General features: G+C 42.5%; 6 protein-coding genes and 1 long non-coding RNA gene across 12 annotated transcripts; 2 read left to right on the top strand and 5 right to left on the bottom strand.

Annotated features, from left to right (window-relative positions):
- Window positions 1-16,115: 16,115 nt before the first annotated feature.
- LOC306935474 lies at window positions 16,116-34,368 on the bottom strand. Its single transcript, XR_013791396.1, has 3 exons — window positions 34,299-34,368; window positions 33,289-33,349; window positions 16,116-16,242 (listed from the first exon to the last, which is right to left on the bottom strand). It is a non-coding gene; the product is annotated as an uncharacterized lncRNA (long non-coding RNA).
- Window positions 34,369-35,326: 958 nt separating this feature from the next.
- On the bottom strand, window positions 35,327-48,656 carry insig2 (insulin induced gene 2). Its single transcript, XM_079518155.1, has 7 exons — window positions 48,480-48,656; window positions 47,064-47,282; window positions 45,653-45,825; window positions 41,442-41,566; window positions 40,816-40,982; window positions 39,785-39,884; window positions 35,327-38,240 (listed from the first exon to the last, which is right to left on the bottom strand). Exons 2-7 carry the CDS (start codon window positions 47,186-47,188, stop codon window positions 38,199-38,201), a joined length of 732 nt encoding a protein of 243 aa, XP_079374281.1. The 5' UTR covers window positions 47,189-47,282; window positions 48,480-48,656; the 3' UTR covers window positions 35,327-38,198.
- A 7,808-nt stretch (window positions 48,657-56,464) lies between these two features.
- Window positions 56,465-59,500, bottom strand: LOC306934805 (U3 small nucleolar RNA-associated protein 14 homolog A). Its single transcript, XM_079517599.1, has one exon. It carries the CDS (start codon window positions 59,367-59,369, stop codon window positions 57,006-57,008), a length of 2,364 nt encoding a protein of 787 aa, XP_079373725.1. The 5' UTR covers window positions 59,370-59,500; the 3' UTR covers window positions 56,465-57,005.
- A 298-nt stretch (window positions 59,501-59,798) lies between these two features.
- On the top strand, window positions 59,799-77,557 carry ccdc93 (CCC complex scaffolding subunit CCDC93). The gene is made up of 23 exons (XM_079518315.1): window positions 59,799-59,936; window positions 60,953-61,066; window positions 61,730-61,824; window positions 62,429-62,540; window positions 63,016-63,114; window positions 63,372-63,428; window positions 63,546-63,646; window positions 65,136-65,172; window positions 66,630-66,728; window positions 67,352-67,402; window positions 67,934-68,020; window positions 68,409-68,525; window positions 68,644-68,706; window positions 69,537-69,610; window positions 69,731-69,812; window positions 71,018-71,092; window positions 71,203-71,274; window positions 71,371-71,479; window positions 72,729-72,811; window positions 73,198-73,235; window positions 74,667-74,751; window positions 75,065-75,178; window positions 76,454-77,557. The coding sequence occupies exons 1-23, from the start codon at window positions 59,853-59,855 to the stop codon at window positions 76,508-76,510; spliced, it is 1,905 nt and encodes a 634-aa protein (XP_079374441.1). The 5' UTR covers window positions 59,799-59,852; the 3' UTR covers window positions 76,511-77,557.
- A 1,564-nt stretch (window positions 77,558-79,121) lies between these two features.
- Window positions 79,122-82,486, top strand: LOC306934921 (fibroblast growth factor 4A-like; the record flags this gene model as incomplete). The annotated part of the gene is made up of 5 exons (XM_079517744.1): window positions 79,122-79,305; window positions 80,354-80,476; window positions 80,584-80,687; window positions 81,943-82,176; window positions 82,446-82,486. The coding sequence occupies 4 exons, from the start codon at window positions 79,122-79,124 to the stop codon at window positions 82,126-82,128; spliced, it is 597 nt and encodes a 198-aa protein (XP_079373870.1). The 3' UTR covers window positions 82,129-82,176; window positions 82,446-82,486.
- A 31,491-nt stretch (window positions 82,487-113,977) lies between these two features.
- Window positions 113,978-128,129, bottom strand: pknox1.1 (pbx/knotted 1 homeobox 1.1; the record flags this gene model as incomplete). Of its 5 annotated transcripts, none has more annotated exons than XM_079518145.1 (11): window positions 113,978-116,385; window positions 116,522-116,688; window positions 117,967-118,043; window positions 118,556-118,684; window positions 118,881-118,978; window positions 120,320-120,467; window positions 121,282-121,479; window positions 123,656-123,827; window positions 124,695-124,825; window positions 126,102-126,214; window positions 128,036-128,129. In XM_079518145.1, the coding sequence occupies 11 exons, from the start codon at window positions 128,127-128,129 to the stop codon at window positions 116,201-116,203; spliced, it is 1,512 nt and encodes a 503-aa protein (XP_079374271.1). In that variant the 3' UTR covers window positions 113,978-116,200. The 5 variants fall into 5 exon arrangements, with proteins under 5 accessions (XP_079374271.1, XP_079374272.1, XP_079374273.1 ...); XM_079518146.1 differs by having other exon boundaries at window positions 121,276-121,479; window positions 128,036-128,105; XM_079518147.1 differs by lacking the exon at window positions 128,036-128,129 and adding an exon at window positions 127,158-127,735 and having other exon boundaries at window positions 121,276-121,479.
- A 506-nt stretch (window positions 128,130-128,635) lies between these two features.
- On the bottom strand, window positions 128,636-136,303 carry LOC306935907 (uncharacterized protein). Of its 2 annotated transcripts, XM_079519243.1 has the most exons (5): window positions 136,159-136,303; window positions 135,385-135,493; window positions 132,627-133,576; window positions 131,177-132,587; window positions 128,636-129,014 (listed from the first exon to the last, which is right to left on the bottom strand). In XM_079519243.1, exons 1-5 carry the CDS (start codon window positions 136,201-136,203, stop codon window positions 128,848-128,850), a joined length of 2,682 nt encoding a protein of 893 aa, XP_079375369.1. In that variant the 5' UTR covers window positions 136,204-136,303; the 3' UTR covers window positions 128,636-128,847. The 2 variants fall into 2 exon arrangements, with proteins under 2 accessions (XP_079375369.1, XP_079375368.1); XM_079519242.1 differs by having other exon boundaries at window positions 131,177-133,576.
- Between the last annotated feature and the right edge of the window lie 1,456 nt (window positions 136,304-137,759).

The following is a 137,759-nucleotide window of genomic DNA, read 5'->3' as shown; positions in this document are numbered from 1 at the left end:
CCTCATACAACACAAATGTTGTGTCAAACCATGTGACTCCCATTGGAAATGCATTGGGGCAAGATGTATCACACCCTTTGTATACAACAAGCATACATCAATCTGTTGCGACCGTGTGAGTCGCCCCTAAGGCCTGACTCACACCTTCGCAACAGATTGATGTATGCTTGTGTTGTATGAGGGGGAGGGGCGCAGTCGAATGCGCCCCTCCCCCTCACACAACACAATGTTGTGTCAAACCATGTGACCTCCATTGGAAATGCATTGGGCGGCCATGACACAACACAGCATTGATCCAACGAGCACAGAGAATTGCATTAACCGTGTGAGTGCACCCTAAGGCCTCACTCACACCTTTCGATCTAGCATACAACATTGATGCATGCTAGATGTAAGCAAGATGTAAGTGTCATGGCTGTTGTATGGCTTTCGGCTGCAATTTCGACTGCCCCCCCTCCCCCTCATACAACACAAATGTTGTGTCAAACCATGTGACTCCCATTGGAAATGCATTGGGGCAAGATGTATCACACCCTTTGTATACAACAAGCATACATCAATCCATGTGAGTCGCCCCTAAGGCCTGACTCACACCTTCGCAACAGATTGATGTATGCTTGTTGTATGAGACTTATTGACTGATGCAAGCTCACAATGCATTTCCAATGGGAGTCACATGGTTTGACACAACATTTGTGTTGTATGAGGGGGTGGGGGGCAGTCGAAACACAGCCGAAAGCCATACAACACAAATGTTGTGTCAAACCATGTGACTTCCATTGGAAATGCATTGGGGCAAGATGTAAACAAACCCTTTCATACATCTAGCATGCATCAATGTTGTATGCTAGATGCGAAGGTGTGAGTCGGGCCTAACTGTTCCTCAAGCACAGTGGTGGAAAAATAACTCAATTGTTTTACTTAATTAAAAGTATCAATACTGCAATGTAGAACTACTCCGTTACAAGTACGTCCGGAACGAAATGTACTTGAGTAAAAGTAGAAAAGTATTGCTATCAAAATATACTTTCTACAAAAGTAGAAAGTACTCATCATGCAGATTGTCCCATTTCTAGTTTTCAAATGTATGAACAAAATAGCAGATCTACAAGTTCACAACGTGTCGCATCACGACACATTGAAAGCTTGTAGGTCGGCTATTTTCAAATGGCCGAAATGAATATAGGGCTGAAGTTGTAATAATGTATGTTTTGTAATAATAATCAAAATACCTAGTAACTAAAGTTTTCAAATAATTGTAGTGGAGTAAAAGTACAGTATTTGCCCCTGAAATGTAGTGTATAGTAGAAGTAAAAGTATTTGAAATTGGTCCAATTTCAGCAGTCCACTGCTCCTAATAGTCAAATCAAATGCAAAGAACGACTTTCCCCACAACATACAAGTGACCACAAAATTCACAAACAAATCAATCACAGAGAAAGCCAAAAAGTAACTGTGGAAACACCAAATATTTGGCTGATACACAATGCTGTGACCTTTATCAACTATAGGGTACGCTCCTCACACATAGGGCCATATTCAGAAATGCTGTCTGTCACGACATCAGTGCCATAGACCGTAAAAAAAATGAAGGTCAGTGCTGATCTATTGTCAGTGAAAATAAAATCCCTTTCATTTTCAAAGCAGTACACTGATGTCCATGTCCAAGCGCTTCCACACTTCCTGAGCACTGGAAATGCCACATCTTCATGACAGCATAAGGTCATTGACCACAGCACTTGAACACAGGTTGATTGCCTTCTGCATTTGGATAGCATGTGGTACACAAACAAAAAATCTCTAAAGTGATCAACTTAGAATAAGTTGTAATGTGCGTGTGCGTTTGCGTGAGCGTGCGTGCGTGTGAGGGAGGGGGAGCATGTATAACTTTCCAATCAATCAATCAATCAATCAATCAATCCAACACCATCTATTGAACAAACATTTTAGCTACTAATCCATTCAAATACTAATTCAAAAATACCAATTTTAAAATGGTAATTTGACTAGTATGCCTTCACCTCATGGTTTGCTTCATACAGTAGCTAAGTTGATCTTACGGGTCCAGTTGGTTCCATTTTGTACACTCTCAAATTAACACTTTTACAATATACTACGCTGTATATATTTGTGAGCACAGTCTGTGGTCTCGTATTGAAGATCTGAGGAGACCAGTGGAATGAATCAAAACAGAGGTCTCAGTACACAGCGGTATCCAGCAGGCTCACAGTCAGAAGAGTTTGTTAGCTTTGAAAATGACCAACCGCTTCAGCGCTACTGAACGCACGTTATGTAAAGTGATCCTGGATGTTTCCACAAGAGCAACAGCCCCTGCTGACTGATGCACGTGTGCGTGTGTGCATGCGTGCTGCCGTGCTTGTGTGTGTGTGTGTGTGTGTGTGTGTGTGTGTGTGTGTGTGTGTGTGTGTGTGTGTGCGTGCGTGCGTGCGTGCGTGCGTGCGTGCGTGCGTGCGTGCGTGCGTGCGTGCGTGCGTGCGTGCGTGCGTGCGTGCGTGCGTGCGTGCATGCTTGTGTGTGTGAATTTCAATTTGTGTTGAGTGTTTTTCTGCGTGCGTGCATGTATGTTTATTTACCTGGCAGAGCTGCAGTCAAGGGTTGGAACTGGTGGGAAGGTGTTCAAGGTGGTCACGCTGGGCTCAGAGCTGTAGGGAAGCCATCGTTTTCCAAATCACTTCTCTCCTCTCCCTTCTCTTCAGGTTTCCATTGGACTCTTTGATGTCCAAAGCACAGTGTGCATGGGCCCTATAGATGACCTGCACTCAGTTTACCAGAGACAACCATACCGGGCCACCAACACACAATGGTGGAAAAAGTACTCACATTTGTTACTTAAGTAAAAGTATCAATACTGCAATGTAGAACTATTCCGTTCTAAGTAAAGAGTATGGTAATAAAAACATGACTTGAGTAAAAGGACTTAAGTATTGGTATCAAAATGTACTTAAAGTACCAAAAGTATAAAGTACGCATTATGCAGAATGTCCCATTTCACAAGTTCAAACTCTAAAAAAAATAGCAGATCTACAAGCTCACAATGTGTTGGCCGAAATAAATAGGAACTAAAGTTTTCAACAAAGAAATGTAGTGGAGTAAAATTTCAATATTTGCCTCTGAGATGTGGTGGAGTAGAAGTAAAAGTACTGGAAATTGGAAATACTCAAGTAACATCAAAATTATACTTAATTCTTTCTTTCCCATGTCTGTATATATACGTACCCCGACGCTAGGGGACGTCATATCCCAGGTCTGTATATATACGGACCCCAATGTATACTATGGCAACTATGGCAACGTCCCACCGCTCCAGCTATGGGATTGAAAATATAATCACGGTGTAAAGCAGTTGAAAGGAGGATTTTCAAACCACCATAAGTCGGACCCAGAGGAGAGCTCAGAGCTGTCCTTGGTGGATCTTCTTCCATCCAAATTTCGGATTAATTTTTTTTGCCTTTGTACCGCGACACTCCCGCCATATAAAAGCTTCTGACGAAATGTAAACAGTGTGTGCTTGTTCCAATGATACTCGAGTGTAGCAAGTGTGTGTGGGAGGGGGGGGGGGGGGGGGGGGGGGGGAACTCCGTCTTTTAAAGTGAACGCGTTTGGTGGCACCTGGCTGGAACTGGGGTTTATGCTAACAGCTAGCCGCAATTATAGGACCACTTTTCAACCTATCTTCATATAATAGGTCATCACTAATAATCATGATAAAATAGCACATTTATTTTTCTACTGTCGTCTGTGTCTCATAGGAGGGCTGTGGGCAGTTCAGAAACCCGTCCACCAGTGACATCACCGATGGGGAAGCCAAGCTAATACAAACTGCAGGATTTATAGTCCTGAAAAGTTGCAATGCGAAAATGGAAGCCATCGTTCTCACGATAAAGAAAATCAAAAAAAAGATTGCTTTTTTGTTTAGAAATAAATCTGCCTAACGATGATGTCACTGGTGGATGGGTTTCTGAACTTCTCACAGCCCTCCTATTAGACAGACTGAGTAGAAAATAATTGTGCCATTTTATCATGATTATTAGTGAGGACCAATTAAATAAAGGTAGGTTAAAAAGTGATGAAGTGGTCCTTTAAGTACAGTACTTAAGTAAATGTACTTTCCACCACTGCCAACACACTCACACTCTCACACGCAGTATGTGATCCAGCTGTTTGTAATACTTTCATAAGCTGACTGATCAGATGCTTGATCAATCTACATACTCCTAGTATTTTATAATTACTCCAATTATAATATATATTTTTAAAATATTTATATCAATCTAATTCCCGTGCTGATTGTTTTTTCCACGTCTGCCCCATACACATATAATTGAGACACAGAATTAACAATCAGCAAACCTTTTCATGCATGTACACTAACCCAGACACACAGAAAGATGGAGGGAAGTAGGGCATGCCTCCTGGTGGAGATTTGTGCTCCAGTGCACCTTTCTAGTTGAAAATACATGGGACATTGGCTTAATTAACCTTTGTCAAGTCCCGCCCCTGGATGTGCCCCTCTTCGCACCCATTGGTTGGCGTATCATGGTTGGACAAAAATCCTATCTTTCCATCTACTGTGATAATCCTCCCTTTTATAGAGTGTGAGTTACTCCCTGTCCCCAGTTAACCCCTGGGGTAAAATAAATCGTTTTGGCTAGGTGGCCCAGCCTTCATCCAATCAGAATTAAGAGGGGCCTTCCACCAATCATGATCGAGCCTTGGTGTGCGTGCTGTTGGCCTGTTGCGTCGCATGTCCCCCCACTGTAGTGCGTGCATGTGCACATCTTGTTATCGGGGCAGACCGGGGGGTTTCCAAATCACCCAAATCACTGAATGCTCCTTTAAACTAGGTGTCAGTAAAAAGGAACATAAGGTGCAGCATGGTGACTGGGCATATCATGTTTGTTTGTTTTTAACTGATAAAATGCCTCATGTCAATTTGCTCATAGCAGCACACAGATCTCTGCTGTTGAGAGGATGTAGGCTGCCGTGCTGCCGTACCGCACCCAACATAACCATTAGGAAATTCACTTACATCTAGTCTGTCGTGGACGCGTTAATATGGATCCCACCGCAGCTCTAGGCAAACCCAGCTGTTATTGGCCAGTAGTCGCTGTGATTGACAGTTCTTGTTTTTAACTCAAATCTTTGCTTCTGGGAGTCCTGGAGATTGATGGGGGTCGGCGACCAAATACATATAATTCTGGGGGTCCTTGACAGAAAAGGTTTGAGAACCACTGATATACTGTAGCAAGTAGCAACATGTGTTTTTCAGAAAACTATTGGGATTAAGAAGACATTTGTAGAATCAGCCTCCGAGGTCCTTGAGCTTCAGCTAGAACACAGGCCAGGGTTATGTGGGAACAGTTGAATATCATTAGGACAGGCACTACCTCTCTCCACCTCTTCCCAAACCCTGGACATCCTGGTTCTATTATAAGTTGGATTCCCCACTTCCTAGTACAAGTCCCATTCGATCAAAGTTTCTATTCGGGAGCTCGGGCATGTTTTCTCAAATCACTGTTCGCTACTCATAATTAATCGATGCCATATTAACACATTCAGACCGTACGACGTGTGGAGCTGTCCTAGCTAATCCAACCGATGGATTGCGAGGACGTGTACACACGCCCTAGCGCTTTGTCATTGATATCAAAAGATAAAATATATATTATTTTTTTGGGTTGGCCTCTCCTTCTGCAATGTACTCCTTGCTGTTTGCGCATGCCTGCTGTAGTTCACTTCCTAGTTTAGCTTTCAGAGTAAAAGCTGCCCGGCACCCCGAGCTCCTATTTTTAAAGAAATCAAAATAGATGATTGTGTGAACATGACAGCATACGCATACATTAAAATTAACACCAGCCGTAAACAACATTTAGATCAATCAACATACCTAAACTAAGTAGTTTAGTACTAGTAGTAGTTCATTAAACATTAACGTTCGCGTAAAGAAAAGTTACATTTGTTACTGGAAGTTATACAAGCCACTAAAACAAAACACAATAGAGCGCCGAAGTCCTGATGTCACTCGCTCATCCCCTGGTTCTGCCTTTTTCACGGAAGTAATTTCTCTATGGAGAATAACATGGGGTCATCTTAAAATCGTTTCATATAAGCATTGTGGTCCAAAAATAAACAAGCTGTCTCGGCGTTATTGTCAGGGAGGTGTCTCTGTATCGTTTGCGACAGTCAGTCACTCATATAGCGAAAATTTGACTAATTCAGCAGCAGTAACAACAGCGTTTTCTCTTAGTCAGTTGCTTCTTCATATCCATATGAGTGAAACGGCCAGGATGACATGTTTCTTTTTCAAACGCAGATCTAAAATCCCCCTATGGAGATTACAATGCAAATAAAAAGTACATGAACCTGTGAATTTGCGCCCTCTACCGATATTGATGTCAGACTTCGGTGCTCTATTGACCTTGTTTTGGCAAGCGAGCATACAGTTCTACAAGTCTACACTATGTTTCATTTGTCATGAGGCAACAGCCAGGTGGTAACATTACAATCTCTTATTTTGTTATCACTCCAACACAGTGGCTCATCAGCATCCCTGGTCATCACTAGTGGGGAACAGTGTGAACAGTGAACTAGTGAATGTGCCCTTGGTTGACAAAAAAAAAGGTTTTGTATTCACCCAGCCAGCTTCCTATTCTAGCTGTTTGTATATGGGATGGGACGCTATAGGTTAATGTACAGTATTCATTAAGTAGGATAGAATACCACCAGTACACAGTAAAATCATCAGTGTTCATTTATCCCTTTGCAGCTCAGCGGTAATCTATCCAAATGAGATTGTACAACAAATTTGACCCATTTTGGTTACACTCAGTAGCCTGAAAAGCGCCTTCTAAATACTGAATTGAGTTTTCTGAAAATTTTCAAATATGAATCCAAAAATTACAAAAATGTTATGCTGCTAATATAATGTAAATAGTAACAAGAAGCCCAAAAGGGGTTCCTGTCCTGAAAGGGTAAAACACCAAAAGGGGTTCCCATCCTGAATGGGTTAAATTACTACTGACAACTTTACCGTGTGCCCGAGGCTCTTGGGGACGCGATTTATTTGAGTAAACCATTTCAATGTGCCGTAGATCTGGGAGATAGAAAGACGCACTTCACAAAATTACAAATTAGTGGGATGTAAGTCGTAATCAAAAATCTGCGTGCCACACCTCCACTTCCCAGAGTTCCCACATCCATTTAGAGGTATTACCCTGACGCGGCCCTCTCTCATCCCCGGGCGGTGACTGACACAGTGCAGCCAGCCGTAGCAACTATGCAGAATGTTCCCTCGAAGACAGAGGGCGTGATTTTCCGCATTTCTCTCTGAAATGAATGACACATGAAAACAAAGCTATGTGTGAATCCTTGTTGTTGGTAGAGCAGTGCCGGCCCGGGAGCATCGCCGAAGGCTCCTGCTCTTCCATTTCACACATGACTCAGCGAAATGCCAATTCTTTAGGCCTCCGTCTCACTCCAGGTGTCACAAGCTTGTGAGTATAATGCCAGGTGTGTGTGTGCATGTGTCTGTGTGTGCGTGCATGTGCACATGCACATCTAAAGATCGTTATTGTTACAGGGTGTTACAGTTATCAGTTAGTTTTCAATTTGTCCGTTAGCAAAATAACGCGACAACAAATAGATTTTCATGACACTTGATGGGAATAATAATCTGCCCTGACACCTTTCTTAACCTTTGGGTTGAAAAGATCAAAGTTTGAGGTCACAATCAAGGTTGAGGTCAAAATGACATAAATGTGTCTTATATCAGGTGGAAATCGCATATCTTATCAATAGCATATAGCATCAGCAGACTAAGGATTTGCACTGAACTGGGTGTGATTATTCTAGTTTGTCATGCTTTCATTTTGGTGTCATCGTGCTATATGTCATTCACTCAGCAGTCAGCACTGAGGAGGTAAGAACCCATTAATTTTGTATGGCATGGCCATCTAGAACAGGGATGGTCTGTACAGTATGTATGTACAGATGTGCCATATCAACTCTTCACGCTTTCCTGATCTTTTCCTGAAGGTTTTCTGAAAATGTTCTTATCTATTCAGGGAATCCGAATATAATTAACATACGGTAGAACACCTTGGCAAATGCCACGCCCCCCCTTTCTCACCGACGATGCACTGCAAATCTACTGAATTGTTTCTGTGCATGTATTTATTATAGGTGTGAATCTTCACTAGCCTCATGATTAGATTAAATTACGAATCACCTGTTAATGATTCGATTTGATTCTGCAATGCATCACGATGCATTTCAATTTTCTTTATTACTGCACTTCTTCATTCATTTGAAAATGTTCAATCCGCAAAAACAAAACATAAATCCTTTTGCAAGTGTAGCATACAATTGTTCTAGATATATTTTATGCATATCACTGTAGCCCAATATAAGTCACATCATCTCCGAAGCAACGATCCCACTACAGTAAGACAGAATACATTTATTATTACAGTAGGCTAAAGCTCACATTAGCATATTAACAGCTGCTACGGCAATCACAGCTCACCTCATGCTGCTACGCTTACATTAGCACAACATTGGTGTTAATAAACTGCACATCTAGTAACTTTCTATTCATAGCTTTCAGATTGCACTAGGGGAAGCAATGCCATAATTAGATTAGATGTTGTCTTGTTTTCCCACAGCCCGTCACATAGGCCTACTGTACCCGCCTTTCATGTATCTGTGCAAGACTGGACCATGCTATAGGGCTTTTAATTTGACACATACAGTTAGTGGCGACACTGCAGAGGCGAGTGATGAAGTTATCCAGGATATGATATTATCCAAGAGCAGCAAGATTTTCTGTTCTTAGCATGCGATAAGTTTGGAATGTGCAGAGTGTAACTGCTGTAAAGGCTTTCTTGGACCCTGAGGACATAATTGAACACTCCTGTGGGTGTAATTGAAGACTGTGGAGCTGGCCTGATGACGTAGCAGGAAACTGTTAGTGTGGGATCATTTGGACAGAGTATTCGGCCACTGGGGAAACTCCAACACCTCAGTGTCACTAAAAACTCAGACCTCTCAAAACAAGCTGATATGACTACTACTCTGCTGAAAGCCTATGACCCAACTAAATCCAACACACTTTGCTAGTTTACGAGGGCTCAAGGTAGAAAACAGGGTTAAGCAAATAACAATGGGAATGGGATTGGAATTTAAGTTACTCAAGACTAAGAGGGACAGCCACCCACATCTAACTACTTGTCCAAAGTGAGTGACGTCCACAGCCACAACACCAACTATTCACATGGTTTCTTTTTTCTCCTCTGTAAATATAGAGCTTTGTATTTGTTGATGACATGTATAACTGTGTTAATATTCTATGCTCTGTTGATTAATCTAATATACAGTAGGAAACAAGTCCCCAGCACATTGTTTTATTATCCAGTTATCCTTTTCGCCTAAATGTTTTACATCTGTGCTGCTTACATTTCTTGACAAATAAAGTATTCAATCAATCAATCAAAATCCAACCAACTAATGGTGTGACTTTATTTGTCTGTCAGTGACTCCCTCAGTCAGTGACTGTCAGAGAGTTTTGCAGTGATAGGGCTGCCCTTGCTATTGTGTTCCAGACACAAGAAAATAGATTATTGTCTCCACCAGGCCGAAGGCATGGGGAGAGAGTATGTTTTGCACTCCGTCCATGTGTCCGTCCGTGTGTGTGTCCGTGTGTGTGTCCGTCCATCCGCCTGTGTACAGCTAAACACTGTTAACCCTGCCGATGCCAAATTTTGCACACACATTCCCTGGATGCAAACGATGAACCTCTGCCCCAAATCTTCTAGAACGGCCTGTCATAGCGCCACCAAGAGGCCGACTTTTGAAAAACTTTTTTTTTATATTACTCCTCCAGATTCTGTCCAAAAATCCCACAAATTGTTACACATTATCTCTATAGTCATGTGTTCAAGACGGATCTGTCCGATATTTCATATTCCATCCTAATTGGCTAACATTGGCTTTCAAAGTTTGCAGGATTGGCCCGTTTTGAACAAAAATCATCAAATCATGAATGCAGCGTGCAATTTTTTTACAGACTTTCATACTAGGCTGAGGAATATATCCCACCTTTTTCACATTGGCCTGTTATAGCGCCACCAACAGGTGGATTTTTGCAAAACCCCTTTTTGGAACAAAATGCCTCAAATCATCCAATTGCCATCCAAGGCGTAAGAAGAAATGGTACCCTTTTCACATTGGCCTATTATAGCGCCACCAGGAGGCCACAACCTGACCTGCCCTGGTGGAGACCTGTGACCCCAGGGGCACTTTATCTAGTTATTATATATTATATAAATGCTAGCTGGGACTGAAAAATTAAACAATAAATTAAACTACCCAGCAGCTCAGTCTCATGTTGTTTGTATGCCATCTATAAGGTCCTGGTCTTAATTGGGGTGATTTGCAAAAGCCAACTTGCAGTCGCAACGACTGCCAGTTCCCTTGAAGGTTCAAATGATGAGACACGACCGCAATCATGAGAACATGTTGCTACACCGTCAATAAAAGCATATAGGAGTAAGTGGGTCTGTGCAAACACGCACTGACCTCAACCATTTACCCCTTCAGCAGCCTCATTAAGGCCATGGCTGAGTGTGGCTGACTAATTGAAGTGAATTGTCTAATAGTGAGACAATAGTGTGTGTGTGTGTGTGTGTGTGTGCGTGCGTGCGTGCGTGCGTGCGTGCGTGCGTGCGTGCGCACTGCCCTGGATGTGTGCATTTATTTAAGTACTGTAATTAAATACAGTTTTGAGGTATTTGTACTTGAGAATTTCCAAAATCCAATACATTTACTTCTACTACATCTCAGATCCAAATATTGTACTTTTCTCCACTACATTTATTTGACAGCTTTAGTTATTAGTTACGTAGATTTGGATTATTATTACAAAACGTACTTTACCCACTTACATTTTGGCCATTTGAAAATAGCTGATCTACAACAATGCAATTTTGCATTGTGAGCTTGTAGATCGGCTATTTTCAAAAGATGTTTATACTTTTGAAAACTTCAAATGGGACATTCTGCATAGTGAGTACTTTCTACTTTTGGTACTTTAAGTATAATTAGATTCCAAAACGTTTGTACTAGGAGTATTTCTAAATCGCCGTATTGGTACTTTTACTCAAGAAAAACATGTCAGTACTAACAACCACTACTGGTTATTGCCCGGCTCCTGACAAAGCGAGCTTGGCCCCGCAGTGGCCAGATAACGAGCTGCACGGCTGACAGGTGTGTCGAGATTAGGGGAAGAGCTGTTGCCTAACACCCTTTCACCGCCCCCGCCACCCCCCCACCACCCCTCCATCGCTCCATACAGTAAACAATCCCATCAGCCTGCCTGCCTGCCGACTCTGGGGAGAGAGAAAGGAGAGAGCATGTTTGACATAATTAATTGGCTCTTTCTATAAAGTGAGTCGAAAGAGATGAAAAGGGTTATCAGGCTGAAATAATTAATTTGGACTAAAATTCGCTGACAGTTGGGTTTCTCTCAACAATTCACCTTCTTCTCTTCTTTTTTCTCTTTTTTTTTAAAACCCTCTCCCCACCCCCACCACCCCCCTTGAATGACGAAGGGCCACGATACACGGCCCGATCCAGAAAAGCGAGCGTTTTAATGAAATAATGGCTAAAAAGAAATTTAATTAATTTGAACCTGTGGAGGTCTTGCTCTTACACTTTTTTCTTTATAGATTATTGCCTTCCATTATGAGGCTAATGTATCGAGCATTTTATTCCAATTAATTTGAAATGAAAGAGGAAATTATGTGCATTAATAATGGCGAGGGTGGTTACACACATCTCCTCAATTACTGTCCGCATAGTGCCCTATCCGTATCATACCATCACAGTAATTAACAGGCTTCAGTAGGACCATTATGCCAGTCAATGAAAGCACAGTTTGCTATCACAGCGCAGACAGGGAACCGCTGCCAGGATCGTTCGCTGATTGAATGAAAAGGCTGTGGCCGCGATCGGTTAGGTTGCTGATTCTAATCGCCGAGGTTCATTTTAGACAAGCCCTTGCAATTAGAATACAGGCAAAAGCTGAGAGGAGTTCAATTGATGACAGCTAATTTGCCCAAATATTCGCTCCAACGCTAAAAAAATTGTGCCTAATTCTGTTTGGCTGATGTACTGTATGTTGAGTAGGATTATAGCTTTTTATGAGTAATAGTAGGGCTAATATTTAGGTTGTGTGTGTGTGTGTGTGTGTACTTGTGGTGCATCTGTGTCCGTCCATCCGTCCGTCCGTCCGTCCGTCCGTCCGTCCGTCCGTCCGTGTGTGTGTGTGTGTGTGTGTGTGTGTGTGTGTGTGTGTGTGTGTGTGTGTGTGTGTGTGTGTGTGTGCACGGCTGTGCGTATGCGTGTGTGCCGTGTGTGGCTGTGCGTGTGCATGTGAGGGGGAGGTGTTTCACTCCTGGCTGCTGCTATCACCATTAGTGCTAATTATGTTCTTTGTTGAGTGGACAAAGGAGGAGTAATTGAATCCATCAGCACTCTCTCCTCTGGCTTGGAGACACCACTAACCTACAGTGTGCATTAACTCTGAGAGCACTGAGTCTATCCGACACAAACTCCCAATTAACACTGTGATATCTGCCCTTCTGGAGACTTGGAGAATGCACCTGCATTTATCCTAACCTTTATACTCGTGATTTCCATTGACTTTGCAAAGGTTGTCGTATGAAACCGGTGGATATTTGTTATATTTGTTTCGTATTAGCAGGCAAAATAAATAATCCAAGTTAATATGTAAACTCTGCCATAGACAATGTGTTTGCCAAACATGGACTAAACCTAATACCTGGTGTCTGTTCTGTCCTCCTGTCGTTCCTGTCATTCGCCACTATACTGTACAAGCCAATAACTGTAACAAAGGCAGAAATCATACAGTCAGACATTTTGAGAATACTGTATGCAAACACGAGCCTGTAAAAAAATGATTATGTCAATGAACTGCAATCTGGCACTGCCATCCCAGGAGAGAGCAATGCAACTATCTATTCGGCCACAATCTCACCCACCCTAATCCTGCTTCCATTGCTCAGTGAGCCCAGTACCCCCATCCATTCTCTCCAGAGACCCTGGCCCCACAAAATGATCCTTGGGCCAGTCAACCAGCTCTTCTTAAAAGGGGGGGGGGGGGGGGGGGGGACTGGGACTCATCCTAACATCATCCCCTCCCAGTCCCTGGTCCCTCTGGAGCCCACACACATGGCGCTCGTTAAGAGAATCCAATTAATCAGGATGGATTGGCCATTACAGGTCAACAGACAGGGCACCCTAAAACAGTTGGCCTTTTAGTTCGCCTCATATGTGGCTCTAAATGGTGACTCGCTCTACCATGACAGCCCTATAATGTCCCCTTGGTGCGCCATTAACATTCATTACGCCGCAAAAGATATGGACAGTGCACGAGGGCACACATGCATCATTTTGGTGGCATGGCCCGTACAGTAACGCCTGTATTTGGGTCCATCTATATATACAGAAGCTGAGGTAACATCACTTTCAAATATAGGGTTGTCCCGACTCCCGATACGATCACGTGATCGGAAATCGGGGCCGATCACGTTATTTTCAAATGATCGGAATCGGATTGGGAGCACAAAAATGTGATCGGAACATCCCTATTGTCTGTGATTTTGGATATTGTACTATTGTGATATGGCAAGTGTTCTATAAAAATATAAATATCGGATCGGGGAAAAATCGGTATCAGCAGATACTCAAAATGAAATGAAATGGAATCGGTTCGGGAGCAAAAAAAAAGGTCTAAGCTTGAAGTTGCAATCGACCCCGATTCCGTGCACAGGTTCTTCTTTTCTAGTCAACTTGAACACTTTTACAGTAGCACTAATTCACAGACAACACAGTGGGGGGGAAGGGGGGAGGGGCGATCCTGTTACGGTTCCCAGGCTGTTGTCTGTTAGAATAAGCACCAATGGACAGTTCAAGGTGGTTCACTAGGTAGAGGTGGTCTGTCTCACCCTCCCCTCTCCTCTATGACAGCACGGGAGCCAGTGATTTATTTATCCTGTGTGTTCTTTCACCACACCAAGGGCCCAAGCCCTGGGGAGTGTGTGCAGCGTTGGTGGTATATAAGCCTGATTCTCTTCACACTTTCAAATCGCATTCTCCCCGCCTCCTCTGCAAAATTAAAAGCAGAACTTTTCGCGTCTGAGACGACTCCCGAGAAAGAGAAATGGGAAGAGAGACAGGCGGAGAGAGAGAGAGAGAGTGATAGAGTAGACTAGACTAGACTAGAGCATAGAGATAGTAAGAGATTCAATGATAGACTGCTGAAGAGCACATACTAGTGGTGTGAGGGAGGACTAGCATTTTGGATCTACATAATGTATAAAAGGGTTAAGCTAAAGGTTGTAACACCAATAGGTTATCACATTTTGACGTACAGTCACACAATGCCACTAAAAGAATGACTCCAAAATGCTATGTTCTGAATCTACATATACATAAATACTTGACACATTTACGGACTACACATACTGCCTGATACTGCATGGGGGAAACGATCCTCAAAATCGTTACCTCAAAATAATCGTTCAATAGCTCTGAAGTATGATGTAAAAATAGTTACCTACTATGAGTTACCTACTATGCCTTCAAAAGCCCTATAATTGGTTTTAATTTTAGGTCCATCGTTCACTTTCGTGTGGGAAGAAAGCGACGCTTGTTTTCAAAGAGCAGAGATGACTCATCTCCTTATAAACCACTTGAATACATTCTCCAACGATAACTCAACACATGCGTGTGTCTCGTCTGCGACAGGATGTTTTAAAAATAACACGTCCTCTTTGAGGGTGTGTGTTGTAGATAGGCTCGGCCACCATCTCATCTTGCGCTGCACCAAGAACCACACCATCAGCGCATTTCAATGGCCAATTGAAATGGTCCTCGCTAAAATCTATATAATCCCTGGTACTTTTCACCGCCGGTTCAGTTTGCACAACAAACGGCATGACGCCGGCGGGAACCTCATTCAAATCCAAACCTTGGGGGTAGAAGGTATATCAACGGCAGCATCAGTCCTCCTGATACATAATGCATTACCTCCGCTGCTCCACAATGGAGCGAGCGAGCACTTCTCCCCTTCTCTTCTGCTCATCCTCCTCTCGCAGGAGGCGCGAGGAGGTGCAGAGGGGAGATAAATTATCAATCCCACAGTGCCATTGTGTGTTTTTTTGCATGGCGAGAGGCCGCATAGCACGTTGGCTATGTCATCCTCGCAGCCTCTCGAAGCTGTGAAATCCCCCATTTGAGGCCACTTGTGTATGGACAATCAGTGTGTAACCGATGTGCTGGTGATATGGGATCAGTCTGCTATACTCCCAGGAATAGAGCAGTAGCAACGAAAGACTGTACTGTACTGTACATCATCTCACGTTTTACATCAGGTTTTCGGTTTGTTTTCGAATAAAGTGCGAGTTGATTGATAATTTGCAAATGTGCTCATTTGCGGTGTGTAAAATTATGAGCGTGTTCACTCCCCGAGCCCCGGATTTTGACATTGCGCTTGCGAATCAGGCCCAAACACAGCATTGAATCAATTTGATACATCTGTTTCAATTTCTTTTCTATTTTAGAATTTGCAGCTCTTTCAACCTTTAATCTTCCTTCTCTGGTTGCAATTTTATAGATTTTTCAAAACACATCTTAAGTTCATGAATGAACAATACGTGAAGAAAAACGAAGGGTCCTATCTTGCGCCACCCCTTACCTCTTATCCCTAAACGTATTTGCCATATTAGATTAGATTTATTGTCACTGCACAGGGTATACAATATAAATAGGATGTATACAAGAGTATACATATTTTACTACAACTAGACGATCTATACATCGACATGTTGTGAGCTTGTAGATCAGCTATTTGAACTATTTTAAAAGGTTTTTCAAAATAGTAAAAAAATTGGCAAATAAGTCTTGGGATAAGGGGTGTCGCAAGATATAGCCCTAAATGTACAGCAAAGAATGCATCCAAGCCCAGATCTATACAGTTGACACTGTACGTCTATTGTAGGACATAAACTCACCATGCATGTTTGAGTTTAATCCAGCCATCTTTTTTCTCTCTCTCTTCTCTGGGGTCAAGTACCGTTCAGGACGAAGACTTCTTCTTCTTCTTCCAAAGATATGTTCAGCTGCCGGCAGTCAGAGCCAAGTCTATAAAACAGTAAATATCTGATGACTACACACACCCTTGCTGCCGTTCAACTAAACACTAACTTAATATAGCATGGCAAATATAGGGCAACAAATCAATCAGTCTGGATTAACTAAATAGTTTGGTCAAATACTGTAAAAAAAAAAAAAATTAAAATAAAAAAATAAATATATTTCCAGGACCCATAACAAATTAAGCAAACACATTAAAAGTTAACTCTGAGAGTTTTTAAAACTTAAAGTTAAATTGACACTCAGGAGTGTACAGTGTACAGTGAGGGACTTAATATTTTCAATAAGGCCATAATAATGGCCTTATTGAAATGTTATGAAGCTAGTCAGGGAAATCTTTGTCTGGAGTGGGCTATAGTATATTGTTGCACAGGTTGATAAGGCAAAACATAAATATTAACAACAAAACATGAAACTCTTCAGGAATGTAATAATATAATAACTATATATATAATAACTAGTAATTAATTAATTCACTAGTAATTTATAATTATTAAAACAAAAATTAAAACATATACAAATTTGCGCTGAGGTGGTCTCATCATGTCTTAAAGTATGTCGCAATAAAAAAAAGCAGTATATTCTGTATAAGCATAATAGTTGTAGATCTTGTACATTTTGTGTTAAGGTGGAATTCAGTGAAATTCATCTCCCATTAATTAATCCATTTAGGACGCATCTGTGTCGCCTTAGCTTTAAACAACTTTGACCATTATTTTAAACTTTAGCTATTGAAAAATAGCAGATCTTCAAGCTCATAGCGTGGCTACGAGGTTCTAGATCTACTATTTTTGAAAAATTGTGAAAAATTGTCTAAATCTTTGAATATATTATTCTTTCACAGCGAACGTTTTTTACGCAAATCTTGTGATATTTAGTCAACTAAAACTAACACATTTCACATGACTAAAATGGGACTAAAACTAAATAAAGTTTTCTGTCAAAATCAACACTGTGCCGCATTTGCAGACCCGGGACAGTGATATACACAGGAGGAGTAAAGGAAATAAAGAGTAGCACAAGCGGTTGGCCTGCAAACACAATAGTACTGCTGTGCTGAGTCTCCATTCAAAGTGTTATAGGTGGGAGAAACAAGAAAAATCACACCCGTGTGAAGTGAGGGGCACTCTTGTCTTATCATCGTACATCATCATCATCATCTCATTCCGGCCAATTACAATTTGCGTCCTCACTTTTGTCTTCAATGTTTGTGTTTACGTAATGTTTGTGTTTACACACACCCTCAAAGCTGGACATAGCCCCTCAAAAATAATTACATTTTTCAATGGCCTGAGAAACTGATAAGTAAACGCGTTAATGTCTGTGCTTCTAGGGCCTTGCTCATTTGAATGAAGACACCAGTGGATTGAGAGAGGAACTCATCTTTCATTATAGGATGAAGGCTTCTCCAACATCTTCATGGGTTGTTTTGGTTGATGAATAATGCTAATTATCTGTCAGGAGCTCGGTTGTGTTGGCTAGATATTGTCTCCATTACGTCAGTAAGGCATGCATTCTTCGCACCGTATATTGGGAAGGAGAAGAAGAAGAAAAAAACAGGACTCCACTCAGTCCACTGCATACAAAAAGATTAATTACGCGTCATTCTCCGGCTGCAGAAGACAGAAGACAACCTGGCTTGGTTTTTGCTCACACAGAAATGCAGCTATTTCCTCATTTGCCTAAAATAACACAACCTGTACTGTACTGTACTGTACTGTACATCCTGCAAATTTTGAAGATCAATATATTTCTTTAAATTGTATTAGTTGTGGGCTTTAATTGTGGTTCCTTTTCAAACGTATACACATGCAACCTCAAAAGAATGAGCCTATATTTTGTCTGTTTATACTGTATCTATCTCTTCCAAAAGCCTTTGAAAGCTACAGGGATAAGACAGGGACGTGGTAGGTAGATTGAACAGAGGGCTTGCAGTGCATCATTATGTTTGTAAGGGTGGAGTACCAGTAAACGTGGTGTGAAGGATGCAGCATTTGAGACGTGGCATCTCCCTTGATCTCCCCTCAATCCGTTAGATAGCTTTCCCATGTATAAAGTTCTGCGTTTACTATTAATAGAATGAAAGGTGCTATATTAATGGTTTATTACAGCCAACTGGCTGGAACTATTCCCATTTTATATGACTTTGGAATCTTGATGTTACAAATATGGAGGTGTGTTCAGACACCAGCGTTAGTCAGGGTTGAGATCCATAATAAAGCCGGCTGAAGCCATAGGAATCCAAAAATACTCATACTTGGTAAGACAAGATGATACATTGTGCTGCCCTTCAGCTCAAAGCCATCCACCTTCAACGATAACTGTGCCTCTCCTTCAATACGACGTCATCAATGTAACAATTACAGTTCACACATCTTTCTCCGGGTGCTTTCCTAAATCAACCGTCATGCTACAATGTCAGACATTTGCAGTGTAATTCGCCTAAAACACTTCCATGGTACTGTGCACAGGTACTATAGCTACTGTACAGTACAGCAGCAGCACAGGGGATACACAGGGGTATATCATGGCAGCCTGTTCTTCTTGGCATATTTCTTTTCTTGCAGGGGCCCTTGGAAATGAAGTAGCACGGCGCTGTCAGCCTGTACACACTGTTCCTCCTCAGGTGCTCATGTAAACACCCTGTGCTGCAGGCCCCCGTAACAAGAGAGCTCACTTTCCACCTCACAGCACCACACGTTGCTCCTGTTAGAGATGCATTCTCTCTCCACGCCGGTTTGCCTTCTAATCGGGGGTGTCAAAAGAAAGAAGTGAGGGGAGGGGAGCAGGAGGTAGAGAGAGAGAGAGAGAGAGAGAGAGAGAGAGAGAGAGAGAGAGAGAGAAGCATTTGTTCACATTTAAACTCTATATACGCGCAGCGGAGTGTCGCAGAGTCGAGCGAACTGTCAATCAAGAGGCACCCGCCCGTGCAGGGCTCACATGGTAGGTTGGCTGGCAGAGGGAGAGAGAGAGACAATGCTCCCAGATCATTTACACACCCGAGTGGGAGAGAGAGAGAGTCGTACGTCTGCAACTGGAACCGCTTGTTACACATGTGCGTTTTGAAGGGGAGGGAATTATTCGCTGCACGAATATATATCTGTTATTTACGCAGCTGTGAGTGCCGTGCCCGTTACGTATATCGCGGCGACAGAGCTCCACACGGGGCCCTCAGGGGTGCTGGATCTTTCTGGGCCAAAGCACCCCCATCCCATCCGCCCCAGTTCTCCACAATTGTGTTGGCTCTCTGGAAAATGTGGTTCAGTCAGTGACCCTTAAAGACGGCTGGTGACCAGGGTTTTTAGCCTCAACGAGGACTAACTATATTAATCTGTGCTGAGTATACACACCTGACAAGAGAGGCAACATCTAGGTTAGATGGTGCTGTTAGAGTCCAACGTTTTATTTAAAACATGCCATTTGCTGGCTGCTTTTATACAGCCCTCCAGTGCATTTTTTGAAGGAGTGGACCGACCCCATAATGCTTGAAGTCCTAGTACAGATGCATTTTTTTAGGGAGTGGACCCGATAATGTTCGCAGTTAAAGTGTCATGCTCAACCCAATTAGCCATACAGAGATTTGTTTCATAAGTGACAATTTTTGGCCAATAATGATCTATTCTATTCTATTCACTATACCACATATTCACGAAGAGAGAAATCTCAGAAAGTCCCATTTCCCATGAAGCCTGAATGTTGCAAACAGCCATAAAAGTAATAATTCAAATCAGGCCCAAGCTGCCATAGAACCACAAATCTCCACTTAATTATGGGATAGTTTGAACCATTGTAACATTGCGTGCAAATCAACATGGAAATATGGTCTGCAATTTTGAGTTGCAGTGTCATATTTTTTTGTAAATGTGGTGTTAGAATTTCGTGTCATGATTTGTGTCATGATTTTGACACAAATTGATAGGCCCAAAAGACTGATTGGGCCCATCATTCAATTCAACCCAAGTTGCATTGTGTTTGATATGACCTAACTGTAAAGCACTTAATGTATGTCCTGCCTGTGAAGCACTTTGAACTGCAACCCTGTATGAAAGGTGCTATATAGCCACAGTCGAGGTAGAGCAGGTCGTCCAATGATCCATGGGTCGGCGGTTCGTATCCCGGCTCCTCCTGTCTACATGTCGAAGTGTCCTTGGGCAAGACACTGAACCCCAAATTGCTCCCGGTGTGCTGGTTGGTGCATTGCATGGCTTCCGCTGCAATCGGTGTATGAATGTGTGTGTGAATGGGTGAATGTAATGCACAATCTATGTAAAGCGCCTTGGATAAAGGCACTATATAAATGCACCATTTACCATTTACCATATAAATAAAGCTTATTATTATTATTATTATTACACCTATACAGTACAGTACAATCGCATCAATTTTGCTCTTCAGAATTAGATGTTATGCATTTGGCAGCAATATGAACAACCTATTCCCAACAACAGAAATAGCAATATTCTTTTTAAACAATCAACCATTGATTTTGTACAATAATGATCAAATCAGAATTAGTCACTACATGTTCTCATGCATTTACAGCCATGCCATATGCCTTTGCACATACAGTAGATTAGACAATTCTAAAACATGCTATGTACAGTATATTAACCACTTAAATGGTAAATGGTGCATTTATATAGTGTCTTTATCCAAGGCACTTTACAGAGATTGTGCATTATATTCACCCATTCACACACACATTAAGAGTAACACACCGATGCCAGAGGAAACCATGCAAGGCACCAACCTGCACATCGGGAGCAGTTTGGGGTTCAGAGCCTTGCTCAAGGACACTACGGCACTATTCTGGGGGAGCCCAGGTTCGAACTGGGAACCTTGCGGTTCCTATCTGGTCACTCTACCCCTGATCCACTGCCGCCCCACTTAAACCCTACAGCCTACATACTTTGTTAGCAAAAAGTAGCCGCTCCATAAACTCACGTGTCACGATGCAATGCATTGCAAGCTTGCAGATCTGCTATTTTCCCATAATGTTTGCATATTTTTATTTTTATTGCATTTTAATGCCAATATCGTCAGATACCGATGTGATATTATTATTATTATTTTAATGTACAATATTATCAATGTGACTTTGTATCAGTCACTGCATCCACAATGGCCTATAAATGTCCATAAAGAGAATCCAAGCTACATTTAGCTGCTGATCATGGTCTCATAGATCTGCTTCAGGCGGCTACATATCCCAACACTTATCTCCAGCAAGATGATTGACAGGTCGGGGGGGTTATTTCCCATGAGACCGCCCCCCTAACCCCCCTATTCTCTTCCCATTGGCTGATCTCTCTGCTCGCTCTCATTAAAAAACCCTTATCTCAGTGAACGCTCATAAGGCTTATCTTTTTAATTATGTCGCCACTAACCTGCTAAAGAGGCTTCCTGAGTGTGTGTGTGTGTGTGTGTCAGTGGCCAGGGTCTCTTGCATTCCAGACCTCTCCCTTGTCTGGACACACACACACACACACACACACACACACACACACACACACACACACACACACACACACACACACACACACACACACACACACACACACACACACACACACACACACACACACACACACACACACACACACACACACACACACACACACACACACACACACACACACACACACACACACACACACACACACACACACACACACCCCCCTCCCCCCCCCCCCCCCCCGTGGCCCTGTCTCACATACAAACCAGCACCTTTGTGTTCAGGGGGTTATTGACAGGAGATAACCTGTCTATGCACAAGCTCAATTAAACAAATACTGTCCTCTCTGCCTCTCTGTCTTTATTTGACGTGCTCTTTTTCCTCTCTGTCTCAGTGTCTCTCTCTCTCTCTCTCTCACATTGTCAACACAAGTTTGCTTTTGTTTTTGCAGGTCATAGTTCAAGGTGAAAGTGCTTTCTGGTCATATTTAAAAATATGCTGACGGGCCAGGGTGGTACACAGCAAAATCCTGAGGGTTAAATGAACACGGAGGATTTTGGGACCTGGTCGGGGGGTGGAAGCGGGCCTGGCGCCAGGGCCCCAAAGCAACGGCTTTGAAGGGGATTAGACCTCCGATTTGAGGCGGTGTAAACGACATTTGGAAACCGTCCGGCACACGTATGCGTCACCATAGCAAAACAGGCGCCTAAGCGCATGCCACAAAACGGTAGCTAGGTGCCTATATTGGACGCATCCTTGCATTTGAGGGCTAAAAGCGGGGAGCATGGATTCAAGCAAAATAAAATCTTACGACTGAAATATGCAAATGAAATGATTATGTTTTAGTGATATTGTTCCTGCCGTTACATAGACCTACTGCCAATCAGGTGAAGAAATCACAGACTGAGGCTTTAACCTTTGCTTTTATATGAAATATCCGAGACAGTTAGCGGTTTCATGGAAGATGCTTTATGCACATAATGCTAGTTTGACCACTTGAAATGCTCTCATCATAAAATAAGCCAAAAGAGCCTCAATGCGTCCGCGACGCATTGAGAGCTTGTAGAATAGGCTACTTTGGCTTATTCGCTTGTGCTTGAATAGAAGAAATGCTGGCATCTCCAGAATCCAAAGGACTGAAATCAGTCGTGGCAACTGAGCACTTTAATCCATGGGGGAGTTATCAAAGCATTCAGACCCCTCCCTGCAACCATCACCACCACCACTGTGCTGCTCAGCTGTGAGCTCAATGTTTTACTGCCCGTTGCAAAGTCCTCAGACATCCTCGCAAATCCTCACAGCGGCTCAGGAGTGGATGACATCAGCAGTGAAGCAGGGCTTCAAGGGGAGCGAGCAGTCGGGCCGGGGGTCAAGTGCCACCGTGAGGAGAGAACACTTAAACCTCTCCTGACCCCGGTGGTGGAAAGTAACTAAATACTTGAGTATACTGTACTTAAGTACAATTTTGAGGGATTTGTACTTTAACTGAGTATTTCCAGCACTTTTAACTTCTACTCCACCATATCTCGGATACAAATATTGTACTTTTACTCCAATACATTTGACAAGTTTAGTTACTAGTTACTTTGTAGATTATGATTATTATTACAAAACATGCATTACCCACTTCAGCCCTATATACATTTCAGCCATTTGAAAATAGCCAATCTAAGCTCACAATGTGTCGCAATGCGACACATTGTGAGCTTGTAGATTCACTTAATTGTAAGTAGTAGTTCTACATTACAGTATAATGATACTTTTACTTAAGCAAAACAATTGAGTACTTTTTCCACCAGTGCGAGCAGGTGTGTGCCGGGGGGGGGGGGGGGTCTCCTGAGAGGACCCACAGTCTCCCCCTGGGGGGTTTAAAAGGCCCAGACCGTGAATACACAGCAGCAGCAGGGGGTTCCTGCCCCTAACACAAATCATTGTCTCATAACCAGGGTGGTTACTACGGGGTCAGGGGTCAAATCACTTTCAATTCAGGAAGTGGATTATTATGAGTGGGGTTTATTTTTCCCCGTTGGATTTCACAGGTTTACAACATGATACAATGAAACATGGACAATTTAATTAACCACATAAACCCTATACTTTTTGAACATTTCTGAACAATTTTAAACATTTTCACCAAAATAACGTGCGCAGAATAGGAACACCCGATTGAAGGTGGTTCAGTTATCATTATCTTGATATTTTGGTCAAGTGGGATTACACTGATTTTAGTCTTACTCCTTTAATCCTAGTTTTAATTTACTTTTTAAATATTCTACTGAAAGTTACACCAAAACTCATGTACCGTCCCAAATATGCCTTGATTTCAACAATGCTTTAACATCTATAACACCACATATAATCGAGCTCCAAAGTCCGAAAAGCTGGATATGAACAACACAATAGCAAGAAAGGAATATTTCTATCCTTGAAATACCCCGACCCACCTAACAAAATCCATCCATCGTAATCAAAATCAAAACCTCCTTTTCAAATATTCCTCTGGCTTTGTACGAACGATCCACCGGTTGTTGACGATACAGCCTTATAGGCTCTCTGGAACACTATCAGGAGGTGAATGTAGGCAGGGAGGGAAATAAATAAATAAATGAAAGTGTGTGTGTGTGGGTGGGGGGGGGGGGGGGGGGGGAATAATTGATTTGACTTTAGAGGCAGCGGATCCCGCGAGGTTTGAGGGCGAACGGAGCAGGAACAGCCACAGAGTGTGTAATCACTGGGTATCCATGACACCACAGACAATAAGCCCCTCTTAATAACCCTAATCTCCATCATCGGGCGTAAGGGGAAGCACGGTGAAGGGAGCCGGGGAAAGCGAGGGAGAGGCAGCTCCTTTATGGTAGCTAAATTGGTTTTTCTGGAGACTTGTAGAGGGGATTAAGCACTGTGTTAAACCTTTTAAGTGCTCCTGAATACCTTGATATTCAAGGAAGCTGGTCACATTGCGCCAGGCGGCAGCACCAAAGGATGTGAACATGCACACGTACGGTGTACTCGCTCTGTGTGCATACCACATGTATCGTTTTTTTGTTGTCGTTTTGTTTGTCGGTTCAGCATATTAAATTAAAAGAATGTGCTTTGGAAGTTGTCGTTGAAATTTACATGTCAATACAGTAGGCTACATATCAAGTGTAATTACTGCTAATTTGCCTTTTTAGTGAAGTGAAGTGGATTTAATTATCTAGGAATCTATTCAAACCATGCTTAAATGGGAAATGCATGGTTTCAATAATGTGGATACAAAGTACGCCAACCAGACTGCTAATTAACAAAATGCAATCATTTAGTGGTATCAAGCCAAGGAAAGAGAATCTGGATTATTCTGTGAATGTTTCCCATAGTAGAATATTAAGACATTGCAGAAAATTCTTCATTTTAAAAATCTATTTGTATGTTCTTCACAGCGATTAGATCATTATTTGTCAATGAATGCAATCAGATGAAGGACAAACGTTAATTATCTTTTTCTTAAACACTCTCATTTTTGCTTTAGCTAACCCACACAACAATGGCCACTCACTTAAGTGAGCACCCCTGAAGGAACTACAGCCAGTGAGCTATATGCTACAGTATGCTATAGTTGGACCACACACACAGTGTTTCTCTCTTTTTCTCTCTCTCACACACACACACACACACACACACACACACACACACACACACACACACACACACACACACACACACACACACACACACACACACACACACACACACACACACACACACACACACACACACACACACACACACACACACACACACACACACACACACACACACACACACACACACACACACACACACAGCTAAGTGGATTACACACTGATGATTTGTGTTTGACCAAAAGCATTTAGTCACGGAGCACACAGCAATTCAAACCCGGGATTAGGACCCTAGCATGTCATCCGTTTGGTCAGCGAGCATAGCTAATGGCGTGGGTGATTTAGCATGTCATATGTGTCTGTCAGCATACAAGCTAACAGGATAGGACTGTGAGAGTGCGCGTATAGACTAGACCCCACCAAAGAGGAAAGCAACTGGGAAAACAGGGAGTGAAGTCTGACAGAGGTTGCAGTTTAACACACTGGGTTTTGGGGTCTCCAGTTCACATTGACACCAGATGTTACACAGTCCATGTCAGCCATCCAAGTATACACACATGGGACTGTACTTTATGCGATGAAGTTGCTTGGCTATCAGTACTATAACCCAGAGATGTGACCATTAAAGGGAACACCGCTCTGGGTCTGTCTTTGAATTTGTAGCAGACATTTTGTACCTACAGTATAGGCTACAGAGTATCCAAAGTGACCCTAACCTACTGCACATGCTCCAACACCCAACCCAGGTGCGGGTAGCTGGACAAAAGGCAATATTCAAACACCGGAATCAGTTGGTTTCTTAGTTTGCAGGTGTCTACTCTAGATGGTGAAATAGTTATGCGTCATTATGATGTAAATCTATATCACACCAATACCACTGACATGTCATCATACGGAAGTTCAAACATTTCCTCAAATTCAACTTAACTGAGCAGATTTACAAGCTCACAACGGTGCTGTATTTTGTATGCCCTTTTGAACAACGTCGTCATGGTTGGTTAATGAGGGGGCACTGACCCTCGGGTATGAAATGAAGTAAATGTTTATAATTCATCAATAAGCTATTCTCAATTGCTTGTATTTTGTAACTCCGTTCAAAAACACTGCAGCTTTTTGTAAGCAGCTGACATGCTCTTCTACTATATGATCTCCACTGAGGACATCTTTATGTGAACTTGGGCCTCCTCAAAGATTTGGGGAACGCTGCCTTCCTGATAACAGCAAGCAACAGACATTGCTGAGATTGCTATACGATTTGCACTAATGGGGAAATGAGGATGTCAGAGCAGGTGCAGAACTACATCCACAGTGGCGTGCATCTTGAGGAAACACTACCAAAGAACAAAACATCAAGAAAAACACAGCGATGCTGTCTACTGACTCGGAAAACCACAAGAGAATCCCACTTTCTGCCTTTGATACATACAGTAAACGTTGTGTGTTTGTGTGTGTGTGTGCGCGCGCATGCGTGTGTGTGTATCTGTGTCTGTGTACGTGTGTATGTGTGTACGTGTGTCTGTGTGTACGTGTGTGTACGTGTACGTGTGTGTGTGTGTGTACACGTACGTACGTGTGTCTGTGTGTGTATATACGATTCTCTAAAGAAAAGTCGACCTTTCGATAAAAAAATAAAAAGAACGCCTACAGTACATGTGCTCCCAATGCTCATCCTTGCCACGTCGAGCTTTTATTCTCCGTCGAATTTTAGCTTTGTACCTTCCTCGGGGGACAAGTGTAATCACCGAGGGGACCGTGACAGTGCTTTTGAATCTACGGGCCTTCTGTGAGAAAATTCGGTCTGACCCCCATGACCGAACGGCTGAGGAGTCTGTGTCAGGGCAGGAAATCACTGCGTGATGACAATGCCATATGTGATTAGACACAAACTCACTTTCCCTTGCCAGAAAACAGCACAGCCTCCGCCTTTGTGCTCCGGCGGTCCCAACTCCGCCGAGGAGTGTTTTTCATGGCTCTGATGATGAGTCTCTTGATAGAAGACCCTCCACTGCTCCTCCTGATGCATTTTGGGAATTGTTTAAAAAGAAAGCAACTTCCAGGTGGTTGTGGTTTGCCGTGGGGGGTTTGTGCATTGTGATTATATGCTACAGTTGTCAATGTGCAGGCGATGGCAAATGTTTGGATTGCTGCTTTTACTGCAGAGATTCTGGAGAGTTCTCGTGCAACATGGCTTTATTAGAGAAAACTGACGAGGTCTGCAAGTACACCATGAAATCATCAGTGGTCATTTAACTAGAGAAAAAAGATGGATCCAAATGACTAGGTATTTTTTTGTTAGTTGAACACAGAGGTTTACTATGTACACATAATTCAGTTATTTTATTTTTTTCTGGGCGCTGTAGAGCACTTTTAACAGAGTGGGCTACCCAGTCTCACCCAAACACGGTGAAATAGCACGGAATTGCATCTCTACCAAACTTGACACTATCGAGAGGCCCTAAAGGGCTGCGAGTTGCGGTGTCGTGTGTTGCAAAGTTCGGTAGAGCCGAATTAGCCCCGTCCGAGTTGTAACCCGATATGGACAGAATAGTAAATAATGTCAAACCCGAACTCACCCAGCCATGGTGAAATAGGCAGCACTTCCGTACTAGTGAAAGCCACGCCTCCGCCGCGGTCAAAACAGTAGTCGTGTAATATGTGTACAGGGTTTTCTAGGCGTATATGCACGGAATTGCAATTCCGTGCTATTTTGCCGTAAGTCTATATGGACTTTTAGACTAGTGCACTTGAAACAAACATTACCAGGCGTCCCTCACATCACACGTGCTTTTTTCACAATATTGTGACAGACATTCATCCCTCCATCCTACGCACACACACACACACACACACACACACACACACACACACACACACACACACACACACACACACACACACACACACACACACACACACACACACACACACACACACACACACACACACACACACACACACACACGTTTGGAGTGACACTCAACCCCTTCTTCTAGACATTGGTCTTGACCCGTCTCTTGCAGACGTGGCCTTGCCCGTTAGGAACCCCACTGGCTGTGTGTCTATGGAGATTCAGGGAACTTGAACATTCCCCACAAAACACAACCCCTCATGTGTGACTGGACCATTGTTCCCCTCACACAAAGTGCTCACTTTGATGTGTGATTCTCTCAGCAGAGTGTCCGCTTCTGAAGACACAACGCTGCTAGTTATCCGTCGCGAAGAAACCGATCACAAATCCTGTGTAGGACGTCCACTGATTAAAATGGATACCCGAAAATTGCCATGATTCAACCGATGACCCACTGTTATGATGCCATGACACGGTACAAGTGATGCAGAGTGTAAAAGAAAACATACACACGTTTCTCTCTGTTCAACATTGTGAATAGATGCATGTTAAACCGTTGTGGCGGGTGAACACCTTTGAGCGGCCCCTGGTGTGTTTCCACCCAAAGGGGGATGCATGGGTCAGGGGCCCGTCTCCCCGCATTTGCTCGGATACTAGCGAGTTGCCATGGGAATGGGGTGCCACATGGAGAAGACCCTTTTGATTGACATACATGTTCCCCCTCAGACAGCTTGAAGGCGACGAGACAATACAAGGCGGAAGTCAGCCATTAGTATGGTTACAAGTCTTTAACCTCTGCTTGATCCCTCCTGGGACACTGTCTATGGGAGTGAGTCTGTGGATGTGCGTCTTAGCCTCTCTACTCTACTGTATGTGTGAGTGAACACACACACACACACACACACACACACACACACACACACACACACACACACACACACACACACACACACACACACACACACACACACACACACACACACACACACACACACACACACACACACACACACACACACACACACACACACACACAAGTAGCAGCTGTGAAAGAATATCTAAGATTACAACATAAAGAACCAGTTATTAATTACAACCAATTATTAAGATACTGTATACACCACTAAAAAGGTAATTATGACGCTACAATATGCCAAAGAAAGCTACAAATTAGGTGCAGTAAACTGAAAATACAAAATAACCATGTACCCAGAGACAGTGAATAAAATTGTCTGAAGTCTAAAACCACGTAGGAAAAAAAAGAATCCTCTCAAACCGTTCCCTCTTCTATATCTCTATGGCCAAAACAACTTTGTTACGTTCAGTTTGTTGACAGTAGAGCCAACTGACAGATAGTGAGAGTGGGTTGAGACATGTAGTGTTGTGTGCCCCCTGCTGGCCAGTGAGTGCTACTATTATTTCATGGATGTCAAGCAGTCCTTAGAGCACTGGTTCCCAAACACTGGGCCAATTTTTATGGGGGTCCCTTTATTTTTTGTTTTCTACATTTTGATTTTCAATTTCTTTTTTTTTCAAAACATTTTCAAATAACATTCCCTAAAAAAAAAACACATTCAAATTTGTCCTGACTTAAAAACATATGCAATGATTTATTTCAGCAATTTCATGAAGAAATAAAAGAAAAATGTAAGAAATTCCATAAATATGAAAATATTTGAAGTAGTAGTGAAAATAGCCGATCTACAAGCTCACAACGCGGCGCGGAGCGACGTGTTGTGCACTTGTAGATCTGCTGGTTTCACGTCTTTCTCTTTGGGGTCACGGCCTAAAAGGTTTGGCAACCACTGCTTTAGAATAGATGCAAACAGTGACCGCACACTCAACAGCTTTAACCACTTAAGACAAGTACTATAACTATAAGCAATTTTCACCTATTGCATGCCCAAAATAGTTATCCCAGGTTGGATAAAGTGGGCTTTTTCAATGACATCTTGTTGGTTTGCAGTTCTATTACAGTGAAGTCAAGCGCAAACGCTGCACACACTACACAATAACATTTCCATTCTAGTCTCTGTATAAATAGGCCACAATACATATGATGAAATGCAGACACACGCAGTGGGTTCAGCAGATGTTGAACAGGTGACTATCATCCCTGCAGTCATTGACATTATGCTAACAGACAAACTGGCTAATCGGGTGTACTGTATAAAGAAAGCGCTTTTGCTCCAAACTATGCCAATGGTCTCATTTGTTCATCCATCCATTCGTTCACTCATGCATGCATGTGCTCATCCGCCCATCTACCAGTCTGTCTAGCCAAGCGCCAGTCAGTCCCTCCATTCTTCCTAGTTAGTCTTTTTGTCTCCTGTAGGCCGTGCTCAGTCTGTAGAGCAGCAGTCTGAACAGAGTAATGAAAAACCAATTAGCCGCTTCTGGCACCAGACGCCTGGTACGCGCAGCCCACCTGAGACTGAGCTAGCTTTTAATTCTCTTCTCCTTCAGCAGCCCAAGGCCTCATCCCGCCTCCCGTGGTCGTTTCGGTGCCCCTCTTATTAAAAGACATGCTGACACGGCAAAGCTATCTACCGCTCTGGCTGAAAAATATGACTCCTCGGATGTGGCACTGCTCACTATGGCTCTGCTGCTGCTAAGCCACAAAACTCCATTATTGCGCCGCGATTCCAGCAGCCTCTTATAGAGCTTGAGAGAGGAGAGAGGTGGAATAGCGGGGGCCTGATTGTGATTGATGGCTTCCCATTAGCCAGTGTGTTATCGCTCCGGCTGGGGAGAACAACCACTGAGTTGTAACACAACACATTACCTGAACTCCCCCACACACCCCTCTCTCGACACCCCCACCTCCTAGCCTAGAGAGTAGAGGCGCTTAAATAAAATATAGACCCTCTCTCCGAGATCCTCATTCCGTGCTCAAGGCACTCCGACTGGTTAGGCCGTCAGCTGTGATTTGCTGAGCATTCCTACTCAATAAACACATCGTTAGTATTCATATTAACCACAGGAGCCTGGCGCTGGAGATATCTGCAGTAACCTCTCTCTCCTTCTCCCTCCCTCACCTCACTCCAACTCTATCTCTTTCCCTCGTCATCCCCCTCTCTCCATCTCGCTTTCCCCTTTTTCATCCCCCTCCCCCCACCCCATCTCTCTCTCTCTCTGTCTCTCTCTCCCCCCCCACCTTTCTCTCTTCCACCCTGCTCTCTCTCTCTCTCTCTCTCTCTCTCTCTCTGTTCTGATTGTGGATGTATCGGGGGTAGCTTTCATCAGGTCTGATTTTTTCCCCCTTCTTCTTTGGTCTTTTTCTTCATCGGTGCACCTCCCTGTCAAAATGATTGATTGGGACCGGGGGCAGCGGAGTGTCCTGCATTACCCCAACAAATGATCTGGTCCTCGCTTGGCAGACCTTGGCCAGAGAGAAATCAATATTTCACCATTAAAATCTATCAGAGGAGAGTTAGGGCAGCGGCTGTCAGCAGGCGACACGATCGCGCCGCGGCAACATTAAACCTGACACCTGCAGCGCACCAGTAATCAATATCCAGTGGTTCACAGATCATTTGTGGTCACCTTTTAAAGCAGTGATGGATGTCTCCCGGGGCGGTGATTCATGTTGTGACACCGTTTAACAGGGTTTTATTCCAGTTTGGATGGTCATCCCTCAGAGATGTTACTGGGGAGATGGGGGCTGTGGCGAGGGGCTCTGAGATACTAGCACCCATTTCATTTCTACACGACAACGCTACAAGCCTGTCTTCTGCGATTATACCCACCCCTGGTTTTACTGACTCGTTCCCTGCTGTGTGTGTGTGTGTGTGTGTGTGTGTGTGTGTGTGTGTGAGTGAGAAAGTGGGAGAGAGAGCGCACAAGGTCGAAGTCGACCGCAGATTTTGGATACTGTAATAGCCAACAATGCAGGGAAAGCTCTACTAGCCCCGTTTTGACAAGGGTATGTGAAGAGCTCAGGTCTTCTGCATCTACACAAGCATCTTGATCAGTTTGATCTCCCATGATTCATTCCTGGTTTACTGTTGTTTTGTTTGTTATAGCTGTTGCAGAGGAAACAATCTTGCGTTCAGATCTTGTTATAGCTCCATTCCACACAAGTGCACAGGCCCGCACATCTGGTTCCTCCTCTATTATTTATTCAATTATTCATTGGCTGCTGTTTGTCTAAATTATATCCATTGCACATCTAGTTGGAACCCTTCTGACAAAGGATAGCTGTCAAAGTCTGTCAAAGAGTAACCTCGCGTCACCAGACCCTCGACCTCGTTGGAAAGACTGGTATTCGTTCAAAACTGGACCGTGTGATCCGGTCTAGGTCACAGATATGAAAAAGAAAAAAAAAACATGGTGGTTCCAGTTGAAAGTTTCAGTTTTTCCGGCACTGCTTTGTTTTGGTTACCCCAATCCCCATTTAAATGCTGAATCGAGTATAACTACTAGATTAGTCTTGCCATATGCTACAAAATGGTAAATGGTGCATTTATATAGCGCCTTTATCCAAGGCGCTTTACATAGATTGTGCATTACATTCACCCATTCACACACACATTCATACACCGATGGCGGCGGAAGCCATGCAAGGTAACAACCAGCACATCGGGAGCAATTTGGGGTTCAGTGTCTTGCCCAATCGCTCTGGATTAAGAGCGTCTGCTAAATGCCTAAATTGTCAATTGTAAATTGACATGTAGACAGGAGGAGCCGGGATTCGAACCGCCGACCCATGGATCATTGGACGACCTGCTCTACCTCCTGAGCCACAGCCGCCCTACGAGTACAAATAGAAGATGAATATATCAAAACAAACTATTCCTATAAGCTAAACTACGCCGCATCAAGGAGTTTATTGGGTAGACCCCAAAATCATGATTGCAGGGAATTATTTGGGGTAATTCTGGTTCCGGCCTTATGGCTACAAACCTGGCATAAGTTATTTTCGCTCCCTAGTCCAACCGGATCAGAAAGTGTCTGAAGACACATTAGCAGCAGCGTTATATCCCTTATGCTGTAGGAGGAGAACTGGAACTGGCAAAGAATGGCAACCTTTTCAGATCAAAATAGCAAAGTCGAACCATAACTTCTGGAGATGATGTAGGGAGGACAGCAGATAAAGGCAATCAGCTTACCTTTGAATGTTTCCCTCTCTGCATATCGGAGAGCTCTCAACCTTGCCTCCTGACCCTCATTCTGCAAGGGGAGATAATTGCTTGTCAGGAATAAATAGAGAGATTAATGAATTCATTAGCAGTGGGGAGTTTAGCTCTTCCGAGCAGCACTTACTGCTATGACACATCACGCCTATTGTTTTACTAGCTAGTTAGCCTTGAACAATAACATTTCGCACAGCAAATTGCCTCATACAGTCATGTAAACCAAAGAAGAAACTGTGTCCTTATCCTGGAATTTAGCAATAATGCAAACAAAGGGTCTTTAAGTCACGATTATTCATCTTAATTACTTTTGTCTATAAGAGTCCGTGTCTGTGCAAGCCAGTACAAGACAGGACACATTAATCCACATTAGCACAGAGCACAGTACCAGTTGATGTGAGAAATTTTGCAATGGCGTTGCAGTTTCTGCCAAATATACCTCCACTTAATTGGCTGGTGGTTTAAACAATGTTTATACACAAATTAACTCAAATAATTTCAAAATAACTTTTAGTCAAAGCATCATCTCTTGTGTTGCTTATCATGCCACATGAACCTGTTTGGTTCTTTGAACAAGTGATACAATCAGAGTGACAGAAAATGTAAAGATAAGGTTGAGGAAGGCTACAGGCCAAAGCCTCACACACATCATTGTATTTTAAATCATTTCATTGCCCCCATGTAGGCTACTCAAAAGACTATATTTCAATGAGCATTCCTTAGGTAGGAACTTGTATAAACGTTTTCATGTTTCATTATACAACTAACCAAAAGTACATTTTCATTTGCCAACTCAAAACAAATAATGTAGGTCGACGTCTTCCTGCTTAAAAAAAGGGTAAGCCCTATATAGGTTTTGTATGGATGTCATGTCCAGTACTTTTATATAGGCTACCAAAGGCCTTCATACAGAATGAAGTAGTAATAGCCTATGCAATGGCCAGATGTGTTTACTATGGTTCAGAATCATTCATAATATTGCTCACCCAACCACAGCGTAAGTTCTTCATCATCATCATCATCCTCCTCCTGTGGTGTGCTCGATCAAAAGGGATCCTGAGAAAGTAATAAATTAAACCACAACACAGTCTTGATCAAACCTTTCTTTCTCTGCTTGTTATGTCCATTTCCCTGAGACAGTGATTCATGATCTTTCAGCCATGCAGTCAGTGAGAAGAAATAGTCTATAAATAAATATAACCAAATCCAATGTAGGCCTAATGCATCACTATTAAAAGCTAGAACTTTTTGGAACCCTGTAGCCTAGCCTCATGCCAAATACACAAATAGGTATAGGCCTGCCTGCAGGGTACCGAAATTGGGGCTACGGTAGCCTATGTAAAAATACATGCTCACCTGTCCGGTTGTAACTTAAGCAGCATTAATTGTTTCCCTAACTAAATTAATTAATCATAGCACTATAGTTTTTAGTTTAGTTCCTCGTCCTCTTCTTTCTGCCCCAGAACGCCTGGAGAACATATCTAGATTAGATTTACAAGCTAACAATGTTGTAGTTTTGCTACAATGTTTGCAGATGTTTCCAATTGAGACGCGGCGCCCTCACTATCAATTAAGCTAATGACTATATGTAGGGCAGAGATCCTCACCTCAACCATTTTAATTAATTCCAAGGACCCCGCGTTATTATTATTATTTTTGTAATGCATTTCACAGACCCCGCTTCCTTCTATCCCAATCTACACTGCAAAATCCTCAGTGGTTATAGAGTTACAGACCCATAAGGTCTTCTGGTGATTCTGGGGCGGGAACCGACGTTGAGAAACAGTGACGTTACAAATGATGCAGAGAGTGAAAACAGGTGTTTGCACATTCATCTAATAAAACCAAACTGATGAGAAATTGAACATTTTTTAGTTCAGCATACGGTTTCCGTTAGTGACTTCAATATGATGCCTAGGCTATATATGTTGGCTGAAAAAAAACTAAAACTTTAATTAGTTTACCATTTAAAGAAAAAACGTGCATGCAGGTGATAAAAAAAAGACAAGAGAAAGAGGGTTACCAAAAGGCATGTTTGTTTGTTTATTAAAACCAAAAGAGATTGCACATGTTTCATGTCAGGGTTGCATTTTGAGAGTGGATCGATAGTCCTATATTTTACACACACACACACACACACACACACACACACACACACAGAGGCAGACAGACACACACACACACACACACACACACACACACACACACACACACACACACACAGAGACAGACAGACAGACACACACGTTGATGGAAATCAAAGTGCTGATATGAGACGTCTTTAGCCAACTGTAGCAGTATTTCTCCCGGTTTCATCTGAAATAAAGTTCCTTTTCATCAAACAAACATTACAACAACAAAAAACACTGCTTTGGATGTTTTCAGATTGTAACATTCAAATCACATGCAGCTGAATTCATATTACATAAAACACAGGTTCCCTTTATGGTGCATCAAAACATTCTCTCGTAAAACAGGAAGGGGTGCCCTCACTTCCATTTTCTTTAAAGGAATACCAAATATAGGGGCTTCAGTTTCATGTCTTCAATGTCAAGTAATATTTACTGCTTGGAAAAGTACTTTACTTGTCTCAGTACATAACCGAGACAAGCACAAATAACACCAACACTGTAGCCTATATGAATAGTCTCTTCAATATGTAATATATCAATTAACATATATAATGAAAATGCATGTCAAAAAGAGGTCTTATAAGGGGACGAATTAGTTATCTGGAATACGCATCGATTAGAATGATCCCCGTTTAAAGATTGCAACATTTCTCATTCAAGAGAAAAACATATTACATTCATCCAATGGAAAATCCAATTATTCCATTAAACTAGGAAAGCATGTGTGTGTGTGTGTGTGTACTTTTTCAACAAAACAGATACACAAATTCACTTCGTGCCACACTATGAGCTTGTAGATCTGTCATTTGTTTTAATTGTGCAAGTGTGTGTGTGTATATATCATTTTTAAAGCAAACGTTTTTAACTCAAAACTTTGCTTCTGGGAGTCCCTAGAGATGGGGGTCTGTGGCCAAATACATATAATTTGGGGGGACCTTGACTTTAAAAAGTTTGAGCACAACTAATAGCGACATACGTTTTTCTGAAAACTGATAGAGGGTGCAGCCACAGTCAAACCGAAGTTTAATTCTACCTGTGATAGCAGATTCTGATTTACAATGCTTTTCAATGGGAACAGAGCGTTGTTTGTAGAAATCCACAAATGGCAACAAATTGCACCGTTCCCAATTAAAAGCATTGGCAGAATCCGCCCCAGGTCTTGGGTTAAAAGAATGAACAAAATCAGCACAAGCTGACACTGTGTCCATCTAAGACAACAATAACGTCACTTATAGTGCATCAGTTGCTTAAATCGAACTGATGTTCTCTTTATGTCACAACAGCATTTAATCTGGTTGTTTGTTTGTTCTTCCAGCGTAAATTCAACAGAATACACTTTCAAGCAAATCCCTTAGTCTTACATAATCAAAACAAACTATTCACTCATTCATATAGGAAACAATGGTACTATAAGTGCTGGTTAAGGCTGGCAGAAACAACCACTGGAACATGAATTAGGGCTGCAGAGTTGAAGAATTAAAATCTCAATACTGTGTTCTGCAATTTCCAAAGTGCAGGAGGCTGCAGTTTTTCATGAGAAGTTGAAGGCAGAGCGCCACATCTGTTTGCTGGTGCTGTGCAGAATCCGTGGTGTACAAATAAATTGTGCACATTGGAGAACAACTCTCATTCCATTCAAACCAACCAATCCAAACATTAGCACTTCATCTTTTCTTTTCAGAATTCTCAATTATCAGAATGCTCTTCGCAATCTTCAATACAATAATCAATCATCTTTGTTATATATTTTTCATCATCAGTATATCTTGTAGCCCAAATGTAAATGCTGGAATGGCACAAGGAAATGCAACATTGCCCCCAACATCCTAACAACCAGAACAGACATACTGTACATAAAATACACATCATTATACCATGTCAAAGAAATGATATACTGTACTACTTGAGTGTTGCTATTACGGTATACGTACCAAAAGCATGGAGGAGATATATAGATACTCACTGTATAGTGTGTGCGTCTATGTATCGTGTGTATGTATGTATGTATGTATATATACACACACACACACACACACACACACATGACAACTTTGCTATGCATTCTCTATACACAAATCCGCGGAGCGCTATCCTTGGCGCAATCATAATTGCGGCGTCAAATCAGCTCTCATGATCACCGCTTGACACCACAGTTATGGTTGCCGCTCAGCAGATGTATCTAAAGCCATAGGTGAAGGATGTGTAGAGAATGAGATACGATGGAAAGAATTAAAAATGTATCCTGTGTGATTGTTATTTTGGCACAACGGAGCCAAAATGTTTAAAAACCACTCGTCGTGGGTTGATGTGAGCGGTGACAGATGCCCTGCTGCTATAACTGCCTTCCAGCTGAGTTGCAATCACAAGACGATGTGAATAAACCACACCAAAAGACATACAAAAAAAAGAAAAAGATGCTGGCCACACACATTATTCGCCTCAACAGTTCAGCAGCATACGAATGTTCATAATGTTGTGGGCCGTGTCTCCCCAAGCCCTGGATGGGCTAATAAGAGCCAATAAAAAATAAAAAAAATACTGTCTTGTCTGACGACGAAGGCGTCAAGCAGCAAATCTGTGGAGCCCATTATTCATCGGCTGTGCTTGAATACTCCGCCCCCGCCAGGGTCGACCAATCCCAATCAATGCTGCATACTGATGTCCTTCCTCTTCAAGGGCTTCTCGTCAGCCCGAAGAGAGAGAAAAAATGTCATATTCTGAGCAGAGGTTTGACGGAGGTAAGGAGTTCCGTGCTCAGTCCTGATGGGTCTTTTCTTGAACAACTTTGTATTCATACTGGGGAGAGGAACACAAGGGAGGAGAGAATATACAGTCACTCAGTCAGAAAGGCCATGAGAGTTAATTCACCTGTCATGTTTCTGTGTGGATTCAAGACTGTACCGTTTGGTGGGAATAACACATTTACAAATCGTCCTTTTCCCACAAGGACATTCATAAACACTATGGTTAGAGTGTCGCCCTGAGACTGGGAGGTCATACCAAAGACTCAGTGCCTCCCAGTGACCCAGTGCCTCCCTGCTTGGCACTAAACATCAAGGGTTGGATTGGGGTAAGTTCCTGCGACATACTAGCTTCATGTCTAGGAGGTGTACTTGTACATCATGTCCAGGGGGTGTATTTGTACATCAAGGAACTCATGGCTCGGCAGAGTCTGCAAGGCTTACTTTGACGTAAGATATATGCAATGGGTCTCTGAATGACTGAATTAACTTGTGTAGAGTTAAGAATACAGTCCATCAAAAGTGAATATATGATTCAATACATGTAGACTATCAATATCATAAATATATGTACAGGCTTTGACAATGAATTTGAGAATGAATCTTGTATATGTACATCCTATCAACAATATAAGTGAATATAGACTCAAAACAGAAGCCATTCTTATCGGCACCCCACACCAAGTTCAATCATCCCCCATAACAAGCATCACTTTCTCTGACCAGGACATCCCACTTTCATCTGTCGTCACAAACCTGGGTGTTAAAATGGACCCGCACCTCAACCAAGAGGCCCACATCAAACACCTTTTCATCTCAAGAACATTGCCAAACTCCGTTCCACCCTCACTCTACCTGACGCCGAAAAGCTAGTCCACGCCTTTGTCTCCTCCAGGTTGGACTACTGCAACGCACTTCTCATCAGGATCCCTAGCAAGAGCCTTCAAAGGCTCCAATACATCCAGAACAGCGCTGCTAGGATCCTGATGAGTGCGCAAATACGAGCACATCACACCCATCCTCCGCTCACTCCACTGGCTCTGTGTATCATTTCGCACAGAATACAAGATCTCCCTGCTAACCCACCAGTGCATCCACAGCAACGCTCCCTCCTACATCGAGGAACTTGTCACCCTCCAACCCTCCACTCGCTCCCTCCGCTCCTCAAACACAAACTGCCTCAAACCCGTCAAGACCAACCTCCGCACCATGGGCGACCGGGCCTTCTGCTTGGCCGCCCCCGAACTGTGGAACGCCCTCCCCGCCCACCTGAGAGCACCACAGTCGGTTGACTCAAGTGTTTTTATAGCATGCCCTCTTGTTTTAAATGTATGTGTTACCTTTTCTTAGATGGTTTTAATGGTGTAATGCTTCTTATGTTTTTATTTTTATTCTTTGGCGTTTGCTCACTGTAGCACTTTGAGATTCTAACGAATGTAAAGTGCGTTATAAATAAAATCCATTATTATTATTATTATCTGTACATCCTAGTAGTCCATGTGCAAGTGTGCAAGAGTCAGTAGTAAAGTAATACAAAAGAACAGACTGTACCAGTCAAAGCTGGAGTCGGGAATACGAATCAAAGCAGCGCTAACTCACCAAGGCTAATTGACGCCCTATGTTGCCCATGGTTATGACACCTGCAAAGAAGATGCATGGTAACCAGGAGCGAATGTAGAGGAAATCTGGAGAAGTATACCTAAAGAACACACAAAAACAAACAGAAGAACAATTTGAGAACGCAAACAATAAATTCTTTACCACTATATTATTGAGACAGTGTTGTGTGTGACGTGGCTTTTGTACTGTGATAAGGAGTTAAGACCTTACATTTATGAGCAGTAAAAACGTTTTTGCGCTGTTGAGGCAGCCAAATACATTACTTTCCTCTAAATACAAATAAAAAACAGGTGGAAGTGCAATGAGCTTTATTAAAATTCTCAGCACTGCTGGAACACCTCGTTGACCGACGAGATTGCCTGACATTAAAAACCTCCTGCCGCAGCAGATCTCATATCAGAACAGTCAGGGGAGTCACTTCACAGAAACCAAGAACCATTGTCTGGACTGACAGAACTCCATAATGAGATCATAGGTGGTGGAAAAAGTACTCAAATGTTTTACGTAAGTAAAAGTATCAATACTGCAATGTAGAAATACTCTGTTACAAGTAAAGGGTCCAGAATTCAAAATGTACTTAGTAAAAGTACAAAGGAATTGGCATCAAAATGTACTTAAAAGTACCAAAAGTATAAAGTACTCCGATTTCAAGTTTTCAAATGTATTAAATGTTAAATATAATTTGAAAATAGCAGATCTACAAGCTCACAATGCGTCGCGAATCTTGATGCAACGTATTGTGAGCTTGCAGATTGGCAATTTTCAAATTGGCGAAATGTATATAGGGGTGATTAATAATCAAATTCTACAAAGTAACTGGTAACTAAAGTTTTCAAATAAATGTAGTGGAGTAAAAGTACAATATTTGCCTCTGAGATGTAGTGGAGTAGAAGTATTGGAAATTGGAAATACTCAAGCAAAGTACAAAAATCTCCAAATTGTACTTAAGTAAATGTACTTGTTACTTTACACCACTGAAGATCATAGCCACAGTGCTTATGTGAACTCACTGAAAGACTCCATTGTAGACCAGGAGCTGGGTTGCCAGAGTTGCCAGCAGGGCGATCCCTACACCCAGGCCAAAGCCGCTGCGGGATCGGTCGAACGTCCACCACAGGCCGATGGAGAGCGCTGCCAGAGTCAGAGACAGCTGCACGTTGTTGGCAAAGTCCACTTTCTGACAGAGGCAGAGGGTCAAGGAACTGGCAGTCGGCAACCTAGAGAGCTTCATTCAAGCTGTGTCATACACATTATGTCACAGCGTGATATAGCACATGGTTTTGTAACGCTAGTGGTGAACATGGTGATTTCAAACAGCTACTTGTAGTCATCTACTTAACATACAACTGTTGTTTTAATCCGTTACTCTGATATACCGTACTGTAATTATATGGTATATGAACAAAACACATATGTGTTTTGTTTTGTTCATATTATGAAAAAGTACATGCCGTACATAATGCAACTTTACACATTATTTGCAAGAAATGTACTCTATTGTATTGACAGGACAGACCCTTGAGATGTAGCATCTCATTTTCATTTGGTGCATAAAAGGTTTTACATTTACAAGCTAATTTGAATTTGTTAAATGGTAGCAGCAAATGCAGCATAGCAGGCAAAGCTTGCAGGATACGGCACTGGCATGGTTAATGCCCACGAACACGGCCACGCAACGCATCACACTGGACCATTCCCGCTTGAACTTGTGCGGCTCACCCAGACGGCTGTCGATGCAGGGGTACAGCAACCCAATCATTGCTGTGAACATGGACATGAAGGGAGGGAGGGAGGAGGGGGGGGGGGGATAGAGAATGAGGCGAGTGAGAAAAAAGAAAAGACAACACAAACAGCTTTATTGCTGCAACAGCCCAATCTCAGCATGCCTAACATGACAGTATTGTTGTGCAGAGAACAGCTTCCACATAGCAGCTGTGGAATTCTGATGACACATTCAAGCCTGTGCAAAACACTGCTTTTTTTATGGGTTAGTTCTACACAGACCATCCTGAACCTCAGAGGCTGAGTCTCCACTGTCATTATGTGTTAAGTGTGTGTGTTTGATTGATTGTAAACAAAGTGCTAGGACATTTTTTAAATTCAGATGGATAAATTCATCATAAATTCATCTATAAAATCAACTTGGCATTCGGTTGTTAGGGAGAAATATGGGCCTTGATAGAGGTACAGTATGTCGACAGGAAACGGGGAGAGAGATGCGGGGGTAGACTCGCAGCAAAGGTCATCAGGACTGGAACCTGCGACACGCCATCAGGCTTACCAGCCTAGGTGTCCGGACCGCTAGGCTGTCCCGGGCCCACACTGGTTTTATTAATGGCTTGATTGACATCTCAACTGACTCGCAATCGTCTGTGGACCAAACTAATGTAGCATAAGCACACATTAATGTTGCTGTGTCAGTGCATAAACCCTGAGGATAGAAGGCCTAGCATGTGTGTATGTGCGCAGCTTTAGCAACAAGTGGAAATGACAAGCTGTGTGTGTGTGGGGTCTCTGGGGGAAGAAGTGCCTGGGGCTGTTGTCCTCTGTGCTGAGCCACATGGGACTCTGTCAACTGCTGCTGCGCTGCTTCTCTCTGCATTTACATTCCTGCCATTACACCCAGGGGACTAGATTTCAATAATGGTAGCTAGTCAAGCCTACTGGGCACTGTGAGTGTGTATGTGTGTGTATCTGCATGTTATTGCATACTTCAAAATATATTGCGCTACGGATGGACTGGTTGTTTCAATGCGCCTTTGGGTACCTTTTGAGATCCTGTCATAAAGATGTGATGTTCTGAGAGCACCTAAAATTGCCTTGAATAAAATAAAATAAAACTCTTTCCTGCTCTTCAATTGATCTTGTATTTTTGCAATTTCCTCCCAATTTTCTCACACTTTTTACTAATGCCCTATGTGTACTGTGGTCCCTGTTAATGCCAACCTCCACTGTTGAGGTCCTTTCAGATGGGCAGCGATTAACATCATCATATCGTCATAGTAATTCATTTTCAATGAGAGGCCTGCATATTTTTGTACGTGCAGAGAAGTTGAGGGGTGACGACGCAAATGTATTTACGTGGGCGCGGTCCCGTGAAATTTTCATGTGTACTCGTTTCGTGCACACGCCTGCGACTGACTAGACCTTGATTGTGTTGAGCTTTCGTTTTACGCTTGCATTAGTGGCAGCGGTGGCCGAACGGTTTGCGGAGCGGTCTTGATACCGGAAGGTCGCCAGTTCGTATCCCCGGACTGGCACGTTAAAATTACCACCGCTGAAGTGCCCTTGAGCAAGGCATTGAACCACTACCATGAAATGTTCTATGAGCAGGGCCTGGCTGTAAACAAGTATTTGATGCTTAGTCCAGTTACCCTGGGTAAATATAGTAACTTTGCTTTGCGCCCTCAAGAGCAGACCTGTCGTTGATCCAGGCGACGTCTGAGTCACACGCTGCCCATCTGAAACGACCTTTGACCTGTGGTGGGTGTAGAAAACCATGTGCTTCCTTTGACACACATGGAGTCACCAGGAAAGTGTAACATTATACGTAATTATATTATGGTATTGGCTTGAACATAAGACAAGCCTGATTATAAGATGGACCCCCCTGGCTGCCCCCACCCTTTTCAAAATCAGACGGAATTGGCTTGAATATAAGACAAAGCTGCCATTTACCGGTAACCACTTCATAGCGAAATAACATCAAAAAGTGCATTAAATGGGTTCCGGTCAGTTTCTGGTTTTAATTTCATGTAATTTGACTCAACTATAAACGTTCTGACACCATGCACAAACTTACTGTAATCGTTTACCAATGTAAAGAGGCATCGGACATACGTACTGAGATTGCTACACAAGTCCGGAATGCGCAAAACACTAAAGAAGGAAGATGGAAATTACCTGGAATTCCCCTTTCAATGTGCAAGCCAATTGCCCATTATGCAGACCGCATCCCATCTTGCCAGCAAGGTGCTAACTAGGTGCAACTTCCCATTGACAGCCCATTCATCCAAACAGAAAAGTCCCATCTAATTGTATTAAACAATGTCAAACTCACCAACATTGCAGCTGTACGGAAAGCTTGAATTATTTGTTTCATAAAAATCCACCGTAGACATGTTATGAGCTACTTTCTGTCAAGAACTTTCATGCAGGTTATTATTATTTTTCTGTGTCAGAGTTTGGAAGCGGTCGTTATCAGTAAAGCAATCTCCTGCTTTGATTGATTGAAATATCTATTAACAGTTTGCAGAATTACAGTACATTTCAAGCACAAACTCAATACAAAGACTGTTAATTGTGAGTGGACGACCCAATTAAGCATTACACTTGTTTACAAGAGGGTCCACCATGTTCAATTCATCAAAACATTTAGAGACGTACAAATAGACACTTCTATATAGTCAAAGAACAGAACAGGAATTCGTGCAAATTCAAAACAGGTGGTATGCATGGGCCGTTGAGTGATCTTCAACAAGCATTTCCAAACACCAATGTTTAGGAAAAAAATCACCTCCAAGGAATTTCTAGCTCATAACATGTCTACAGTGGATTTGTATGAAACAAACACTTTGCAGACAGACAGAGGATAATTCAAGCTTTTCGTACAGCTGCAATGTTGGTGAGTTTGACGTTGTATAATATAATGATAGGACTTTTCTGTTTGGATGAATGGGCTGTCAATGGGAAGTTGCACCTAGTTAGCACCTTGCTGGCAAGATGGATGCGGTCTGCATATGGTCAATAGAAAGCAACAACGGTGGAGACAGCGGCATGAAAACCAGTGCATTTAATATCCGAGAGTGTGTGTACGTAGTGTGAAAGAAAATCGGCTTGCATGGGCTCTAGCTAAATTTAACCCCATATAGGCAGGCCAATACAGTATATACATAAAGCATATTGCACAATTTGCACATATATAAATATACTGTCTACATACTGTACATAAATTAGGGTTGTGCTAGTCTCTCAAGACAGACTGTTGACTCACAAAAAACAGGGGCCGCTGTTTTTTCTTGATTTGCCGATGGGATTCTCAGATTGGGGTTGTGCTGATAAAACGTTCTTCTGATGTTTTTTAAGTCAAACATCATTCAGCATGTGTTGTGAGCTTATAGTAGGTGCTCTGTATGTAGAAATGTAGGTACTGCATTATGCAATATGGTGGTTTGCTCATTGACAGAGATGTCACTAGGCCTATTCATACTCCAGTGTTAGGTGATAAGGTGAACACCAAAAACGACAACATGACATCACGCCACGGTGGTAAGAGAGTCACCGCTCAGCGCTCACCCAAACACCTTTTGGTGGATGCTCCTGTATTTTACTAGATATTCCTAACTTTTTAAAGTTGGGAGAACCAGTGCTACCATATAAAAATAAATGCATACCGCACACATTGTCAATACATAAGCACAAATGGTAAATGGTGTATTTATATAGCGCCTTTATCCAAGGCACATTTATCCAAGGTGCATTACATTCACCCACCCATTCATACACCGATGGCGGCGGAAACCATGCAAGGTACCAACCAGCACATCAGGAGCAATTAGGGGTTCAGTGTCTTGCTCAAGGACACTAACTCTGGGGGAGCCCGGGTTCGAACTGGCGACCTTGCTGTTACCATCCGGAAGCTCTACCCCTGAGCCACCGCCGCCCCGGACATACAATACATATATACTGCATAAACAGTATATATTGCAATGTACATAATACTGCACATACATACAGTATATGCACATATACTATATATGCATACTGTACATGCACACAACACATATATACAGTACATGTTACTGTAACATATGTACATATAGTAACCATTCAATATGATCATCCTACCTGAGGCCGTGCCGCAGCAGGGTGGGACCCACCAGGCTGAGGAGAAAATACTGCTGATGACGTCCGGGGGGAACAGCGTGACATTCCTCTGCACCTGGAGCAAGTTCAGCACCAAGGCTAGGAACACTCCCACCGAGAACAGCATGGCCCCGCGGATAACCAGATTGGTGGTCCTGCCACAGTTCAAGTACAAAATCAAGTTAGCACGGGGGTGAAATCAGCCCTCAACGGCTTCTGACATACATACAATTTACAATTTAGGCATTTAGCAGACGCTCTTAATCCAGAGCGACTTACAATAGGCAAGAACAAAAAGCATGGGAATACATCACATATGTAAAAATGCATTTATCGCGAAACATGCGTAAGCTAAGACCGTGACTAGAACATATCTATATAATGACACTATACATATAAACTATAACTAGAACATATCTATATAATGACACTATACATATAAACTACACATATATGCTATACTATGCTGTACATATATACTATGAAGTGCTATGACTACATACAATGCACTTATTGTGCTGTCTACATGACATGCTATAAGTCTGTTTCAAATGCTATATAAGTCTAAGAAGTGCTGTCTAAGGGGGTAGGGTAAGTGCTATGGGCCATGATGGAGTCTGAAAAGGTGGGTTTTCAGACTACGGCGGAAGATCGGGAGTGATGCTGCAGTTCTGATTGCAACGGGAAGTGCATTCCACAGTTTTGGGGCCAGAAGGGAGAAGAGTTTGGGACGTGTGGAGCGTTGTCCCGGCGTTTTTAGTGAGGGTACTTCCAGCTTCCCTGCGTTGGCTGATCTGAGTGCGCGGGAGGGTTTGTAGGGTTCAATCATGCTGGCAAGATATGGGGGAGCCATACCTTTGGTTGCTTTAAATGCCAACATCAGAGTACATAGTAGGGGTTGGCCCTTGCATCCAGCAGCCCAAACCGAAACCAGTAGTCACTTTGAGTGGCACCGCACGAAGCCACAGGTTAACGTATTTACTGTATGTCTGACATTACTAACCCTACCCCAAACTCTAACCCTAACCTCAGTCTTAACCGGCCATGTATGTCGGACTTCGTTGCCTCACTCTTAACCGGCCACGGTCTAAAACGTTACTTTATCGGCAAAAGAAAAGTTGTGTTTGGCACAAAAATAGTGGTGTAAGCAGGATCTGAACCCGGGAGGTATGGATTGAAAGTCTATTGACTACCGAGCCATGCTATGAGCTGGCTGCCAGAATGGGTTTTCAGGCACTAGTAGAATAGGTCAATGCCCAACTATAAAATAGCAGATCTACAAGCTCAATGTGCACAGATCTGCTATTTTCAAATGGCCGAAATGTATATAGGGCTGAAGTGGTTAATGTATGTTTTGTAATAATAAACACAATCTACTAAGTTCAGAACAAACCTGTTGGTGATGACGGAGATGTAGGGCCCCCGGGGGTGGTGTTGTGGCGTCTGAGAAGATGACCCCGGATGCCGCTGGCCGCTGGTGACGGGGCTTTCAGCCATGGCTGTCAGTGTAAGGGACATCCGTGGTCCTCCTCACATAGAAGAATATGGAATGCTACCACTGCCCGTCGGTCCAACAGGGTGTTCAGTGTCCTCCACTGACATCCCAAATATGCTGAAAAACAAGCAAAGCCAGCTCATTGTAGCCCAGGTGTCATCATTGTGTACGTCCTGCTTTGGTCCTTGAGGGAGGCAGCATATGCAGGAGTCGGACCACAATGGAAGCACCCTTAGGGCATTTGTGTGTTATCCTTTTAGCGTCATTGTATAATTCTACCACTGTACTATTTGCTTGTTAACAAAGTATTCAATAAAAAAATTATGGATAGTAGTAGACAGTAGTTATACAGACTATGGGCCACTGCATTTGGATTTTACAGTTTAGAATAGAATACACTACAGAAGATATATACATTAAAATAAAAATCACACCCGTGTGAACTGAGTGGTGTAAGGTTTTATATAGCATGATCAGCTGTGGTCTGACGTAATGTCTGACGTAATGAAATAAGGTAAGGTATTATGTAGCCTGATCAGCTCTGATCTGACGTAATGAAATCACACCCGGATGTGATTTCACAACTGGCTTTTTCTGTGCAGAGAAAATGACCACGGTTGCTACGGTCATCCAGTTCACCCGGGTGTGATTTAATTACGTCAGAAATTATTTTGAACATAGCAACCATGGTCATTTTTTTATGCACACAAAAGCCAGTTGTAGGAGTGGTTTACACCACTCAAAAACAATCGTGTCAATGGGGGTCCGTGGCCTAATGCATATCAAACTGGTGGTCCGTGAAATAAAAATAAAATGTAATTAAATTAAATTTAAAAAGCTGAGAATTATTGCATTAGTTATTTTGTTAAGAGTACAATTAAACAGCAGCGTTTACCTGGGGCTGATTGCTGTTTACTTTAGTGAAAGTGAGGAACCAGTTAGTTATCTTATTTGTGAATCTTGGTTTGTTGTCTGATCAGATCAACAAGCCTGTCCTCTGCGGATAAACATGTACTTAAATAACCTTTACCCGAGCTAGGAGAGCTCATTCACTGCAACGTTCGCTGGGATTTGAGCACTTCTAAACGAGATCATGCTTAAAATAATGAATCCATATGAATATTGATAAATACATGAAACGCAAGATGAAATCCATGTTAAATTAATAATCGGAATGAAACAAGCTGTCGTCCAGAGCTAACTTTAGCATTGGAACTATAGCTAGCTTGGTTAACTCTGGTATTTATTATAATTAATGACTGCCTCAGTGCCTGTATATCGCGACGGCCAGCTGTAATAAAAGGTTGCTCTTACCTTAGGTTCAAAGTTCCGCTTATACATTTCATAGGATATGTAATAGGATTAATATGTGCATAGATAGAGATAGACCAAAGCAGGACAGTAAATTAGCCTGCTCGCTAACTTCCTTTCTGAGCTCTGGCCGTTCAGCCAATCAGCTTCTAAAGCCTTGACGTAACCCCGTTACGCAAACCTTACGTATCAAAGCACGGGTCGAGGTCTGATCTGTGACTCTTTTATTTAGCGACGTGGCACAAAATAATACTAAGCAGTACACTGAGTACAGTGACAGCTAGTATGCTACGGAAACCAGTGGTGGAAGATATATATCAAAAACTGGACATACTCAAGTTTGTTTTGATTGATTGATTGATTGATTGATTGATTGATTGATTGATTGATTGATTGATTGATTGATTGAATAAATACGTCTGAAATGTAAACAGCATGGTAAAGTAGGACTAGTAGGACACAAAGCTAAAAGGATAACTAAAAAGTCCTGGGGACCTGCATGGGGAACGTTTCCATTGTGGTACTATGTATTCATATTTATAAGTACAGGTTGCAAAAAAATAGTACAGTAGTTGTTAAATGTAGCTACCGGTACTTAGTTACTTTCCATCACTGTCTGTAACTCTGAATCATCACCTTTAATTGTGTACTTTTAAACATTAATCACAAGAAAAAGGAAAATGTCAAATAGGCTAACAAAATAACAATGTCGACTCAAAAAATCACACCTATGTGTGAACTGAGCAGTGCAACTACACTAATTGTTATAGTTACTGTACTGTACTCTGTACCGTACTTGTACTGTATGAGTACTGTACTTGTACTGTACAAGTACGTACTGTACGAGTATGTACTGGTACTGTACTGTATGTGTAGTGCAGCGGTTCCCAAACGTTTTCATGTCAAGGACCCCCAAACTCATCAGCCTGCGGACCCCCCATTTTATCCCCAACCATTTTAATTTGTCATTTGTTTGACCTGAATTATACGGTCCCCTATTTAATGGCATTTCTTTCTCTGGGACCCCAATTTATATTGTAAAATCAAAGTTAATTTAACTGTGAGAGTGTATATTCCCATGTATATCTAGGAATACATTTCTTACCAAGAAGTTTCTTCACCAATGTGTTTATAAAGGTGTCTACTAACATATCCCACATTGGTTTATATTCAACCACCCTAGGGGAATTTTTGACAGCTGCTGAAAGTTGGGGTACCATACAACCATTATAAGGCAAAATGTTCTAAATTTCAATATGCTTTAAGTAGCATGTGATGTGGCAAACTAGGGGTTTTTCATCATTCTGAATCCAAGTGGCTATGGCCAAACTAGGGGTCAAACTAGGGGGTTTTCATGATTCTGAACCCGTTCCAAGCATTCGTTTTGCACGAAAAACACTTGTTTAGGCTAAATTCAGCCATAGAACTTGCCCAAATGTGCCCTAATGTGCCCAAATGTGCTGACCTCATCACATTTGTGATGACGAATATGGCCTTTTTAAGCCCAAGGAGTGTTTTTCGTGCAAAACTAATGCTTGGAATGGATTCAGAATCATGAAAACCGCCTAGTTTGACCCCTAGTTTGGCTATAGACTCCCTAGTTTGGCCATAGCCACTTGCCCAAATATGCCCAAATGTGCTGACTTCATCACATTTTTGATGACGGCTATGGCTATTTTTAGCCCAAGGAGTGTTTATCGTGCAAAACGAATGCTTGGAATGGATTCAGAATCATGTAAACACCCTAGTTTGACACGTCACATGCTACTTAAAGCATAATGAAATTTAGAACATTTTGCCTTATAATGGTTGTATGGTAGCCCAACTTTCAGCAGCTCAAAAATTCCCCTAGGGTGGTTGAATATAAACCAATGTTTGATATGTTAGTAGACACCTTTACAAACACATTGGTGAAGAAAATTCTTGGTAAGAAATGTATTCCCAGATTTTATTAATATCCCCTGACTAATAAGAGTCAATTTGGTTCCAAACTATCATTTAGCTGGATACCCCCTGGAACTCCCTCAAGGACCCCTGGGGGTCCCCGGACCCCACTTTGGGAACCACTGGCGCAGTGGCGTAGTGTACTGTACCAATATGTACTGCACTCTGTACCCAGCTGTATTGCAGCTGTTGAGGCCTCGTATTCATAGGCCTCATGCTCATAGAGACAGACAGATGTACTGTACTGTCTATGCATTTATTGTAAATACTTACAGTTCTCAGTGTGAAGCTCAGCAGTAACACTTAGGCCCTGCGGTATTGCAGCTGTTGGGGCCTTGTACTCATACATACATATAAGGCCTCATGCTCATACAGACACCTCATGCTCATACACAGACACATACAGTACACACAAAGTCACGTATGGAGGCAATTGGCACCGCCCAAAAAGAAAGAAAAAAATTAGAGTAGGAGGCTACCTCAGTCTCTTGCAAATGGAGTATAGACTATTCACTGAGTGATAACTGATAATTGATCTCTGAGAGTCTAGGTCTAAGCATACGCTTTTTACACCATCAGAGATCAATAAGCATTATTTGGCCTAGTAAAGGCTACAATGATTCAGGCTCACATCATCATTAGGCTACAGCAGCTGCAGCACTAAGTACGAGCATCTGTCTGATTTTTAAATCCACTGTGTTAAATGCAAACTGCAGTTAACAACAATACAGTAGACTCACAAATACCAGTGGAATGGGAAGGCATGGATGGCCTGTTCTGTATATGTTTCAACTATTGTGTTGCCTGACATAATCCCCCCCAAAAAGCCATCATGAGCACCAGGCCCCGCTGTACGGTGAATACAAAATCTAAATGGGACTAGGGATTAACTGTGATCCACTCAACACTGCGGCTCACTCACCTCTGCAACTCTCTATAAGCCTATTAGACCACAAGAGCAAATCAAATATGGTGCAGATGGAATAGTGATGAAATATATGAGAGAGAGAGAGAGAGAGAGAGAGAGAGAGAGAGAGAGAGAGAGAGAGAGACAAGCAGAGAAAGCATGAAAGCATATACAGAAATACTTAAGAAACAAATGAAGGTACGTGCAGTGATTGTGGACACAGATGTTCTATGAGAAACGTTTAAATAGTTTTCTAACCTATTTACCATTAAAGAATATCCTATCACTATCAAGGGGGAAACAGTGAGATTTGCATAACTTCATGCTCAGTCAAATCCAATGTACATAGCATAAGGTTCTTTTACAGTTTTGAGAGTTTTGATATTGTTGTGGCTCCATAATACTTCCTTTCCGACATTTTTTATGGAATGTTTACTTTTATTATAATTATTTAAATGGCAATTTGTATTACTTTTGTGCAAAAACATATGTGTGCACAGTATGCACGGGTGCATAATATTTAGAAGTAGGAACCATGCACACAGAACCTCAAAAGTGTGTTATGACCAACGCACACCTTGACCTATTTATAGCGTCTTTGTTATTGTCATTTCTGCTACAATGTTGAGGAAACAAAACTAAATAATTCAACTCTTGTGTACTCATATATATTAGATGATAATTCTTGAATCTCCTAAATTGAACATTACACATTCACTAAGACCATCCATAAATAAGACAATCTGAAATGATTAATAACGGCTTACATCTTTTTTTTTATTATTCTAATAGGGTGACTCAGCAAGTCTTGCATGCCACATTACCCACAATCCCATGGGATACATCCTTAACCCCAATAATTAGAGTGATAAAGGAAGCGTAGTAGGTAAAAGCAGGATATGGGGGCTTTCAATTAGTTGTCAAGGGCCACTTGGAGGCCCCCTGACACAGCCAGAGAAGAGCCAGAGATACAATTTATCATCCTGCCTGTGCCAAACGTTAAGGGCCTTTTCATTATCAGGCCAGTGAGTCCCACTGTCAGCCCCATTGGTATAAATGTGAGTGATGGCACGGGTGGGTGGGGTAGAGGGTGGGAGGGAAGGGTTGGTAGAGGTGGGGTGGGTCCCTTGTAAATGTCATCCCCATTGGACCGTTGCAGGTCTCAGCTCCCAAATAATAGGCCCCCTGACCTCTCTGTTGTCTATAATTAACCTCTAACCCCCTCCCTCCCCTGCCTCATCCACCAATCCCCAGATAGTGATGATATACAGGAGATGCTTCTCTCTCACTTTCAGGGTGGAGGAGAAATGGGGAAGAAGGGAGAGGATTGGAGCAGTACGGGGTAACAAAAGAAAATGGCTGCTCCTACAGGCTGTTACACATAAATATACAGTACTGTGCTTTGGATAATCAATAGCAATTTGTGTGAACGCAAGGAGAAACGGAGTAAGAAAACCTTTATGCATAATTTCAGGCACATTAAAATCTGACATTCACAGGGAGATATTAGAGATTACAAAAATAAATACATTTTAAAAAGGCAAAAGAGCTACATGAAAATGTATGAGTTATGCATTCTTTCTTTAGCAAAGGTTAATGTTCAAAGTATGATTGGCATGTGCAAAAAACACAACATACATAACATCAACACTGCTCATAATAAAACATGTTTATTCTAGATGTATGTATTATATATTACATAATAAAGATGTATGTTACATGTATATATGTGTATATATGTATATAATACGCAATATAATTTAGAGCATTGCAAAGGAGTAATTCTGCCATGTGCATGACCTATAACATACCGTAGGCCTACCCAGCAGGTCACGGTCACAGATAATAAAAGCCCTGTAGTCAGGCCAGTAGTCAGACCCAGAAGAAAGATAACCAAATTTGAGCATGTTGTACAGTAGCATCCCTTCTGTAGACGTACTGTAAATACTGACATTTACCTCAACAATGAAACAAACAGCCAAATGATGGCAGCGGTGCTTGGCCTAATGACCCAGAGTCATAACAGAAAGTAAAATGCTCCCTAATGACCTGATTAGACAGTTTAAAACATGACATTTTAAGGAGTGTACTACACATCCAACTATAGAGGAATGAACATACCTAGAGAATGAAGCCTGCATTTTATAGCCGAAATTGGGCATGAGACAGAGCCATTTTTTTCTTTATTCAACACCAATGAGGGAGAAGAAAACATCTCATCCCCAAGCATTGCAAAACAGAGGGTATAGTCATTTATGGTGATACAAGTCGACCAGTTCATCATTGTCTGTGAGGATTCTTGGGACTGTGGGGAAAAATGCAAATTGCCAGTGGTTGCCAACAACCAAGGCAGCAATACCAGCATGTGTGTGGCATATTGAATGATAATGACAAAGCAGGCTATATCCCCTGTGAGCAAGTCTGCGGAACAATGATTACAGATTGGCCAGTGTATCCTTACCCACACAAGGGATGGTGATTCTAATGCTAATCAGAGCCTGTGCCAAAAATATACCTGTTCTTTCAAGGCAGAAGAAAATAAGATGGAATACACCACTTAAGCTATAATTTTACAATAAAGCCCTGTTTAGTTTGATATTTTAGCCCACTGGAATTTGTATGGTGGGTCGTGCCAGGCTTAACCTTTTGCGCCACCTGCTGGCCCAAGGACAGCACTGGCCTGTCTTTGCCAGGGATATTGCCTGCTTTCAAGTGATTATCTGGTGTGGGGTGTAAAATGTTGATATATGAGCTTGATTGTCTTCTACTCTATTCAATTTGTTATTTGAGGTGGAAAGGCTATAAGCGAAGAGTTCCTAAAGACGGTTCATCTCCCCGTGTTAGTCGTATCGCACAGACACCAATCGTCTCTCAATACAAGACGCATCAAGTGAGATTCATCCTTCATTCAATCCTCACTACTCTCTGCCCCTGGCTCCATCAGCCAATATCAGTCACCCCGGTGGATGTACTTTATTTTCATTCCGGGGAGTGAAACAAGAAGGAGAGCCGAGGCACACAGCGATGCTCAGCTGCACACTCAATGTAGGTTAATGGAAGGGAGGGGAGAATCTCCTCAGGACCACCTCTCATTGGCTGGCTGGCTCCGCGTGCAGCTTCTCCGCAGCACAACCTGTCAGTGTTAATCAGCGGCCATCTCTTAACAGCCAGCCAGGGCTATCGAAGAGGTGAGCCCATTGCTATTCAGGACGAAACAGATGATAAATCATTTGTACATAATTAGTGCTCAGCAAGGTTACAACTGACACGTATTTTCATCTTAATTAGGAGGGGAATTTGTTCCATTAATTTAATTTGGCGCGCATGAGCGGGTTAGCACCTAACTAAGTTAATCTTACACCTGTCAGGGTAGGAACGGAGTCAGGCCTGGCATTACAGCAGGGCGGAATAGTCTCTCTCTCTCTGATTGTTTCATATATAGGCCACCAAGACAATTGGAATGTGGCGGAGCACAACAATGGCAAACAATACAGGGACACTTAAAAAAAGATATTACTCTGGGTGAAATGAAACCATTTGTTTGCGATGATGCGATTGTTCATGTTTTATAGCAAGTATTTCACAATTTGACTCTGCAACAGGCCTAATGGTATGGGGGGGGGGGGGGGGGGGGGGGGGGTGTACCTTACAAGATTCCTGTCTGGCAGTTTTCTGATGGTCAGCATATAATGTCCTCCAAGACTTAATTAACTGTGAATTATACACAAGTTACACAACAGCATGATAACCTACCAGGGAACACAAACTAAGTCAGTAGTAAGTTATATTCAATATATTTTTATAACCCAAGCAAGTATGCGCTCTCAGTTCCAGGCAGCCTATAAGATAGGCATAAATGTTCCTTCATCCTAGAACAAATATTTGACCGGATCTCGCAAATGGGCGTTATGGAGAAAAACACATTCCATCATTGGGGGAGCTGTTGTCCATTTATACCCACCGGTGCTGATTTACCGATGAACCGGCCTTCATATATTTTGAGAGAGATTGGCCTTCATATATTTGAGTGAGAATCACTGTCTATGGCCGTCGCAGTCGAACGGGCAAGGGATAAGCCCAAGGACTAGGTCTCTTTTCATTGTTGAAAGGTGTATGAAGCTGTAGTAATTGCCCGAAAGAGGTACTTCGATAGAAGGAAGAGAGCAAGAGAGAGGGAGAATGAGTGATTTAGTATCTATAGGGTTTCTAATGGAATTCTCCACTGCCTCTTGGGCACTCGACCTGACAACCATTACCTGCACTGATGCATAGTCCATTATGGGATCCAACCCTTTAATAGAGTGTCTATCACATGAAATACAGAGACGTCAGGTGCCAAAGCATGCACTCTCACCCATGTGTGAAGGTTTAACCCAACTGTAATGGTTTTTCTTTTAGACGTTGCCGCATAGCCCTTACAAATGTATTGAAAATCAACACTTGCCTGAAAGAAAAAGTGCGAAGGAATTCAAGCACAAACTTACTTCTGAAATGGTGCCATTGCCCCCGCTGTATAGGTCTCACAAGTGGGACTGTGTCTTTTTCAAGCACTATAGCATGAGTATATATATTCACTGGGAGTGAATGGGCTGTGACCCGTGCCATGTCTGACAACTGTAGTACCTGCTGATCAGCGGTCCGTTTCAATATACAGAATTCAAAACGATCTGGTTGGCACAATTTCCTCCATGTGCACTGAAAACACCAAGATGTTGTCAAATCTATATTCCAGTTCAGCATTTGCTTATCATGTTCATTTATTTCCTTTTATTGGTCACATTAACCCGTTTTGAAATCAAATCTCAACTGTAACACAATTTTATTTCTCACAATTTTTTCCATTAGCACAGCTTTTGTCCAACTGATCCTATTTTATCCCAGTGCAAATATAATACATTTAAAACTACTAATTTAGGAGTAAGCAAGAAAGTTTCATGGTTTAAAAATATATAATAAGAACCATTTGAATAAATTGCCAAAGTAATTAATCATTTGCCATTAAGCACCTGCATCTCACAACGTTCATTAACACAGCACAATATTCCATACGCTCCAGTCAAAGAGCTAAACCACATAAGGGCTGTGAATAGCTGATAAGCAAACTCTCGAATGCAAAATACAGAATTTTACAACCATAATCTTTAACTGCAGGTGAAATTTATTAAAAGGGACATGATTGATGCCATATTCACTCTATTTGAGAAAAATATATTGAAAATGTCCAGAAAAACACAAGGATGTGTCCAATGTTCAAAAATGTCTGAATTATGTACACAATATCTCTGTTCAGAATTGTACACACAGACTAAACTAGAAATACCCATGTATTTCTAGTAGCCAGCAGAGTTATATAGAAGGGACAAATTAACAACAGGTTCAGAAAAAGAAAAAAAACATCCCTTCCAATAATGTACACCCACCCACGTAATTTACTTTAACTGTGAACATTTTATTTTGTACTGAGATTTTAACCACTTGCACTCTATTTTACACTTCGTTGTACGACATGTCACAAGACCAAAATAGCTAATCTACAAGGTCACAACACCTCCACTCATGATGCATTGTGAGCTTGTAGTTGTAGATCTGCTGTTTTCTCAATTTGTGCCTGTAATGACATAATAGGGACACCATGTATAGGAAGTGGTTTAATATGAGTCCACACAAATAACAGGCTATTATTTTTTCTGTCTGTCATCGGCTGCCTTCTTTTCGGCCTTTACCAAGTCGTCTCTGGTAATGGGATCAATGATAGCTCCCATCTGGGTCACTACTTTAGGCTTAGTGATCTTTTTCACAGTTTGCTCAGTGTTCCAGGTTCTTCCTACAGGCGAGCGGATGGTGCTCTCAAACTGAGCAGGGGTCTCGAAGGGGAACGGCAGTGAGCTCACCTGGAAAAGGCTGATGGTGCTGTCCCTCTTTTCCGAGATGATGACACTGGGGAGGCTGCGGTCTTTCCGCGGGGCAGCCGGGGCCACCTTTGTGGTGAAGCGCTTGCGTTTGCGGCGGGAGGGCACGATGCCGATGCCCCCCCAGTCCCCCCAGCCGGGCAACGTCAGGTCCACCGCCACAGGCCTCCCTGCGGCCTCCTGATGCCTCTTGTCCTTCAGGAAGTCTGAGATGACGTCGTCTCCGGCGAACGCCTGTCGAATGATGTCCCTCTGGTCTTCCTCCCTGTCCTCGTCCGTGTTTTCGATCGCCGTGGGAGCCATGGGGACTCGGATGACTTTAGTGTCCTTGGTGAGGACTTCTGTCAGCTCCAACCCTCGATTTCTTTTCCTCTTTTTGCTCGTCATATGCGGCTCAGACTGGGGGTTTTCTGTAACCGGAACCTCATGGTTCTCCACCGTCATCTGGTCAGCGGTCGATTCCTCCCCATCGAGCAGCTCCACATCCTCCAGGGTCTTGTTCTCCTCTGGGTGGCTGTCCGTGATGCCTTTGTAGAGGTTAGTGAACTCGGACAGTTCTTCTTCCTCCTCCTCATCATCGTCATTGGATACAATTACAACCCCCGTAGACTCTGCGCCGTTCTCCTCTGCATCATCCACCTTGTGTTCTTCTTCCTCCTCCTCATCGTCATTGGATACAATTACAACCCCCGTAGACTCTGCGCCGTTCTCCTCTGCATCATCCACCTTGTGTATTACTGCCACGGTGTCTGACTCTTCAGCCTGCCGCCGCTTACGCTTGGCGTCAAACTCTCGGAGGAGCGCTTCCTCCTCGGTTTCTTCAACTTCGGGTTCATTTTGTTCCTCTTCTTCAGCCGGATTTGCCATCGCAATAGGCTCCCCACTGTCACGTTCCTCCTCCTCTTCGGCGGGCTCTTTGGAGAGCTTGCCTCTCATCCATGGGTTTGTGGGGTCCAACACGGGCTCTTGGTCGTTAACGAAGTCGGGCAGCATCTCCGGATCCCCCTCTTCATCTTCCTCTTCCTCATTATTGAGCGAGCTTACTAGCTTCTCTGTCAGCTCCTTGTTGACTTCCAGCTGCTGCTGCATTGCCTTGCGGGCCCCCTCGTCGTATTTGGCCATGATGGCTTTGGATTTGGCCCACTTGCCGCTGTTCTGGTGTTTCAGAGACATTCTCTCTTTCATCCTGGAGAGCTCCAGCTTCTTAAGTTCTTCTAAGGCAGCAGCGGGGTCCGTCTTCACCATCTGGTCAAACTGCTTCACAAGTTCTTTGCGCTTTGACTTGTTTTGCACCCTGTGGTACACTTTGCTCTTGATCCTCCTCTCCCTCTTGGCTTTCGCCTCGTAGTAAGACTGCAGCGCTCTGGCCTTCTGGAGTTCAGCGCGGCGGATCTTTGCCTCCTCCAGACTCATAGCCTTCAGGGAGGCTTCCTCCATGGGGGTCAGGACGGGGTCGTGAACTGGCTGCTTGTTGATGGACAAAAGCTTGAAAATCTCCTGCTCTAGTGGGGTTTTAGCCTGCCACCCAGACACCACCTGCTCCATGACTTTGGGGCCCGGGTACTCCTTGTTCAACGGGAACACGAGCTGCTCCGCTTTCTCATTCTGTCTAACGATGCTCTGCCAGCGAGACACCTCTGTGGAAGCTTTTTGAAAAGCAAGGTCTCTCTGAATCCTCTCAGTCTCCTGCTTGCTGAGAGGGCTGTCGAGCGTGCTATTGGAGAAGCGGAGATGCTTCAGCTGCTTTTTAGTCTTGATGGAGACAGCGGGGGTTTTCTCCATGGTGCCAATGAGGTCAGACAGATTGATCTTGCACCCCTCGCCTTCCGCATTGACCGTGAATTCTGACATTTGGACAGTTGCTTCGGACCTTTCCGCCTTCTTCCTCCTATTCTTCTTACCTCCCAGGGAGCTGATGGCCTCCAGCAGCTTTTGGTGCTTTCTCTCATCGTCGCTGCCGTCCTCCTCGCCCTCACTGTGGATGTTTTCGTCCACCGCCTCGTCCTCGCCGTCATCGTAATCCACATCGGGGTTTGTTACTGTAGCCTTCTTTTTCACCTCGGGGGTTTTTGCATGTTTTTTCTCGTTCTTTCTGACCCTTTTCTTCTTGGATTTAGTAGTCTTGGCCACCATGTTGACAAGAGCGACACACCGAACTAAACACACATGTGGGGTTTTCTTTGATATCGTAAAACGCTTACCCGAAAGAGGTTAGAACTGTCGCCAAGGAAGGACTGTCGCAAAGTTTGGGTGTGTGGGCCATGGTGTGGGCTGCTTTTCTGTGAGGCTACATCTCTCTCCAGTGGCCATAAAGGGTTATAGCATGTTTTTGCCTGGATTAGAAAATGTTGTCGCTTTCCTGCATTTACATTGAAGTATTTTGATTGAAGTATTTATTAACAGATTCAATGTGGAGTGGGGGAAAAAAGATGGCTTAAAATCCTTAATTTTGTGTAGTCCCAGGGTATGCGTGTGTGACTGTGTGACCATTTGTAGATTGATCACACATCAGATTATTATTCTTTATGATGAGAGGATGTCGCCTGTCACACGTCACGTGCTCATGGTCACAATGCTTTGGTCACGTGACCCACACGCACCCCGCATGAATCCAACATGGCCGCCACGTCTGTTTTCCAGAGAGTGAGAACAGGGTCCAAAATCGGAGCTCAGTATGATCAAGAAGGCAACCTCATTCAGGTCAAATAAGTACTTATGTTATTTATAACCATGGCGATACGTGACATTTACTACCATCGCTGTAGAAACAGGCAGCGATGGGTGGCTGTCAGTCAGTGTAAACAAACCTCTGCTCTGCCTCTGTCCCATCCCATGACATGTCAACCCTGAAAAGCATTTTCTGTTCCTGTAAAATTAATGCCTGCTACCTGTGTGTTTGACGGGTGCAAGTACACCAATCAAACTATTATTAACCGTAGCTTTGTTTGAAATGACATTGTCAGTCGTAGGCAAGAGACGAGGCACGGATTTCTTAAGGAATCACTGGCGACAAATTCGTAAAGCAGCAACCCAACCACCAAGGATTGAGAAGAAATAGTATTACCATTTTAAATCCATATATATCACATGTCTATTTAGACACAGCATATAAGTTATAACTGTAGATTTGTCATGTCCATATGGGACTGTTTTGTGTATGAATCGCTTAACTGGGTGTAGACAGTAGCCTAAATCAAGAATACAAATTCCATTGGATTTATGTATTTTTATTTTCATTATTATTAATTTGAGGGGCGCTAGCCCTCCCGATGCCCAGCTTTGTGTGTCTGTGAGTACCCTGGAAATGATTTGATTGGCTGAGCACGGAATGTGATGTATGATGATATTAAGAGCCCCTCACTTCACACAAGTGTGATTTTTTTTATTGTGTTTACTTGTGTCCTTCCTATCTATGTTTTTTGAGTGGTGTAAACCACTCCTACGACTGGCTTTGTTAGTTTACGTGTCTGTCTGTATCTCTGTCTGTCTGTTCGTACCATAAAATGAGCATGGTTGCTACAGTCACCCAGTTCACCCGGGTGTGATTTCATTACGTCAGACCTTACACCACTCAGTTCACACGGGTGTGCTTTTTTAAAAATGATGTCTGTTGTATTTATCTGTGTCTATCCTCCGCAGAAACAAGATGCTACAACTCAAAATGGTACTTCAGGGCCTTTAAAACGCTACCGTTTACAATGTGGTTTTATTTTCAGGTGGAGACACGGGAGGATGAAGAGCAGAGCGTCAAGCTTGCAGAGATCCTGGAACTGCTGCTTGCAGCTGGATACTTCAGGGCTCGAATCAAAGGACTGTCCCCTTTTGACAAGGTAAGAACTAAGTAAAAGCACTGCCTTATTGGTTGAATTCATTAAGTGCCACCTTGGGTGACTATAGTCAATGCAAGAGTTGTTAAATGAAATATTCCTGCTGATTTAGGGTCGGGATCCGGAATCGCATGCTTTAAGTAACATGTGACAATTGTGACATGTCAAACTAGGGGATTTTCATGATTCTGAATCTATTCCAAGCATTAGTTTTGCACGAAAAACACTCCTTGGCCTACATTTGGCCATAGCCACTTGCCCAAATCTGTGCTGACCTCATCACATTTGTGCTGACCTCATCACATTTGTGATGACGGCTATGGTCGTTTTTAGGCCAAGGAGTGTTTTTCGTGCAACATTTGTTTGACACACCAGGAGAGTTTCACATGTCACAATTGTCACATGCTACTTAAAGCATGATGAAATGTTGCCTTATATTGGTTGTCTATGGTGTCATTGGTGTGGTATACAAAAATGGCCATAACTTTTTTTCGCGATGTTTTCGGCAGAGCAGGCCTTTCATTCTGTAGACCTTAATGACCAAGTTAAGGAATCAGAACGTTAAGAGAGAATAAGGAACCGGAATCGTTAAAATCCTAAAGGATCCCAAACCCTATGCTGAATCCTACCTTAACTCGGCTTGCGACATTTGTGTGTTTGCCACAGGTGGTTGGCGGGATGACCTGGTGTATCACGACATGTAACTTTGATGTTGACGTGGACCTGCTGTTCCAGGAAAACTCAACCATTGGACAAAAAATGTAGGCCTGTACTGTGGTTCTTCAGTGACCTCTGGTTACGAATATGCATCAAGAAATTGCAATTTGTCATGTTTAACATGAGATTTCCTTGTATCAAACTATCACCTTGTATCTACTATTGTACTAGTAGGGATGTGTAAAATTGTCCAAAATGAAGTATAATTCAATATTTGACTCAATCAGATCTCCCTCAGAGATAGAGGGCTCTATTTTCGTCCATGCTAAACCCCTTATCCCTAAACTACTACTAGTCTATTCAGTCGTCTCAACGATGGTGCTGCTAGACACCCCTAGGGAGGGTTTATCTTTTTTCTTTATCACTTGGGGAAGGTCATTGATTGTTTCCCCTTCAGTCAGTTGGAGGGACAAGGCATTTTATACCAGGGTAAATACATTTTCTCCAGGGGTACATTTTCAAAAAATCTGTCCCCAAAAAATAAAATTAATAAAACATTTAAATACAGTATGTTTTTTTAATAATCAATTTTGATCCTATTTACGATTAATCGACCCCATCCTTATCTACTAGTCATTGTTTTCATCCCTGGCATTGAAATGCATGCTGGGTTAGATTTTTGATTGCTGTATTTTTGTGTCATCGCAGAGCCCTCACTGAGAAAATCGTTTCGGTTCTCCCAAAGATGAAGTGTCCTCACCGTCTGGAGCCTCATCAGATCCAAGGACTGGATTTTATCCACATATTCCCAGTCATTCAGGTCTGTATTTTTGATTATAAATGATGGAAAACTTAAAGGAGCATTCAGTGATTTGACTTAATCTAAATATCACTTATTTTTTCTTTTTTTCTGGATAATCCTCCCTACTATAGAGTGTGCTGACCATATAAGGAGTTCCTCCCTGTCCCCAGTGAGCCCCTGGGGTCAAAAAACCCTAGTTTCAGTTTTGGTGGCGGGTGGCAAAGCCTTCATCCAATCAGGATGAGAGGGGCCTTCCTCCAATCATGATCGAGTGGGGTGCACATGCTGTTGGCCTGTTGCACTTCCCCCCACTGTAGAGCGTGCATGTGCACATTTTGTTACCGGGGCGGACTGGGTGGTTCTCCAAATCACTCAAATCACTGAATGCTCCTTTAATAATATATAATTATTGGGAAATGTAGTGAAATTCATCTAAACCACTTCTGTTCTCTCACATTTGGTTCATCTAATTGTTGTTGTTGTTTATTGCCAGTGGCTCGTGAAGAGGGCCATAGAAACCAGAGAGGAGATGGGGGATTATGTGAGAGTATACTCGATATCTCAGTTCCAGAAGACACACAGCTTCCCAGAGGTACTGTTACACACTGTTTCCCAAACACTGGGTCGGGGCCCATTTGTGCATCGTGGACACGTTTTTATGGTTTAATTTATTGTTTCCTATTTTTATTAATTTTTAATTATTATTATTATTTTCCAAACTAAATTAAATCTTCCGAAACTCTAGTTGATAAACATGCAAGTATATGGTTAGAGCAGAGATGCTATTTGATTGACCCACCAAACAGCAGTTCTCCTTTGAACACATTTCATGAAACCCTCTTCTTCTAGGATGAGGATTTTCTTCAGAGGAAAGTCAAGGCTGTGAAAGCTGTTCTGGATATATCGGTGAGTTAAAGTACACTTGCATTATTACACAAGGCAAGCACAATGTGTGCAGGTAGCAAATATTGTTGAGCTGCGTTGCCTGTCTCATTGATTTTGGTTGTTCTATCCCATTTACAGGAAGTGTACAAGCCCCAGAGGAAGTACAAGAGACAGGTGGATGCAGGGGCACTGGTGGACGAGGAGTCCAGAGTCCACTCTACGTTACTGGAATATGGAAGGTGAGACTGGACTTATTCTTATTCTAGTTCTGCTTCTCTGTCATTACTTGCGCAAGCAGAGCGCGCAAGTACTGCGATCGGCTGGGTATGTATGTCAGTGTCCTCTCTTGTTTAAGACCGTAGCCCAATCAGGGACCAGCATCATTTGGTTACGTCACCATCAACAGCCAATAAGGGACCACCATTCTCGGTGACGTAACCAAGGTACTTTTCAAGATTGGTATAAGGTCAATAACGGGTCTAAAGGATTTAGAACACCAGTTGTTATAGACATTATTTAGAAAGTAGACTACAGAGGTAGCGGTGATGCCAGTGGCCAGAGGAAGTGGTTATGCCAGTGGTGAGCGCACCTCATGGCGCGCTCTGCTTGTGCACAAGTAGTACATGGCCTACTTGTGTGCAAGGCGCAAGTCGACAGAGTGCATTTCTAGTTCTTTCTCTGCCTCCCTCCAACTCCCATTCCCTCAAGCTCAGCTCTGTATAGAATATATCCACCCACCCATCTTCTCCTTTCTCCACCAATCAGTGGTTCATTTGCCTTTCATTTATTCTTTGTATTTAATTAATTTGTCCTTTTGGTTTTTCTATTTGAACCCCGATGACCTTGGTTAAACATTTCGCCCAAGTACCAATGTCAGGATCACCCCTCCTCAATATTCTCACTCTTCTGTCTCTCTCTTGTCTAAATAAAAAATCACACACATTGGAATGATTAGCACCGTTCAAAAAACTGCCCAGATCTTTCTCAAACAGCTGCATGTTTTCATAGTCTAAAATCCCTGTGTGTGAGATCATTCTTCTCATGTTCTATTTAACCATCCCTCTGACATATCATTCTCTCATCCTCACTCTCCACCTCTTTGTAATAGAATGTCAGATTACCTGCTGTAAGTATAAGAGCTGATGATGTTTTTCCACTCACGTGTATGTGTTTGTGGTTGAACATGCTGGTTGGAGAATGCAAGCTGCTCACATACTGACCGTATGCATGACATTTACACTGTATAACCTACATCAGTGGTTCTCAAACATTTTCATGTCAAAACACCCAAAATGTATTTGGCCACGGACCTCTATTTAAAAGGATTTTTAGAAAACACCCCGTCTATAAGCTCATGATGCAAGGTTGTTTTTTAATTGCTGAAAAATAAATGGGGGCTTTTGCTGGGGACCCCCTGGAACCCCCTCAGGGATACCCGACGGTCCCCAGAGTGGTCCCCCACTTTGAGAACCAGTTATCTAATAGTGCAGTGCTGCTTTGATGCTGCCGTTTCACCTTTTGCATTATGTTGGTCACTTAATGAGGTTACTTGGATGCCGATGTTTAGAAATTCCCCAGGATGAACAACAGGAAATGTCTGTCTTGTGTTTGGTAATTACTTTATGTGATGAAGGTCTGTTGTGGCATGTTCATTTTGGGTTTCGGTTGAACCTAATGCTTGATAGTTCCCTTATAACTTCTCCTTACTGATTTACTTTCTCTCTACAGACGCTATGGATTCAGCAAGCAGTCAAAACAAGACAAAGTAGGTATCTTCTAACCTGCATGATACGGGTATAAAGTCCTTCCCGCAGCTGACCCAAGGCTCTTTGCTACACGTCATACCCCTCTCTCCCGCCGTTTCTGTCTTTCTACTCTATCAAACAAAATATATTAAAATGAACTTAAAGGGACATTTCACAGCTGAAAGAAGAAATTGTATTTGTAGTAGATAACAGTAGCACAATTAAAAAAATTGCACTCTATGGCCAGAGAAATAATGTAGTCTGTGTGATTGACTAGGGTTTGACTGGATTGCTGGATTACTATAATGCTTTGGTGCACTCGGGAGGGCTGTCTTACTGAGACAACAAATATCTAAAAACACATATTAACCACATAAAAACCCCAGGAAAGTGTTTCTTGTCTCCCAAACATAATTAAAACTAGAAAAGTCGCAATTTTCGTTGTGTGGTTGCCGCAATCGCTTACATAGGCGCTTACAAAATTCTGCCAGTGGTTTTTTAATCGGATAAGTCCGGAGATCATGTGTCCTGGTTTTTGTGAGATTTGGACAAAATCTGTAGGATGAGGAGCAAAAACTGTGTTTTTAAGAAAATTCAAATTTGGAGGAAATTCTTTCCTGACGGAAATGGGTGTGGCCTATATGGGGAGATGCGTCATGACCCAAGGAATCCATGGGAAAATGTATTTTGATTTTACGACTTACGGTTCAAGAGTTATAGGGAAAACCACAAAGTGGGCTGTTATAGCGCCACCATGATGCCGACTGATGTAATTCCTTTTCAATTAATTTTCATAATTATTATGAACCTCCACCTCAAGTCTTGTAGATATGGCGCTTACGGTCTCCAAGGGAGAAAATACTTGAATTGGAGCCTTAATTAATCTTCCCATTATAACTATGGAGAACTAATTAATTAATATCAATTAAACTATACATCTCTTAGCAAAATACAAGCACACGATTCCCGATGAATTCGGTCGATTTGACATATGGCTCAAGTGCGTGCTTGCCGTGCTACCAAAATTGTGGAACAAGTAGCGTTCCAAAGTATCACTCATTTACAATAACAATAGTCTGGTTCCCCTGTTAGGGCAACCACACTAATAAGATCTGGTTGCAAAAGGGGTGAAGTGGCCCTTTAAAATGATATGAGGAGAGTAGGTTGAACATTTGGCTCCATTTTATTACAGACCTATGTTAATCATTCATCATGGTGTAATTCAAACATCCCACAAACATAAAACCCCTATGACTTTGCCACTATGGGGTCTTAAACCCTAAATCAGAATAGACATGCTATCCCAATGAGACACACACACACACACACACACACACACACACACACACACACACCCATATAGGTACCGGTGTATATAGCATCTGTGTATGTGTTTCATTTGATTTAAGCTTTTTCTCCAGCTGCTCTAGTATTTACATACCATACATCTTTCTTCTTCCTGTTCTCCCTCCCTCAGACGGACGAGCGTAAGGCGTCATTGGCTGCGGGGTCCCAGGCCCCGCCCCCGGGGATGACAGAGCTGTCGGAAGAGGAGGACCTGCAGGCGGCAGAGGAGGTAAGGTCACACTACAGCAGTGGTCGATTAGCTAGTTTGTAATGTTTGATATACTTGCATACGTATTGCAGGGACTCAACAACTACCAAAGTAGATCAGTGGTTTTCAACCATTTTCATATCAAGGCCCATTATTTATTCTGCATTTGAGCCACGGACCACCATGTGATGACATTTAGCCTCTCAGACCCAAAACTTAGAATATTTTGTTGGATAATTTTGTTGGATAAGAATTTGTCCACAATTCCATGCTGTATTGATGTGGTACCATCCATAGGAGAGATAACAGGTGTTGATCAAAATAACAATTATTCTACATGCTCTAATTGTGTAGACTTAAGTAATCCATATGTTTAACAATACAGGCCCATTTGTTTTCATGTTACACTGTCAATGATCTATAGTGTCCATTTGGTTAACAACTCTCATTCATTCAGTAATTTAAGTTTAACTGGGGACCACCTGGAACCCCCTCAAGGACCACTGGTGGTCCCCAGACCACTGGTTGAAAACCACTGCTGTTCCACAAACCCATATGAATTCATTCAGATTCAGCAGACACTGTAGTTTGTTGAGTTTTAGTTCAAATTGTGTCTCTGACGTTAGTTGTCGCTCCTCCCTCAGTTACGCATCAAAACTCTGATGACCAACATGTCTGCCATGGCAACTGAAGAGGTAGGCTGGATCTTTTATTTCCTGCTGGACATTTCTTTTTAGCGATTGAGGGTTATCCCTGAATGCTATATAGTCTGGAACTACACCTCCTGAATGCTATATAGAGTCTGGAACTACACCTCCTGAATGCTATAGAGTCTGGAACTATCTCTTGATAATTTTCTTTTAAATAGATTAAACTGAACAGTAACGGTAGTAAACTATCATGATAATAATAGTTTACTATGGTATATTGGCTGGGCATCTATTATTTGATTGTGTTTTTGTTCATTTGTTTTTTTGTAAACAAGGGAATAATAAATGACTCCAAGTAGATGAACTGTAAACTATTGGGTCCATACAGGTTGTCAATCCCAGTTGGTTTCTGATACTATTAATGCACGTGACGTAACACACCTTTCCGTTCCACTGGCACACCAACACCATTTAAACGGAACCTGCCAGAAACAGTCTATTGCCCTTCCAGAAAACATACTCTTTTCCTAAATAAAATTACATAGAAAATAATGACAATAATTTCCCTCCTTCCAGGGAAGGCTGACGGCCAGTGCAGTGGGTCAGATAGTGGGATTGCAGTCTGAAGAGATCAAACAGATGGCCTCGGAGTACGCTGAGAAGGTTGGCTTCAAACATACAATTCAAACAACAATAACACCAGTAGATACTAGCTCGCACATGGCACTCAACGTGTCAGTGTGGCATGTTGTGAGCTTGTAAATCTGGTATTGTAAGTGAGCTTGTAAATCTTGCAATTGTAAGTGTAAACTAAGTACATCACCCGTTTACTCCTCAAGAGTAGACCGCCCAATGTGGTTAAAATGTGCTTGTGTAGTTTACTTTTTTGCAGTGGTGTAAAGTAACTAAGTACATTTACTTAAGTAACAGTACTTAGTTGTACTTCGTTTGTGAAATGCGTCGCAACGCATTGTGAGCTTGTAGATCTGCTATAAATGTTTTAAAACATTTGAGCACTTTTTTCACTACTGCCTGTCTTCCTGTCTTCCAGCAGTCTGAGCTGTCATCAGAGGATCGTCCAGAGAGGTACGGTCCTCTCCAGCAACACCGCCGCACCGTGGCCTCGCTCAACAAACAGATCCAACAGAAAACCACACAGCTTCAGGAGGTCAGGGCTACACTCCACTTGAAGCACTTAAATGCAGAAAGTGTTTAATGTGCAAAATAAGATAACTGTGTATTCTACCGCAGTATTACAGTACCATTTTGTTTTTCTGTGTTTTTAGCTACAAGCCAAGCATGAGGAGGCGAAGACTGGATGTGAGGAGGCCAAGATGAGGCTGACAGAGGTAAGACTTGGTTCTGGATCCAGCTCCGAAGATGGGCTATATGCAGTATGCACACACACCATTTTGGAAAGAATTTGGGCCTCTTCCCCATAGATATTAAAAATCACACCTGTGTGAAGTGAGGGGCGCTAATATATTAAAGTCTAACTCATGTTGATTAGGTGATGTAATGGTGATGTAAAACAAACGGTGACAAAACAAACATTAAATTCTCTTTATTGTTAATGACATTTAATGTTTGTGTTGGGGACAAGATGGCGTACATTTTCCCTTCATTGTCAATGGCGTTTTTAAAACAAACATTGAACTAAAAACAAACATTAAACCTGTATATAGGAGGGGCCCTCAAAAATATAGATGCCTCACTGGCCGCTGCAGTTTATTGGAGCGACGTGTCTCCATTGACGGCAGGAAGTGAAGCGGAAGTGCGATAGGGTAGAGCTGAAGGCACGCTGCGTCGCTGCCCAAGTGACGTCACTCATGCGACTCCTCCATGTCTCTCGCTGTCACTCAACTGACTACTGGCCAATCACAGCGTGTCTTTTCCGGGACTTCCATTACTTCCACTCATGCTGCCGCTATGCTTCGCAAGGAATCTTGGGAAAATTGTACCTTCAATTTTGACACTCGCCCCAGAGCCGAAAGAGGCGTCTACCTTTATATGCCTATGCTCTTCCGTACTTCTTTCACATGTGTTACCGATGATACTAATGAAGGCTCTGTTCCATTCTGGTCAAACAGAGTCAGTGTTAATGATACTAATGAGGGTTCTGTTCCATTCTGATCTCTGAGCGGGGTTGAAATGTTTGATCTTTTGTTTCTCTCTACAGGCCACAGAACAAACAGAGAGGCTGGAAAAAGAGCTGAGGTCTCTGGAAGAGGTAGAGGGACAGGTTGACAGTAGGTAAGGACACACCGACACTGGAGCACCCCTCTTCCCAGCGGCCAAGTTAAAAAAAAATATATCTTAAAGATTGACTAGCATGATGCTGATGATGATGTTGTTGTATGTTGTTAACTACAGTATGTTGGAGAAGCTCAAAGCTCTGGTCGCTATGAATGAGAACCTGAAACATCAAGAGCAGCAATTCCGTACCCACTGTAGAGTGAGTATCTTTTATCACACACTGTAGACTAGTATCTATACTTTTATTATGCATGGAGAATGAGTATTTGTGGTATTACTACAGTACACACTTTAGACTTAGAGTAGAGTGTGGTTGTATTACTCTGTTGCTCTGGTTATTTACCCATCATTGTCTCCACCAGGCCGAAGGCATTGGGAGAGTGTATGTTTTGCCCTCCGTCCGTGTGTATGTGTCTGTCCGTCCGTCCATCCGTTAACAGCTAATCTCTGGCACCGTTAACCAGGTCGATGCCAAACTTTGCACACACACTCCCTAGATGCCAACGATGAACCTCTGCCCCAAATTTTCCAGAACAGCCTGTTATAGCACCACCATGAGGCAGCTTTTCACCATTTTTATCTATAACTGCACCGATCTGCGTGAAAAGTTGCATGCACACTCCTGCATTTTTCACATCTGCCTTTTCTAGCGCCACCAGGAGGCCGACTTTTGTAAAACACATTTTTTGTTATTACTCCAAAAATCCCGCAAATCGTTAGGGACCAGTCGAAATTTAGAAAAGGGGGCCCTGGAGGAAAATAGGGGAGGACCATGTCTTTTAAATTTTAGTCAGAGGGAGGGTGAGCTAATTTTATTTCGAGTCCAAGGGAGGGTGATACTATAAAGCAAGGGAGTGCTCTTATATGGCATTTGTCCAGAACTGCGGTGGTGGAAAGTAAACTAAGTACTGTACTTAAGTACAAGTTTGAGGTATTTGTACTTTACTTGAGTATTTCCAATTTCCAATACTTTAAATTGTACTCCACTACATCTTAAAATAAATATTGTACTTTTACACCACTACAATTATTTTAAAACTTTAGTGACTAGTTAATATTTAGATTATTATTACAAAACCTGCAACCACTTCAGCCCTGTATACATTTCAGCCTTTGAAAATAGCTGATCTACAAGTCAAGCTAACAATGCGTCACGATGCAAGGCATTGTGAGCTTGTAGATCTTCTATTTTCAAAATATTGTTATACATCTGAAAACTTGAAATGGGACATTTTCATGAGTTTTGATGCCAACACTTTTGTACTTTTACTCAAGTACATTCCAGCCGTTTACTTGTAATGGAGTACTTCTACATCGCCATATTGATAAAACAGTTGAGTACTTTTTCCACCACTGGTCTGGGGCCACCGTGACTGGTCTAACTGGTGTGTTTAACGTGCCCAGGAGGAGATGTCTCGCCTGCAGCAAAACATAACAGACCTGAAGACAGCTTCAGGAGATGACACTGAGGAAGAGAAGGTTCCTATCTCACCAACACACTACTTTAAGTGCATCAAAATAATATTGAATCTGGGTCTGATCTTTTTTTTATATATATTTTGACCCCTCTTTCCTCTGTCTTCTCTTAGGAGAGGATCCAGCTGATCGATAAACAGTACAATACGGACAGAGAAAAGCTACAGAAGATACGACTGCTCATGGTCAATATATAGCAGATATATATATATAGCGGTTTCAATGGGATGGGAAGGTATTGGGAACCCTCAACTCTGACACTGTGTTGTGTTCTCTGTCAGGCTCGGAGGAATCGCGAGATCGCCATCCTACAGAGGAAGATCGACGAGGTTCCCAGCCGGGCTGAGCTTACCCAGTATCAGAAGAGGTTCATTGAGCTGTACGGACAAGGTGGGTCTCTCTGCCCCCAACAACGGCTTTCGGGGAGGGACACATAAAGCAGATTTTTTTCCTCTATGCAACAAGGCATAAGTTTGGTGTATGTGCTCCTCTCTGAAACTGGTGCTGTTGAATGGGAGTAGTCCACTGGCATGATAACAAGTAAGACGCGCGAACGCGGGAATCGAACGCAGCTCGTAAATTGCAAAAACAATTAGAATAAATTACGTAATTTTTTAAGGTTTTTTTTAAGTTCTCTTTTTTTTGTGTTTTTTAAGATTTTTTTTTAAGTTAAGTTTTTTTTTAAGTTAAGTTTTTTTTTAAGTTAAGTTTTTTTTAAGTTTTTCCTTTTAAAGTTTTTCTTTTTTAAGTTTTTTTTTTTAAGTTAAGTTTTTTTTTAAGTTAAGTTTTTTTTAAGTTAAGTTTTGTGTGTGCGTGCGTGCGTGCGTGTGTGTGTGCGTGCATGTGTGTGTGTGTGTGTGTTTTTGTGTGTGATACAGCTGCGCCCTCTGGTGGTGGGCGGGTGGTGTTACAGCGTGACACACACACACACAGACATGATCTGCTGGGTCTCATAGTAAATGCTCACTGCGTTCGCAATAATATATAATATACTGTTATTGGTGCCAGGGTGGGACAACTGTGCTTTACAACCTGGTCAGGTGCTGTTGAATTGAACAGACCAGCTTGATTAGTTAGTTTGTTATTATTTATTTTCATTATTATTTTTACAGGGAAAATAAAGCTTTGGGGAACTGTTTTGTCATATTTTATTTATATATATGACATTTATAAGAAATACTGCTAAGTGGGAGCTAATAATGTTGAATTTTATAGAACAAAACATTTGAGGGTATATTATTTTGTTCATTATTTTAAAGATTTCAGTTACATTTTTTTGAAGTAGGAGCTCCCTGCTCTTATATGCCCCCCCCCCCCCTGTACTGTACATTTTGACAATTAAAGAAATAATATTTTAAATTAATTAATATTGTTTTTTTAAGATCAGCTATCGGTCTCTTTGATCACTACTAATCGGTATCGTCCATGAAAAACCCATATCGGTCGATCCCTAAACTGTTGCATGTCCAAAACGGGCAACAACGTAATAAAGCTTGTTTGAAGCTTGTTTTCATTCCTACTAACAACAAACTACATGTTTTAACAGTAGTTGCGGAGCTCGAGAATCTGTCTTGAGAGATGAAGTAAACATTGACAGCTCTGTTAATGCTGTGGTTTGTTTTTGTCACCTGTGTCTCAGTTTCAGCAACACATAAAGAGACCAAGCAGTTCTTCACTTTGTACAACACGTTGGATGACAAGAAAGTGTATCTGGAGAAGGAGGTAGGTCATTTAGGCAATAACCACTTAATCTCACTTAAGAAAACATCTATTGAAAGTGCGCCCTGGGTTGTTACTAGCTCAGGAGATGGAGGTACTGTAAAGGTAGAGAGGTACTGTAAAGCTAGGTCTTCGAACCGGAAGGTTCCCGGCTTGATCGTCCTCAGGCTGCATGTAAGTGTCCTCGACAAAGACACTGAACCGCTAACCGCTCCTGATGAGCAGGTGTGTGTGAGTGTAGTACTCATTGTAAATCTACCATTTACCATGTATTTATTGGGACAGAACCAAAAGTTGCCCTTTTAATTACTAAAATCTTAGATAGGACAAATATATTATACCTGATCTGCACACTCACATGTTAATTTAATCTGACTTTGTTCCTGTAGGTGAATTTGCTGAATTCTATCCATGACAACTTCCAACAGTGAGTATGTTTTTTACAAATTTGAAGCACAGAGGAAGAGCACTGCCTTGCCTTGAACTATGGTAGAGAGGTCCTTATGGGAAAATGCTTATCCATATACTGTAGTATTCCGTGTTTTTACATTGACAATAATGCCTCCACAGCAGAATCCGGTTTTGCGTTACATGAAGAATACATTGTAAATGGTGCTTGGGTGGCACAGGGGTAAAATACCTGATTACCACTGTCAAGGGGCTTGAATCCACTACATTGCTTCAGGCTTGCCGAGCATCTATTCTATACAAACACAATTGGCTATGTTCGGAGGAGGGAAAGGACAAAATTGTGAGACTGCATCCATTTGTCACATAGGACTAGGAACTAGGAACATGTCTAGTAATTGAAGTAGTTTGTGCGTACTTTTGAATGAATAAACAACATGACGTGATTCAGCTACAGACAGTATTTCTGACAAGCATTACAGTGGAGAGCTGCAAGGCATTGTGGTCTATGTAAATCTACCCAGTGATATAGTTACTTGGTTAGCACTAGTCTCGAGTCGAGACAGACTCGGAAAAGAGGGTGCTGTTCTAACTTTTATTTTTTGAAGATGGGTTCTCTGATTGGGTTGGCACAGACAAATGAAGGCTTTTACATAAGGGTAAATCTTTCCAAACAACATAATGTAAAACCACTGTTCCCAAAGTGGGGTCCTTGAGGGAGTTCCAGGGGTCCCCAGCTAAATGAGCCTTTATCTTTTGTAGATTTTGAAAAAGTTATACATCCTTTTATCACTACCCGCCTGGATTACTGTAATGCACTTTATATTGGGGCTAGCCATGGCTGCATTCAGAGACTGCAATTATTGAAAAGTGCTGCAGCACGTCTTCTGACAAGCGCGGGGGTGGTCGAGCCTTTTCTGTGGCTGCCCCCTCTGGAATGAATCCCCCTCTCTGTAAAACTGCCCCCCTCTATCTCTATTTTTAAAACACTTTTATTCACAAGCTTTTAACCCAGAGTGAGTTCTTTTTTGTTTTACTGTTTTTTACACCTTGTTGTATATTTGTATCTCTATACTATGTTTTTTATCTTGGCGATTTTGTGCACTTTTATTTGTGTTTGTTATGTTATGTAAAGCACTTTGGTCAACTCTTTTGTTTTTAAATGTGCTCTATAAATAAAGTTGGATTGGATGATAGTTAGGAACCAAATGGACCCTTAATGGGTCCATTTGGTTCCATTTGTACACTCTCAGAGTTAAATTAACATTGATTTTACGATGTAAATTGGGAATCACGGCTAGAACCGTAACAAAAATCTTCTCTTATGTGGGTCCCTGGCATATATTTTCAAATGGGGGGGCTAATAAATGTCGATTTAGGGGTCCTTGACATGAAAATGTTTGAGAACCACTGCTGTAAAACTCTAACCGCATGAACTGTCTGTTTCTAGAGCCATGGCATCTGCAGGAGCCAGGGAGCAGTTCCTCAGGCAGATGGAACAGATTGTGGAAGGCATCAAACAGAGCCGCATTAAGGTTCCTATCACATTCACTCTTTACAGGTTACCTGTTGGTCTAACTCTAATCCATGGTGCTTTCATATAAATTAATTAAATTTCTCAATTCATTTTATATATATATATATATATATATTTTTAAGCAAAGTCTCATTATTAACAAATTAGCAGTACATGAAGTACAGTAAAAAAGCTATTGTAAAAGGATACCACACAAAAAGTCCCGAAGGGCTTGTTTCCATTGTTATCCATATATGCCTGCCTGTATTTAAATGTACCCACTATTGCTATGTAGAAATAGCTTGTTTTTTGTTGGTTGTGGTTCTTCTTAGATGGAGAAGAAAAAGCAGGAGAATAAGATGAGGAGAGACCAGCTCAATGACGACTACCTGGAGCTGCTGGATAAACAAAGACTCTACTTCAAAACTGTCAAGGACTTCAAAGAGGTGAGAAAACCTGGACGTAAAGCAGCAGTTCCCAACATAACCTGGGAAATCTCGAAAGCATTTGCGGCCCACCCATATGACCACTTAACAGATGGGTGGGCCTGATTGGGAATCGCAGCTGTAGAACCCCATGTTTCAAGGGTACAAGGTGTTCTATGCCAAAAGCCATTCTATAAGTGTGCAACTCGTTACACCACTACGTATAAATGTGGCTTTATTGTCACATGCACTTACAGTACAGCTGTAGCAACGCTGCAGTTATAGGTCAGGCTGCATCAACCGAGTGGATGAAATAAAACAATTCAATGACTATTCAAAACTCAGAATTAAGTGCATGTGAGAGTGTAAATCTGCTATTTTTGCCAAATGTTTGCGTGTGTGTTTGCTGAATGCTTGCCTATAAGGGGCACCAGGGTTCCTGTGGTTAATTAGCCCTTCACTAAGTCCCTCCCCAACCCGTCCTTGTCCAATAGATTAGATTAGATTAAATTTATTGTCACTGCACATAGTATACAAATACTTGGACAATGAAATGAAGAGTGGCGTCTAGCCAGAAGTGCAATACAGTAAATGAGAGAATAAATACAGAAAAATGTACAGTAATGTATACAGAATAATAAATAGTAATGAGTATGATGGGAGAACCAAGCATCATTTGGATAAGTACATGAGAAGAAATAACTGTACAGTGCAAGCAATGCATGATGAAGACATAGGCATGTTAACAACGGTTACTAAGAGAGGAGTTAGTTAGAGAGGAGTCCTTCTCACCCATTGAGATGCATGTAAAATGACGGTATTTATCCATATAGGTAGGCTGCAGTATTGCAGTATTGCCGTCACCTGGGTGGGTGAGTGGTAATACTAATCACCGTAGTCCGTGCTTTGTATAAAAACTCCTGTCGGACAGGCGTAAGTTGATTGAGTTGGATAGTTTCTCCCTCTAACATTTCCTCGTATTTATTGACATAATGTCATGCACATTTGTCCAGTGCATAGCCTACTGCAGGCCTGGTTGACTAGATTTAGAAGACATTTTGAAGCTGTTTTGCTACTGAAATGATCGATCATTTATATGGAGAAATACCGTCATTTTACATGCATTTCAAATGGTGAGAAGGAAAGCGTGCCATAACTCCTCTCTTAGTAACCGCTGATAACGTGCCTATTGGACAAGGACGGGTTGGGGGGGGACTTGGCGAAGGGCTAATTTTGTTGGAATCCCTGACTGGCAACAATCTTTTTCCATCATGTAATTCACTCTCTCGTCAACAGGAGTGCCGGAAGAATGAGATGTTGCTCTCCAAGCTCCGGACTAAAGGTGCCTCGTAGCCCAGAGACTACTGGTTCTTAGAAATAGTATGCACTCTGTACTGTATATTGGACTTAACTCTGTTTCATTAAGTGTAATTGAACCATGTGTTCTCTGTGAGCTCCAGTTGAGCAGAGATTGTTTTCCATTGGTTTATTGTGTCCATGTAATGTGCATTTTGTGTCAACGTTACTCAGACCCCAGAGAATGTCTTATGGGATTTTATTTTTTACTTACTGATGTGCCATTCACATGTGTGCCATAATCTGTTGTCTTGTCACCAGCTAGAAATAATTTACTTTACATTTTCAATATGGTGAGATTGTGTGCCGTGAACAGCCTTGGCAAGTGCCACAGTTTGCTAAAACCCTGCATGGGGCCTATAGGAACTAGGAACCTACTGAATATCTGGAATCCATCTGGTTTTCAACCAATGGTCCGTGGACCACCAGTGGTCCTTGAAATGATTCCAGGTGGTGATGGAAAGTTGGTAACCAAATGGAGATCCAACCAAATATTAGATATTTAACTCTTGAGAGAGAAAATTATTAGAATTATTGGTATAAAAAAATCTGCATCAGTTAATTTACACAATTAATCATCTACACAATTTCAGAATGTAGAAGAATTGTTAATTTGATCGTTTCTCCTAATGGTACCAACATCAATGCAGCATGAAATTGTGGACAAAATGTTATTCAACAATATTCAAAGTTTTGATTCTGAGAGGCTAAATGTCATCACATGGTGGTCCGTGGCTCAAATGCAGAATAAATAATGGGCCTTCCCTTGATATGAAAATGGTTGAAAACCACTGATCTACTTTGGTAGTTGTTGAGTCCCTGTTCCAAATACAAAAACGTATGCAAGTATATCAAACATTACAAACTAACTAATCGACTAATGTTGGCTTTTTTAAAGTCATTCCGATACATTCAGCACTTCATATTTACAACGTCTCAATGCAAACAATATAACCTTTCATATGAAGTGTCAATTTTAATGTCTTGCATTTTACCCTGTCACCGTTTATGACTCAACGAATAAAAAATAATCCCTAAGAATGAGTTAAATGTCTTGGATTCTAGTACTTTTTGTGAGGTTATTGATGGATGGATGGCTAGGTAGATAGACAGACCTTTATTGATCCCATGATGTAAATTGCACGTTACAGCAGTCATAAGTAGGGCTGTCACGATTACAAGTTGACGATTACTTTTCACACATAATTGCGATTAATGAATTAATTGTGTTTTGGCATCGAACACTGGAACATTATTAATAGAATTTGAAATTTTGTTTGGCTTTTAGGCTTCGTAAAATCACAAATTGCACAGGGCAGATATGACAAGTGACTTCAATGTACAAATGTAATTTTTGTGTGTAAAATTGTAGTTCAATTGTAGTTGATCTACAAGCTTATTGATCAACTATTTCCGCTGTTTTTGGAAAATGGAAACAATTGCCTATGTAAGAATAATTGCGATTATCTAAAATAATTGCAATTAGACGATTATGTAATAATTGTGACAGGCCTAGTCAGTCACAAGCACAGCCGATAATATCAAGTTGTGCCATGAGGTTTCATTGTTGCATTATAAAAGTTAATTTCATAGTTTTACTTTTTACTGTGCCGTCATATATAGTTTGTGAAGCCCGTTGTCGTAGAGCTGCTATGAAAAACCTTTTTGTTTTGCATATTACAGTTGGCACACGTGTGAAGTTAATTCACTGCAGAATTATTTGTTTTGAACTGAACATTTTCACAATAGGTAGGATAAAAGCTTAAAGCACTTGCACTATGTAATGTGTATTTTCGCTTACAATCTTTAAGGTTAAGACATTTATATTTTAAGGAGGATGATTACTGATTATATACACATTAAAGCACTTAATAAATTAAAAAGGATTTCATCATGCATCTGACTGTGAAAAAGACATGCAGTGACAGAAAAGAATAGTTATGTTGAGATGCATTATAGAATCATGAAAACATTAGCAGGTGAATGATAATCGAATTGTGAGACCAGTTAAGATGCACATCTCTTGGAGGCATTTGCTGTGATGGCCACACATCTTTTGAGTGCACTCACCTCCGCCATTTCTCCACATCATCCCATTTCTCCACATCATCCTCTTCTACATCAAATGATATATGAGAAGTGTCACATTCTGAAGACGGCTCGCTATCAGTCTTTGGTTGTCACCGGTCACGTACAGTAACACGTTTGTGAATGTGAGAAGTGTCACACATTCTGAAGACGGCTCGCTATCAGTCTTTGGTTGTCACCGATCACGTACAGTAACACGTTTGTGAAAGAATTTAACATTCTGTGTAATGCACAGTATATCTCCCAACCTTTCTGCCTGCTGTGCAATCTCCATGATTAGAATACTGAACATAGGGTGTGCTTGTCCATTCTGTTAGACTAGAGCAATGATTGGCCGATACACTTATACAGTCCTAGAGTTTACCAGATAAACAAAAGGGGGAATGTACAGACATAATCTCAAAATAATGATGGCCAGAATGGAGGCCGAGAGGAAAGGAAGATAAAAATTCAAATAATGATATAAAGGGAGAGACGGCAGACCAACGAGTTTGTGTTTAACAGAACATCAGAGAACACCATGTTACAGTTTGCTGTGCTGAATGCTGCCCTGTTTGGCCTTGTGCTTTCACTGACTACCTGTGTTTGTGAGCTGACCCCTGTACCAGTGACGCAACCCTGCGTGACTGCGCTGGCCGAGGACCATGGGAGTCTCCTTCGAGGCCTGTGGATGCAGCACATAAGGGACAGGCTGAGAGGCAATGGTGAGAGATGCACTGATATTGCTTTATTACTTTAGTTTATATATACTGTACATGAGCTTTCCACACAGTGGGGCTGCTTCTATCAGGACTGTACCGTATTTATTACCGATATACCGATACCAGTGTTGTGATCTCATGTTGTGTTTATAGCTATCTAGCTATATATCTGGTGTTGTGTTTATAGCTATCTAGCTATATATCTTATGTTGTGTTTATAGCTATCTAGCTATATATCTGGTGTTATGTTTATAGCAGATTCCTCACTCAAATGTGCACTTGCAGTTTGGGCAACTCCAAAGCAAACTCCACATGTCCCAACATTTTATTTACCTGCCATAGTGTCAACCCCTTACCCGTGTCTGATCGCTGGTTAGACTGGCATATTCACCGATACCGATATAGTATTTATTCAAAACGTATATTTTTATTTTTATACACACTATCCAGGCCAGTCACCTTGGGAGATTTTAAAGCCACACTAAATCTCTTGGACACAGTGACCTGCATTGAGTTATTATCAGTGTAACTAACTAGCTGATGCTGTGCTTGAGAACAAAATGTATTGAGTGTAACAACATTTATTTTTCACCACAAATTAAGAAGTTAAGAATGTGTGCATGTGGTATCCAAAGGCAATACTTTGTTCTCTCCGCACTCTATTATTTATGTGATCATCTATCTTTTTGTTTATTGACTAGACTTTATGCTTATTCAAATTTCACACTCTGGATAAGAGCTCTCCTAGTCCTATTTCCTAAATGACTAAATGTAACTTCTGGCCTGTAGTTCTAAAGGAAGGCAAAATGTTTTTATCGCCCTCTGGTGGTGGGGACTAAAGCTCATTGTGAAAGTTCTCCAGCAGAGGTTTCATGTGTAATGTCTGTGTGGTGTTTTTGTCTATACTGTAGTCATGTTTTCCCTAGGCCGGGACACAGAGTAAAGTGGCATTCAGTTCTCTGTGCACTGATAGATTCACAATGAACTTACATCAAATTGAACAGAACTGATTAACTGAAATAAATTGTGTTCCCCTACCTGGCCTCTGCAGCACCACCTCCAGTCAGAGTATACTCCAAACAGAAGCTTCTGTATTGCCGCGTTGGGATTGGTTTCCATATACAGATTGTACAGGACGGCTCTGTGGGCGGAGTCCACACACCCACTGAAGACAGTGAGTTATTGTATAACAACTGCACTTGACAATGGACATACAGTACAGTATTTATTAAATCAAAGGTGTCAACACAAATAAATGAATCCTCCATCCTCCATTACTAGGTGTGATGAAGGTGTTTGCCATGCAGCAGGGTGTGGTGGGCATCAAAGGTGTCAAGAGCGGCTTATACCTGTGTATGGACGAGGAAGGAATCACACGTGGAGTGGTAAGTCATCTTTTTACTCTACAAGTACTTCATTGATTGGGGTTACTCAGATGTCTGTACTCGGCCCCCTCCTTTTTTTCCTGGACTCTACACCAAATCGTTTTGCCAAAAATAGTGGATGTACAAGCTCACAACGCACCAGTGTGTGAGTGTGTGAGAGTGTGAGTGTGTGAGAGTGTGAGAGTGTGAGAGTGTGTGAGTGTGTGAGAGAGTGTGTGAGTGAGTGAGTGAGTGAGTGTGTGAGTGTGTGTGTGTGAGTGTGTGAGTGTGTGAGTGTGTGAGTGAGTGTGTCGCTTCCAGTCATCCATACATCTGGCCAGTTCAGTACATCCCTTGTGATTGATGCCCGTGTGTTGGTTCCCAATTTCCCACACCACCAATTTGCTGGCTGGCAGTTCTGGATGTGTTTGGCAGTGTCCTGCTAGTCTCATTCTCCTGGCTGCTATTTTCTGGCACACCCTTGGTATTTCCTCATACGGGATCTTGGTGGTAACATGTACACTCTTGACTCTTGCTGATGTTAAAGGAGAATTCCATGCTAGAAGGCTTTCTTACTTTTCTTACCTTTCTTTGTAGTTGTTACGTCCCCACCAAAGAGGTTCAGGTGTTTTTTTGTGCAAAAACTCCTTATTGGCTATTTCCCCTACCATAAGCCCTCAATGAATTGCATTGAATTGAATGGGAATTGAATGGGGCTATGGGGTGTTGTGCTAATTTGCTTATTTCCATCAAAATAAGTAGTAAAGTGTGCCACTTGGGATATTATTTACATTATGAAGAGAGGATATATACAAAAAAATTATAATTTTGAGCGATGGAAATAAGCAAATTAGCACAACACCCCATAGCCCCATTCAATTCCCATTCCATTCAATGCAATTCATTGAGGGCTTATGGTAGGGGAAATAGCCAATAAGGAGCTTTTGCACAAAATAACACCTGGACCTCTTTGGTGGGGACGTAACAACTACAAGGAAAGGTAAGAAAGCCTTTTAGTATGGAATTCTCCTTTAAGTAGGCCTATTGCACACAACATTCTGGTGTAGCACCCGTCTAGGTCCAGCATTCACTGCCACCATACAAGAACAAACTCTACCGTTGCATAGAAGAAGCCGAGTTTGATTTGATGGCGGGAGGTTTCATGCTTCATAAATAAAATGAGAACATAATAATCAGCTATGATAATTATTCAGTCCACTTCAAGCCTGCTTGAACAACGTCAATGAATACTATGTTCTGTTCTCCCGCCCATTAGGAGCAGTTCTCTGATGCCTGTCTCTTCAAGGAGAACCTGGAGGCGAACCATTACACCACCTACTCCTCCCTGTCCCACCCCGGCTTCTACCTCGCTCTGTCCAACAGAGGGGAGCTGAAGAGGGGCAACGTTGTGTCACGTAACCAGGCCTGCACGCACTTCCTGCCCCGTGACGATGAACTGTGACCCTTGCAGTGATGGAAAAAGTACTCAATGGTTTTACTTAAGTAAATGGTAAATGGTGCATTTATATAGCGCCTTTATCCAAGGCACTTTACATAGATTGTGCATTACATTCACCCATTCACACACACATTCATACACTGATGGCGGCAGAAACCATGCAAGGCACCAACCAGAACATCAGGAGCAATTAGGCGTTCAGTGTCTTGCTCAAGGACACTTCGACACTAACTCTGGGGGAGCCCAGGTTCGAACTGGCAACCTTGCGGTTACCATCCAGCCACTCTACCCCTGAGCCACCGCCGCCCCTAAGTAAAAAGTATCAGTACTGCAATATAGAAATACTCCACTACAAGTAAAAGTCCGGAATTCAAAATTTGTAGATCGGCTATTTTCAAATGGCGGAAATATATATAGTGCTGAAGTGCTTAATGTAGCCTATGTTTTGTAATAATCTAAAAGTAACTAAAGTTTTCAAATAATTGTAAAAGTACAATATTTGGATCCGAAATGTAGTGGAGTAGAAGTAAAAGTATTGGAAATGGCAAATACTCAAGTAAAGTACAAATACCTCAAAGTTGTACTTAAGTACACTACTTAAGTAAATATACTTAGTTACTTTCCACCACTGGACTGGGTTTACTTGTCACTCACTCATACAAATTCAAGCAGCAGAATGTTGGTGTGGCATGTTCTGTGCAGTACAACAGCAGTACAATAATACTGGATCTTAATTACATGAAAAGGACAAGATAAATCACATAAAAATATAAGGAACTCTAGCAGCAAAAAAACATGCGGTGGAGAGATTTAGCCAAAGAACCTCACCAATCCATTGTGGATCCTTAACACATACTAGTCAGAATGCAACAGTCACGCTGGTTTTAATGTATGGGTCTTGTTTTACACTTGGAACATGATGGCTCCATTGTATGTCTTTTAAATGTTATTTCTGTTTTTCTTTTGCACTGCAATGTAAATTGTCATTTTCGACACACTTAACGACTTCACTTTATAGTGCGCGCACGCACGCACGCACGCATGCGCACACACACACACACACACACACACACACACACACACACACACACACACACATACACACAGAGAGAGAGAGAGACATTTATCACATGCTTTGTCTCACAAATACTGACAAAATACTACTGGCCCCAGGTTTGGCATTTAGGCCCCTGCGCCTACCCCCGAGTACCCCCCTGTCTGTGTGCTATCATCTGAATAAGAGATGAAATGCAGACAGGAAGAGTGATGAGGGAATACAGTCAGACCACCCAAGGTTCACCTGACAGCTCTCACTCTCTGGCTGTCAACTAGATACATCTCACACTATCATGATGACCCCATTAGGGGTGCAACAGTTAATTGAACTAATCGATTTAATCGATTATAAAGAACATGTAATATATTTTCATATATCTATCTATTTATTTATTTATTTATTCATTCATTCATATATTTATATATTTATTTATTTATTTATTGATACACACTCCAGGAAGACCATGGTGTAAAAAAGAAAAGGTGTTGTGTTTGTTGATATCATTTGTGTGGAGTTTTAGCACCCAATGTGTAGGCCTCTGTTCTCTCCTGTGGGGGGAGGGCCATTTGTGGTTATGAAATAAACAATGTTTTTTTATGCTACAACTCTAAAATAATATAAATTAATATTATGCTTCTGAATATATATATATTCTGATCACATAATTCAACTACTGCATCAGTCTGCTGTTTTCATTCTTGCCTCCAGAATGGAGAAACCTCTCTATACTATAGCCACCTGTTCATATTACCCTTTATAATGTCAGGTTTGTAATGATTCTAGCCTACTCTTGGTTTTTGAGTAGTCAAAGTAAAAACTATCTAAACTCGGCTCTGCCTTCAGTCAATTTCAGTTAGGATAGGCTACCCTACTAATTTTAAATTACTTTGTTGTTGCAAACAACAAAGAAAGAAATATTAGATTTCACTATTGCGCATGCATAAAGTGAGTGGCAAATCGAGTGGCAAAAGTGAGTTTAACAGTGTTTAATGCAATGATATAGGACTTGTATAAGTATGTACATTGGGCTGTCAAGGCCAGGAAGTCGTTTTTTGCCACTTAGGTGTTCCCGCATAACCGGGTATGAAGTCACGCGCATAGCCTCTATACATAGACGTGTACCGTAGTATGTAGGTCTGAATGTAGACCTGTGTAATTAATCTTTATGCATAACATGCACAGTTGAGACGAATAATCATCCAAGTCCATACTAATTATCCATAACGTATAAATGATGGATAAGGGGCCAGGGCAGATAGGCCTTTTCGGTTATTCGGCCCAACTGCTGAACTGTTGGGCTACATAGATTTTTGAAGGGAGAATAAGTGAGCTGCAGATAAATGGCCACAGTTAAGCAGCTACATGTGTTCCATTTGAGAGGACCACAGGTTAGCTAATGCTAACAATAGATAGTATCTAACCACCTACCATAATTATGCAAGAATAATTGGTGCTGGTGGTAACACGAGCCAATATGACAGTGCGCCTTTCCTGCTATCACATGACATGACAAAGTGTCTGCCAAGAAAATGTCTCTTGTTCAGAACATGCAGGAATAACTGAAAATGCAAATGTATGACTGCCCTATATGAAAAAACTATTTATTCTGTTTTGTTCAGAGTACATTTTGTTGAACTTTTTTGTGGTCAACGTTTCACTATTTTGACCATTAATTTACATCTGTGAATGTATCCCTTTATTTTTTTTAACCAGCCTACAAATAGGTTTAACACATTAAGTTATAATAACAATTTGTTTCTGGTCATTTTGAGTCTTGATGTGGTAAAAAGGTTATCACATTGATTTGACATGACATTTTTATTGAAAAGGGACAATGCTCATTAATCAACATTTCAGTTTTCACTTCCATGTAAATGTGCCAGAGTTAGCCATAAGCTAATTTACATCTGTAATACACAAACAGAGTATTTGTACGTGCATACATACTGTATGTATGGCATCTGTCAAAAGAATGAGACAAAGCCCCAAGAGCTTATTTCTGCAAGTGGTCCTTTGAGTGTGTCACTGCAGTGACCAACCAACCACGCTCCCTCCACATCATTATCACTGGCCCTTTTTGCAGACACACGCCAGTGTGTAACTGTACCCCTGCAGGAGGGAGGTGCAGGGTCACCCGATCCCCCCCCCCCCCCTCTTCAGATCGGCAGCACTCACCTCCTCAGGTGTCCTTTTGTGTTGCAGCGCAGGTACAGCAGGAGAGCAGATAACACTGCACACTGGTCAGACAGAGAGAGAGAGAAAGTCAAAGAGGTGTCAGAGGGTGGTAAAGAGGAGAGAAGACATGTCTACTCCGTGGAGGTGATGCAGTATACCTCAGAGCATGATAAAGAGGAACTATGACCAAAACAATCCACGGGGACTAAAGCTGGTTTTCTTTTTTGGACATCCGGTGGTCAAACCCAGGAATATAACAACAGACCAGGCCGGCACTCAACTCAGGGGCTATCTGCCTCCCAGAATTCCTGGCTTTTCAGTTGTCCACCTTTCCGCTGTTCACTCTCCCCTCGCTTACTTGCACGTCCGCTTTAGATTTATCCTATCTGTTACACACCCGTCATATTTTCTTCCACCTGTCAGTCGATTCTGTCTACCCCCTCCTCTCTGCTGCTGGTGTTGCGGGCCCACACATGGCTGCTGTTCTGCGATGGGCCGACCGTTATGGCGGTGAGTGAGTGGAGTCATGGCCAAACCTGAGAGCGAAGTAAACCCTGAGACAGCTTCTGCTGATACCAACGCTGTCACCACTACTGCTGGGACCCCTGAACCCCCTACGGTAAGTAGATGGATGGATGGATGGATGGATGGATGGATGGATGGATGGATGGATGGACGGACGGATGGATGGACGGATGGACGGATGGGCAGGTATTTAGATTGATGGATGGATGGATGGACGGACAGATAGACAGGTAGATAGATGGATGGATGGATGGATAGACTGTGACTAATCTGAGACCAAATTGTAGTTGCATTGATTCACTGGAAGTTAAACCCCTATCTTGAATGTCATCTGATACAGGATAGTTTACACCTTGATTTGATTAAGTAGTATCACTTTGGCAGAGTGAACGAGCCAGAAGTGTTTTTTTAAAGCAATTTTACGATAGCGTGATGGATTCAGAGCCATTATCGATACTTTGATTAAGCTGAAAGGGCCGTCTCCCTCTGGGGGAGTCACCGTCATGTTGGCTTGTGGTGGACATTCCATTTTTGCCACAAAAAATGAGTATTACAAGAAACACATAGAGAGCCCTGAATGGCCATAACAGGTCTGTAACTCTGAGAGTGTACAAATGGAACCAAGGGAGTCCTGGAACGTGGAACTGTTCTAAGTGGAACAACGGTGAGACCAGCTATGTTGTATGGTTTAGAGACAATTGAACTGAGGAAAAGACAGGAAGCAGACCTGGAGATAGCAACAAAGGATAGATAGGATCAGGAATGACTACAGTACATCAGAGGGACAGTGCATGTCAGATGTTTTGGAGATAAAGCCAGAGAGGCCAGACTGAGATGGTTTGGACTTTGGACACGTACAGAGGAGGGATAGTGAGTATATCGGTAGAAGGATGTTGAGGTTGGAACTGCCAGGCATGCAGGAGGCCTAGAGGAAGACCAAAGACAAGATTTATTGATGTAGTGAAAGAGGACATGAAGATAGTTGGTGTGAGAGAAGAGGAGGCAGAGGACAGGGTGAGATGGAGGCAGATGATTCGCTGTGGCGACCCCTGAAGCTGAAAAGAAGAAGTCGTAATAAATAAGTGTCATACATACTCTGGAGACTTGACATTCAGTATTGATCAAAATACGTACGGATATATTGATGACACGTATATCTATATGGGTCCGAGCATAGACATGATAATGCCCCGCCTGCCTCTGATTGGCCTACCGACACTACCCGACTTGACTGTAACTAACTTGTAAGTTTTATTTTTTGTAGAAGAGGCAACTAATATTGTTTCATTTGTTTATGCCGTTTGCTTTGATTGAATAATTGAAAAAAACATGAAAAATTGAAAATAAAACTTACAGTTCTCTTGTATCATACCGTAGGCTTACTTGTATTATTTTCCACCACAGAGTAACCTCGCATCAGACTATCCAGCATAGCTATAGACGAATTCAGAAACGGGTCTCATGGTCGCAGCTTACGCATTTCCTGTAGGCGGAGCCGACATAACTGCGGGGTAAACCTGCCTCTTAAAAAACCTCTTCTACTAAGGTGAATGGTAGAGTGAATGATGTACAGTCTGCCTCAAACGTTACTCTTTTACCTGCTTTTTACTAACACTAACATTACAAAGATGCCCAGAACATCAGGATGAACCTGTGTAGTTTATGGCTGCTCCAACAGTAGTGGCAACATTCCAAAAAAAATAAAAGTGAAACTTTATACCTCATACTAAACTATGCGGCCATGAGACCCGTTTCTGAATTCTGAAGTCTATATCCACCTCAGTGGACAGTCAGGACGGGCAGTGTCGGTCGGCCAATCAGAGGCAGGCGGGTCGTTGCCATGTCTATACTCGGACGCAAAATAGATATATGCATTGATGACCCCTGGCACTCTCCCTCCAGGAAGCTGAGGAAGAGGCTTCAGAGCAGCCAGACCCCTCCAGGATAGAGGTGGTGTCATTGACGGACGAGGATCTCCCCATCGTCGACACTCCTACCACCTTGAACGTCAGCCCGTTGGGAACCCCCGACCCCGACAGCCCTGGGTCCGAGGCAGAGTACATCCAGTCTCCCAGAGAACCCAGCCCAGCCATGCCGATCACCAAGGTTCAGCCCTTTATGATTGGTGAGTGTGAGGGACCGAGGAGTCAAAGCTTAAAGAGGACACAGGTTTTCAAACTCAAAGTTTGTTTTAATATCAAAAGTAACAAATAATTAACAAAAGGTTCAACAACTGAAGTGGTAGGGCCCTCGAGGTCAACATAACATAACTTAAATGAAAATAACTTAACTGAAAATAATGTGGAAACAAACAGGAAATGAACTCAACCAACAGACCTGTCCAAATGACACATGAGGGAGACTTATATAGTGGTGGACCAAACCAATAAATACACAAAGGGGTGGACAGCAATTAGAGCCAACTGGAATCCCTAAACAATTCCCAATTCCCCCTTCTCAATCAAGTATGTTGGTATGGTCCTCTGCATCACAGCTGACTCCACCCCCTGCCCCATATGTTGCCATTTCAGGAACTAAATGAAGAACATTAGTACACAACAGTGCATATTGTCACCAAGCCATTTTCAAATACTGATTGTGTTTTATGCATTATAATATAATATAAATGTCATGTTGCCATTTCAGGAACTAAATGAAGAACAGAACATTAGCACACAACAGTGCATATTGTCACCAGCCATTTTCAAATACTGATTGTGTTTTATGCATTATAATATAATATAAATGTCAATACTAGAGGTTAGAGTAGAATGCACATGTGAGTGTGGGTTAGAGGAGTCTCATCTCACTGTGGGGTGGGATCACAGCCCTCACAGTGAGTGATGACATGTGCTTGATGAGTATAATGAATAAATAAATGATAACTTAATACCCCCTTCTGTGTTTGTTGGGGGTATTTGTCACTGTGCATTTACACATTACACAGGACATGTATTTAATCCTAACTATTAGGATCAGTGATAATGGTGCGTACCGTTTGCACTTATGTGTAAAATGCCTACTACTACTACTTGAGTAAAAGTACAAAGTACATAGTTTGCCGGCCACTGCTACAGAGCTGACAATGAGGTTATATCTTCCCTTCTTCTCTGGAGTCCTGCCTCAAAGCAGACCAGAGGTAGAGAACTGCCGTTCCCTGATGTCATCGCTAGGGACACATGCATCAGTAAGCAGGAACTGGGGATGGCAATGAAGGACCGGGAAGTCTGGCATGGCCTTGTGAAATCCATGATCTCGACCGCGGTCGAAAAATGATGATGAAAAGTACAAAAGTAATGGTATCAAAATGTACTATATAGTACCAAGAGTAGAAAGTATACGCATTATGCAGAATGTCTCATTTCAAGTTTTCAAATGTGGATAGTGTATGTTTGTGTATGTGGATAGTGTATGTTTGTGTATGTGGATAGTGTATGTTTGTGTATGTGGATAGTGTATGTTTGTGTATGTGGTTAGTGTATGTTTGTGTATGTGGTTAGTGTATGTTTGTGTATGTGGTTAGTGTATGTTCGTGTATGTGGTTAGTGTATGTTTTGCAATAATAATAATCAAATCTACAAAGTAACTATAAAGTATTCAAATAAATGTAGTGGAGTAAAAGCACAATAATATTATTTGCCTCTGAGATATAGTGGAGTAGAAGTAAAGTGCTGGAAATTGGAAATTCTCAAGTAAAGTACAATTTACCTTTGCCTTAACACAGCGAACGCTAACCACGTATCCGTACGTTATTAATTAATCAAACGTCCGGTGCTAACCACGTATCCATACGTTTTAATCACTTTTTTATAGCATACTTTCATTCATCTTTTTACCCACCCGGACAATGAAGAACCATCCCCCTGTCATTGCTGCTTAGTCCCGCTCACGTGATCAGAAAAAAATAAATAAACTCCCCTCCTGAAAACAGGAAGGCGGGCCGCTTTACGTGTAGAAGCCAGTGTAAAATGGACGCGCCCATGCGATGATCTAGTCGTAGCCCAAACATTTAGACTCTCGTAGAGGTTTTTTTCGATTCTGACGAATCTCTCAACGAGAGTCTAAACGACTAGGTCCCCTTTAAGAGGGCTCGTGTTTACGTTTCTGCCTCAAAATCACTCTTACCTTGTACAAATGCAAAATCTAAAAATAATCAAGATTGCCCCACATGTCCGGCGGGTGTTCAGAAAACAATTACTTCCGTAGCGATCGTAGTTTTCAATAAAATAAATATTTTAATCCACTCCGTCCATACTCCTCCATTGTAAATGCGCAACAGAACATTGGCCGCGCCCCTAGTGGCCAGGGTTCTGTTGCGCATTTACAATGGAGAGAAAACCAAGATGGCCGCCAGATTCCGAGACAGAGTATGGACTTTAGTATGGACGGAGTGGATTAAAATATTTATTTTATTGAAAACTACGGTCGCTACGGAAGTAATTGTTTTCCGAACACCCGCCGGACATGTGGGGCAATCTTGATTATTTTTAGATTTTGCATTTGTACAAGGTAAGAGTGATTTTGAGGCAGAAACGTAAACACGAGCCCTCTTAAAGGGGACCTAGTCGTTTAGACTCTCGTTGAGAGACTCGTCAGAATCGAAAAAAACCTCTACGAGAGTCTAAATGTTTGGGCTAATCTAGTCGGTGTGTGAAAAGAATCAAATTTCACCTAACCTCGCCTCACCAGGCTTTCCTCCAACTCGGACATTTCACCCAACACTATAATACTCGATTCCCCCCTCCCCTCCTGTTTCTCCTGCAGGAGGAGGGCCTTGCGAGATGGGGGCTCTGTCTCTCGGAAAAAAACATGATGAACGGAACGCTGTTACGCTGCCTAAACACATGATCTGCACCGGATCGGCATTGCATAACGTCTGCAACACACATGGACAGATGCATGTTTCCTTCTTCATACTGTAGCGACCAAACGATCCCCGAGCCTACAATACTACGAACTAACAAACGAACGACAGTATCGAGAGGGGCCGCCATGACAACAGACAGTCTACTGTTGGGGGATCACGTATCGCCATGCAGAGCCGTCATAATCGGAGATCGCTCGGACGTGTGATTGTAACGCTTTTTTATTCATTATAATTGTAGTGATAAGACCGCAATGAACGCGTCGGGGACGTAATCGACCCGGGTGTAATGTATAACGAACTTTTCCGCGTCCTAAACCGTGGTGTTGTGATCTGTGGAAGTCATTTTTTCCTTGTCGTCGACATCACAGCCGGGCTTAGCACCTCTCTGGACACTCCCGGTGAAGCTTTTTTTTCCTCCATCGCTCCCAAGCTGCATGCCCAGGCATGTTCCCCTATACTAGCTTGAAAAACAAAATCAGCTGATGATGACAACGCGTCTCACCGTTATACTATAGTTCTGAACCGAACGGTGGAATGGGACTTTTTATAGCCGTACGGATCAAGACTTTTGCTGCCCAATGTGCCCATGACCCCCCCCCCCCCCCCCCCCCCCCCCCCCCCCAAAGACAATGAAAGACAATGAAAGCAGTGAGATAGATTAGGCGAGGCGAGGCAATCATCATCATCATCATCCTCATCTAAAGAAAGCAGAGTTATGAAGGTTTATAGTCAGACATTGACAGGCAGATATAAAAATAAACACAATAAATATGCTATACATCCTATACACTGAATGAAAGCCCTGAATGTGTACTTTTACGAGGAAAAGAGTAAACATTGATCCCATGTACAGTTTGTCATAAATTGGTTACTGGATGCACATTGCGCCCACCAGATATAACTGCAGAGAAGACATGGACCCGAACTCAAGATTCACAAAATAAGGCCTATTGCGACATATAAATACTATATACCGTATGAAACAGAAGACTCTCTGCTTTCATAAGGAAAAAAATTCTACTGTAATAATAAAAAATCACACCCATGTGAAGTGAGCGGTGCAACTCTACTTCTCTACTTATTCACTACAGCTCGCTATATACGGACTGAGACAGAAAGTCATGTAAACCTTTTATTTACAGTTTGGTCTGTAAACTTCTACTGTAATAATACAAATCACACCCCTGTGAAGTGAGCGGTGCAACTGTTCTGTACTTATTCACTACAGCTCGCTATATACGGACTGAGACAGAAAGTCATGTAAACCTTTTATTTACAGTTTGGTCCAAACTGGACCAAACTGTTGCACCGCTCACTTCACAGGGGTGTGATTTTTATTATTACAGTAGAATTGAGTCTTCTGTTTCATACGGTATATAGTATTTATATGTCGCTATAGGCCTTATTTTGTGAATATTGAGGAGTTCACGTCCATGTCTTCTCTGAAGTTATCTGGTGGGCACAAGCTGCATTCAATAACCAATTACTGTCTAACTGTAGATGGGATCAATGTGTACTGTTTTCCTCGTAAAAGTACACATTCAGGGCTTTCATAGGATGTATAGGATATTTATTGGGTTCAATTTTATATCTGCCTGTCAATGTCTCTGACTTTAAACCATCCATAACTCTGCTCGCTGTTCAAGATAACCACTTCCAGGCAAATGCAGGTGTTGCAAAAAGGTCAATATCTCCAGAATGGAACATGGTAAAATCAAAATGTATTATATTTTTTAAATTGAAGTGGACAAGTTCAGCTTTCTTTTGATGTATGCGTGTGATTCTCGCTATAAGAGAACATTTTGCTGTGGGCCCCCGAACAAGGCCTTTGTGCAATGTTAAACGGTAGCAACATCAAAATAGGCCTGGGGAGATTCTGTAGCAATCAAAGTGTTAAATGTACAATTTGCCTCAAACTTGTACTTCAAAGTAGGCTACAGTACTTGGGTAAATGTACTTAGTTATACTTTCCACCACGGACGTTAATACAGAAACATTGGACCCTATAGCCTACAAACCCTCCCGCTCACTCAGATCAGTCAACGCAGAGAAGCTGAAGTTAATACAGAAGCTTGTCGTGTTGTGTTGTGTCGTGTTGTGTGTTGTTGTGACAGAGGACGACCTCGAGCCCAAGACGTGGAAGGTGAAGCTGCTGGCGCGCAGGATAGAGCTGTTGATCGCCACCTGCGTCCTCGCACTGCTCATCCTCATCCTCGGCATCGGACTGGGAGGTGAGCGAGAGTGAGCATGTGGTGGAATAAAAGTATACTCAAATGTTTTACTTGGGGCGCCCGCTGGCCTAGCGGTTCAGGCACATTCCACATATAGGCTCTGGCCTGACAGCGTGTCGCGTGTTCAAGTCCCGTTCATGACGACCTTTGCTGCATGTATCTCCTCTTCTCTCTCTCCCTCTTTCCTGTCTGTCTTCACTCTGTAACTATCAATAAAGGCACAAAAGCCAAAAACAAAATCTTTAAAAAAAAAAGAGTTTTAATAACGTAAAAAGTATCAATACTGCAATGTAGATGTACTCCGTTACAAGTAGAAGTCCTGTATTCAAAATGTACTGAAGTAAAAGTACAGAAGAATATCGGCATCAAAATGCAAGTACTAAAAGTAAAAGTGCCCATTAGCAGAATGTCCCATTCACAAGTTCTAAATGTTTTTTGAAAATAGCCGATCTACAAGTTGCGACGCATTGTGAACTTGGAGATCTGCTATTTTAAAATGGTCAAAATGTATATAGGGCTGAATGTATGTTTTTTTTATCTAAATCTACAAAGTAACTACTAGTAACTAAAGTTTTCAAATAATTGTAGTGGAGTAAAAGTACATTATTTGCCTCTGAGATGTAGTGGAGTAGAAGTGAAAGTACTGTGAAATTGTGAAATTGTCACGGTGTGAGTCAGGTTAAGTGTAGGACCAAAATGCTAGCCTGGTTAATAAACCAGACCGAATCAGCCGTTGGCAAAAAAAAATTGCTACCGCGACAGTGTTGTGTGATATTAGTCTGGCTTATTAGCCAGGCTACCAAAATGCAGGATGAGAGGCAGAGGCAGGGAAAGTCAGTGTAAGAGCCACTTTATGAGTTCATGTCATGATGACCTAGTTTGCTTGATTGAGACTATTCTGTGCAGCAGTGTTTGATTTCATGTTGATTAGTGCAGCAGAGTATTCTTTTTACTGCCTTGCTTAGGTTGGTCAGCTCTTGATTGAATGTTTGTGATTGGTGCTCCTTTTTCTTTGATGTCTAAATTACCCTCCTGTCCTGTTTTAGTTTTGTCAGAAGCTGTGAAGTGAAGTAGAGAGAGCACATGTTTTTCTATCACATGTTATCCCCACCATGTAACCTTACTAAGACATTTTGTACAACCTGTAATTTTTCCTTTACATCAAGTAAAGTGTTACAACTGGTACCACGTGCGTCAGATTATTTGTGCTCACAGCTTTGGAAGGTAATATATTTTGAAAAGTGAACAGAAAATATATGCCTCTATATTAGTAGAAAAACCGCTCTTTGGATCGACTGAAGATTTAAGGACATTGTTGGATTCCAAGATAATTACCAGCCTATTTTTGGATATCGTTTGGAGGAATTCTTCAACACAGCTCAGTGGAACACTCTTTTGGATGAAAAACAACTTCAAAGGTAAAAAAGTTAAAGGAGAAAAGAACAGATTCTCAGCTGTTAAATCCTACAGCCTCTGAGGTTAATTGACCCAAGCTACCCAGTGACTTTATTCATTTCTCTGTGTAAAACAAGTGGCCATTGAGGACTCTGCGTGTTCAGAAATTGTTATGCATGTTGTCTGAAGAGAAGAAGTAAATACTTTTTATTCTTTTGCATAAAATGTACGCACTGTTTTTCTGACATGATGGCTGAAGTTAAAGAGAAATTTGACACTGCAGAAATGGAAGCTAAAAGAAAGAGTAAGCCAACTGAGAAAGCTTTGGAGGATAAACTGCATAGGCTTATTGGAGCTAGGAGAGGAAAATTAGCCCAAATAACCGGTAAAATGAACCAAGTTGAAAGTCTGATGAGTGATACGGCCAATCTGCACACAGTGCAAGGCATTGTGAACTGTGATGTCAATACTCTTGTTTCTGAGTTTGAAGAGCTCACTAGGCAGATAGGAGATCTTCTGCCTGAGGAAGAAAAAGATGCTGATATAAGAAACTGGTTTGAACCTAAGATGCTGAATATAACTCAGTTTAAGGACACAGTTAAGCAATGGATGGATGCTTTGTGTGAGAGCGAGTCAGATCAGGAACATTCGGCACTTGATGAGGAAGAAGAGGAAGTGGAGGATGATATAGCACCTGATGATAGTGCATCACAAGTGACTGTTCATTCAAAGGGTTCAGAACGCACATCTGTCATATCCACTCGGTCATCAGTTCGAGCTGCTAAAGAAGCAAAGCTAGCTGCATTAGTTGAACGTGCCGCAGCTTTAGAGGAGAAACAGAAGCTGGAATTGGAGGTAGCACGTATGAAAGCCCAGCTAGACAAGCTGAACTTGGATGCAGAGATTGCTGAACAAAGAGCTCAAGTGAGAGTACTGAGGGAGTATGAAGGAAGGGATGGCATGAACAGTTATGTCCGCTCACATGTGGCAGGTAGAGATAGATAGATAGATACTTTATTCGTCCTTTCGGAAATTTGTTTTGTGCACAGCAGTCATCAGGATATACATAAAACATATGCAAACAAACAGTACATAGACAATAAAGAAACAATGCCAACAGAAGGCCACCAGAGCACAAGCAAAGGAAGAAAATAAAATGTATGATCGCTCACATGTGTCAAGCAAAGCTCGAATAAAAAAAGAGACAATAAGCCATCCAACCACTAACACAGCTGTAACTAGAAGCAAGGTCACAACCAAGTTACCACAAGTTACAGAGACACAGCATGTGAGGCCAAGGCACACATACACCAATGACAGGCAACAGCTTGATAGAAGCAATGATGGCATTCTTCAAGTAATGGAGAAACAGAATGCAATCACAGAACTACTAGTTAAGCAGCAGTCCAAGGCCCAGCTTCCAGTTAAAGAGATTGCAGTGTTTAAAGGTAATCCACTTGCCTATAGATCGTTTATCAGAGCGTTCAAACAAGCAATTGAACAGAGAACTGATGATGACCAGGACAAGTTATATTACTTGCAACAGTACACTTCAGGAGAACCGCAAGACCTTGTGCGTAGTTGCGAACACATGCCACCGCACAGAGGATTCAAGGAAGCAAAACGACTGCTTGAGAGACATTACGGAGATGAGTTGATGATTGCTAGTGCTTACATTGACAAAGCTCTGAATTGGCCACAAATAAAATCCGAAGATGGAAAAGCACTGAACACATATGCTGTATTCCTGACTGGTTGTCGTAACACAATGGAAGATGTGGCATTCATGGAGGAAATGGATAATCCCACAAATATGAGGATGGTGGTATCCAAATTGCCATACAAAATGAGGGAAAGATGGCGTGATGCAGCATTCCAAGTCATGGAAAGAAGAGGACACAGAGCAAAATTTGCTGATCTTGTCAACTACATTGAGCGTCAAGCTAAAGTAGCAATGGATCCACTCTTTGGAGACCTCCAAGACAGTCGCACATCTACAGCAGCGAAAAGCCATGAAAGGGGAAACCTGACAAAAGTGGAGCAAATAGAAGCAGCTTTGCTACCAATGTGTCTGTGGAACAGAAAAGGCCAGATGCAACAGTTAGGCAAGCCAATCCAACTAAAGCAGCCAACGCCTTCGAGACCCCATGTCTTTTCTGTCAGAAGAATCACACATTAGAATCGTGCAGACAAATTAAAGGGATAGCACACAAAGAACGTGTTGAATTCATAAAGACAAAAGGCCTTTGTTTTGGATGTTTAACACAAGGCCACCTCAGTAAAACTTGCAAGAAGAGGATGGAATGCAAACAGTGCTCAGGTAGACACCCAGACATTCTTCACCAAGAGAAAGAAGCCATTAAAACAAATGTGTCAACAAGAACTAACAGCACTCCGAGCGAAGACATCACAGGCACTCAAAGATCTGTTCCACAAGAAATAGTTGGCTACACCGGGGGCGGAGAGACCAATTGTATGCTATCAATTGTGCCAGTGAAAGTCAAGTCCCTTAGCAGTGGAAGGTCTGTGGACACATACGCTTTTATGGACCCTGGCAGTACAGCGACGTTCTGCACAGAGGAGCTCAGTAAGAAGCTGAACTTAAAAGGGAAGCTGACTCAGATCCTATTGAGCACAATGGGCCAAGATAAACCAGATGGACCGAAGCTGGTTAACAGTTACAAGATTTCTGACCTGGAGGTGTGTGGTTTGGAGGAGAGTACGTGTCTTCAGTTACCTAAAGTCTACACACACGATAGCATCCCGGTTCAGAAAGAAAACATACCCAGTCAACAACACCTGCAAAAATGGCCTTACCTGAATGAAGTATGCCTACCACACATTGATGCAGATGTGGGCCTTCTCATAGGAGCCGACAATCCAAAGGCAATGGAGCCGTGGCACATAATAAATAGTCGAAATGAAGGACCCTATGCTGTTAAGACTGTACTGGGCTGGATGGTGTGTGGACCTGCAAAGAACGAAGACGAACACTCCAAAAATACGACAGCTCACTACAACACCAACCGAATCTCAGTGTTGGAAGTAGAACAGTTATTGGTGCAGCAGTATAACACAGACTTTCCAGAGCATCATTACGATGACAAGGAGGAGATGTCTCAGGAAGACAAAACGTTTATGCTGTCAGTGCAAGAGACCACAGAACATGTGGATGGACATTACTGTGTTGGACTTCCGCTGAGAAACAAAGATGCTAAAATGCCAAACAACCGCTGTGTGGCAGAACATCGAGCTACTAGCTTGAAGAACAAACTGAGAAGGAATGAAGTGTTTCTTGATGACTACAAAGGATTCATGAAAACCATACTCGACAAGGGTTATGCAGTAGAAGTTCCACAAGAACAACTTGATCGTGACGACAACAGAGTCTGGTATGTCGCACACCACGGGGTGTATCACCCGAAGAAAAAGAAGCTGCGTGTGGTCTTTGACTGCACAGCATCCTTCCAGAATGTGTCGCTGAATGGTCAGTTGATGCAAGGACCTGACCTCACCAATACACTCATTGGTGCCTTAATGAAGAACCAATTGCGATGATGGCAGACATTGAGTCAATGTTCTATCAAGTGAGAGTTCCGGAAACGGATGCCGATCTGCTGCGCTTTTTGTGGTGGCCAGAAGGCGACCTAGACGCAAGGATGAAAGAGTATAGGATGACGGTGCATATCTTTGGAGCGACATCATCTCCTAGCGTTGCATCCTACGCATTACGAAGAACAGCAGAGGATAGGCGAGACACTGCAGACACACAAGCTGTGGAAACAGTTCTGCACAACTTCTACGTAGATGATTGTTTAAAATCAGTGGCTACAGAAGAAGGAGCAGTTGTCTTGGTGCAGAACCTTCGTGACTTGTGCGCGCAGGGAGGTTTTAACCTCACGAAATGGGTAAGCAATAGCAGAAAAGTGTTGTCATCCATACCTGCAGAGCACAGAGCCAGCGAGCTAAAAGACTTGGATCTCACTCATGATGCTCTACCCACTGAACGAGCCCTTGGGGTACAGTGGTGCATCGAAGATGATACGTTTACGTACAGTATCAAGCAGAAAGACAAGCCATTGACCAGAAAAGGTATGCTTTCTGTCGTAAACTCCATCTATGACCCTCTTGGCTTACTGGCGCCATTTGTACTTCCTGCCAAGCTTCTCCTGAGGGAACTGTGCAAAGACAAGCTAGAGTGGGATGAAGAAGTCAGCGGTTGGAAAGCTGATCAATGGTGTAAGTGGATTGAAGATCTCGCTAACCTCTCAGACTTCACCATAAGCAGATGTGTTAAACCTGCCGACTTTGGAAACACAGTGGAAGCACGATTGCACCACTTTTCTGATTCAAGTGAAGATGCTTATGGCACAACATCTTACCTTGTCCTGACAAATGAGGAAGGCAGAAGTCATTGTTCTTTGTTGATGGGGAAATCCAGAGTAGCCCCACTTAAACAGATCACTATCCCAAGACTTGAGTTAACCGCAGCTGTTGTGGCAGTGAAAGTGGACAAGATGCTACGAGAAGAAATACAAATCCCACTTCAGCAGTCTACTTTCTGGACTGACAGTACAACAGTTCTCAAGTACATAGACAGTGAGACAGCTCGTTTCAAAACTTTTGTGGCAAACAGGATTGCTCTAATTCGAGAGGCTACCAAACCATCGCAATGGAGGTACGTCAGAACATCACAGAATCCTGCTGATCAGGTCACCAGAGGAATGAACGCCAAGAGCTTCATGGAAAGTGAAACATGGTTGAACGGGCCACAGTTTCTGTTGCAGCCAGAAAGTGAATGGCCACAGAGACCAGACAATGTGACTCAAAATCTGCAAAACGACCCAGAGGTCAAGAACATCACAGTGAATACCGTCACAGCTGAAGAAAAGCCTGACCCTGTCAACAGCTTGCTTCAGTACTACTCAAAATGGGACCGACTCAAAAGAGCAGTAGCTTGGATGTTGAGAGTCAAGGAAATGTTGATCCATCTGAAAGACAAAAGAAAAGAGTTACAAAGCTCAATACTTCAGTTGGAACAGGATCCAGAGAAACAGAAGGTGCTTATCGAACAGCACATGGAAAAGTACAAATCTACCTTGGAAAAGAGAACACTTACCTTGGAACAGTTGATGGATGCAGAAACAGAAATCATCCGATACAGTCAAGGTCAAAGCTTTCCTGAAGAGCTGAAGGCTCTCCGCAGTAATCTGTCAATCAAAGGAAACAGTCCGTTGTACAAGCTGGACCCCACTTTACAAGATGGCATGTTGAGAGTTGGAGGACGGCTGAACAGATCCGCTCTGCCAGAGGAGGCAAAGCATCCAGCGATCATCTCAAAGCACTCCAGAGTTGCCACTCTCATCTTGCAAGATGTTCATGAAAAGATTGGACATTGCGGGCGCAACTACATGTTGTCGCAGCTGAGACAAAGATTTTGGATCCCTCAAGCAAGTTCAGCTATCCGGAGTATGATATCAGAATGCACGGTCTGTAGGAGACTCAGAGGTCGACTTGGAGAACAAAAGATGGCAAATCTGCCTGAAGATCGTCTTCTACCAGATAAGCCACCTTTCACCAATGTAGGCGTCGACTACTTTGGACCCTTTGATGTCAAACGGGGCCGGGGTACCGTCAAAAGATATGGTGTGATATTTACCTGCCTTACCATCAGAGCAGTGCACATTGAAGTAGCGGACAGTCTCGACACCAGTTCCTGCATCAATGCTCTGCGGCGGTTCATAAGCAGAAGAGGTCAGCATCATGCGCTCCGACAATGGCACAAATTTTGTTGGCGCTGAAAAAGAATTGCGAGAGGCCATTGGAAACCTGAACCAAACACAGATTGAAAAGGCTATGCAGAAGAAGGGCATCAAATGGATTTTCAATAGTCCAGCTGCTTCCCACCAAGGAGGAGTTTGGGAGCGACAAATCCGTACTATACGAAGGATCCTCAGTGCCCTGGTGAAGGAACAGACCCTCACCGACGACAGTCTTCAAACACTCATGTGTGAGGCTGAAAGCATAATTAATAGCCGACCTATCACAAGCCCATCAGATGATCCGCACGATATTGAGGCTTTGACACCCAACCATTTGCTGCTGTTGAAAGGACAGCCCAGCATGCCACCAGGAACCTTCACCAAGGATGATGTGTATGCAAGAAGACGGTGGAGGCAAGTGCAATATCTTGCAGATTTATTCTGGAAGAGATGGACTCATGAATACCTGCCTCTTCTCCAGGAGAGGCAGAAGTGGACAAAGCTGAAAAGAAACTTCATGACTGGAGATGTAGTGCTTGTGGTTGACAATTCAGCCCCACGAAACACTTGGACAATGGGAAGAATTATCCAAACCATACCTGACTCCAGCGGAACGGTGCGCAGAGTGAAGCTGCAAACGAAAACCAGCACTCTGGAGAGGCCGATACAGAAACTGTGCTTGCTGCAAGAAGCAGTGTGAACTCAAGAGGACCACAGGATGAAGACAAATCCACAGTCCTTGTGAAGACAAAGTCAAATGAGTGTTAGAATTAGAATTGTTTATTGCATGCTTAATAGACTAGTATTTTTTGTGAATTTGATAATTGCTTAATTGTATTGCGTAACCAATTAGGGGCCGGATATGTAAGAGCCACTTTATGAGTTCATGTCATGATGACCTAGTTTGCTTGATTGAGCCTATTCTGTGCAGCAGTGTTTGATTTCATGTTGATTAGTGCAGCAGAGTATTCTTTTTACTGCCTTGCTTAGGTTGGTCAGCTCTTGATTGAATGTTTGTGATTGGTGCTCCTTTTTCTTTGATGTCTAAATTACCCTCCTGTCCTGTTTTAGTTTTGTCAGAAGCTGTGAAGTGAAGTAGAGAGAGCACATGTTTTTCTATCACATGTTATCCCCACCATGTAACCTTACTAAGACATTTTGTACAACCTGTAATTTTTCCTTTACATCAAGTAAAGTGTTACAACTGGTACCACGTGCGTCAGATTATTTGTGCTCACAGCTTTGGAAGGTAATATATTTTGAAAAGTGAACAGAAAATATACGCCTATAGTCAGGTTCAGTGGTTTATTGCAAAACAAATAGGAGCAGGCAAAATCTAAATCCAGGTACAGGCAAGGTCAAAAACGGTAGAGGCAGTAGAATACTAGGCACACAAGGAACACAGGGAAAACTATACTGGGAAAACTAGGGGCTTGAAACACAACGCTTGAAATACAAATACTCACAGGCAACATATAAACAACGAACCAGCAAGGAACTGAAAAAACAGGGGAATATAAATAGACATGGACTAACTGGACAAAGGTGAATACAACAGACAAATCAACACAGGGATTGGCTGGGAGACTAACAAGACACAGGTGGAGAAGACTACACTAAACACAGGGTTAGACAAGGCAGGTAAACATGGGCAACACAGGAAACCAAAAGACACTGGATACTACAAAATAAAACTTAAAATTACACAAAAGTAAAACCCAAAACAAGGAACATAGGGAAACACATCAGGGTGACAGAACAGGTCACGGATCGTGACAGAAATTGGAAATACTCAAGTAATACCTCACTAAGTAAATGTACTTAGTTTGTAGTATTGGTATCAAAATGTATGAAGTACCAAACGTAAAGTACTACTCTTTATGAAGAATTTCTCATTTCAAGTTTTCAAGTGTATACAAATCTTTTGAAAATAGCAGATCTACAAGCTCACAATGTGTCGCTATGAGACGCATTGTGATCTTGGAGATCAGCCAAAATGTATGTAGGGCTGAAGTGGGTAATGTATGTTTTGTAATAATAATCCAAATCTACAAAATAACTACCGTAGTAACTAAAGCTGTCAGATAAATGTAGTGGATTACAATATTAGGACATGAGATGTAGTGTAGAAGTGAAACTATTGGAAATTGGAATTACTCAAGTAAAGTACAAATACCTCAACATTTTACTTAAATACAGTACTAAAGGGGGAAACCACCCATTTTCAACATTTTACTATGTCATTAATATACCTTAGAGCTGTTGTGTGGAAATAATAAAAAAGTCCCCCCATTCTGTGTTTCCCAGAACTGTAATTATGAAAAAAATCATTAACATGGTGAAACGCATCTTGATGATGTCATCAAGATGTGTTTCACCATGTTAATGATTTTTTTCAGACCTCTAGTTCTAGGAAACACAGAATGGGGGGGACTTTTTTATTATTTCCACACAACAGCTCTAAGGTATATTAATGACATAGTAAAATGTTGAAATTGAGTGGAATGCCCCAATGTACGTAGTTGCTTTCCACCACTGTTAATTCATAATGTACTTTTAACCCCTTCCTAGAAATGTAGTGGGGGTACAATATTACAATACAATATTTCTTCATCTTTAAAATGTAGGTGAGTGAAAGTTCAAATATTATACAAATATTCTAGTAAAGTACAAAAACACTTAAGTACAGCACTCAAAATGCACTTGTTACCGTCCACCACTGGAAATAAGGGAGTCTTTGTGGGTAGCTTGCGTCACACCGCTTCGGCCCCATACATATTTGATGGAAAACCTATCCCGTTTTACAATTTGTGTGGCCTGGGTTCATGGTGCAACGGGTGCTACTGCGTGGTGGGGATTCCTGGAAGCGGTGACTGTGCTGAACGAGGTGGCAGGGCAAACGGTGTTCGAGACGTGTTTTCTTTTACAATCGATTAAGCGGATCAGAGTTTACATGGGGGATAAAATGGTTAGCGCCCGGCTGGGCAGTGGCAATTGACACATTGTGAGCTTGTAGATCGGCTATTTTCAAATGGCCGAAATGTGTATAGGGCTGAAGTGGTTAATGTATGTTTTGTAATAATAATCAAAATCTACACAGTAACTAAAGTTTTAAGATAAATGTAGTGAAGTAGAAGTACAATATTTGGATCCCAGATGTAGTGGAGTAGGCCTAGAAGTAACAGTATTGGAATTTGGAAATATTCAGTAAAGTACAAATGCATCAAAATTATAATTAAGTACAGTACTTAAGTAAATGTATTTTCCACCACTGCCACTGGGACACAATATAAACAAACCTACAAAAGTTACACTCTAGGAAAGAATTCGCTCAAGTCTTACCGTTGTACAGAACATAAGACCATTAAACAGCAACAATGGTTCTGCTGTATATTGAACCTTTTTAGGGCCCATATGACGGAGTAGAAGAGATTTTTGAGTGGTACTATAGCCACTCCAATGAACAGCTATGTGTGTCTGTCCCTATGTTACTGTATGTCTGTCCCTGTTTATGTCCACTTGAGTACTGAAGTAACGCACAGTCACCTAAGGTGTCACTGTTGAGTAGCCTAACACACACACACACACACACACACACACACACACACACCACTCAGTTCAGACGGGTCTCATTGTTTTATTTCACACAAAAATCACATGCCCTATTTAGTAATTAAGTATAGGTGGTGAACCCGTGTGTGTGTGTGTGTGTGTGTGTGTGTGTGTGTGTGTGTGTGTGTGTGTGTGTCAGTGGGACTGAGCTGTATGGGGAAGTTCCGCTGTGGAACATCTTCTCGTTGTATCAGCAGCTCAGCGCAGTGTGACGGAACGGAAGACTGTGAATTCGGCGACGATGAACTCAACTGTGGTGAGACTCCAACACACACAGGCAGCCTTTTTCACCAAGGTTGAACCGGTTCTGTTCTTAGTCCATGAACCAAAGCCCCAAAATGGGCTCTATGCACACAGAATACTTCCTACTTCCGGGCCGCTTCCCTGCTTCCTTCACAAGTTTGGAACCCACTCAAGAACAGCCCCATCAAGTCAGCAAATATAACACTTCCCGTTTACTACCTGGTTGCGAGCAGCGTGATCTAGTATGAGAGTGACGACACTAGCGTTGACTCCCATTGTAATAATGGAATGCGGAAGTGCTCATTCTATCTCAGTGGGATAGTTACAATGTTTGGAACTATAGCCCATCGCACACCGCTTCTACGGCTCTGGTTGTCTGGATGCGAGCTAGCAAATATAAGGACTTCAGAATATTTTTGCAGATGGGATTTTCAGATGTCTGTCTGTCTGTCTGTCCATGCAGTGCGCCTGAGTGGGAGGAGCTCGGTGTTGCAGGTTCTGAGTGGAGGTGTGTGGAGCACAGTGTGTTCTGAGGACTGGAACAACAAACTGGGCTATTCAGCCTGCAAACAGCTAGGCTACTCCAGGTACACACACTCAAGCTCTTGATCACTCACAACTCTCTTTGAATACAAAACTGTGGTTTTTGTTTTATTTTCTTTATCTCTTCATCTGTTTTAATGATTTGTTCAGAATTAACAAGTAGGATGTAGCAACATGCTGCGAGCGGCAGGAGTCTCTTCCTGGTTTTTAGACACCTGGTGGATGGAAATTAAGCTCCACCCACGCGGCAACTTGCCGCGTGGACAAAGCGTTTCCGGTTTTGTGGCCGACGCGCCAGTAAATTTAGAATTCCAGACTTTTACTTGTAATAGTGTTTCTACATTGTAGCATTTTACTTAAGTAAAACATGTCAATACTTTTTTCCACCACTGACGAGCAGAAAACCACTCTTCATATTGATGGCACTTGCTGCCAAATGCACCTAATCCACATCCTGTGTGAACAGCTAGTTCATCTATCTATTGTTGTCTACTATGAAATCCTGCATCTCGCGTCCGTCACACCTTCGTATTTACTATGTGACATCATCAGGGATCTCCATATATGGGTGTCACAACCCTGTCTCAGGCGGGGTAATATGAACACCAGGAATGGCGAGGCAACGCAGTTGGGCAGAGTTTTAACAGTAGTTTTATTTTCCAAAGTGCATAAGAAGTGGCAAAAATACAGAGGAGACCAAATGTCTGAAAATAGAAAATAAAGGTATATTCAAAATCAAGTACTTTATATTATATACAATAATGCAAATCAAAATCATTTTAAATAAACCATTATTATATAATATAAGTATTTATAAATCAGGCCTTTCTAATGTAAAGCAAAACATTATATATATATATATATATATATATATATATATATATATATATATAACATACTACATAATATATATATTATAATATATATAGACATCATAATAAATCAACAGATCTAGATCCTTTCAACCATGGTAACAAATAATAAACAAAACATCACCTCCTCAGAGAGACCGTTCTCCTCAGCATCAGACAGCAGGCCAGACTGACTGGCACTGCCATCTCCCAGAGCTATATACCCCCCTGGCTCCTCCCACAACACAGGACCAAATTAAAAGGGGTTAACATGATCCACAACATGTTATAGTATAGGTCAAAAGGCAGTTATATACACATTCATATTTCAATGAGCTTGTAGCTCTTCTATTTCTCAAAGTCCTTAGTTCTCCCAAGTCCTCTTCCAACGTCATTTTAGACGCCAATGTCCCTCGGCGACAAGCAATCCTCCCTACCTCTAGACAGGAGTTGGTTTGGCCCAACTTGGCCCATTAGTGCTGTGCTGTCCCCTATTTAAAGTGACAGGACACCTTAGTGACTGTTTGAGAAACTGTGGTGAGAGCTGTTTGTGATCTGTTTGCTTGTAGTTTTGTTTGTCCATACCCTACCTAAACAGTGCGCGCTACTGAAAGGCATGTAAAAGCAAACAGACAGTGACAGGGTGGGGTCACACTGTCACAATGGGCATATATGTAGTCGCGATCCCCCACAGAGCCGACTAGTGCCTTGGCAATGCATCACCAGACCTAGCGTTGTCACGATTCTGCAACTTCTCCGTAACCTCCTTGAGCATCTCAGAAGGGGACTCGTGCTTCGTGCAGTACTTGGTCATGTGCTGGATCATGGCATGGCGGCTTGTGACCGGCTTGATGTCCATGTTGGCGCACATGTTGGTAGTTATTCATCAGCGGATCATTGCAGGGAGGTAGACAACATCACCAGGGGCCCTTCCCCATTTATGGGAATGTCGATATATGGCCATATTATGACAGTCTCATGATAACCAGTGTGGTTGCCGCAACGCGAGTCACACTTTCAAATGAACCAAGTTTGTACAACACATGGATCTCCATATGTGGAGCTGACTATCATCACCTGGATCTCCATATGAAGATCACGACACTGTCCTGATCAAACCCTGGATAGCCATACATGGTTTGACATACTAGATCTGCATATATGGAGGCGGACAGCAACTCTACATCTGACCTCACTGACACCACATTAATAGTTTAACTCCTGCTTCTCAACTGTGCTGTATTAGGAAGATCTGTTGTTTCAGCGCAACCTCGCCCTAATATTGCCGTTATTGAGGTTATTATCATCACTACTACTTTTAGGAACATGACCATTTCAGTATAATTAGGCCTATTTCCCTGTGTGTGTGTGTGTGTGTGTGTGTGTGTGTGTGTGTGTGTGTGTGTGTGTGTGTGTGTGTGTGTGTGTGTGTGTGTGTGTGTGTGTGTGTGTGCGTGCGTGCGTGCGTGCGTGCGTGCGTGCGTGCGTGCGTGCGTGCGTGCGTGCGTGCGTGCATGCGTGTGTCAGTTACGTAGAGTCGCGCTCCCTCTCTCTGTCCACAGTAGAACAGGACTTCCAGAGCAACCTGGTATCAATCACCCTGAGCCAGCATGGCAGTCAGATCATTAAGATCCACAACGCCACCAACCTCAGGTAACGTCACATCACACTCATCATCTCAACATTCATTCTTTATTGTCTTCCATAGAGGAAAACAGCTTTCACAGTCTGTACAAAAATAAACCAATTTCTACTGACCCGACGTCCCTATTCTGGGGGTATTTTCAAAGAAATTCAAATAATTTGAGAAGTAGCAGAACTAGCCGACCTGCAAAGACATGTGAGCTTTATTTTGTTTCTATTTTCTTGCCATATGTCCAGACTATAAAGGCTGTGTTTGCTGAGGGTGAAAATCTCCTCCCAAAGCAGGAATACTTGACTGCATTGATTAAAGCTCTCAGTTGCCATGACTGATTTCATGTAATTTTTCATGTTTAAGAGTAGGCTAAAGAATAGAATGGGTGAAACTAGTAACAGAAAACATTCTCTATTGCTTCAATTATAAAATGATGTTTGGAAGCATCTTCCATAAAACTATTGGTCTCGGATGTTTCATAAAAGCAAATATATTGGGATAATAAATAGTAAAATACCATCTTCTACCAAAGATAGAAGTTACAACTACAAGCACCATGTACTGTAAGTACTGGCTTCATAAATATGTACAAAGTAATGAGCTAAAATGTGAATCCAGAAAACCCATGCTGGTAAACGAGACCAGCACAATTAACGACACCTTGCTGGTGTACATGGTCTATGCTGGTCTATGAACTTTAGCTGATTGACCAGCATGTTGAAGATGGTCCACCAGCTAATTATGCTGTACTACTAGCATGAGTTTACTGGTGAAGCTGGTTTATGCTGTACTACTAGCATGAATTTACTGGTAAAGCTGGTTTATGCTGTACTACTAGCATGAGTTTACTGGTAAAGCCATGGTTTATGCTGTACTACTAGCATGAGTCCAGCATCATTAGCTGGTGGACCAGCTTCACCATGCTGGTCGACTACCAGCTAAACCATCATAGCCCAGCATGGAAATTATGCTGTTTTTTTCTAGCAGGGCCTGAACTTCTAGTAAATAAAAAATGTCATGAATGGAAAATGGAAGCACCAGTATGCGGCATTTTGCCCAAGGTCTATGTGATGCCCCCTAAGCCAAGTACCTATAGGACAGTATACTGTATTTCTCAAATGTTTTTTGTTTTGTTTTTTGTTATGCTGCTGTATCACTGTTGTTAACCGAACTGCTCACTTCTCCATGTAGCCTGATTTCATGCTTTGTTGTGTGCTGGTGTTGTGTACCTACAAGCTTATCTACAAGCTCCCAACGGGTTGTGTGATGCGTTGTGATCTTATTTTCACTCTTGCATGACTTAAGGATAAATGAAGCATCTCTCTCCTCAGTAAAACACAGTGCAGCTCTGGGATGGTGACTACACTAAAATGTTTGGGTAAGTTAATGAGTTAGTTTTATGTTATATTTTATATTTTATTTATTTTATTTTTTATTTTATTTTATTTTTGCCTTATGTTGATAAGATTTTAATAATAAAATCATGTGGATCTCGGGGTCCACGTGGCCCAGGTGTGGCTCCAATGTGGATGTCAGACTTCTTGTGGACAGCCTGTGAAAAAGGGCCTGGAAGGTTCATCATTCGGCAAAGGCTGAGCAGTGGGCACTATTATTTAAATTCAACTTTATGGATAGGTTTATTAATAGGGCAAGGATGAAAATGTAAAGGAGGCGTTGAAGTGGGCACGGCCTTTCACAGAAGGCTCTATATTCTGCACTGATACATGTACAGTAGCACCACAAAAGCAATTCATACAATGGTTCATTGGACTTGAAGCCTACAACTTGCCAGTCGACTGCCTGGGCCTCACCCACGTCATCAATGATTGCTAATCTACACTATTCACATACTATATCATTAATGCATACAGTGTTTTGTGGAAAAGCTGCATCCTTGCATCCATTTTGTTTCCATTTTTGTTCCATTTCTTTCTTTCTTTATCATAAACATCATCATTATCATCATAATCCTCGTCTATTCCCTCAGATTGTGGCTCAAGGCCCATTTTCACTACCCGCATTGTTGGAGGCAACATCTCCCTACCGGGCCAGTTTCCCTGGCAGGTCAGTCTCCATTTTAAGAACGAGCATATTTGTGGCGGATCCATCGTCGACTCGCGCTGGATCGTCACTGCTGCACACTGTGTGTTTGGGTAAGTGTACCAGACACAAACCCACTGACTGTCCTGCTATGAAGCCTTTATCTCCATAGTGCAAGCTGATACCAGTGTTCATCACCACTTGGAAATGCTTCTGAACTAGTGTTGATTTCGTCGACTAAATAACTAAATAATAAGAACTAAGCTATAGCCCATCAATGCATCGCGATGCTACGCATTGTGAGCTTGTAGATCGGCTATTTTCAAAAGATTTTTATACATTTGAAAACTTGAAATGAGACATTCTGCATAATGAGTACTTTTGGTACTTTAGGTACATTTTCATGCCAATACTTTTGTTCAATTTACTTTTACTCAAGTACATTTTGAATTCTGCACTTTTACTTAATACTAACGGAGTAGTTCTACATTGCAGTATTGATACTTTTACTTACATTTGAGTACTTTTTCCACCACTGGAGATGCTGTATGTCACTCACTGCATGTATTGCCATGGCCTCTCTTCAGGTTCGCCTATCCCACTCTGTGGGCAGTGCACGCAGGTATAACAGATCAGCCGGTGAACGGTGCCCTGTCCCTGGCCGTAGAGAAAATAATCTACCACGGCCAGTACAGACCCAACAGAGTCGACTATGACATTGCACTGATGAGACTGGCCGAGCCACTCGATTTCAACGGTACGGGTCTTCTAACCTTTACTTCCCTAGTAAAGTTAATCAAGGCACACGTTTTTTTGTTTTGTTTTTTGGAATAGGACCCCTCTCTCATCCACCTGATGTCCCCGGCCCATGGCCAAAGTCCACTCAACCCCTCTACTGTCGTGGTGTTGCCTTTTCAATGCTTCACTTCCATTTCACTTTTGTGTTCTTTCTAATTTTCTGGTTTGCTGACTCTGTCCATTTTTGCGTTTTAGTTGTGAGATATATTGCTCTCTCTCGCACGCGCGATCATGCATGCACGCACGCACACACACACACAAACACATACATGCACACTCACTATCTGTCTCCCTTATACTCTAGGAACGATGTGTCTCTCAGGTTTCTGGGTCTCCTACAGAGAAGTGTCATTATGAGTATCAGCTGTCTGAGGGTCAAGCGTGATATCTCTCTCCCACTCACTCACTCACTCACTCACTCACTCACTCACTCACTCACACACACACACACACACACACACACACACACACACACACACACACACACACACACACACACCATTCTCCATTCTAGTTTGGTACAGCTGGCGGAAGCTCTAGAAAGCTTCCAAAGGTCATGGACATGTATGCCATTTTCATTTTGGGTTAAACACCTGCTTTAAAATGGAGCTGATAATCAATGTGATAATCACCAGGTTGTTGTGTATTGTATATGCCAGGCACTCTGATGCTACTGGGGAAACGTGGTTCACGTGGTCGTGTTTTCGCAGGCCTTATAGAGCCGATCTGTCTGCCTAACTTTGGAGAGGAGTTTACGGAGGGGACATTCTGCTGGATCTCAGGCTGGGGCGCGACAGAGGATGAAGGTGAGGTGGATATCTAAGCAGTATCATCATATTATAGCATAATATATATTCATATTTTCTTAACCACTTTTGTAGAGCTACTACTTTCACTATTTTTGCCATTTTCCTAAATATATTTGAAGTATTTTGTGGGGTTTGGGGAATAATTTAATGTTAATGTAGTTAACATATATTTTTAATTAAATTGTAAAATTGTGATATTATCAAATATAAATAACAAACATATCAGACAGTCTACATTTCCCAAAAGGAAACGCATGTATTCAGTCCAGGGGTCATCAATATTTCCGTATATGGGCAAATGTGTCAAACTGGCAATACATGGTCTTGCCCGTGGCAAATTTTAGATTTCCTTTTTCACTCCATTATAATGTTCTTATTTTGATCATAAGACCCAATTACTGATTGTCAAGTCTCCAGGTTTTCTTCAGAGTATGTATGAGTATGCCACTTATTTACTACGATACTATGGCATATAAGGAGTCCAATTCTCAAATGATTTCTTTACAAGGACCCCCTTAACTCTCAGAGTTAATTTACAGACCTAATATGGTCATTCTTTATGTTTCTGGTAATATTATTGTCTACTCATTATGTCCGTGGCAAAACATTTTGACGAAAATGTTCACCACAAGCCAGCGCAGCGATGGCCAATTCAGTCTGACCAGAAGCCGGGATAAGCCTCAATGACCAGAGAGGGCGATATGAAAAACAGACGGATGGATTTCACCCCATCCCGCAAAGCACATTTAAACCTGTGCTTCCACTTAAGAGTGTTGGGAATGAATTCCAAGCTGTGGCTGTGTTCTTCTCCAGGTCAGTCCAGTGTGTCACTGCTATCGGCTCGCGTGCCTCTCATCTCCACTGAGGCCTGCAACCAGCGAGGGGTTTACCAAGGCCGCATCTCCTCCTGGATGATCTGTGCTGGATTTCTGGAGGGAGGAACAGACTCCTGTCAGGTATGCTCTAATCTCTCAAGAACAGATTCCGAGCTGCGCTACTGAATCTGTCAGAAGGGCCATTCAGAACGTGTATACATTGTTGATAGTGGGAATGAAAACATAGGCGCACCACAGGAAGTGGAGGGCTGAAGGCGGACCAAAAGGGCCAACATCCTGTTATCCACATTCTATGTGATTCAAATGATTCAAATGATTCCCGAGCCCGGTAAGGCTGCAGCTCACCGCTCCTTGGCTGCGGCTCACTGCTCCAAGAGATGGGTCAAATGCGGAGAGCAAATTTCACTGCAGTAACGTGTGTGACAAATCGTATGACTTTGACTTTGACTTTGACTATTGAGGCCTGCCCCCAGAGGCAAATTCAAAGGAAACAAACAGCAGAGGGCGCTTTTTTCCCTTTTTTGCCGATGGGTTCCCAGATTGGGTATGCTCATACGTATTTCTATTATACTGATGCAATGGGCTATATGCACACATGCCATTTTGGAAAGAACTTGGGCCATTTCCCTACTGCCTCTTCCGATGATACTAATGAAGGCTCTGTTCCATTGTGGTCAAACAGAGTCAGCGTGCTTCTATTGTGCATGTTGGCTCACTGGAAACACTCTGCTACACCAGTGGGTCTCAAAGTGTGCTTGAGTGGGTTCCGAACAGAGCCTTAATTAGTATTATCGGTAACACCGGTAGCAGCCCGGAATTAGGAAGTGCTATTCTGTGTGCATATAGCCCATTAAAGTGGGTAGAAGTGATCTTTGTACCACATGCCGGTCTCCGTGTCTGGGGCTATTCTCACAACCTGCCGGACCAATCAGTGCCAAATATCCGATCTACAAGCTCATAATTATCTGCTATTTTCTAAAGGTTTTTATACAAAAACTTGAAACAGGACATTCTGCATAATTAGTACTTTAAGTACATTTTGATGTCAATACTTTTGTACTTAGTAAAGTAAGTAAGTAAAACATTTGAGTACTTTTTGCACCACAGATGGTAACATGTTACCAGCCCTCGTGACAGGCATGATGTGACAGGTTCTGACATCCCTGTCACAGAGTGCTATGAGAGGGGCATGATGGCTACGGGGCCTGACATCCCTGTGACAGGGCCTGTCACGGTCAGTATCAATACAACATGAACACAAAATGTGTGAAGTCGAATGATACATCTTCAAAGTGGTACAGCATTACTTGTGCCCACTTGGTCATGCAGTATCATGGTCCTTGTGTCAGTATCGTGGTTAGGTTTAGTGCTCCTGGGGGGGTTAGGGTTAGAGCACCCCTCAGCAACCCCCGTTTAAAGAAAATTGTAGGCTACTGTTTGTTTTCTATATGCCCATGTGCTTGTATTTCTCCCATTCTTCAGGGGGACAGTGGAGGCCCCCTGGCATGTATGGACTCATCACTGTGGAAACTGGTAGGAGCAACCAGCTGGGGTATAGGCTGTGCTGACAGAAACAAACCGGGGGTCTATACCCGTATCACCTCGGCACTCAACTGGATACATCAACAAATGGAGGTTAGTGAGGGATATTAGGTAATAGGTCCACAAAAGTAGCACTTAACTTGATACATTTCTCTTCACTGCCACCCAGTGGATATAGACTGGAACTACCTAAAAGCTTGTCACCAACAGTCTCTGAATTTATTTATTTAGTTGTAAAGATTTTGCGCACAGTAGGTTTTATCTCATCTAGTGTGAGTGTTGGACAGTTTTGCGTTATTTTGGTGCAAAACTCTTCAATGTGTATATATTCACAGTAAATGGCTACACACACAATTTGAAGCTAGTGGGCAGTCTGTCTTCTACAAGCATTAATACCTGATACGTTGGTACCTAATGCCTCTTTTAAAGTTGTCAATTTCTTTATCTTTCAGAGAGAAGAGGCCAGACAAATATATGCATTCTGATTTTATACAACATTATGTTGTATTGTAAATGTGTAATCTACATTTTATTGTAAATTATGTGTAATAAGTGTCTAATAATTCCTGGCAGTGGTGACAGGATATTGAATATGGATAGTGAAAACACTCATTGGGTGGGTTAGTGAGCCAGCTAGTACAAGTCAGCAGAGGACAAGTTTCAGCATTTTGATGAGGAAAACCCCTACCAGTCCTGCACAGGGCTTAACCTCTTAAACCCCAGGGGGGTCCAGGAGGGAAAATCAAAAATATCGGAGTTGGAACTTAAGACCTTGACCAGCCCCATTTACCCACTGAGAGCTGTTCATGAGGTGGACAGCCTCTGCCCCCGCCGGCGGGGGATTGGGGCTCATAAGGCAGTGAGCCTTGAGTCGGTCAAATTCATATGCAGAGCAGACAAAGCACAATGATGAGACCGAGGACAATGGCGACAGGTTAGGCATTGTTTATTCCAAAATAGAAAGCTCTAAGGCAAAACAGACAAAAGAAAAACAAAAGTGAACAACGGTTCATAAAAAGCGAGACAGGAGATGCCGAGAGAAACGGAGAGCACAGCTGAGGCCCAAAACCCACAGTCACAGCAGCTTCAGTCCACTGTGGGCAGGGGGTCAGGTTTTGAAATCATATCCTTAAAAAAAACACATTCAGGTTTGAAGTTTACAAAGACAAGAGGGATTCAATGAGAATATACAGCCATCGACAGACAACCGATGTACATCATTGTTACATGTCTCCCAACAAGAGGCACCCCAAACTTGTGCGGTAATATCATCAACAAAGTGTTAAAGTAGACACTGAAAATCCTAAGCAGACAAACGGTGGCCACAGGGCTCATCCCAAAGGGGGAGTCGATATATCGTATGCAGCGTGCACGATCAACGCTCCAACTGCTCTCTGTCCGTTTTCAACATCATAGTACTGTATGTACGTGTACATAAATAAAAGATTAATGCGTGCAAAATAAGTCTCTCTGTCGTTCCTTCCTCTGATTGAATTTTTATCTGATAAATGTGGATACTGCCTATCGAGTACCAGGGTTTCTCCTCGGACGCGCCCTCCCCCTCTCGTGTGATTGTGTTATAAGCATAGTGTTCTGGGTTGTGCATTTTGAAAAAGAGTGATGTCTCGGACGCTGCCATCATGAAATTATTTCAGAAACATGACACGTTGAATACACAACGTGGAAAAACTTTTGTCTTTAGAAAAAGAAAGCAACTCGAGAGTTACTTTGCGAGAAGACTAGGTTTTTCTCTGCACACTGATGAATATCTTTACTAAGCCTTGATGAACCAAGACAAATGTCCTGCAGTTTAGTGTCTTTACTAAGGGTTAGGCTTGTCTTTCTGTGCTTCGTGGCTAGATTTCTTTACAAAAGAACATCGGTAAGGCCTTCTTTTTTCTTTTAGTATCGCAAGTTAATAACCAATTTACACAGCAAATTTGTCATTGGCATTCAATCCCCAACTCTCCATTATTTTATTTTTTTTCTAAAAAACTTCAAGAAACCCTGGAAAACAGGGTTGCTAGCTTTAATAACGAATCTGTACATAAATATTCCTTACAAAACAAGAGAGGACAAACAAACAAACAAAAAAAAACACTCATTACTTTTCACGTTTTTGTTTATAAAAATAAGCATCTCTCCTTTTTTTCCCCTCTATCTCTCCTCTGAAGCTCTGTCAGCTCTGTGAGGGAGCCATGGAGTCTTGTAGTAATAAGAGTGCACACGTCTACTCAAAACACAAGCATGCAAAAAAAGTGAGGAGAGAGAAACCCTTATAGATTACAACTTGAAAAAGTGTTGGCATCCAAGACAGAGTTTAAACGGGAGAGGGGGGGAGAGAGGAGGGCATGAGAGACTAGAAGAGAAAATCATTCAACATTTATTAACGGAGCATATTACAAACTTGCTTCGGGTGTTTTTTTAAAACACGTCTTTTTTATATATCTTTTTTTCATTATTATTTTTTGTTTAAGTGTTTTTGGCTTCCGTTATCTGCTTATGTCTTTTGGAGCTTTTACAATATGATACAAAAAAAAGTGCACTCGCCTATTTTGACTATGTAATAATAAACATAAAAAAAGGTTTCTGAAATGAAACTCCTGATAATACATACACACACACACACACACGCACGCACACACAAAACATCAGCGAAAAATCTCAGCGAATAGGAGGACGGGAAATGCTCCTGTGACTATGTCCTGTTTCTCTTGTGCTCTGTATTACCCTACTGTCCGTCCGTCTGTAACAGGGTTCAGCGTGACTGTGCCAGTGTGAGATTGTAAGCATGGCGGCCCATTTATGCACGTCTTTAGAGAGTGAGTGTGTGTGTGTGTGTCTTGGAAAAGACTTATGTCGTTTGACGCGCGTGTACGTTAAGTGTATGCAATTTGTGTGTGTATACATTTATAGACCTATACACAACCGTGTCTGTGTGGTGTTTTCATATATACACCTCTTCCCAGATGCTTGAGTGTCTGTGTGTGTGTGTGTCTCTCATGTGTCGTTTCAGTCCGTCTGTAATGCACGTGTGGTGACATGTATAACTCTATACATCACCTCTTTATGTGCGTGTGCTCTATTCATACACGTGAACTCTCAGTCCATGTCTGTCTGTGTGAATGTGTGTGTGCACGTGCGCTTTGTCCTCTACTGCAAAGAGTCGCTGTTGTCCAGGCCCAGCCCGGCCATGTCCGCGTCGTCGTCGTCGTCGTCCATGCTGTCCCCCGACTCGTCCTCACTGTGTCCGCCGATCATCACCTGCTGCACCGCCAACGTAGCACCGTCAGACGACAGGCTCTGCAGGCCTTCCATGCTCATGGTCACCAAGGTACCTGGGGAGCAGAGCATGGAAGGAGAGCATGGATTAGATAAAGCAAAAATAAAATCTCACAACTGAAACATGTTGCTAATATGTAATTTGTGAAACAGCGTGTACACTAGCGCCGTGCGTCCTACACACTGACGTACCGTCTGGCATGGTAACTTGTTGCTGGGTGACCCCTCCGGCAGCGATGGAGTCAGGCCAGAAGCGCTGAAGTGGCCGGTTCTGTGGCGTCTTCTTCTTGGTTTTGGGCGTCTCCGAAGAGCTGGCGTCCAGCATGGGTTGCAGGATCCGCCTCCTGGCGTTTATGAACCTGGAGACGGGAGGGTGCATGGAATAAAGCAAAATTAAATCTCAAGACTGAAAATATAATGATGTTTTAGGCCGACCATCTGAAGAAATCACAGATTTGAGGCATTACGGTTGCTTTTATAATAATAATAATAAACTTTATTTATATAGCACCTTTCATTTCAGTTCAAAGTGCTAAAAAAAGATGAAAACACAACAGTAAAGTAGCATTAGAGCAAGCAAAAACACAGTAACATTAAGACGATAAAAAACAAATAGCAAAGAGCACAGAGACGGCAGCAAATGTATAGTATGACATTGATGTTTCTGGAAGATGCTTCTAAATTTGTATTCTATTGCTAGTTTGATCACTTCAAATACTCTTTCATCTTAAAATAACTAGGCTAATGACCAAAAATAGCAGATCTACAAGCTCACAACAAGCCTCGCTGCGACTTGTTGTGAGCTTGTAATCTGCTATTTTCTGTGCTCAGCATAAGACTTCAGGCTACTGAGAACTTGAGAAATCAATGAGGGTGCACCTTTTTATGTGTGTTTACTGGAACCATTTGTCCATAAGAGAGAAAATAACCTTTTTACTGAGGACTCAATGCAAAGTATGAGGTCAGTCCGTTGCTCTCCCCAGGTTGGCAGAGGGAGTGTAGTGCCCAGGATTACATGGGTGAAAAAATGGGGTTACAAAATCGTGGTAAAAAAGGACTCAATGCAACCACGAGGGGCTTTTTAAAAGCCTTTTCCAAATAATGCAAAAATATTCAGCAAGCATTTGGTGTCAAAGCTATTCATATAGTTGATACCCAATTCGTTCAGTCTATTTGGTTACATCTGTACACTCCCAGAGTTACATTAAGAATCTTTACAGTGTAGACTGGGGTCCCAGAGATTTTATCAATTTGGATGGGTCTAATGCAGTGGTTCCCAATTTTTCAGGTCGAGACCCAAGAGAGATTAAACCCTAACCCAAACTAGTGAAAATGGCAGCTCTATAAGCGCACAATGGGTCTTATAGATCAGCTATTTTCACTACTTCTTAATTATTATCTTTTTATTTATGGAATTTCATTTGTTTTAAAATCTTTGAAATATGTCATTTCTTTAAATGTAGGAAAAGAAAATGGGATTATTACTCAAGTCGTGACCGATAGAAATTGGTCCATGACCCACAAATGGGTCCCGACCCACTGTTGGGGAACAGTGGTCTAATCCATATCAAAGCAGCAGGGGGGAGGATATGTTTCTAATGATTCTTTTGTATTTAGGTGGAACTTCATTAACTCACCAGTTATTAACTTGTAGGAGGGTCAGGTTCGTCTGGGTGGCGATCTGTTTCTTCTCATCCTCTGTCGGATATGGATGCTGTGGAAAACAAACACAAGTTTCACTTTGGCCCAACGTGGATTGAAGCTCAGCATATCTAATGACTTAATTATTACATTGTAATCATGGAATAATGAGTGCTGTTTATACTGTACTGTATGTTTATGACCTTGTAGTTTATTCAGCTACGCTAACGAATATAGTTCCTTCAAGATGCCATCAACTGTTGCTAAGCAACATATAAATGGTCATACCTGACTGAGAAATACCAGGCTAACGTATATTACCGGTAGCTGGTTTGTTATGGCGTTGGCATGGTCTTTAGTTATACAATTCCTAGAACTGTTGTACTATCACTATCGGTATATTAAACACTAATAGAAAGAGAGTGTGTGAGTGGCAATAAGGGTTGGTCGCCCCAGTGGGATACTGTCCATGGTGAATCAGTTCACCAATTAGATCGTCCACCTTGGCTGAAGTCTGCAGTACAAACCTGCATACATACACAGTTATATACTGTGTAGAATGGAGGATACTTGTCTTGCACTCACCCCGATGTGCTGGAAGAGCCACGAGCGCATGACGTTGGTGGCCTGCTTGGGGAGGACTCCGCGCTTGTTCTTAGACGAGCTGTCGTCGTGATTGAAGAGGTTCAGATCCTGGTGGAACTGCAGTTGTAGCTGAGACACACAGACATAAAAGGCTCCATCATTCATTTGTTTGCCAAATTAATTTAAAACCTTAAATGTGATTGTCAACATTAATTGACACTTCAATTTCTTTTCCAACTTCATTTTCAACCCATCACATCAAGATTCGGTATACCACTGCCCAGAGGCACAGCTCTACTGTAGAAGAGGTATTAGGATGTAATACCTGATTGTTCTGGACGCGTATAGTCCCAGGAGAAATGGCCTGTGTCACCACCTGGCCTTGTGGAGTGACTACTGTAACAGGCTGGTATACTGTTCCTGCTGGAATGCGCACGGACACGGACACGCACGCGCACGCACGCACACACACACACACACAGTTACTCAACTAGTCCTCTGAGAGCAGACTACAGGAAACGGACAAAAGGGTTTCTCATTAATTTGTCTTGATTCATTTATTCATTAATAACCGCGCAGCGTGGCTCAGTGTCAGAGGACCTCAGCGTCTTTGACCTTCGACCATTTCAGATAATGAGTTACAAATCTTATGTATGAACTAATACATTTCATGGCCTTGTGTTGCATATTGATTGAGTCATTGTAGACATTTATTTTAACAATAGCTCCACACTACTACAGCAAGGCTCACATTCAAGTGTCTCATAGAAACACTTTCTGTGAAGCTAATGCTAATTCACCTGTGTGTATAGCACATAATTGTAGATCGATAAACAAGAGATATTGAAGCATCAAATCACACACGACACCAGTAAGTTTCTTTCCAGAGGCAGTCAGGCTGCTGAACAGCTGACACACCCATAATGCATTGCACATTGTTGTTATAATATGTAATGTTAACCTGTACTGTATATTGTGTGTGTATACATAATTATCTTTGCATTATGTACACAATATATGTAGGTCTGTAGTGTTTGTTGATTTTGTAATTGTGTGTCCTTTGTGTCATGTTGTGTTGCCAAATGACGTTATGATGACGTCCTCCACGTTCACGTTCAGGAGATCAGGACTAGTATAGGCCAGATCCCAGCCAATATGGGGATGATCTTTACGTCATTTCCAGGACTTCTTCACCAGTTGAAATAATATTGATCGATTGATGTATTTATTAACAGATTGGAGAATTACAGTACATTTCAAGCACAACTCAATACAAAACTGTTAACTGTGGACGACACCATAAAGCATTACACTTGTTTACAATAGGGTCCACCATGTTCAATACATCATAACATTTAGAAACGTACAAATATACACTTAGGGCCCAGAATATAGCTTATTCTGGGCCAGATCTGACTAGTTATGATATGATATAAGTTGATCTGGCCTCGATTGGACTCTCTCTGGACATCCGTCTTAGTGGGCAGAATTTATGTTGGTAGAAATCAGGTGATATCCTGGGCCAGATCTGACTAGACTTGATCTGGCCCCAATCTAAATCACTAATTTGTCCATGTCCTGAACGTGCTTGCTGCTATAATACACATGACAATAAAGTTGAACTTGAAGGTATAGAAAACATTGTATGGAACACAAAAATAGCTCTCTGTGTGTGTGTGTGTGTGTGTGTGTGTGTGTGTGTGTGTGTGTGTGTGTGTGTGTGTGTGTGTGTGTGTGTGTGTGCGTGCGTGCGTGCAGGGGTACCTGAGGGAGTTGTATGCCAATCTGACATACCTGCTACCATTTGGGTGGGGTTGACCGTTGTAACGGTAACATTGCCCTGTTGCAGGGCAGATGCTGGCACCATGATCTGACCCTGCGGACTTATGGTTCCTGTGAAGGAATTGGTGGTCTGCCCACACGCACGCACACACACAGATTACTAGACCGCCCATTGATTTCTACGACTACAATTAATTATTGCTGCTTGTAATATGGACTAACTGACGCTCTGGGTTAGTGTCTGCTAAATGTGATTATATCCCATTCATCAGTGGTTCCAGGGGGTGCCCTACTACTAATCCATTCAATGCACAGAAGCAACTCATGTCCAGTTTACTAAGTATAGACTACACAATTTAGGCATTTAGCAGACGCTCTTAATCCAGTGCGATTTACAGTAAGCAAAAACAACACATGGTAATACATCAAATACATAGAAAGTCATCAAGAATCATAAGCAAGCAGTAAGAACCTAACCTAGCTATGTCTACATAAAATGCTAACAAAATTAGTGCAAGTGCTACAGGCCAAGATGGAGTCTGATGAGGTGAGTTCTCGCCTCTTCAGACTCCATATAGAGGGTTTAACTAGTCTATCAATGCCGCCCCCTGCTGGCGTCTATTGGCTATTACCGCCAAGCAATGCCCCCAATTTTTTTATTCATCTCCAAAAACATGCTTGTTTTCACCTCATTGTGAGGGCTATTTCAATGGGATGAGTTTTTTGGATCGTGTCCAGCGCGGGACCCATAGTTGAAAAATGAACGATGACATCACAAACAGCGAGGTGATGGGTTGCTTGATGACGATCGAGGCCATAACTGGTAAATATTATTTTTCAACATTGGAAACTAGGGGGTCATCCGATATGTCCTAGGCGATATTTAATCACATTTAATAGTCATCCGATAGCGTCTTAGGTCCAGAAGGAGTACTTACACACACTTGCGTTTTGAGGGGTGAGAAGGTCTGTCCCTGTCCGACAGGAGAATATGGGCTACCTGGGTCTCCACTCAGCAGCGTCTCGCTGTTCATCTTGGTCTTGAGACAGGCGATGTAGCGGCTACAGAAGTCCTTGCACAGGTCACTCACCTTCTCCAGCTCCAACAGGTGGATACGCAGCACCTGGATGGCCTTCACCATCTGGGGTTACAAAGGTCGAGAGGCTTAGTTAAGGTCCACAAAGTGCATGCAAGTGAGTGAGTGTGAGTTTGTTAGGGGTGCCAAGAACCATTTTTTTTAAATAAAAGAGATATCATTTTCAAATCAATCGGGCAGTTGAAGAAAATTTGATTCTGGCTATGTAACAATTGCTTCTATTTCAGCATACTAACTACCCAAGGACTGTCTAAAGAGGACGAGACGCGAAGACCGTACGGGCGACGCCATGTTGCTCCATGGTGCTCCATGGAAGGAAAGAAACATGCGCAATGGGCTATATGCAGCCAACACTTCCGCATTCAGCTTCCTTGGTCTCAACTGCGCATGTTTCTTTCCTTCCATGGAGCACCATGGAGCAACATGGCGTCTCGTCCTCTTTAGACAGTCCTTGTAACTACCCAGGAAGTACTTGTATGAGTAATGACAATGATGTCATTGGTGGGCCTATAAGCACTGGTGACTAAGGTTGCCTTTACCCCATTTGAAAATAGCCAATTTACAAGCTCACAACGCGTCACGATGCGATGCATTGTGAGCTTGTAGATCTGCTATTTTCAATAAGAATCTTGGAAAAAAGTGACAAATGTTAAATATTTCTGAAACGTTTTAACAACACAAATCCAGCATGGGGGTGCCTGGCACAAATATTTTTAGATAGGGTCCTTATTTAACATATAATTAACACTGCCCCAATGCGCAAAATATGCTGGTGAGTCGTAAGCCTTGTGTGTGTATGCTGGATAACGTAATAATAATATGGATAACGCATATGATGGTGGTGTTATGGCCCAATTATGGCATAATGCCTGAACTTAAGACTATATTATAGAGCCCTCTGTCTCCAAGATCCTGGTGAAAGATGACGAAAAACCTTATCCTTCATTCAAAAGAGTTAATTCAGCCAATAAGGAAATATTTTTCACAAAACAAAAGCTGGGGTCATAGTTGAGACCCCAGTATGTACCGTAGGTCAGACTCATTTGATGCAACTGCTGCTGCCAAAGTGGGACACAACTCCATAATCACCTTCCTGCTAGCTGTGCCAACATGCAGAGTATGTTGTATTTTTTTACATTCAGAGTATTAGATTTCATTAAGAATCAATGGTAGAAGTGCGTTCGATAGAGTGCTTGTTTACATTTAATGCAGGACACTAACACGAGTAACCAAACTAACATGTTATAGTCAATGCCAAGCCCAGATAGCTAGATAACACCTGTAATAACTAACGTTTAAGTGTAGTAAGTGTAGTTGGGGACTGGGATACACATCTAATCTGTGTTTAGGAATTATTTACAGTAACATAATAGCAACATTTGTCCTATTTTCTGTATCAATGATACATAATAAAATACAGTGTTCATAAAAGGAGCATAAAGGAGCATTCATTTGGGTGATTTGGAAAAAACCCAGGTCCACCCCGGTAACAAGATGTGCACATCATGCACGCACTACAGTGGGGGGACATGCGACAGGCCAACAGCACACACACCAAGGCCCACCCCCGCTCGTTCATGATTGGTGGACGGCCCCTCTCTATCCTGATTGGATGAAGGCTGGGCCACCTAGCCAAAAACAAAACCTAAGGTTTTTTGACCCCCAGGGGTTAACTGGGTACAGGGAGGAACTCCTTATATGGTCAGCGCACTCTATAGTAGGGAGGATTATCACAACAAAACAAAAAAAGGAGTGATATTTGAATTAAGTGAAATCACTGAATATACCTTTAACTGTTAAAATCTTCAGATTGACAAAGGTCAGTTGCTATGTGAGTTTGTGAGTGAGTGAGTGAGTGAGTGTGTGTGTGTGTCGGACAGGAAAGAGGGAGAGGGTGAAGGGGAGAGACATGCAGCAAAGGTCGTCATGAATGGGACTCGAACACGCGCCGTGCTGTCAGGCCAGATGACTATTTTAGTCATCATCTTCCATGAGGCCGTCAGCCCAGAGGGGTCAACAATAACATCACAGAAAGGAATGAGGTCTTTTCATCAGAAATCAATGAGTTTCAAGATAAAACCATCAGTCAAAGGACCTACTCCCACTTTCAACTTGGTGTCCCTATTTTGGGCATAAGTGAAACCCTTTGTAAACCTGTAGATCAGCTAGCCATTCATTGTATTACGAAATATCCATGTCATAACATTAACCAGTGTCTCACCAGGTTGTCGAGGTCAGGGTCCTCGCTGAAGAATGCTTTGCCCTCTTTTTCTTGACTGCGGACAAAGTTCTCGATGTCAACATCGAAGCTGGCCGACGTGATGCAGTCGGAGCTCTGCGTCGACTGTTCACATTTCTCAAACAGCAGGGCCAACAGGGGGAACAGTGGATGCCTGAAAATGACACACACACACACGTTTGTGTTTATACTGTTCTGAGAGATTCCCATTGACAACATTCATCCCATAATGAACAATGAACATGGACATGTACCATGTTTTAAAGTTTTTTAAAGGGTACTTGGTAAAAACAATATTGTGATATTTGATTTTGTCTATCACCCAGCCCCAATAACAATATTGGACAGACAACTTGTGTTTCCCAAAAGCTAAACCCCACATTGCATCTATACCTCCATGTAAAGACTCTCATGACCAACAACCACCTGATTATCATATGGAAGGAGAGATCACACAGACAAGAATCCTCCTTAATGTCAGGAGTAAAAAGCATGTGAGGCTCTGTGGTGAAAGAGATTCTCAGTTCTTAGCTGAATTATCTGAAATGACTGGCCTTAAGGCAGGAGAGAGTCTGGACCACTGAGGGCTACAGGGAAGATGGAGGACATTTGTCTAACGTGTCTCATTGTTGCGCGTTGTTGGCTATGTATTTTTGGAGTATAAATTAAGCATTGGGGGAAGCTGAAATAAAGGTCTGCAATGCATCATGATACAGTACATCTTTCTTAAGGACAAGGAGGCATCAGGATTGAAAAGAAAAACGTTTTGGGCAAAATCAAACAGAATGATATATAGGAAATACAGGGTTACGTACTTAATAAATAAAGATCTATTGGAATGTTTCTGTAATGATTGCCTGATATATAAGAAAAACAATTATCAAATAAAGCCTTGCTTCTTGATTATTAATTTATAAGTCGGCTATTGGTACTAAATGTCGGTTTCGAAATATTTTCGGTTAATTACCCAGCCCAACTGTCTCCCTCTCTCTCACATGTGTTGGTAAAGTGAGGGTCATACCGGTATATAGAGGCCTTGTCTGCGTCCATGGGTGTCTGCGGCTCTGCAGGGGCCGGGCTAGGGGGCTCCACCAATGTCCCCTCAATAAACTTCTGCTCTGAATCGCTGTCTGTCTCTGCTACACCTTGCATCTGCAGGGCACAACATGAGAGAGTGAAACAAAAAAATTATGAGACCTAAAAGAAAAAGACTAGAAATAGAGACACTCAAAGACAGTGGAGGGGGAGGGGGAGGGAGAGAGAGAAAAAGAAAGACGGATCTGAACTGAAGCCATCATGTGAAGTTCCTGAGTCGCTGGAGGGCAAAATACTGAGCTTACTATGAAGACAAAACCTCTAGAGAATTCATGACCAGAAACCGTTTAAGCCATAATGCGGCTGGCCAAAGCAGCGCCAACGTTTCTCAGGTCAAGGACAGGACAGGGAGACCAGGAACCAGTATCATATCGTCACTGTTGGGTGGAAACCTTGTATGTCCAAAACGTTATTTAGTCAAACTCAAAAGCTCTTGATTGGTTAAATATTTCTAAAACGCACAGACAGAATTTGGACCTATTTTGGAGATGTCATCATAGATTCTTTTCATAATTATTATTGAAATGGCAGCTCTACACTGTGTCATAAAACACAGTATAAAATAGGGCAACATAAAAAGACGAAATATGGAGATACAAGGTTTCTGCCCAACAGTGATGGTATCGTGTCCCCCTGTCCTCCTGGCTGTATCATATTCAGCCACTGACGACAGGCACCGTCACACCAGGGTTCTTTGTGATGTGGCGCTTTGGCTTGTTCATTGATTAGGAGCCAAGATGCTTCTTCTTTTATCCCCTTTCACACGTTTTCACACCCTGTCTGCCTACCAGCAACCCAGGCTCCAGCCAGGAACATAAATCCCCCTCCTCCCATGTGACTGAAGCGGACGACTTTGAATTGAGCGCAAATGCGGCTAAAAATACCTGTTTGCCAAAACTGGAAAATGTCTCATCATCCACAATGTTCCTCAGGTATCTAAATCTCTCTTGAGACACCACCAACCCAACATTTGGTCTCTGAAACAAAGATGTCTCGTAAGCAACTTACGAAAGTGTGTGCCGACACAGAAATAGGTCTCTGCATTATTTTGGTGAATCCCCACAGAATACTTAATTTGTGGCCGTTCAGCACAATATCCAACTAGGCGCATCCCCAAATAGATTCTCCAAACTGATAATGATAGTATTGTCTGTTTGGCGAAACGGACAATAATTTCTCTTCTTTGCGATTTGATTCACACGGCCCACCCCTACACTGTAAAGGCACGGGATTCAAGGTCAATTAAATGCACAAAGGCTGCCCTTTCGCAAAGCTGAGCAGGTCATGCAGGCCTCAAATCAGAGCCTTGGGTTAAATTCTCAGCCAGACCCACCTGCTGCTCTCCGTCTGGGTACTTGTCTATAGAAACCGACTGGGCTGCCATCATGTTCACTGCAGGGGCTGCGAACACTGGGGCATTATAGAAAGGTGGATCAGTTGGCCAACCTACACACACACACACACACACACACACAGTCACACACACACAGACACACACACACACACACACAGTTAAACCATTCATATTAGATATCATATAAAGCTGCAACCACAACAGGTGTTAATCATGCCTGTTCATCATGCCAAACAGCTGACGCCAACACTTCAAATGGGCATATGTACATTGCTTTATTGTTTGTTTTACATGATAATGTTGTAGTGGATGAAATGTTTCATACTACTAAAACTAAGTGCTTGACGTAGCAGTGCCCAAGATCATTTTAATGTGCAAATTGTGCATGCTGAGTGCGTAACTGAGGTTCTAGCGTCTTAGACGTTAATCATTCCAAAAGTGCAAAAGTGTTGTTGTTGTTGTGTTGAGGGAGAGTAAAACAAACATTGATTTGCCATTTTTGAAAAGATAACAAAAAGATATCAAATCTAGCTGTAGCCTAATGCATTGCTCACCAAAAAGGACCGCTGCTGGTTGACATGTGTATGCATATATATCTGTAATATTATTTTTTATAGGCATGAGCCCTAGACCAATATGAATGCTTCAATAAACTTCAAATGAAAAAAAGTATATATATATATATATATATATATATATATATATATATATATATAGGTGGTCGTGGTGTGAACATCTACATCATATTTTCTTGTTACAGCTAGGTTCACCAAAAAACGCCACAAAGTTGCACATATAAAAGTCAGGCGCTTTGATTATAAGTGAGAAACACACCCACCACCACGATGGAACTTGAGCTTCACCTATATATCGTCGTACGATGGTGTTTCTCTCTCCCCCCCAAAAAAGAACAGATCTACAATCTAATAATTGCGTTGTTACCTTGTAGATCTTTTTTTTTATTTGTTTGTTTTGTTTTGCCACCGTCGTACGACGGCGTATAAAACCAAGCTTTAGCTGTGGTGGTGGGCTAACCTCTTTAGCTTCCTTTCTGGCGGCATGAGGAAAAAAATGTTTATTATGAACGGATTGCGGCGTGATCCCCGGGCCGGCCGAAGAGCGACATGGATCGGCATCATCGGCTCGACCCGTCGTGGTGGGTGGGGGGCCCGGGGTGGGAGGCTGGAGCTGAATATAACTATTCCAAAATAGCCACACACCATCGGGTCCGGGGCTAACGTTAGCAAACTGCTAAAATGTTCCCCTGTCTCTCTGCATGCTGGTACGGTGAGCGCATAGCAGCCAAAACGCAAAGCGCCATATTTAGCAAGGAAACCATTGCCAAATAAATAAATAAAAAACAAGCCCGCGCCGCTGCGGAAGGATCATAGACGCTGTGTGCGGTCTATATTATAACATAACGGTGATCCGGGCGCTTTGTTTTTTTCCTCCCCTCAACAAAAAACAAAACAAAAACACATGTGTAATTACATTTTAATAATGTAATGTGTATAAACTGTTAATAAGCTAGCGCTAAAAGGCTAGCCCCCCGTTGCATGGTGAAATCCTGCCCACATCAGTCAATCAATCAAGCGGAGGACAGCTGCTCTCCCTCCCCCCTGTAGGAGTAGTGCAGCCGGGGCCTTGCTGCTAGCTGTCGCCCTCCTCCGCTTCAACACAATCCTCCTCTGCCCACAAAACGCCGACATATTTCTTTTCCTCCCCAGCAGACAGATTAGTATTCTTCACCAGCTAGAGCCCCGTGCTGCACACACTGCTTTCCCCGCCACACACACACACCCGCCACTGTGGGCTACACGTCCGCGCGTCTCGCCCTGGGCATTTTTTTGTGTGCAGCCCAGATTGTTTGATTGATAGGGAACGGAAAAAGAAGATTTTGAGTGACAGCTTACCTGAGTGCCAATCTTCGTCACACTGACAAGCGGCTGCAGCAATCGGGACCCGCAGTTGTCGCGTTGCGTCATCGCGTAAGGACACGCAGGGCATTTGGCTCATGAATATTTATAAGGTGGGAGGAGACATGACGTCCGGAGCGCCTTGTTCTCGCCCCCTTGAGTCTATATGCACCCTGCTGTGTGTATACGGCTGGCAAACCTAATCCACTGGCCTCATTTACGATTAAAAATAAAAATAAAATAGAAACATTATGAATTACAAATAAACTACCATCTCTGCGTTTCCTAATGCTCTTTCTTGTGCCAGTAGACAAACAAAGGACCACATCCAGATTGTTTTCTTATAAAATACTGCTTCTAGCCGGTGATAATTAGGGCACAATGTGCTGTGCAGGCTAGGCTTGGAGTCAAAATTGGAATCATTAAAATAGAACGTAGATAAACCACTTGCACGCTCAGCGCTATTCAAATGACCCCCCTGAGGCAGAAAAGCAGCATAAAAGAAACGTTTGATCTTTGCCTATTGCTGTTATAAGCTTATTCCTCCTTAGGAGACAATAACAATAGCACCAAACCACCATAACGAAAGAGACTTCATTTCTTATTTGTGTACTTTAATAATATAACATATCTCTTAATGACATTAGAATTACAGACAAATCTGAGGAGGGCGGGAAGGGAGGAATAATATGAGAGAGTAGGGGACAACATTATCACCATCATTCTAATTAAATAAAAAGGGTATCTGTGCGGGGGCAAGCTCAGCCCCAGTGCCCCTCATGCCAGCTCTGCTTTTTCTTCTTCTGGTCTCAGGGCGAGGGTTGTTGTCTGGAGGAGGGCTGTGGCAGGCGGTACTTGGCCATCTCCACGTCCATGTCGACAAAGGTGAATGGGGTATAGCTGTGATGTTGGAGGTTCTTATACGTGCTGTTGTCAAACGGCTCCTCTGGCTCTGGGGGAGCTGCCGCAGCAACTTCTGTGGAGGGTGGAGGAGAGGAAAAACAAAGACATGTAAGAAATCTGAATCTGGTAACATGCGTCAAAATGCTCCTAGTCACCAAAGAAAACATTTACGTTAGCCTGAATGTAGAAATTTGTTTTATTCTGTATCCTTTACACTAATTATATATACAAATAAGATCTCTGCCTATTGGGGGGGGGGGGGGGGGGGGGGTGTTAATGAAGTTTGTTGAACAACAAAGGATTTGATGTAGCAATACAAAAAAAAGGTTGATGCCCTCTTTCCTCAAAATGCCACAGCTCAATTTGTCAGTAGCTGATAAGGCCTTTAAAGGCCAGAGGAGATTTCAATATTCACACGTGTTGACAAAGGTAGTTTACGGTGGGACATTTCCTATCCCCCCCACTCCTACAGTCTGTAGACATGCTGGTGTGAAAAGCCTGAGAAGAGTTTGTGAGGGGAAAGCACGAGGAGGTAAACTTGCTTGCAGCCACTCAGAGACAGCCCATTGTAGAGAAACAATACTAGAAAAAACACGCATGAGATCATAAATCATAGTGCGCATGGGCTCACTGCACTGAAAAACAAAGGGCTCCCATGTCTTTGAGTGATTAGTTCAAAAACAATGCTATTGTTGGCTTTTTGTGATAATAAAAAACGCAATCCAACTTTTAACAATAACCTTTAAGAAAACAGGCGGGACATGTTCCAAATATGCTACAATGTTAAGTAAACTTGTGATCAACTTGGCAGGACAGAGAATAAAACTTTCCACAACCATTAAAGAAATCCAACATTAAAGACACATTTAAGACAATTTCATTAATCTCATGACATGCACAACCCCAAAGTTTCTGAGTGAAAAACAGACAGAAAGGAAACAAATGACTGGTGACATTAACAAGGCCAACACCGTGGGAGGTTATTCCAAGATGAACGATTACACCGTTAGCCAGATAAATATATGGACTTGTAGGAGTAAATCAATTACCGTTTATGGAATCGGTTACACATATACTGCATATTATAAACAGAAATTCAGATGTCATTTTGTGAAGTATTATTTGTTATCTGGCTATGTGTGTAATCCTGCTTCCTGGAATACACTGTCCCCTCCGATCTCCAATCACTTCCAGCTTCTGTTCCTCCGTTGTCAGGCTCAGGGAGGATTTTAAGATGGCCTAAACTGTAACTGTAACCATATCATGATCATGTGCATTGTAACCGTACCAGTAACAATAGCATTAACTTGCACACAACAACTGAATACCGACGTTGCAACCTGTAAGCTTAATATTAGCACAGGATCCTGTGAGCTTTCAAACAAAGAACATATTTCATACAAATGGGGCAATGGTGAGCGGCAACAAAAGATCACAAATGATATACCGGTATGCAAAAACACTCAGGAGAGTGGAGATGGCTATGGGAAGAAAAAAGCACATAGGGAGATAAGAGGGATAAAAACGATCATGACTCAAAAGTAGGGGGTGTAAAATGCAAGCAGGATTAGTATTTATATGTTGTCAGCCAGTCTCACTAGGCACCATTATGTCATGAACTCCTCCAAACAGTCACACCCATGATAATGCATAATGTGAAATGAAGATAGATGAGGATACAGAGTACATCAAGAGTCTTGCAAATGTGGGAATCAATCAATTACATTTTTACTTTCATGCATATGAAAAACATCTTTAAGAGATTTGTGCTACAGGATGCAAAAGCAAGACAATATGCAAGACGGGTAAATGCAACATGTATGCAGGAAAAAGGTAAACCCAGCAGAGGGACATAGCATGCACTTCACCAGCTTCATGCAAAACCATGAAATGTATCAAAACATCATAGTAGACTGCACAGTGCACAGTAAATGTAACTGTGAATGGAAGTGTAACTCTTGAGAGTATAACAATTTAGCCAAATGACCAAATTTACACTCTCAACAGTTATAGAGTATGGAGCCGGTCAGAAACAGCATGATAAAGATGAAGATGGTGAGAGCAAAAGCATCTATGTGAGGTAGCTCAGAAATGGTTAACAGTAACACTTAACATTTAACAGTACATGTTATGAGGAACAGGCTAAGAAATGTGTTCATCTGTAGAGTTTTAAAGATCCATAGAAAAGTGTGTAGAGGTGAAGAAAGGATTTGGGGGTGGAAAAGTAGTGTATACCCTCAGACGATTCAATCGGTTCAGGCTCAGCTGGGGCCTCTGCCTGCAGCTCCTCTCCTGCAGCTTCGGTTATGACGGGAGCGGGGTCCACCAGCTCCTCAACGCTCTCTACAAGGGCAGCTGCTTCAGTTACTACCTCAGCAGCCGCTTCAGCTACAACCTCAGGAGACACTTCAGCTGGAGCAGCTTCAGCCACAGGCTCCGCAGCGGTTTCTACAGAGGCATCAGCTTCTATCGGGGTGTCTGTAAGTGCTTCCACTGCAATAGGCTCTGTGGTGGCTTCTGCAAGAGGCTCTGTGGTGGCTTCTGCAACAGGCTCTGTGGTGGCTTCTGCAACAGCTACACTTTCCATTTCAGCAACAGCTTCAACAGGCGCTTCAGTGACAGACTCTGCAGCTTCTACTGGGGCCTCGGTTTGGGCTTCAACTTCTGCGTGAGCTTCGCCAACAGGCGTAGCCTCCACAGTCACATCTGGAGTGGCTTCTGCTGCAGCATCAGCCATAATTTCTGTGGTATCTGTGTCAACTTCTGGAGCAGCTTCTGCAATGGTCTCTTCTGTGACAGTGGAGAGTTGAGGGGCAGAGTCGATCAACTCTTCAGAACTCCCACTGGGGGCTGCTTCTTCACTAGTGGCCTCGATAGTAGCTTCAACTGGTTCTGGGGACATTGCTGCTGGTGTTTCCTCCAGCACAGCTTCTGCTGTGGGGGCAGCCTGAGTAGCTTCAGATGCTGGTGGTATCACCTCCTCCTTCAGAACTTCACCAATCTCTTCTTTAAATTCTGTTGCAACAGCCTGAACCACAGCTTTTTTTGTGGCGCCCTCCATGTCCTCTGGCGCAGGGGCCTTTGTTGGAGCCGCTGTCTTCACTTCAGAAGACTTCTCATCTTCAGAATCGGAATCCGAGTCAGAGTCAGAATCCGAGTCGCTGGAGGATGAGGACGATGTTCCGTCCACTGAGGGTTCAGTAGGCTCGGTAGAGGAAGCAGAAGAGGCTGTGGTTGTATCGGCTGTAGCAGATGCTGCAACTGGAATGCTCTCTGACTCTGGGGTTTCGGGACTTGCTGCCAACACGAGTTCATCGGCGGCGGTGGGGGGAGCTGTATGGACTATTTCAGGGGCGGAATCCACTACAAGTGGGGTTTCAGATGTCGTTTCTGGTTCACTGAGAGCTGTGGCCTCTGCCTGCAGTCCCTCTCCTGCAGCTTCAGTTATCACTGGAGCGGGGTCCACCAACTCCTCCGTGCTCTCCACAGTAGGAGCAGCAGCTTTGGCTACAACCTCACCAGCCGCTTCAACAGGTGCAGCTTCAGCCACAGCCTCTGCAGTGACTTCAGCGGGTGCAGCTTCAGCCACAGCCTCGGCAGTGACAGCTTCAGCCACAGCCTCGGCAGTGACAGCTTCAGCCACAGCCTCTGCAGTGACTTCAGCGGGTGCAGCTTCAGCCACAGCCTCGGCAGTGACAGCTTCAGCCACAGCCTCTGCAGTGACTTCAGCGGGTGCAGCTTCAGCCACAGCCTCTGCAGTGACTTCAGCGGGTGCAGCTTCAGCCACAGCCTCTGCAGTGACTTCAGCGGGTGCAGCTTCAGCCACAGCCTCTGCAGTTACTTCAGCGGGTGCAGCTTCAGCCACAGCCTCTGCAGTGACTTCAGCGGGTGCAGCTTCAGCCACAGCCTCTGCAGTGACTTCAGCGGGTGCAGCTTCAGCCACAGCCTCGGCAGTGACTTCAGCGGGGGCAGCTTCAGCCACAGCCTCGGCAGGGACAGCTCCAGCCACAGCCTCAGCAGTGACGGCTTCAGCCACAGCCTCAGCAGTGACAGCTTCAGTCACAGCCTCGGCAGTGACTTCAGCAGGGGCAGCTTCAGCCACAGCCTCGGCAGTGGCTTCTATGGTGACTTCTGTTTCCACCACAGCCTCTGCAGCTGCTTCTACAGGTGCTTCAGCGACAACCTCAGGGGCAGTTTCTGCCACAGATTCTGTAGCTGGGATTTCATGGGCAGCATCAACAGAAGGCTCTGTGATTGGCGCTGCTGACTCTACCGTTGTTAACAAGGCCTCTTGTGTAGCTGCTGAATCAGCAAGGACGGTTTCACTTGTTACTACCTTTTCAGCTGGAGAGGATACAGGTGGTGCAGCTTCAATTGTACTCTCTACAGATGTCTCAACTGATGCCTCAGCCACAACAGCCTCTGTGGAGCCAGAGGCAGCAGCATAGAGTGGCTCTGCAGTAGCAGTAGCTGTTGCTGCAGCTACTACTGTGTCAGGAATGGCAGGACTAACCACTGGTTTGGTTTCACCTAGAGCTTGTGTTGGGGAAAATGCAGGGGCTGATAGCCTGACTGGAAAGGCAACTGCGGTCTTGTAGGCTAGCAGGGATGCTCTCTCATCTTGAGCCTCTACGGCTGAGGGAAGTGGTAGATGGAAGAGGAGTTAAATCATTACAATCAATTACATTGGCAGTGTTTGATGTTGCATGAGGAGTTAGAAACAAAGCCCTGTCATTTACCTCTTATTTTGTATTTTGCTGATTTGAGCATTGCAATTATTTTAGCAATGTATTAGTCACTGCTGATGTATTAAATTACATATTTGACATTTTAAAAGCAAGCATGAAGCTAATTTATTTTAATTATTATTATTTGTTTTACACCAGAAAGTATTAGAGGTCTCAATTATCTTTATATAAATTAGAGGCTGACCTGCAAACAAAACAGAGGAAATGACTTAACATAATTCATTACCAATCTCTCTCTCATATAGCGCCGCTGTCGGGAGGATAACACTTAACTCCATTGTTGAGGTTTACATATTTCCAATCAAAGATTTTAAAGGACAGCTTTGGGTTTTTTTTCAACCAAGGTTCATGTTTTAGGTTGTTATTAGAGAAAGTAAAGACAGGGGGTGGGGGCATTCGAACATGGGGCTACATTTTTACAACATTTGACAGCGATTTATTTATTAATTTATTTTAGACCCCAGGAAATTATTTCTGGACACAAAAGATCACAGGATCTACTTAATATGAAGGTAGAGGTACTAGGGGGATGCCATACATACGGTGTGTTGTAGGTGTAGGCTCAATGTCAGTTTGTCACACCTCCCCCTTCACATTCAATGGTGGTTTCTTCTAGCCTTGCGTTGCGATACTAATATACCACTGCACTGCGCATATTGCCCCCACGAAGTGCAGTGCAGGCAGATGAAGTCTGGCTGCGCCAGGCTAGGTTTCTTCCCGACAGCAGAGATATTCTGATATTACTTATACTCAGTGGTGTCATGGTGTTTTTTTACTGGTACCACAGTGCTTTAATGACGCCGCGTGCATGTGCGCATTGCGGCATGCACACAGAACAGCTGATATAGCCTAAGCCTATTGTTAAATAGTGTGTGAGAGTTTTAGACAAACACAAAAGTAGACTTAAAATAGTCAGACAAACATCTTTACTTTACTGCACACTAGCGAAACTAAAAAGTTTGCTTTGGACGAATGAATCTATGTTCTTTGATGGAGGAGGAGGCATTCTTCTTGTGTGCAGAACACCACACAGCAGCAGTGGCCTACTGGAGCCATAGCCTACTGCTGTAAGTGCTTACCGTATAGGCTACGTGCGCTCAGGTATAAACAGTTAAAGCTGTTGTAATGCAAAGTAGTAGCCATTTGAATTCGGCACGGTACTTGATACGGCGTGGAAATAGGGGGGGGGGGGGGGGCACCAGTAAACCTAGACCACTGCGTACTTGGTCTGGAAAGTCTGGTGACGCGAGGTTGATTAGGTGCGTCTTCTCTTGAATCTAGGGGGACGCGTTCCGTTCCGTCCCTGCGCGAGTGCGCGTGCAATTACAGGTACCACAGCGTGGTACTGCGTTCTACGAGCATGACACCACTGCTTATACTCACTAGTACAAAATCAACAGGCACTTTTATGAATGAAGAAAGGGTTAATTTCAATTATGGTTTACTGCAAAGGAAAAGCAAAACCTTGTGACATAGTTATTGAACGGGACTGGCTTTGGCACTGTAAGAAAGGGGATTATACTTATACATTTAGCATTATCATTAGCACACATATTCCATATGTCGTTAATATTTTTGAAACAACATATAAATATCAAAGGAAAAAGAGGTAAGGAATGTAGGAAGTAAAACATAATCGTTAACCATTCAAGAAATATTCTGTAATGTGAATTGGAAAATATGGAAGAGTCTTACTTTTGGGCTTTTTAGCCTTCTTGGGCGATGTGGTAGTGGGCTGGTCTGCTTTGGTGCAGAATGCCGCAGCAGGACTCCTCAAGGTGCTCCAGCTCTCACGCTGGAGGCACTGTAGAAAAGACAAGTTTTGTTGTACCATTCATTGATACACAGTTATGTGAATGAGAGAACACTGAAAAGCAGCAAATACATTACCAACACCCTACTCAATTCTTAAGTAATCCTTAATGTTTTTGACGATGCATTAGGAATGATGAAATTAATAGTGGTGATTTTGTGGGCAAAACAAAATGTTTATTTCAAGACTCATGGCAGGTATTTTTCAGTAAGCAGGTAAATAATCAACTTCATAATAGTTCATAGCAGTGATAAGATAACTACCGTACGTGCCTCAGTACATGCCTGCTTTGGGGTTTACTGTAGTAAAGGGCGGAACAGTTATTGTTTTGATCAACGTATGTTAAGAGTTCCTCGTTATTGATCTTTTCTAGCAATAGCTGTCACCTGCGTGTACTGACAAAATGGTTTGTTTGTCGCTTACTCTACTCAGAAGGTATGCATAAAATGATCCATGATGATGTGACTGAAAGGTGATTTAGCTCTGTTCAGCTACGTTAGCGACCTGGTTTCAGGGTCAGTAAGGACAGGGCTCGCTTCCGACCAAATATATTCTGTGTATTTCGATTCAGAAAATATCGAGATATTAATGAAATGAACATATTATATGTCATACTAAAATACAAACGTTTTATGGGATAATAAAGGAGTAATTACCTTGAGAGAACCAAGTCGTCCTAACCGAAGCAAGGAGGTCGCCATTTTGTGTGTGTAACCAATATTTTGTTCCGTGTAGAAACTAGATGTGGTCCTACATAATTATGGACCCCGCGATCTCTGCACTGTCTGCAGTTATTTTTTAGAAAGCCCGGGTACCACTACCGTCCTATGCAGAATTAAGAGCATTAGGGATATGGACCAGAACTAGATTTTACTATTCCAGAAGGTATTTAAACAGGAAAGATGGGTACCAAAACATTCTTGGCACTAGGGAAAACTGGGCACCTAGGAAGAGTGGGCACTTTGGGGTGAGAAGAGTTGGCATTAGGGAAATCTTGTCACCAAAACAGAGTGGGCAACTGGGCACTGGGAAAAATGAACACTAGGTAGAGTGGGCACTAGGGAAATGTGGGCACTGACCAAAGAGTGGGCACCAGACCTTGGAAGAGTGGGCACTAGGGGAAATCCGGGCACCAAAACGTGAATACTTTGAAGTCGTATAGGGTGCCATTTGTGTCCCCATAATACAGCATCTTGTGTAAAATAATCAAAAACACTAATTCCAAAAAGCTTATCTCATACTATTAAAGGTTATCCACCATAGAAAAAAAATTATTGTAGGCCTACCTCAGAGTGAAATAAAATATAAAATAATACCTTTGATTTGAGTGCTAAAATGCCATGTCCCCCATCATTTTATTTCAGTTACAAATATATCTAATCAAATTCTAACAAAACAAAACAAAAATCTTATTATAGAACGAAAAAACATCACATGGATGTAGCTGGGAGGTATACTCAGTGATGTATCCCAAGGTCATCAGGGTTTTTTCGGGTCTCGCAACTTCATACCCCTCACTCAGGTGACCCAGCTGGGGTGATCAAGTCCCGATTTACGTCCTGTCGATCAGTCCCATTAGGGAAAGACCATGGGCCACACAATCAGTTGCTCCGGAACTACTTTGCCGGGACTGGGAGGTAGATCAATCTGGTGCATGGCCATGGGCAGACAGACATGCACGTGCACGCACAGGGCAAAAATATAATCTCCCCCTTGCCTTCAGCCTGGCTGAGTTCTTAATAATATATCGCCGTAACTAATACACTCAAAATTTGAGGAGTGTGTCCGACTCCTCAGATATTGCACGCTGTGATTGATGGGCATCACATAACAGGTGTGCCACAGGGGACACCCTAGGGGGGGAGAGAGAGAGATGGGGGAGAGAGGGGAGCCGAGAGAGTGAGGGGGAGAGAGAGAGAGGGGGCGAGGGAGGGAGAGAGAGAGTGATAGGAGGTAGGAATTGGCAATGACATCTCCCTGAACGGGTATGGACTAATAAAAATGGTGCCTTTATATAGCACCTTTATCCAAGGCGCTTTACATAGAAATGAAATGAAATTAAATTAAATGAAATGATTACAATATTTACCCAGGGTATCTGGGCTAAGCTCAAGAACTTGTTTCCAGCCAGGCCCTGCTCATAGAACACATTTCATCGTAGTGGTTCAATGCCTTGTTCAAGGGCACTTCAGCGGTGGTAATTTTAACGTGATAGATTGTTCATTACATTCACCCATTCACACACACCGATGGCAGT

This window comes from Electrona antarctica, assembly GCF_951216825.1.
Source record: "Electrona antarctica genome assembly, chromosome: 13".
In the NCBI taxonomy this organism is placed as follows: domain Eukaryota; kingdom Metazoa; phylum Chordata; class Actinopteri; order Myctophiformes; family Myctophidae; genus Electrona; species Electrona antarctica.
The sequence above is the reverse complement of the archived record's forward strand: the minus strand, read 5'-3'. Positions and strand labels throughout refer to the sequence as shown.

Excerpts from the sequence above, each read along its gene's own strand:
- insig2 (XM_079518155.1), bottom strand. The coding sequence starts at position 47,188 with ATGTCCCTTACACTGACAGCCATGGCTGAAAGCCCCGTCACCAGCGGC. Across the intron at positions 40,983-41,441 it reads GCATTAACCATGCCAGTGCC|AAAGTGGACTTTGCCAACAA; the intron begins GTATCCTGCAAG and ends TGCCTCTGTCAG. Across the intron at positions 39,885-40,815 it reads GTCTACAATGGAGTCTTTCA|GTATACTTCTCCAGATTTCC; the intron begins GTGAGTTCACAT and ends TGTGTTCTTTAG.
- LOC306934805 (XM_079517599.1), bottom strand. The coding sequence starts at position 59,369 with ATGGTGGCCAAGACTACTAAATCCAAGAAGAAAAGGGTCAGAAAGAAC.
- ccdc93 (XM_079518315.1), top strand. The coding sequence starts at position 59,853 with ATGGCCGCCACGTCTGTTTTCCAGAGAGTGAGAACAGGGTCCAAAATC. Across the intron at positions 66,729-67,351 it reads ACCTGCAGGCGGCAGAGGAG|TTACGCATCAAAACTCTGAT; the intron begins GTAAGGTCACAC and ends CTCCTCCCTCAG. Across the intron at positions 67,403-67,933 it reads CTGCCATGGCAACTGAAGAG|GGAAGGCTGACGGCCAGTGC; the intron begins GTAGGCTGGATC and ends CCCTCCTTCCAG.
- LOC306935907 (XM_079519242.1), bottom strand. The coding sequence starts at position 136,203 with ATGGCGACCTCCTTGCTTCGGTTAGGACGACTTGGTTCTCTCAAG. Across the intron at positions 135,494-136,158 it reads GACGACTTGGTTCTCTCAAG|TGCCTCCAGCGTGAGAGCTG; the intron begins GTAATTACTCCT and ends TCTTTTCTACAG. Across the intron at positions 129,015-131,176 it reads ACCGATTGAATCGTCTGAGG|AAGTTGCTGCGGCAGCTCCC; the intron begins GTATACACTACT and ends CACCCTCCACAG.